The 117,133-nt window shown below is 44.6% G+C and overlaps 4 protein-coding genes, 2 long non-coding RNA genes, 1 other non-coding gene and 2 pseudogenes across 10 annotated transcripts; 5 read left to right on the top strand and 4 right to left on the bottom strand.

Annotated features, from left to right (window-relative positions):
• The first annotated feature begins 5,791 nt into the window (after positions 1 to 5,791).
• Positions 5,792 to 9,661, top strand: LOC132445453 (uncharacterized). 3 transcript variants are annotated; one of them, XR_009522588.1, is made up of 4 exons: positions 5,792 to 6,195; positions 7,318 to 7,625; positions 7,751 to 8,583; positions 8,913 to 9,661. It is a non-coding gene; the product is annotated as an uncharacterized LOC132445453 (long non-coding RNA). The 3 variants fall into 3 exon arrangements; XR_009522587.1 differs by lacking the exon at positions 5,792 to 6,195 and having other exon boundaries at positions 7,139 to 7,625; positions 8,913 to 9,109; positions 9,341 to 9,661; XR_009522586.1 differs by lacking the exon at positions 5,792 to 6,195 and having other exon boundaries at positions 7,139 to 7,625.
• LOC132445452 (uncharacterized) lies at positions 8,577 to 13,110 on the bottom strand. The gene is made up of 6 exons (XM_060035448.1): positions 12,519 to 13,110; positions 11,642 to 11,770; positions 11,332 to 11,525; positions 10,885 to 11,032; positions 10,578 to 10,782; positions 8,577 to 10,084 (listed from the first exon to the last, which is right to left on the bottom strand). The coding sequence occupies exons 1-6, from the start codon at positions 12,729 to 12,731 to the stop codon at positions 9,768 to 9,770; spliced, it is 1,206 nt and encodes a 401-aa protein (XP_059891431.1). The 5' UTR covers positions 12,732 to 13,110; the 3' UTR covers positions 8,577 to 9,767.
• Positions 13,111 to 15,380: 2,270 nt separating this feature from the next.
• On the top strand, positions 15,381 to 15,499 carry LOC132445812 (5S ribosomal RNA; annotated as a pseudogene).
• A 6,489-nt stretch (positions 15,500 to 21,988) lies between these two features.
• LOC132445606 (uncharacterized) lies at positions 21,989 to 22,749 on the top strand. The gene is made up of 2 exons (XR_009522658.1): positions 21,989 to 22,410; positions 22,551 to 22,749. It is a non-coding gene; the product is annotated as an uncharacterized LOC132445606 (long non-coding RNA).
• A 25,281-nt stretch (positions 22,750 to 48,030) lies between these two features.
• LOC132445808 (U1 spliceosomal RNA) lies at positions 48,031 to 48,195 on the bottom strand. The gene has a single exon (XR_009522700.1). It is a non-coding gene; the product is annotated as a U1 spliceosomal RNA (small nuclear RNA).
• Positions 48,196 to 48,873: 678 nt separating this feature from the next.
• LOC132445814 (U2 spliceosomal RNA) lies at positions 48,874 to 49,049 on the bottom strand (annotated as a pseudogene).
• Positions 49,050 to 104,796: 55,747 nt separating this feature from the next.
• On the bottom strand, positions 104,797 to 107,465 carry LOC132445493 (uncharacterized). Its single transcript, XM_060035490.1, has 2 exons — positions 106,932 to 107,465; positions 104,797 to 106,364 (listed from the first exon to the last, which is right to left on the bottom strand). Exons 1-2 carry the CDS (start codon positions 107,362 to 107,364, stop codon positions 105,019 to 105,021), a joined length of 1,779 nt encoding a protein of 592 aa, XP_059891473.1. The 5' UTR covers positions 107,365 to 107,465; the 3' UTR covers positions 104,797 to 105,018.
• Positions 107,466 to 110,085: 2,620 nt separating this feature from the next.
• Positions 110,086 to 112,882, top strand: LOC132445470 (uncharacterized). Of its 2 annotated transcripts, none has more exons than XM_060035466.1 (5): positions 110,086 to 110,347; positions 110,447 to 110,578; positions 110,706 to 111,246; positions 111,334 to 112,076; positions 112,647 to 112,882. In XM_060035466.1, the coding sequence occupies exons 1-5, from the start codon at positions 110,086 to 110,088 to the stop codon at positions 112,862 to 112,864; spliced, it is 1,896 nt and encodes a 631-aa protein (XP_059891449.1). In that variant the 3' UTR covers positions 112,865 to 112,882. The 2 variants fall into 2 exon arrangements, with proteins under 2 accessions (XP_059891449.1, XP_059891448.1); XM_060035465.1 differs by having other exon boundaries at positions 111,334 to 112,463; positions 112,647 to 112,879.
• A 416-nt stretch (positions 112,883 to 113,298) lies between these two features.
• On the top strand, positions 113,299 to 115,640 carry LOC132445469 (uncharacterized). The gene is made up of 3 exons (XM_060035464.1): positions 113,299 to 113,728; positions 113,816 to 114,321; positions 114,662 to 115,640. The coding sequence occupies exons 1-3, from the start codon at positions 113,411 to 113,413 to the stop codon at positions 114,741 to 114,743; spliced, it is 906 nt and encodes a 301-aa protein (XP_059891447.1). The 5' UTR covers positions 113,299 to 113,410; the 3' UTR covers positions 114,744 to 115,640.
• The last annotated feature ends 1,493 nt before the right edge of the window (positions 115,641 to 117,133 follow it).

The following is a 117,133-nucleotide window of genomic DNA, read 5'->3' as shown; positions in this document are numbered from 1 at the left end:
GGGGGTGGTATACCCCGTCCTTCACGGTCCCTCGGGCCCGTCCAGGCCGAGGTTTACGTGGCGGGATGCCACACTCCTCCACCCTTTGACCAAGCCTCAGGTAAACGAGGGATCCACCCAGGCAGGTATCTCGACGGGGCCGGGTGTCTCCGGCGGCGGCGGCTGCGTCCCTCGCGGCGGCGGCGGCTGCGTCCCTCGCGGCGGCGGCGGCCGCACCTCTCGCAGCGGCGCGGCCGCATCCCTTGCCGCGACGGCAGCCGCATCTCTCCTGCCCCGGGACTCTAGTGCCGGGTCCCAAAACCGGCGGAAAATCGGGCAGTCCCTCCCGATTACCAACGGGACCGGTAGGTGGGGAACAATCCCCGCCCGGATCGTGAACACTCCGTGTGGGGTGCGGACAACCACGTGGCACGTTGGGTACGTCCGGGTGTCCCCGTGGACGCAGGCCACCTCCATTGGTTCCCCTGCCTTCCCACCCGCCAGGTCGGGGCGAAGGAGGGTAACCACACTGCCGGTGTCCAGGAGGGCCTGCGTGTCCCGGTTCATCACCCGCGCCGGGATGGTCGGACTACCGGACGTTCCCTGCGCCCAGCAGGTCGCCAGCATACAGGGCCGACCCGTCCCCACGTCCGCGTCAGCCGGCTACGCCGTCCCGTCCCGGCCTCGCGCTGCGGCCTTCTCTCCCGCGGCGGCGGCGGCGTCGTCGTCTCTCGCGGCGGCGGCGTCGTCGTCTCTCGCGGCGGCGGCGTCATCGTCGTCGTCGTCTCTCGCGGCGGCGGCGGCGGCGTCGTCTCTCGCGGCGGCGGCGGCGTCTCTCGCGGCGGCGTCTGTCCCGTCCGGGTTCGGCATACCGTATGGGTGGGGTACTTCACCGGGGGGTCGTAGTGGGATCTTCAGCTTGCCTGCATTCTCCACCATATGTGGTAACCCGGTGCTCGGTTGGGCCAGGTTCCACGGATGAACGACACTTTTAGCGTGCGGATACGCCGTTAAAGGCATTTATTTACAATCAACTTAAATCAAACAAGGAGCTCGCAGTCTCTCGGGCCTCCGTGGGCCTCTAGCCTCTCCCGGACACGAGCACTTCCTCCCGTGCCGTGCTGTCTTCTTCTTCTTGGGGTTTTACGGCGGTTGGCATCCACAACTTGGTGCATTACCGCCCTCTTCTGATCCAGTTAATGAATCAAAACAAAAATATCCAAACACTCACTCATTCACACCTTCTTTCTACTCTATATCCTATCATATAACCCTGTTTCTCTCAAAAAGCCAAACAATACTTTTATACAATTCCTCTTCATTAATCTTAAAATATTTTCCAAAGTGTACTCCTGCATACCCAATTCCCTCAATTGATTTTTTCATACTATCCCTCTCCATCCCATAACCACTACAGTTCATTAAAACATGTTCCACTGTCTCCTCTACCTGGCACCCCTCACATAATCCAGTGGGGTGTTTTCCTATCAAATTCATTGTTTTATTTAGTGCACTGTGCCCCAACCTTAACCTTATCAAAATTTGTTCATCCTTCCTCTGACCACTATACCTTATTTTAACATTAACACTTTTTTGAATATTATATGAATATCTCCCTTTCACCTCACTGTCCCATTTGTCTTGCCACATTTTGTTAACTTTTCCCCATATCAGGCTTTTAACTTCTGCCTTACTTAAACTGATATTCATTTCTACTTTTTCCTTCTCCAATGCCTTCTTCGCCATCTTATCGGCTTTCTCATTTCCCTTCACCCCTACATGAGCTGGAACCCATGAAAAATGTATTTGCCTCCCCTGCTGAACGATTCTCGTAATTGACTGTAGAACTTCATACAACAAACCTTGGCGACTACTTGAATAAAAATACCTCATACTTGCCAAAACTGATGCTGAATCTGTACAGATCAATTTTCTCAACTGTACTTGATTCCACCCATTTTAATGCGACCAGCACCCCAACATCTCCACTGTATAAACGCTTATATTATCTGATGTTCTTCTATTAAACTCTATTCTTTTTGATGGAACAACTACTCCAAACCCTGTCACTCCTGTCTCAGGTTGTTTGGCACCATCTGTAAAAACATGAACATACTCACTGTACTCTATAAGAAGATGAATATTAAAAACACTAGCCAGGTCTATCTGTTCTCTCTCTCTCTTCTTTATATCCAACACAAACCAGTCCACCTCTGGCCACACCATCCTCCATGGCGGCATTAATGGATATACCACTGTTGGACTAAGCTTCAATTCACCCACACCAAACTCTTTCGCTATATCATTCCCCACCCGACCAAAATGATTCCTCTCACACTTCCCATAAACCCAGCACTCTTTCAACACTCCTTTTGTGGGGTGAGACTCACTGTGCCCTCGCAGATTAGCCCAATAGTTCCATCAATTATTTCCTTCTCAACTCCAGTGGCATTTCCCCCATTTCTACCTGCAGAGCAGGCACTGGTGATGATTTAAAAGCCCCACTGCATACCCTTAATGCCTTAGCCTGAATCACGTCCAGCTTTCTCAAGAGAGACACTGCGGCTGACCCATACACTATACACCCATAATCAAACACAGATCTAATCATAGCTACATATATAGTCTTTAAAGCTGAACAGCTCGCTCCCCAATCCCTACCAGTCAAACATCTCATCACATTTATTACCTTTTTGCATTTATCCTCAATCTTCCTAATATGGTCTGCCCATGTTACCCTAGAATCAAAAATAACTCCCAAATATTTAAATGAGCCAACTCTTTCCCATACATCCTCAATTTCATCCCATCCTCAATTATTTTCCTAGTGAAAAATACAGTTAGAGTTTTCTCTACCGAAAATCTGCACCCCCAGTCAAATCCCCACTCTGTCACCCCATCAATTGCAGACTGGACTTTATTAATAATATGCATCACATTTCTTCCCCTTTTCCAGTGCCGTGCTGTGCTGTCCTGGACCTCCTTTTAAGATGGCTCCTCTGCCACCGGCCAGGTGTCCACCAATCACCCTGATTGGGGAGGCGAAAGGGATGCTCTCCGTCGCCGGCTGGTGGGTGGGGGTGGTATACCCCGTCCTTCACGGTCCCTCGGGCGGGCCCGTCCAGGCCGAGGTTTACGTGGCGGGATGCCACAATATATAGGCTATATGCACTCGTTACCTCTGTCACAGGCATAATAATTCTCTTGCACTACGAGCTTGATGCCTTTTACATTGATCTCCAGGACAAGGCTTTATATTCTATAATGTATATTTAATCTTTATCTTGGTTGTCATTGCTGTTTTAGATTTATATTTTAAGCTAATATTACAATTATTCATGTTTTTTTACACCTGTGTTTATAAACCTGTGACAACCTATTTTATTATTGAAAATGTGAGTTATTAAAAAAACAAAAATTGCACTCCAATAAACCTCTCTGACCTTTATTTTCATGCAACAATTAACAGAATATAAAAAATCATAAACATGACAAGATAAGACAGTCAATTCCTCATCCAGAACATTCCCCTATTACAGTAGCAACAAACATAAAGGTGTAAGCGGCCGGCAAGTGTAGACAAGTGTAGACTCCGAGCCAATGGGCGGCCGCCGTTGTCTACACTTCCAACGGCTATGCACTCGCCTGGCTCTCACGTCTGGGCTCATTTAGTTGCTTGGTGTTAGAATTGTATTTTGTTTAAGTAAAAATGGTTATCATGGGCTTTTAGCCGAGCTTCTTCCATTTACGTGGGTATGCACCATGGACATGTTGGAGCATGGTGGTGCTGTTTACAGCTGTTTACAGCACACGTTGGCGCAGCTGCCCCCGCCCCCGGGGGCGCTCGGGTTTAAGAGGTTAATATCAAGAGGTCAGTGAGGCAGGGCTGCCCAATGTCAGCACTGCTCTTCAGCATGGTGGCGGAGCCGTTTGCGGCTTTAATTTCTAATGATAAGAGTGTGTGGAATAGGTAAGGGAAAAATTAGTTTAACGCAGTACGCGGATGATATTAATATAATGGTTAAAAATTAGAGTGATATAGACATAGTATTGAAACATATATAAACTTATGAGAGAGCTTCAGGAGCAAAAATTAATATGGAAAAGTCTGAAATAATGGATGGGTAGGAACAAAGGTCTAAATAACAAATGGGGATTCAAAGTAGTAGAGAATAAAATAAAAGTGCTCGGAGTGTATGTTGGAAGTGATGAGAATGAATGTGATGATTTGACGTGGAAAGATGTTATTGTGCGTATTAGGGATGGGCACGAGTAGTAAATTCCAAACTCGAGTGATCGAAGGAATTCAACGAGGATCAATCGAGTACTCGTTTAATTGAATCTATTTTTAGAATGCAACGCATCTGCATCAGGAATAGGCCTGATGATGAACGGCAATATTACCAACCAAACATGTAATGCTTATTCTCCATCAAAACAGTCAGAGTTATCAGAGCATTCGTTATTTATTTTTGCAAACGTTGAACACATTTTCCTTACAAAAATAAATATGCGTCTCACAATTTAAATCACGTCGAACCAAGGCCTGTAACAGTTTAAAAAAAACGAAACAAGTAGCCTAACCATTGCAAATAATTTAAAGCTGCAAATAAAACGGCAGCAAATGGACGATGAAAATACTCAACGTTGTGATCTTCTATACACGGCCGGTATTACAGCTGCATCTTGCGGCGGTGAAAATAGCCGACACACTTGGTTGCTGCGGGTCTGCTTTCCCTTACTCACCGTTGTGTTTCAGGAGCATATGTTGCCGCATACCAGAGTACTTGTAGTACTCTGGTAGCTCGATTTCGCTTGGCATATTTTACATTTCACCTTATGATCTGCTATTTCTGTAAAGTATTTCTATTCTTCACTGCGCTTTGCATTTACCGCCATCTCTTAACTTTTTGAATTCTGGCGTGCCTGCACACGGCACGGAACGCACCACACAGAAATTTGATGCATTTCATTGGCTTTGTGCCCACGGCATGCGTTAGTGGCGCCGCACAGAAAATGTAAACATTTGCTTCAGAAAACGTTGTTTGTGTGTGTATATGCAAACTCGAGTTTGCCTGTCCACCAACCGAGTGGACCTCGTTTGTTACGAGGAGTAGTCGAGTAATCGATTCCTCACGCCCATCCCTAGTGCGTATGCAAAAGACCCTGAGTATGTGGAGGGCTAGGGGTCTGCTATTGAGGGGAAGGGTGGCCGTCAACAATGCTCAAGTGTTGTCGCAGGTGAACCATGCCTTGAGCACTTGTGCGCTTCCGACTTGGGCTGAGCAGAAGATAGCAAAAGTCGTTAGAGACTTTATTTGGAGGAGCAAAGCAGCCAGTATTGCGCATAGAACGCTGATCAGGGTGGGCTAGGATTGATGGACGTACTCGCAAAAAGAACTGCGTTACAAACTAAATTGATAGGTACATTTAGGAATGCAAGTCGGGAGGCGGCCTGGAAAGGCCACTTCAGCCAGTGGCTGAGCACATTTGGTCTTCAAAGTAAAGACAATTTGTTGCAGATGCAGAACGCAGCGGCTTATGCACATCTGCCGCGGTTCTTCCAGGAGGTGCTCAACGCGTGGTTCCTGCTTTTTGATAAGACTACACTCGTATGCGAGTCAAGAGCGTCTGTGATGAGGCTGCCTTTCCTCTCCAGCCCATATTTTAAACAGGGGGGCGGAGGAGTCATCAAGAGCTTGGCTCTTGAGAGGGCGGGGCTGAAGTGGGTGGGAGATTTAGTCGACAGGGGAGGGAGATGGGATAAAGAAAGAGTGATTAGGATAGTGAGAGAGAAGGGGATAACGGTCCGTGTACTTTGCGGCCAATGGATTTTCGTTTTGAAATGAGAAAACCAAAATCGGGAAACGAGCTGTTTCCCGATTACCATATAGAGATAGGAAAACAAAAATCCGAAAATGACCCATTTTCCGAATTTTGTTTTGATAATAGAAAACGGAAAACGGTAAAACGACCAGTTATCTGATTTTCTTTGATGTGCTTAAACATTGACATCGGGAATTAAAATACTGCGTGGAAATCTTCTTTCTCAATTTTGCGAAGATTTTGTGTTGTGACCCGGAAGTTCCTCTCACAAGCTTAACCGTTACATTGCATGGAATGGAAATGGAGAGCTTCATATTGTTTCGCGGACCCAAACGGCTGACTATGAAGCAAGAGGACATGTCTGCAGACAAAATTTGCAGGATTTTTCAGGTGATGTTACTTTTCAACTTATAATTGACACTTTTATCCATTGCAAAAAAAATGCTCACACAGTTCACAGCGCCTTAGCTTGGTGGCATGTCATTCTACGACAGGTAGAATGAGTTAATGTTAGCATAGCCGCGGCTATTTTTTGAGCGCAAAATAGTTTTTTGACTTCCCACATGCAATTTTACAAACGGTAACATTAACATTTTGATTTTAACATTAACTCATTTGTTGGAGAGACTAGTGATGTACTAGTAGTGGTAATAATACTAGTTGACATGACATAACTGTTTAGGGATGTTCTCTCAACTAGATTGATTAGTTAGCATAGTTCGCTAAATATCTAACTGCCAGGGCTCGCAAATATCTAGCCACTCCTTCATCCACAATGCCGTGTGAAAGACGTTGTTGTCACTTGTCAGTCACAGGACACATGGTGCTAAAGAAGCCGTCAGCTTTACTATCAGGGAATGTGAACAAGGTAGTTTGCCACACCAGCTGGCGAAAGGAAGACTATATTGTGTCATGGTGTGGTCAATGGTTGTTTGACAATAAAGAGACATTTTCAACCATCCACTAAAACAATGGCTAAGAAGCCCAAATCATTTCTGTTTGATTTGAAAAGATAAGAAACATTTGTATTCAACCAAACAATAGCTAAAAAGCCCGAATTCTTTTTGGGATGATGATATATTAATGTTCCATATGGAAAAGCAAAGAGAACTGCTAAAGACTTGGCGCTCTGAGATTCTTCTGAACAAACTTCTGAAGAGTGCGATACAAATAAAATTAATTATTATTAAAGAACTGCTGAGTTGCAGCACCATTGTTTTAGTTTTTCATTAATGAAAAAAGAAAACATGTTAAATGTATATATCCGTCTTTTGTCATGATTAATATACAGAGAAAATCGGAAATATGTGATAAATCATGATTAATCCACAGATTAATCCACACTTTTTTTTTTTATCATTTCACAGCCCTAATATATATATGAATTGTTTTAAGTATGTTGACCTGTGATGTATATTTGTTATGGAAACACGGGATTAGTAGTATTTGTACTATTTAATTACAATGTTTTTTAATCCTTTATGGTATTTTTCATTTAATTCTATTAAACAGGTCAGTTGCAGCAGTCTTTATATCACGGACGACTCCAACACGGCAATATTTCCAGAGCCAGCAGGCCATTTTTCAATAATTAATCTAACTAATCGCAGTCATTATGAGGTCCACGGCGATGCAGAGCACCTTCCACCCGCTGCTGGTGCCCCTGCTTTTGGGTTCATGCGCCGACCCTCACCGGCTTCTGCTTCTGCCACATCTTTTTCTGCGTCTGGTTTTTCCACTGAAACACCACCACCACCACCACGAGCTGGAACTCCACGAGCTAGTGGAGCTAGCTTGTTCCAGGGAAGATCATTCCAAAGGTTACTTGTTAAATATGTAACTTGTTAAATATGTAACTGATCTCTGCTGCTAAAATCTCGTCCTATAATATATAAATATCATTTTAGGCCCATAGGTGTGATAAGACGGTCTGATTTATCCCCAGGTCAATCCATCTGGCAGAAATTGTTAATGAGAAACTCAGTCCTTCCAGGACAGTAGTTGTGCGCTTTTTGGAAGCTGAGGCCTGCGTTGAACGAATTTCGGCCAAAGTTCAAGATGCCGTGGGCTCTGATGAGCCTATTACCTTGACGGACACCCAAGGAAACGAAATAATGGACTCTGAGGGCACAAGAAGTAAGTTGTATGATCAGAAACTTGCTTCTAATTTGTGGTTTCTAATAAACCTTAATGTTGATTTTAAAGGAGTCATTGATTGCAAAAAACAAATTTACCTTGTCACAGTTGATTAACGACAGTTCAGTGGGTAAAATGTACATACAATGAACCCTTAAAGTCCATTGACACTTCTTTCATATGCAAATCTCACAATTAGAAACCGGTAGGTATGTAAAGCAGGATTTGCTAAGAAGATGTAGCTGAAAAGGTGCTGTTCTGACCCTTTGTTCATTACAACCGCAAGCTGTAGTATTATGTTGTTGCTAACGTATCCTCCCTGTTTCTATTATCGGTAGATGTGATGGTTTAGTTTATTGGCAATGTGGCTAACGTTATTTCATGTCCCTGACTGTGTTTCATTCAAATAAATAACACGTGTTTGTTTACAGCCCAACCAATGTTACATACCCTATTCGGAGACCGTAAGGAACCGTGTGAAATACCCCCAAAAAGTCAATGACCCCTTTTAAAAACAGAAGTGAAGTTAATGTTTTCTGACTTCTTAGGTTCCCAGTTCTGGAAACAGAACTCAAGAAAAATATATGCTGTGCCTGAAAGTGACTTTGTGGAGTTTCAGAATGGGAGAAGAGCTAAAACAAGGTAATACAACATTTGATCTGTAGGCAAATTCATATATGAACTAAAACTTCCTGAAGGAAATACCAGTGTAATGCAAAAGTTAAGAAAGGAAAAAGAAAGTAGAGTGGAAGAATAATTATTATTTGAACTTAATTTGGTCTGCTTTTTTGAGTGATGATCATGAATGAAGTCATTATGATTCAATTATATGACAACAATGTCTCATAGGTTGACGCTTTTACAGAGTAAATTAAGATTTATAAAATATTCAGAAAGATATTCAAACATTTGTTCATATGCACCATTTGAAAAAAATCTTTAATCCTTTCTTTTCTGTTCATACATTTAAGTCGAAGGGATGGAGATTCAAGCCTGCAGGAGGTCCTTGGACGTGTTGACCAGCTGAAGCAAGCCGCCGGGAGTCTCCAAGAGGTCACTAATTCAATCAACCAGCTGTCTCAGCTGGCCAAGTCTCAAAAGGAGGAGATAATGGCAAATGTCGGTTTGCAGCCCTTAAAGGAAGCCTTTGCATGTCTTGTGTGTAAAGGTACGTGTAAGATATGTAACAGTAGGTCATTCTACAGTACAAAACATAGCCGCCTGCCACCCTCAAGCACTGCGCTGACCAGCTGTCACGGGTGTTCATCGCCATCTTCAACATTCACTCTGCGATAAAACACACTTCTGATTGCTTAGTTAATTTCCTTCTATATTGCAACTAACAATTAAATGTTATTTTCTGCATCAATTTATAATATATATTTTTTTAACCTTGCAGCTGTAATGGCAGATCCCATGTTCGCCACATGCTGTGAATCGATAATTGGATGTCGTACCTGTGTGGAGCTGTGGTTAGTCACATCAGACCACTGCTTGAAATGCAGGGCAGGAGACTTTGAAAATAAAATACATGAAGTGAAGGGTCTCTCTGCTGCCTTGTCACTTTTCAAGGAGAGAGAAATTGATTTGATTTGATAGATAATTGTTTGTTATTGTTTGTTATGTTTACATTACTGGAACTACCTCAGTTTGTTTGTTGGATGTTATTATGGGTACATGACCAGAAAGATGTTGTTTGTTGTAATGTTTATATTGTGTGTGACCGTTTTAAAAAAACGAAAAGAAAAAAAAGACAACTTCCACTTTATCATTGTTGTAATAAAATGTTATTTTTGGTATACTGCTTCTTCATTGACCATTGCAGGTCACTGTGTAACAGGTCGCACATGTCTTGAGGTGATATCAATCAGAGACCTCACTGCATTTTTAAAAGGGCCATAGTTATGGTTAACCACATTTTGGAAGAGGGATAGCAAATCAAAGAGAGAACCAAACTCAGTTTCAGTCCATTGTTGGGCTTCTTCAGAGGGGAAAGGATCACTTCCAAAAATGGATTCTCTTTTCAAGGCTGATCCCATTTCCTGCTGATACAGGTCAGCTGCAACTGCACCGACTGGCAGAAGGTCCTCAGAAAGTTTTGCAGGACACCCTTCTTTAGCCAGTTCGTTTGGTATTCCCCTTCCTGCAAGACAGTAAAGTGAGTAGTGAGATTAAAGGGGTTACACTTGTGGGGAGGTAATCATTTTGCCAATGATGTTTTGACTTGTTATTTTAGTTGTCTTTCACAGCATATTGGAGTTGACAATAATGACAGCTTCATTCAGATGGGGGTCATTCCTACAAAATTCACCCAATGTAAATGCCCTCAAATTAAAGATGAATGTCTGTGCTTTGAGCATGTATTCATTTACATTCAACTCCAAAACTGTAGAAGTCATCTAAAAAAGCAAGAACATGGTCAACGTCCAAAAAACTTGATTCTAACTAATAACATGTTTTACTAATTGAATCTGCCCCTCTACAGAAAGTACTGGATTTGCAGTGTTGCAATTTGAGCTACACATTTGTGAATCCATTTCAGATTGAACTCTACAATAGAACATCAAAATTAATTTACACTGCTTTATTAGCAAGTTATGCCTGTAATACCGCCAGTAAAATGAAATTAATCATACCTGGGATCCTGTGTGCATTCCATGCCTGTACGACATTTGTGATGCCAATCCTAGCCAGCTGGCATGTCAGGTTTGACACACAATACCTGGATGTGTTGTCCTCCATGTCCAGTTCCTCCTGGTCCACCAGCTGTACCAGAGCTGTCTTCAAAGGGTAGTTGACTCGAGCATTCACCTCCGACCACATTCTCTCTATCACATGGTTCTGTGCAGGTTATAAGGATAGTGTCAGTCTGCCTGCCCTCATTAGAAATACGCCTCAATGGCAAGAAACCAGGATTAATTTTTAACAACACATTTATTTTACCCTTGTAGAAGGTGTCTGAAGGTAGGGCTGCCTTTGAGTATTGTGTCGATGTTCTGCCAGTTTTTCCTGGATGAATAAAGCCAGATAGAATTCTTTCCCACAGTCAACTCTGACCTGGTCCCATATTCCATAGGAAAGAACAGCAGGCCTGAAGATAAATCACTGACAAACGTAAAATATACATAAACAGCATCAGTCTCTTAGCCATGGCCAGCTAAAGTGACAATTACATTTTTTTGTCAAAATTGGAATGATATCAATAATAGTAAAACTGGAAAATTAACTAAGAAACTGGAAGAGGGAAAAAGTTTTTTGTTATTTCCAAATTAATTATTTCCATATTACAAATCTAGGTTTTAACCTTTTTTAATGTACTTGTTCAAGTCTGGGTCCTCCTAAGGAGACAACTTTGGGTTCCACCTTACAAAGTCTGTGAAGTTAATTTACCGGTACACTTCCTCATAAATCACGATGTTGTTCTTTATTGGCATGGTGGAGTGACCGACCACCTTCTTGCTGAAACCATCGATAGCCATAACATGAGTCACTCCAAACATAACAAGCTTCTCATTCTGATCTACATGCAGCTTGTGACCCATGTATTCTGCATTGTAGGGTATGGGGTTCAGATTCCGGGCACCCTAAAATATAAGAATTCCATTATAATAAAAACTCAATAATCTTTCATTCGTATGATTAGAATCTCAACACGTATGTTCTATTGAAATGTAGAAAACACAATGCTATTTGACCTTACCTGCTGTCTTGCAATGTGGTAGGGTTGATGAATACTTCTCAACACATTGCCCACTCTGCCTTCAGAAGCTTTAACCCCTTTTGCGGATAGATATCCAGTCATCATTTTTCGACCAAAAGACGATCCAGTCTGGGGGGGTGGGGTGGGGGGGGGGTGTAGGTATGATGTTTAGCATACATAATATATATACATATTATAAAACAATTGGGTTCTATCGAGTTATTAAGCCGTTTCTGATTGGACGAGAGACGTTCCATGAGTTGGAATACCCCAGGACATCCCAACTCGGACTTTCACAGCTAATAATAAATCACTCTGCGATGAAACATTCTAAAGCGCGCTGATGATAACTGTTAGTTCTTGTAATTCCAAACCAAGACGTTGACTGGAACTATTTTTTGTTGCGGAGAAACAATGGTGAAATTAACATTTTTTAAATCAATAACTTCGTGTTGAAATGTTAATTGGTTGAATATAAAATTGTTTTATAAAAGCAATATAGTACTCGTGCGAGTGGGGTAGGTAAGGGATATTGTTACCTGCTGTTACCTACGGCCGAACACCACCCGTGGGAATATCCCTTACCTACCCCACTCGCAGCCTACTATATTGCTTAAATATATATATTTAATTATAAATAGTAAATCATCTTAGTTTAAATTTAAGATTAAGACGTGCATTTTTTAAAAATACAGAAATATTTCCTGTTGATTAACAACCAACGTGTTTATGAATTAAATCCAAAAATTGCATTAGCACCAGTCAGATGCCCGACTTTGCATATAACTGTGGTCAGCTTTTTATGTAAGAGTAGCATTCCTTTGTATGCTTAACAAAAGCGGTAATCGTGAAAGGCGGATGATAAAAAAAAACCTACCTCGAGAATACCTTCAGCGACTTCAACTTCAAGTTGACTATCAGGGCAGAAGTCCCTGACAAGCCCCTGCTCAGCACACCACCTCCGCACATTCCTCTCGGAAAACCCCCGTGTAGTTCCAAACTGGGTGCATAACGCAGTGGCGATATCCCCACAGGACATTCCATTATTTCGGTGTTCTGAAATAAAACCTGCATATTCGTGCAATGCCATTTTGAGGTGCGTCTCAAGGATGTCTGGCTCCAAATTAAATACACCGCCAACTACTGATAGCTTGGCTCCAAATTAAATACACCGCGCGCCAACTACTGATAGCTTCCGGGTCACAACACAAAAATATTCGCAAAATTGAGAAAGAAGATTTCCACGCAGTATTTTAATTCCCGATGTCCATGTTTAAGCACATCAAAGAAAATCAGATAACTGGTCGTTTTACCGTTTTCCGTTTTCTATTATCAAAACAAAATTCGGAAAATGGGTCATTTTCGGATTTTTGTTTTCCTATCTCTATATGGTAATCGGGAAACAGCTCGTTTCCCGATTTTGGTTTTCTCATTTCAAAACGAAAATCCATTGGCCGCAAAGTACACGGACCGATAACATAGGAGGGGAGTGATTGTGAAAGTGTTGGAGAGAGTGGAAGAGTGTGTGATGAGCGAATGGGGGGATGGGTTTAGAAATAAGGGGAGGGTTGGGCAGGATGATGCGGTGGGAATCTCCCTGTGCCTGGGGGGGAAGACACACGCCATTGCTGATGTCACAACAAAGATTTGGCATAAGCATGCATTGACACAGAGTACAAAAACCCACATGCGAGAGTAAATGGACAGACACATATCCGGACATTACACCCATTTTGTGGAAGTATATTAACATACCGCACGCAATATTCGATCTTGATTTCAAGATAAGGCACAGGAGGATTTTCACCTGCATCATCCTGCACCAAATGCACAGGGGAGAGTATGGGAGGACGTGTATGGTGTGTGAAAGGGTGGATGAAGATGTTAATCATATTTTTGTGTATTGTTGCGAGCTAGCTAGATTCTGGGGAAAAATCAAGGGGCTGCTTGGAGGGTGCAGTGTGGCAGACTGCTGGGTGGATCGTGGGTGGGAATTATCTGTACTCTTGGGAGTAGATAGGAAATATAAAAACTGGAAAACGATCAACATGATCTTTGGGTTCGCAAGGAGGGCGATTTTTAACAGATGCAATTTTGCACTGTATGAAAGGAGAAAGTTGGATGTATGGAGGTTGTTTGTGAATGAATGGAAAAGACACTAACGAATGCTGTATGTTGTGGATGAGAGTTTGTTTGTGAGTATGTTTGTAGAGAGCACGGGAGTATGTGGTGTGAATGAGAATGGAATTGTATGGATGACTGAGCAGGGCACCGTTTGGGGTTGATTTGGGTGGTTTAAAGGGGAGGCTTAATTTTGGAGGTGGGAGAGTGAGGGAGTTTTGTGTGGGATTTGGGTTTTGTGTGTTTTTTTGAATGAGGGGTGGTTTAATTTTTAAAAGTGTTCGAGGTTAAAAGATTCTGTGTTTGTTGTCTGGTTTTGTGGGATTGACGGGTGGTTTAATTTTGTGGGTAGGTGTTCAAGGTTAAAAGATTCTGTTTTTGTTGTCTGGTTTGTGTTTTGGGACTGAGGGGCGGTTTAATTTCGAGGGTAAGTGTATTGGGGAAAAGATTCTGTTTTTGCTGTCTGGTTCATATTTTTAATTTAAAAGAGAAACTAAAGGGCTGTGCTATTGACAATACTGGATGCACTTTAGGGCTTTTTTGGAAGGGAGATTTAATTTGTGGGACAAATGTATATTGTAGTGGGGATTGTGTTTGGTTTTGGGTTGTGTATGTATACTTTTTTGGAGTGTAGGCCTTAAAGGTCAAAAGGTCGGGGGTTGATTTAGGAGGGCTAAACATTTTTTTTTGTTTAGTAAATTGTTTGTGCTGTTTCTGAGGGTGGTTTAATTTGTGAGACTGTTTTTATTTATTTTGATTGATAAAAAAAACATAAAGGGTATACTAGCATACTATGAAACAAAAGGAGGAGAATTGTATAAGCACGCGTGGAGATACACTTAGTAGGGCATTCAAAAGGATGCTTTACCTGGAGCGTTCTAACCCCCTGGGCTATGTGTTGGGACTTATCTACTGGGCAGGCGTGGACTCAGTTATGTGCTCTGATTGGCTAAGCATGGTGCTGAACTCCCGCGCCCCTGGATACCCGTATGTGTCTTTGTGCTGTCCCTTGCGGCTATGTGTTGGCATTGCAACTTTGTTTGTGGCTATGTGCGGGAATTACACTTGTTCTTGTGGCCTTGAGCGTCTGGGTCTCTCGAACATCTTGACCGCTCGTATCTCTAGAATTGACACATGATGAATGGCCTCCTTTATGAGCTGGACGCCTCTCTAGGCTCCGGATCCCTCCTTAGCGTGATAAAGAAGACTCTTTAATTGGTAAGGGCATATGTGGCCTGTTTTGGAGAATTTAAGCAACATACAGACACTGACAACGTCTCTCCAAACTCTATTTGTGAAACATGTGGACAGTGTACTGACGCTGCTAGCAGGGAGCAGCGGAGAGCTGCAATGACGGCGGTCCGCTGTAGTCCATCCCAGGTTTTGCAACGCTACGTTTCTTCAAAAGATCACGCAAACGTTGACGCCCAAGCAGTGTAATGCATTGCGTTCAAATATGGAACTCTGAGACTGGAATAACGTATTCATTCATTCATTTCTTTCATTCATTATAGATCTAATTATTGTTTCTGTACAAGTCCAGTCTCTGGCCACGGCAGCGCTCTCACTCCTTACGTGCTCCTCCTGTATAAAAGCTAATATGGTCCCGACAATAATTGCTTGCGGCCATACCACCCTGAGCATGCCCGATCTCGTCTGATCTCGGAAGCTAAGCAGGGTCCGACCTGGTTAGTACTTTAATGGGTGACCGCCTGGGAGTACCAGGTGCTGTAAACATTATTATTTTTCAACTCAAGCTCATTAGCTGCAATGGCCTGCCGTGCGCTGATCTTTAGCGCCCACTGTTTTGGAGAATTTAAGCAACATACAGACACTGACAACGTCTCTCCTGCTGAATAGTTCTTTAAGGAAAGGGTTCAAATCCGGGATTGCTTTAAACTCACTTTATTGTTAAAGTAGGCATGTTTCGGTATGGTAACTGACTATGGAACGAAAGTCTAGGAATCGTGTTGAACACGTGTGAGAGATAATAACTCTAGCTACTACGGGCCACGGGGAGGGGGCCGTGACCCTTCGCGGGTGTCGCTGAAAATCTCTGATGCTCTCCACCTCGAGTGCACAGGTAGAGACCGTCAAGTGGGCGTGGCCTAGTGGGCGTGGCCGGGGTGCCGTAATGGCTTCGGCTTCTTCATATATCTAAAGGTGCTGCTATCTGTGGCTGGAGCAGCCTCCAATAAGGTCTTGCTCCCCTTGTGGCTATGTATAGTATTTACGGCTTATATGTTTGGTCCTGCTTCATTGGGTCCATGTGTGGGTAGCTTAGATTCTTAAAATACGTAACACTCCAAACTCTATTTGTGAAACATGTGGACAGTGTAGTGACGCTGCTAGCAGGGAGCAGCAGAGAGCTGCAATGACGGCGGTCCACTGTAGTCCATCCCAGGTTTTGCAATGCTACGTTTCTTCAAAAGATCAGAGTAACCCCTGACTGCAGCTCGCAGATCGAGGAGGGGCTTAAATTTTCCCTAAATGTGGGCTGGCTTAAACGTTTAAGCAGAAAGCGGGAGAACGTATTTGCGTCTGAGTCCATAATACTGCGCGCTTTTCTGCCTAGTGGTAAGTTGCCGCTCTCTGTTCGTGTACATTATAAACTAATGTATGGATATACCAACAAGTTGATCATTAAAATATTCATGCAAGTAACATGCATAGGAATCATGTTTATGTCATGAGGTCGTTTGAATAAGAGCATTTAGGCAGTGTTTTTCAGCTTTTTTAACCCTTTCGTGCATGGCGTCAACATATGAAGACGATTAAATTAACTCCAATATTGTGGGCTTATCATGGTAATATTCTCTAAACCACATTGGTAAAATATGTTTCGTGATGTTTCAGATTTAAATTTTGCTTTTCCCCTCCAGATTTGCCTGTATATTTTATCTACATCCTATCACAGCTGGCACACGCACACTGCACCACGACATTGCACCACATTGCACCACATAACACACACATTACAAAACCAACAGTTCTTTTAAGAACTCCTCTCTGTCTGTCTTCCTGTCTGACTGACTGTCCATGTACTGATTTTCTCTGGTCAGGTAGGTTCACTGCAATGCTTAAAAAAAATCATATTTCATCCAGGTTTATAAAAACAGTAACTAATGCGCTGTATTTGAGTGTGTTTCTACCCTCGAGTATGTCTGAGAGAAATAAAGAAGGTAATCAATGAATATATCACTTGAATTAGAGTATGATAAGGCATAATAACAGGATTTGAATATCTAGGGTGACCATACGTCCGTATTTCCCGGGACATGTCCGTATTTCACGTCCTGTCCCGGGTGTCCCGGGTTATTTTTAGAAAGTGAGGAAATGTCCTGGTTTTTAAAATTACCTTCTTTGGACCATTACATTTACATGCACTAGGGCACTGCCCACGGCGCTGCGTGCGACGTAGCCTAATCCCCGCCCCTATGCTGTCAGCCCTATTAATCAGAACGTAGACAACGTGACTGTCAGTCATACGCAAGCAACATGCCGAAGCGCAAGTGTTCGTTTACCGACGAATTACTAAAGAGTTTCCCAGCTTTCAGACCGGGTCGAGACAAATGGGAAGCCTTGTGCACAGTGTGCAAAGCAGGCACATATGTCTCGGTGTCCAATGGAGGTGCAAGAGATCTGAAAATCCACCTGGACACCGAGAAGCACAAAACAGCTGTCCGAGGCGAGGGTAGTGCTAGCTCGATCACACAGTACTTTCTCAGACCAGGGAACGAGGATGCAGTGAATGCAGCGGAGGCTGCATGGTCATTTCACACAGTGAAACACCACAACAGTTACAGATCCATGGACTGCACTAGTGCATTGCTCAAAAAGACCCTCCCCGATTCAGACACTGCTAAAAAGTTTAGTTGTGCCCGAACTAAGACCGAGGCTATTGTTGATAGTGTACTGGCACCGCATTCTGTAGAAGTGGCGCACGAAGCACTAAAAGACATCCCTTATTGTGGTGTAAGTACTGATGGGAGCAATCATGGTGCGGTGAAAATCTTCCCCATCATTATTCAGTATTTTGATTGGAAGGCGGGTGGTGTTCAGAGTAAACTAATAGAAGTGCAAGATACACCCAACGAGACTGCAACAACCATCGCCAATTACTTAATGCAAACATTGACGAAAAACAATTTGGCCTCCAAATGCGTCGCATTTACCGGCGACAATTGCAACACCAATTTTGGTGGAACTCGGCGTGACGAAGGGGGAAATAATGTGTTTGCACATTTGAAGAGGCTGCTACAAAACAAAACATTGATTGGCGTGGGATGCCCAGCACATATCCTTAACAACTGTGTCCATCACGGGGCAGATAGGCTTAATGTGAACATTGAAAATATCATTTTCAAAATCTACCAGTACTTCCACATATACACTGTGCGCACAGAGTCCCTCAAAGAGTACTGCGATTTTGTGGATGTGGAATACAGGAGGATGCTGTCACACAGCAAGACCAGGTGGCTCTCTCTATTCCCAGGAATAGAGAGGATGCTGCAGATGTTCCCTGCTCTAAAAGCATTCTTTTTATCCCAAGAAAAGCCACCTGTGATGATCAAGGTTTTTTTTGAAAACCCTTTTAGTGAGGTGTATTTGTGGCACATGCACTCCCTCATGTCCATCTTCCACTGCCACATTCAGGAGATGGAAAGGGAGGACAACTCCATCATGGAAATCAAGAAAATATTGAGCAGCATCCACAACGTTGTTATTGAACGGAAGACCAATAATTTCATGTCCCTGAAAGTCAAGGGACTGCTTGCCGCACACCGCAGAGAAGGACTTGGAGAGGGATGTGACAAGTTCATGGCGGATGTGCTAGGCATGTATAGCTCATGCTTGGAGTACCTGGAGAAATGGATGGCGCCCATGGAAGAATTCACACCTTTCATGTGGATGGACATGAGCGAGGCACCTAAGTGGGATGATGTGGAGGCCTGCATCAAGTACCTTGAGGAGAAAGGGGTGGCAATTGACGATGTGAAATGCTTTGACCAAGTGTCCAATTTAAAGAAATTTGTGGAAAGCTGCAGTGAGGATGAAGCATTCATGGGCCTGCAGGTGCACCAGAGGTGGGTCAAGTACTTCGAGAAGGCCAAAAGCATCGGATGCTACTCGGAGCTGCTGAGGATGGCAGTTTGTCTTCGCACTTTCTCCACATAATGCAAATGTGGAGAGAGTGTTTTCACTGATGCAGAGCCAGTGGACAAAGGAGAGGAACCAGCTCTCAGTTCCATCTTTGAAAGGGATCCTATTTGTGCAATACAATCTCAAAGATATGTCATGCAAGGACTTTCACACGTACATGTTGGGCCACAAGACACTGCTGAAGAAGATCAGCTCTACAGCTAAATACAAATGGGCAAAGAAGGACGAGGAAGAAAAACCAGACGAAGAGGAGGACAAAACAGATGAAGAGGGAGACGAGGATTAAGCAGGGAAGTTAAGATGGTGTGTTGATATTTATTTATTTTTTTTGTATATTTTAAGTAATTTTTTCGAGTATACAAGAGGTTTTTTTTTGTATTATGCTCATTTGTTAATTTATTTTCTCCAATAGGCTACCTGATTGTAAATGAGCTCATTTGTTATTTATTTTAATTATTTTCAATGATTGTTAATCAGCTCATTGGTTAATTCCCCCCCCCCCCCAATAGCCCTACAAAACAGACTTTATTTTGTTCATTACTGAGGCTAAGTGTTATTTCGAGTTCAGAGTTATTGTTAACTTGTTAAGTGAAGCATGTTAAGATGCAACATTATTTCTTTCATTGTGCTGTTCATTCATTACAGGAATTGTTGACTCAAGCATTTTGAATAAAATTATCATTTGTTATTGGAGTTATTGTTGACTTTTACTGAAAAGCATTTTTAATAAACCAACTGTAAATATCTAGTTCTATCTATATAATATAATATAACGGTATAATTGAATAATAATAAAATACTATTAAAGCAGCAGCATCCTCCACATGACCGCCCACCCCCCAGCCACCCCGCCCCGCCCCACCTTCAACCCCCCCCCCCCCCCCCCCCCCCCCGACAAGGTGTCCTGGTTTTCCCAAATGAAAATATGGTCACCCTAGAATATCAACATTTAATGCATGGCCTTACTCTTTGCATAGTGCATTACATTTTGATATTGGAATTCTGCGTTGACAATGATCAAAATAAATGTAATGAAATACATTCATTTATTCATTCTTTGTGTCCGTTTGTTGGCCAATTTCCACCGGAACCGGCACGGAAGCGGCACGGCAGCGAACCGGTCGCCGAAAATAATAGAAACCATTAAAGTCAATGTAGGCTATTCCACTGGATACGGCACCGGCACGGCACGGAACCATCCCCAAACAGGCACTTCGTTTACGATACTTGCCTCTTCTATTTCTGAAAGTTGCCGGTTCGCTGCCGTGTCTCAGAACACGACTACAGCCAATCAGTTTGCCTTTGCTCATGAATATTCATGAGCTCACATCGATCCCTATGCAATTCACAGGGTATTGTAATATTATACAGCCTATCTATGGTATCAATAGCTTATCAGTGGCAAAGAAGAAATGAAAGTCTGCGTCGATGCCTCGCAAGTCCAGTGTCGCGAGTGGACGGTGCCATGACATCTAGAAATGTTAGGTCTACCTTATTTAATGGGTTATGTGTATGGTTGATTATAAGGTGTATATATATATATATGTATATATATATATATATATATATGTATATATATATATATATATATATTATAATGTATATTAGAATATATATGGTTTGAATATAACTCGTGAATAATATTGTATGAATAATTATTATAATTATGCACGTCTTGAGCCATCAGTCGGAACGTGTCCGTGCCGCTTCCAGTGGGGATTGCAGTACGGAACACAGCCGCTTCGCTGCCGTGGCGCTTCTGTGCCGGTTCTGGTGGAAATTGGCCTTTACCCACAGCTACTTTGATTGACCTTGTGTTTCCTTCGTACGTGTGTGTGTGTGTGTGTGTGTGTGTGTGTGTGTGTGTGTGTGTGTGTGTGTGTGTGTGTGTGTGTGTGTGTGTCAGGTGTCCCACTGCGGTACCCCCCGCTACATGGAGCCCCACATCCTGGGCTGGAGGCCTCTCATGCTCTCCATGGTCAAGCTCAGGCTGATTTACTTCCTCTTCCTGAGGCCATCCCTGATGACGTCAATGTGGTAAAAAATATCAAAATGTCAGTGTCAATTTCAGATGGTAAAAGTTATGTTTTAGCAGGGGTTTAAGTGATGCTGTGCCTTTTAATGTTTATTCTTTTCCCCTCTGATATTATTAGACACATTAGTATACTTTTTGATGGTGATACACAAAACATTAATAACATCACCAACAGTGAACTGTTCCACTGTCCCTTCTATAAATACGTGGGTGCAAAATATAAGGTTGACAACCATGTAAAAGGCCATTCGTCAGTGAAACACAAAGGTGCTTATCTAAAATATGACAGAAATAAATCAATTTGTATTATAAGTATATATATAAGTATGAATCTTACTTCCTTTATTCCTCCCTTACAGATTTCACAATAATCAAGTGTGGATTAAGTTGTCGGACGGCAACACATTTTCATTGTTGCTATTGTGCAGCAACACTTAGAAATCGATTGCAATTGGTAAGGCACCTACAAATACACCAGGAGGAGGTGCAAGCTGCAGCCCCTGCATAGCACTCTGTGGCCCCCGCTCAGCTCCCTGTGGCCCCCGCTCAGCTCCCTGTGGCCCCCGCTCAGCTCCCTGTGGCCCCCGCTCAGCTCCCTGTGGCCCCCACTCAGCTCCCTGTGGCCCCCGCTCAGCTCCCTCAGCTCCCCGTGGCCCCCTCTCAGCTCCCTCAGCTCCCTGTGGCCCCCACTCAGCTCCCATTGGCTCCTGCAGAATGTTCCACGGCCACTAGAGCATCAAGTGAGCAAAATAAATTCAGTTGTCCTCATTGCAAGTTGATTTTAAACAAAAGAAACTTCAAAACACACTGCAGGAGAAAACACACCAACCTCCTCTAGACGATAACGAAGGACAGATTTTTGGCCTGTCAGTGTATCGATGGTACACATGGTGTGTTTGCAGTTGAAAAATCTTTTAGTGGTCCTTCAACACCCATACATGTAATCAGGAATATGTGGGGGCCAGCACAGAAGATCATCTGTGAGGTCGACCAGTGTCGTTTGAATGCTGACTTTGCTCAAAGATGTTGCCTTTCGATTGCCAACACATCCAATCATTGGTGTCACGGTCAAACCGTGACACTCTGTACATTGTATCGGGGCCAATTGTGATTTCAGAGAGGTATGCGTAAATCGTGACACATTATGCTTAGTGTACAAGGTGTTATTTTTTTTACAACATATTAACATCTTCCTGCATTTCCTTCTTCAAAGGAAAACATTCTGCAAATTAGAGTTGGTTGTGTCTCGCTCTCCTGCAGAACTTCCCTTAGCTGTAAGTGCCCTGAATATCACACTTTTGAATCAAATCACAAAAAAACTGTTTTACTCACTGTCAACAGACCAACATGAATGTTTTCATAGTGAATTTATGTTGTCATTAAATCACTAAGGTCTGAAGAAGACCGATTGCAGGACAGAAAACGGTGACGAGTGCAAGGAGGGCTACGGGTGAGAGGTCATGTGATTAAATAGTCTGGTAGTCAACTATTGCTAGACTAAATCGTAATCCCTCCACTTATTTAAATGATCTCTTTTACATCTTGCATTGTTATTGTGCCTATAAGAACCGCAAACTGTTTCCTTTCTAGACGCTGGGAAATTGACAGAACTGGATACCGGGAACAGGGTTGCTTGTTATGGGCCAGAAAAATACCCTGATACTTGCCATTGTTAAACATTTATGGAAGCTTAAGGAATGTATTTGGCTAGGCTAAAACTTTTTTTTTTTTCTTTGCAGATCAAAATTTTTTTGCCTGGGGTGAAAATAAAAATCATTGATGCAAAGTCTTCTGTCTTTGGTTTATTTGACTTAGCTAATATAATTGAGTGTACAAAATAATATGTGTCTATACTCTTATGGAAATGCTATGGTATGCTATATATTTAATGCTATGGTTTATATATATATATATATTTATTTTCATGGTAAAAAAAAGTCATTTGACAAGTTAAAAGTATGAATGTCTAAGTCTATCAAATGCATGAACCTTTTTCCACATTAAGTCATTGTGCTGTGCTGCATTGACGTTTGAGAATGCCGGATCTCCGCCACCAGATGGCGCCTGCGGGGGTGAAACCACGGGTTAAACGTTTAGACCAGCCCACATTTAGGGAAAATTTAAGCTCCTCCTCGATCTGCGAGCTGCAGACAGGGGCACTTGAAAGATCCCGCAAACGATGACGCCCAAGCTGCATTGCGTTCAAATATGGAACTCTGAGTCTGGAATAACGTATTCATTAATTCATTCTGGATCGAATCATTGTTTCTGTACAAGTCCCGTCTCTGGCCACGATAGAACTCTCACTCCTTACGTGCTCCTCCTGTATAAATGCTAATATGGTCCCGACAATTATTGCTTACGGCCATACCACCCTGAGCACCCTGATCGTTTGTGCTTGAGAAGGTACTTTATTTTTTTGATTTTTGTCTATACATCACAATTCTCCCATTGTTTTGGCAAGGATTATCCCGTGGACGGACAAAATGGCAACGGAAAATGGAAATGGAAAAGGCTTGAATGGAGTAGATCACGGAAAGAAAGACCAGAGGGGCGAAGAGGCTGGAGATAAAGAAAATACATATGATTAAGAACTGACAGTGAGTGTGGAACTGATCGGTGAAGATGAAGTGACGGTGTGGAAGTGATGAAAGCCACGAAAGAGATGTGCGGGGAGCTGATGGCTTGCCGCAAAATTGGATTGAAAAAATATGAATTAACAATGTGGGAAAGAGAAATTGATGGACGGTTTCAAAATAAGAGGGATTAGTGTAATTGCGAAAAGAGCTCACTAATGACGAAACGTTGGTTTCGTTTTTGGAGCTGCCGGCATACACCTCGGACAGGGACATTATCGGTAAACTACAAGGGTGGGGGGTCTCAGCTGTTTCACCTATTAAAATGAGAATGTGGCCCGGTACCAAAATTGCAGACGGGACCAGGTTTCTTAAAGTTACATTTAATGATTTAGTGAGGTCACTGCCGTACTCAACGAAGTTCAACACTGCTACGGGCCCCCAATATTGATCCACGATAAACAGGAGAAGGTGTGCAAGATGTGTATCCAACCGGGGCATATTTTGAGGGATTGCCCAGATTTCAGATGCCACAGGGGGCCATAAACAGGGGCACTACGCAAGAGAGTGCGGAACAGAAGAGGAACAGAGGCAACAAGGAGGAGAAGGCTGGAGCCAGGAGATGGATGTCGGCGAGGAGGAGGAGCGGCCGAGAGGAGAGGGAGGAGAAGGAGGAAGCGGAGCTGAGGCGACTGGAGCGGAAAAGAGTGGCGTGGGAGTCGGCGGGGAAGGAGAGCAGATGGATGAGGACGAGGAGCAGAAAGGAATGGGAGAGGACGAGACGGCAGCGGAAGAGACACCGGAGACGGGAGGAGAGAAGGAAAGGGAGGAGATCGGCAGCAGCGTGGACAGTGCGGCGAGAGGGACGGACGAGCGAAAGGAGCGGAGCAGCGCGGCGGAGGGAGCTTTTGGGGGATTGGGAGGAATGTGTGGTGAGAACTGTTTGGTGGTGGGTGACTTTAACGTGTGGTGTGGGAGGTTGGATGCGTCTGCGAGTGTGTGTATCAAGAATGACTCGTCAAGAGGTGTGTTGAAAGAGGTTATGAGAGTGAAAGGTTTGATAGATGTGTGGAGAGAAAGGAATCCAGAGGGGAGGGTTTTTTCAAGGAGGCAAGCGGTGAGAGGGGTGTTTAAACAGAGTAGGATAGATTTAGTCTTGAGCACAAAGGGCATAGCTGGTAGGATAGGGAGAATTGATTATAAGGTTACCGCGCTCAGCGATCACATGGTGTTAGGGTTTAACTTAAGTCAGGGAGTTGAGAGGAGAGGAGGGGGGAGTGTGGTGTATGAATGGTGAGTTGCTGAGAGAAGAAAAGTACAAAAGGAAAGTGAGAGAATGTATATTGAGGAGGAAGAATGAGAGAATGTATGAGGACATTGGGAGGTGGTGGGAGAGTTTGAAAGAAGAGATAAAGGAATTGAGTATGGGTTATAGTAGAGGCAGGAATATGATACAGAGAGAGAGAGAGAGGAGGTTAAATGAAGATTTAGCTAGAGAGGCAAAGAGAGCGGATGAGGTGGTAGGTTATGATTTGGGGAAGTATATTAGAATTAAAGATGAACTAAAGAAGATAGAACAGAGGAGGTGTATGGGAGCAATAGTCAGAAGTAGGGCTAGATATGTGATTGAGGGAGAGAAATGTAGAGGGTTCTTTGTAGGGTTAGAAAAGATGAAGCAGAAGAAGAATTATTTTGAAAAGGTGGAAGGAAAGGAAGGAGAGATGATTACAGATTTTGTAGGGATAGCTGAAAGAGTAGAAGATTTTTATAAGGAATTATTTAGGAAAGAAGAAGTTGATGAGAGTATGAGTCAGGTGTTGGACGGTGTGAAAGCTAGGGTGAGCAATGATGATAGGGAGATGTGTGAGAGAGGAATAGGGACGGGAGAAATAAATGAAGCTATGGGAAGGTTAGGCAGAAATAAGAGTCCAGGGATAGATGGGTTAATTCGAGAATTTTACGTTGAGTTTAGAGAGGAATTAGTGCCAGTGCTAGATAGATTATTTAGATGGATAGAGGAGAAGGGCGAGATGCCGCTTAGCATGTCGACAGGGTTAGTTACTATGATATATAAGGGAGTAGGGATAGACTACAGAATTATAGGCCACTTAGTATGCCGAATGGTGATTATAAAGTTTTAGCAAGGGTGTTAGCCAATAGGGTCAAACAAGTAATAGGGAAGGTGGTGGGAAGCACACAGGCATATAGCATACCAGGTAGGGACATAGCAGACACAATAAGCAGTATCAGGGACATAATAAAATATATGAAGAGAGATAAAGGGGGGATAGTTGTAAGTTCAGATTTGAATAAAGCATTTGATAGGGTGGATCCTGATTATTTATACCGAGTGTTAGGAAAACTTGGTTTTGGGCACAGGTTGGTAGGATGGATAAAGAGAATGTATGACAGGGCAGTGAGTTGTGTTAAAATTAATGGGATAGTCACAGACGCATTTAGATTAGAAAGGTCGGTTAGGCAAAGCTGTCCGCTGTCGGCTCTGCTGTACTCCTTGTCGGCAGAGCCGCTAGCGGCACTACTATTGCAAAATGATAAGATTAGGGGTATAGAGTTACCAGAGGGGCAGGTAAGTTAATTATATCAGTATGCAGATGACACGACAGTTACAGTAAGGGACAGGGAAAGTGTAATTGAGGTTTTAAGTAGTGTAGAGTTGTATGGCAGGGCATCAGGGGCAAAAATAAACATAGAAATTTCAGAAATCATGTATGTAGGAGTGGAGAGAGCAGGTAGGAGGGAGATAGGATTGAAAGAGAAAAAGGATTATTTTAGGATGTTAGGTGTGAATATAGGGATAGAGGATAGAGAAGGGAGAGATATGCAGTTTGAAGGGATAGTGAATGGTATTAGGAAGACGTTAGGGTTTTGGAAACTTAGAGGGTTGAAGCTGAAGGGGAAGGTGACGGTTGTGAATGCGCTGGTAAAGAACAAGCTTGTGTATGCAATGAATGTGTTGGATGTGCCTGAGAGAGTTTTGAAGGAGGTGGAGAGAATGGTGAGTGAGTTTGTGTGGGATGGGAAGGGAGTTTGGATGGACAGGGAGGTGATGGAAAATGAGTATGAGGATGTGGGTTAAAATTGATTAATTTAGAAAGGAAAAAGAAAGCACTTGCACAAGAAAGCACACAGGGTGAAAATGGTGGTGAGATATTTAAAGGACAAGAGGGATCATATATGGAAGGTGTTTTTAAGGGAAGCAATTAATAAATGTGGTGGATGTGGAGAGAGTGGACTGTATATGGAACTAATGAAAGGTATGTTGAGTGGAGTTTCTGAGTTTTATAAGGAGGTGTTGGGAGCGTGGGGAGTTTGTGAAATGTGTGCAGTATGAGTGTAAGAATGTGAGGCAGGTATGGGAGCAACCAGTGTTTTTAAATCCAAAAATTACATTTGAAGGGGACACAATTTATAACAGGGTGATATGGAGAGCAGGGGTTAGAAAGGTGAAGGATTTAGTTTACGAGTGTGTACCTGGGTTTATGAGGGCACAGGTAATGGTAGACGAGTTGAGGGAAGGAGGTGATGAAATATGGTTGGGTACGGTGGAGGGGGTGTTGGAAAGGATCAAGGAGGGAATGCCGAGAGAATGGGTTGGAATGATTGAGAGAGAGGCTGTGGTGAATGGAGAAGGAGAGATAGAAATGTATGTGGGGGAAGGAGAAAGGAGGGCGAGTCTGACGAGTGTGAAAACGAGAGTAATGTATAGATGTTTAAGAGGGAAAGAAGTGAGGAGACAAGTATGGGTAAGAGTTATGAATGATATGGATGTAGGGGAAATATGGAGAAATTTAAGAGTGAAATGGAATTGTATTGAATGTGAACATTTTTACTTCCTTTTACGGCACAATAGGGTGTTTAACTATTTAATAATAAGTAGGTTTAATGTGAATGTGAAGAAGGAATGTGATGTGTGCGGGGTGGGGGGGTGTTGTGTATTCAGTCTTATTATGTGCTGTTCCTGTTACTCCACTACACCACCGGATGGCGCACTTACCTAGTGTTGTACTGAAACTGTGTAATGTGACGTTGCGTGAGAAGAGGAAGAATACAATGATACTCGTTGAATGAATCTACCGCGCCCGTCTCGTTCTTTATTATATTATATTAACAAGTACAAGTTAGTATAGAACAGGGTGGAAACGTGTATGCATGAGTTTGTTGAATGCTGTGAGTTGGAGGGATACTTTGTGAAAATTAAAGAATTAATAAACAGATGTTGGCGAGGAGGGTTTGTGGAGAGAATGGAATGGAGAGAGTTGTGGTTGTTTGGGGTGACAAGTAAGGTGAAAGGATGTAATGTTAATTTGTTAAATTATGTTTTAAGCCATGCAAGGTTTGCTTTCAAGCTCAGAAGAAATTTAGCCCATTATGAAAAGAAGAGAGTTGAGGTGTGGAGTGTTTTTAGGAGTATAATGAGAAGAGATGTAAATATGGTGTATAGTTATGTTAGGGAAGATGAGTTCCTTAGAGGGTTTGTGGAGGGGAGCACTTTTATTGTGATTGGAGATGATGGGGAAGTGAAGATAGATTTTGGATAAAGTGTATGGGAAGAGGGTTTATATATGTTGTGTGTGTAACTCTGTCTAGATTGGATAAGTCGTTGGGGGCACCTACGGGCTGGAGGTGCGGCTAAAAGGACAGCAGGGTGACTAACTAATTTCTGTCTTGTCAATTAGTGTTTTAAATATGATTTCCTTGATTTGGTGAGGGGCCAGTGTGTTGGCGGTTTTTCCAAAAGCATGCTGGCTACCTCAGTATTATTTGTAGTTAATTTGGTTTAAGATGTATGTGAAGTATCTTCTTTGTTTTCTCTATGTTTGATGTTGTATGTATATATTTGTGTTAATTATGTATACATGGGACGATGTGTAGTCTTTTAATAAATAGCACGCCCGATCTCGTCTGATCTCGGAAGCTAAGCAGGGTCCGGCCTGGTTAGTACTTGGATGGGTGACCGCCTGGGAATACCAGGTGCTGTAAGCCATTTTCTTTTTCAACTCGAGCTCATTGGCTGCAATGGCTTGCCATGCCCTGATCTTTAGCGCCCACTGTTTTGGAGAATTTAAGCAACATACAGACACTGAAAACGTCTCTCCAAACTCTATTTGTGAAACATGTGTACAGTGTAGTGACGCTGCTAGCAAGGAGCAGCAGAGAGCTGCAATGACGGCGGCCCACTGTAGTCCATCCCAGGTTTTGCAACGCTACGTTTCTTCAAAAGATCACGCAAACGGGGACGCCCAAGCAGTGTAATACATTGCGTTCAAATATGTAACTCTGAGTCTGGAATAACATATTCATTCATTCATTATGGATCTAATCATTGTTTCTGTACAAACAGAAACAATGATTTTTTTCACTCTATCCTTCCCAGCTTCCTAACCCTCCGGCTGTTGCTCCATCTGTAACTCTGTATATGTCTCTTGTTGTCATTGCCGTCTCTGTTCCTGTTGTCATTGTTTCTGTTGATCTGTCTGCCTACTGTTGCTCGTCTCATATTGTAATTATTTGTTTACTTATTTTTATTTTACTTTATTTTATTTTATTTTATTTATATCACTATTATGTACAGCACTTTGGTCAGTGAAAGCTGTGTGAAATGTGCTTTATAAATAAATTTTACTTACTAAGTCCCGTCTCTGGCCACGGCAGCGCTCTCACTCCTTACCTACTCCTCCTGTATAAAACCTAATATGGTCCAGACAATAATTGCTTACGGCCATGCCACCCTGACGCCCCCTACAGTGTCGGAGTACATAGTGTTGGCTGTATACAGACGCATGGTGAATTGTTTGCTCCTGTGTTTTCGAAGTTTGGAGTGCTGTTATCAGGTTCTACAACCCAGTTTTGTGTTTTTTTCGTCCCCCACAGTCGTAGACTGTTGGGGGAGTTACTTTTGATTTCCAGTTTTTTCGTGCTTATGGACCTGTGGAGGCAAGAATGATCCGGGGCCTAGCTTCGGCGAAGCCACCGGGAGAAATGAGTGCCGGCAGGCAGCGAGCTGGAGGGGCGGAGAATGGAGCAGTACGAGAGGTGGAGGAGGACGTTAAGAAAAAGGAAGAAGCTGGCGGGTTGAGAGGAGGAAGAAGTAGTGCGGAGGAGGCGGGAGGAGAGAGCAGTAGAGAAGGAAATGGCAAGGCGGCTGGAGGCGGGCGAGAGCAGGTGGTTGGAGGAGAAGCAGTGGACAGGACAAGTAAAATGGAGCGCAAGTACGAAAAGAAGCTCACGGTATGCGTGGAGCAGTGCGGGGACATGATACCAATTGGTGAACTAATGAAGGCCATGGCAGTTGTGTGTGGCGAAATAAGAGCATGTGGGGTGCTGACCCTCGGAAAGCTGGAGGTGAGGGTGTGCGGAGAGAGGGGGAAGGACCGTCTGCTTGACGGCTTTAAAGTCAATAACACCAGAATAATTCCTAAAGAACTGTGCAACAATGAGCTGGTGGTGTCATTTCTCAACCTGCCAGCGTACATAACTGACGAAGAGATAATTGACAAACTAAGTGGGTGGGGAGTCCGGGCGCTCTCGCCCATTAAGAGGAGGATGTGGCCAGGCACAAATATAGCAGATGGCACAAGGATCGTACGTGTTAAGTTTAATGAGATTGTGCAATCCTTGCCGTACTCCACAAAATTCAACACTGCAACTGGAATTGAATTTTTCAGAGTAATCCATGACCGCTAAATGAAGGTGTGTGGGAGTTGTATGCAGCCTGGCCACATCCTGCGTGAGTGCCCGGACTACACCTGCCACAACTGCGGATGCCAAGGCCACTACGCACGGGAGTGTGCCACAGGGGTGGCAAAATGTCCGACGTGCCGGAGGAGGGAGAGAGACTGCGTATGCCCGGTGGAAGAGGACAGCCGGACAGTGGCGAACCGGGGGCGCTGGACGACGGTGGTGGCGAGGACGAGGAGGGTGAGAATGAGGACATGGACACGAGCATGGACAAAGACAATGACTCTGGGGGGGAAGACCTCCCCTCGTTGCTGGAAGAGGAGCTCACCTCGGGCCAGCCTGCAGACCTGAGCCTGAAGGGAGAGCTGAGCGAGGGCCTGCCACAGCGGCAGGGAGACAAGAGCGGAAGAGGCAGAGGTGAAAAACGGGAAGGGGTAAACTGTACAAAAAATGACTTGGGGCAATGATGAGGTGGGGGAGAGTGGGGATTTTGTTGATGAAACTGTGAGGGAGGGGAGCTCGGGGAGTGATGTGGACATGGAGGAGCTAAGGAAGGCGAAAAAAAGGTTGTCTGCAAAGCAAAAAACGGAGGGGAGTGGGAAGAAGAACAAAAATAGTTAATTAACTAATGAAGGTTAATGGGCTTGCTGGCTCTTTTTCGTTGATTTTTTCCTTATTTTATTTTTTATTATTTATGGCCTTGGTTATAATTTCTCTAAATGTTAACGGTTTGAGAACCGAGTGTAAAAGAAAAGCCATACTAGATCTGAAAGCCGATATTCTGTGTTTGCAGGAGACTAGATGGGATAACTACTTAATACTTAATACAAGCAGAAAGCTGTGGAAAGGCCAGATTTATGTTTCAGAAGGGACTCCCAGGGCCAGGGGAGTGGCGATTTGTTTTAACAGTGATAAAATAACGGGGATTAATTTAGTTCATAGAGATTTAGAGGGGAGGTTGATAGTTGTTGATTGTGTTTATGAGGGGAGGGTACTTAGAATAGTTAATTTACATGCACCCAATGAGGAGAAGGAGAGGAGGGTTTTCTTGGCTGGTATGAATGTGTGGTGCAACTCTAATTGTATGATTGTGGGGGATTTTAATGTTATTTTGACAAACTGATGCATCAAGAAACAATACATTCAAAGGGGACAGCACTAGGCGAACCCTTAGGGATTTAATGGAGAACAACCAATTGGTTGATATATGGAGAGTCCTACACCCGTTGGAAAGGATTTTTCAAGAAGGCAACTTGTTGCGAATACTCTTAAACAGAGTAGAATTGACTTAGCGTTAATACAAAGTAGAAATGTAAATTTAATTAAGAGACTCTCATCATGTCTCTACATAATGGCTTTAATACTTAACAATATATAGTTTGATTCCGTCGTCCTCCATTGCTCGATTCAACAATACATTTTGGCTTTTTATGACTCCCGGAGTCATAAAAATCATCACTCGGATATCTCAGGCACGGAGACTGGGAAATGCACAGACTGCACCAAACTGCGACAGACAGTGGCTTTATTTGAAACGAGACTAGCAGCATTAGAAAAATGCAAAGGACTTCTCCAGGATACAGTGCCGATGGGTGAGTTTGCTGAGCTAACTCAGACAAATACACAACAAGATGATCAAAGCTACACTGTATCCTTCCCGAAGCTGGACAAGAGAGAGACAGTTCCAGCTCCATCTCACTGGCACAGAGTCGGCGCTAAGCCAAAACAACATACCAAAGTGAATCACCAAGTGAATCAACAAGTTCCCTCAACGCCAAATGCTAAGCTACCCAAAACTAAAGTTGCATGTATCAGCCGGATTAGCCCGTCACTGAAGTTAACCCTGCCTCTGAAGAACCGGTTCCTGCCACTTCAAAAGCCAACGAACGCGCCTGCCACCCATGCACCCTTGAGCCCCGAGATGCGTCCGGACAAACAGTGGGGACAGAGACCGACCATGAACCCGTCGCCAGAGAGGCGAGCTGTGCATGCGTCGGCCACCCGTGCAGCCCTGAAATGTGTCCGGACGGACGGTGCGGTCAGAGATGGAACAAGAACCAGTCGCCACGGAGGCGAGCTGCGCATGCGTCTACCACCGCCTCCTCAAGCCAACAAGGGCCCATCTCACAGAAAGCAGATGAACCAGACACTCTGATTATAGGAGACTCAACCATCAAGGATATAACCGGTAAGAAGATCAAAACATGCTACTTCCCAGATGTGATGGTTAGTGATATCAACCAGAAACTAGCCACAATCATATTGGAAAACCCCAAAATCTCACAGATTATTGTGAATGCAGGACTTAATGATATTCAAAGAGAACAGTCAGAACTTCTGAAGAGGGATTACGCTGATCTGTTGGATACACTGGACAAAATACACATTAAGTCATTCATCAGTGGACCCATACCAGCAGTTGACAGGGGAATAAACAGATTCAGTCGTCTACTTGCACTGAATACATGGCTTTCCAGAGTCTGCAATGAAAGAGGAAGGGGCTTTATTGACAATTTCAACTTGTTCTGGGGGCGCAAATATCTTTTCAGAGCAGATGGTCTACACCCAAACAGGTTAGGCTCAAAACTGTTAAGGGACAATCTTCTCTTCTCGCTTTCCCACAAATCTCCATGGTCTGACGCACAGGCCACAATCAGAGCACAGGTTGAGAAGAAGCGAGACTACAGCCTCCCCGACACATCTACTCTGCCACTATCTGCCACACAGATAGCAGACAGACCAAAGACCTTGAAGAGAGACAACAGCCTGCCCGACACCATGGACACCGTGCCTTCCCCGATCGCTGATGCTGGCTTGGCGAGGAACGGCAACTCCCCCATCGATGATGACCTCCAGCCTCATCTCTCCCATAGCCACAACAACAACTCCAGCTCCACTGTCTTCTCCCTTTTCGGTTTTCCAGCTGAATTTAAGAAACTGGAATATGTTGGCATCAAACTTGCATCTGTGTCAATGATAGCATCGCCACATCATGGCCACAGGCTGATAACACCCAAGCGGAGGGAGCCCCAGCCCCCCCCCCCTGTACTGATAGTAGTCCTGAGTATTACTGAGACAAAAAAGGGTTCAGCCGTAGAAAAAGTATAAAGGACGTTTCGCATAATCTGCTGAACCCAAGGTTGCCTATGTCAAAACATGGCAACTTTTGCATTCCTGCTTTAACCACTAAGAGAGTAAACAAAGGGAAACTTAGACACACTGCTAACCTCACAAATCTCATACATATTGCCTCCAAACCAAAAACAACCTTAAAGCCTATCAACAACACCATCAGGATGGGTCTACTTAATGTTAGGTCTCTTAATAACAAATCATTTTTAGTTAATGATTTTATTACCACCTCTTAACTGGATTTTATGTTTTTAACTGAAACATGGCTGGAACAAAATAACAGTGCAACCGTTCTGATAGAGACAGCTCCTCCCTAATATAACTTTTTTGATGCATGTAGATCTGGAAAAAGAGGTGGAGGGGTTGCTGTTATATTTAAAAATGTTTTTCAGGGGAAACAGATGTTATTTGGTGATTTTCCATCATTTGAATACCTTTGTGCTGTATTGAAATGCTCCCCCAGAGTTCTCCTATTAATTATTTACAGGCCACCCACATACTCTGCAAATTTTTTCGATGACTTCACAGAATTATTGTCTAGCATCTCCACAGACTTTGACTGTCTTATAACTGGTGACTTCAATTTTCATACTGATGATTTGAATGACAAAAAAAAAGTGTGCAAAAAAAACTTTTTACCATTTTGGACACATTTGAACTGTCTCAACATGTGAAAGAGACTACTCATTGTAAGGGGCACACTCTAGACCTGGTTATCACAAAGGGCCTCAATGTTTCTGATCTCTCTGTGACTGATCCTTCCTTGTCTGACCACTTTTTGAAAGTCATGGATGTCATTGCACCTTATAAGGTTAAAACGATTTCTTGAAAGCAAAAGGCACCCTGGAGAAAAGCTTATTCTGTAACAGCACAGAAAAAAGAATGCAGGAAGGTTGAACGCATCTGGCGTAAAACAAAACTTCATATTGACCATGATATCTACAAAGAGAGCCTCCGTGCCTACAATTTAGACTTAAAAAATGCTAGAGAAACATTTTTCTCCAATATCATTAAAACCAACACTAATAATGCAAAAACCCTATTTGCAACTGTTGACAGACTGACCAACCCCCCAACAGAAATTCCACCTGATCTCCATTCCACGCAGAAATGCAATGAGTTTGCAGCTTTTTATAGTGATAAAATTGAAGGTATCAGACATCAATATCTCCACTTCAAACAAAAATGTTGGACTACCACCCTGTTCAGGGAAAAATAACGTGGCAAGGATGGCATGCTTTAATGTTATAGACTCTCAAAATCTTGTGGAAACTGTGACAACTAAAGCCATCCACCAGTTGCCTTGATACTATACCTACCAACCTCTTTAAGAATGTTTTCGACTGCCTAGCAGTAGACATATTGCAGATAGTTAACAACTCTCTCCAGTCAGGCAATTTCCCAAAAGCTTTGAAAACTAGTTATTAAACCCCTTTTAATAAAGCGGAGCCTAGATGCCTCTATTATTAACAACTACAGACCAATATCAAATCTACCCTTCATAAGTAAAATCATTGAGAAAGTTGTCCTCCAGCAACTTAATCACTTCCTGGCATCAACTGGTTGCTATGACACCTTCCAATCAGGATTTCGACCCCTTCACAGCACTGAGACCGCCCTTATTAAAGTTGCATACGACATCCGTCTTAACACAGACTCTGGCGAAACCTCAATACTAATGCTACTTGACCTCAGTGCTGCATTCGACACTGTAGACCATACATTACTTCTGGACAGGTTAGAAAACTGGATGGGGCTTTCAGGCACAGTCTTAAATTGGTTCAGGTCCTACCTACAAAATAGGAACTACTTTGTTTCCATTGGCGACTTTGTATCAGAATCAACCAACCTGACATGTGGAGTCCCACAAGGTTCGATCTTAGGACCCTCTTTATTCAACATCTACATGCTCCCACTAGGGCAAATCATGCAAAATAACAATAGTGACCATCATTGCTATGCTGATGACACGCAAATCTATGTATCGCCATCACCAAATGACTATCGGCCCATAGATCTGCTGTGCCAGTGCATTGAGCAAGTGAAAGAATGGATGTGCCGAAATTTCCTTCAACTAAATGAGGACAAAACAGAGATAATTGTATTTGGTTCTAAAACGGAAAGGCTTAAAGTAACCCAACACCTTCACTCTCTGTCCCTGAAAACCTCAATCAAAGCCAGAAATCTAGGGGTTATCATGGATTCAGATTTACATTTCGACAGTCACATCAAATCATTTACAAAATCGGCATATTATCACCTTAAAAATGTAGCAAGACTTAGAGGGCTCATGTCCACCGAAGACTTACAAAATCTTGTACATGCCTTTATCACTAGTAGGGATGGGAATTGATAAGAATTTCACGATTCCGATTCCGATTCTGCTTATCGATCCGATTCCTTATCGATTCTCTTATCGATTCTCATTGGGTGAGAAAATAAGTATAAATGTGTTTGTTTGCATTACATCTCTTTAATATCTGATCAGAAGTGCTTCTAGTATTAGGAAATTGTACATTTTCAAATCAATTGGTCTAGACGAAAAAATATATCGCTTTTTAAGCCCAAATGCCATCATTATGTGCCATACAACTAAAAACACAGACTGAAAACAGCCAAGTAAGAGCTTGTGCCTTTTGGAATTCTAACAGTGCTCATTTGCATTCAACTTGTAACAAAATTAAACTGACATAAACAAAATGAAGCATTGATTAGACAGAGATTTATTAGATGGGCCTACCTAATAAACCGTTGGAACACACAAGACCGGAAACCATAGCAATGCCGGTAAACAAACCCCGAGAAGCCCAATCCCTATGAGAGCTCCCCACGCTACGGCCATCCGGAGGCGACAGAGCTGTTGGCCGTGATATTATATATACAATTATAATATAGTATATAATATATTATATACTATTATATATAGAGATCCGGGAGTCGCAAACTGCAACAATCACTTTCTCCTCCATTCCGCGGTTCACCCGGACTGCACTGCACTGAGTTTGACGGCTGAACGCTGATTGGCTGTTACGTTACACATGTCACTCAGTTATCACGCTGTTGAACGCTGATTGGCTGTCATCACGACAAAAACTTGTCGCCGGTTTTCTCCCGCGACAAACTCGCCCTTATACGCGTCTCTACGTTCACTTTGTATGGGATCGCCCCGTCGCGTTTGGTTTGAACGCACAATGCGATTCTTCCTCGGCGGCGACATGTTTGCTGCGTTCTGAACCAAATCAAAGCAGCGTGTGTGTGACGTCACGACGCATTTGCTGCGACCGGAACCGATAAGCGGAATCGTTAAGCAGGCTTGCTAACGATTCCAAGGAATCGGTTGACTCGGAACCGGTTCTGAACAAGAACCGGTTCTCGATTCCCATCCCTAATCACTAGTGTTACGTTCCCATATGGACAAATGTGAGATTTTGCGCAGCTGCGCTGTTCTGCATTCCTTTCCTCCTATAGGCTGGTTGTTCCCGCCGCGGCCTGACGTCGCCTATAAAGATCGCCCAGCCCAGACTGCAAGGGCGGTGGATTCGTTCCTGGTCCAGCACGCCACCGTTCGTTCATGCGTGAACTAGTTTCACCAGTGTTAGCAATTTGCGGTCCAGTGCCGTGCTTTTCCCATGTGGGAACATTATTGCTTTTCACTTCATTTTATACGTTGTTGGTTGGAGATGGTTGTTTTCACGTTTTAGGTTAGGTTGGAGCAGAGTAGATATAGGTCCCGACTAATTCACATTCCCTTTTACTTTGGGTCCCTGAGAGTTAGGGTTAGTTAGGGTTTTCTTTCTGTTTTATTATCTTTCCTTTCGTTGATTTAATAACCGTCCCGCCATGTACAAGGCAGCGTCTGCAAAATAAAACGTCTGCTTCAACGTAAGTCCTGTCTTTCAGTTTGTGTTACTCGGTCCGGGGTGTGAGCCCGACCGGCGGTTCGTAACAACTAGTAAGCTTGATTACTGCAATGGTCTCCTTACAGGTCTCCCAAAACAAACTCTGAGGAAGCTTCAGCTTGTTCAGAATGCTGCTGCTAGAGTTCTAACAAAGACCAAAAAATATGATCACATTACACCAATTCTGAAATCGTTACATTGGCTTCCTGTAGGTCAGAGAATTGATTTTAAAATCATGTTGCTAACCTATAAATCCTACATGGTTTAGGCCCAAAATATTTAACTGATATGCTTCCACTACATCAGCCTTCTAGACCACTAAGAAGCTCTGAGACCAATCTGTTAATTATCCCCAGAGTAAACACGAAACATGGGAAAGCAGGATTTAGTTACTATGCAACAAATCGCTGGAATAAACTCCTAGAGGATTTAAGACTTGCCCCAACTCTGAGCACCTTTAAAACAAGACTGAAGACTCTTATGTTTGCTATAGCTTTCTGTTAAATCTTAAATACATTGCACTTTATAAAAATAACTTTGCCTTTATTTTCTATTTTAATACTAAAATGCCTTTTTAACTTTCTATTTTACCCATTTCTTTGCATATGTTTTTCTTTTACTTATTTATTATTTAATTTAATTGTATGACTGTTTATATATGAAGCACTTTGAGTCTGCCTTGTGTATGAAAAGTGCTAGATAAATAAAGTTGCCTTGCCTTGCTTAAAGGTGAGATGAAAAAATCTCTGAGAAAAATCTCTGAGAAAGAACAGAAGGATCCGGCACTATATGGCCCATGGGAGGGACTTTCTGATCCAATAATGTATAGGGACACGGAGGTAGTGATAAGAAATTACAAAGCTAACAGAAGTGGAAAACAACTTCACCTTTTCCTTTGTTCTGAATTGGGTATGTGTGTGTATACTTGGTGTACGCGTATGTGTGTGCGTGGTTGGTAGTGTGTCCTAAAAGTGAATCCTGGTGGGCCAGGTCATTAGATTCGGATGAAGTTGTCATGTGTTACAGCTCCAAAGGTGACAATTGGAGAATACTTATTTTAAGTTGTATTTATAAAGAGAGTTAGAGAGAGGTAAAGAAAGGTAAAGAGAGTTAGAGAGAGAGAGAGAGAGAGAAGGAACGTAAGTAAGGAAAAACCGCCGGTGGGGGCTGGACAGAGAGACAACAGAGAGAAAGAGAATGAATTTGCATTGTAATGAATAGATTATTTGTGCGCTTGGGTGTGCTCTGTAATTGGTCCCTGAATGTAACCTATATCCACTGTTTTAGAAAAAACGTAGAACCAGCACTGGGATTGGTGATTCTGTGGTTCTTGGGGACTCTCCATCGCTTCGAAGCGCCATGTGGTATAGATCATTACATCTTGGTACACAGAGCACTGGTGAGACAACGGGTTGGATCAGAGGGAGAAGGTGTTTGGACAAGTGAGAGGAATGTAAAGAAAGCAAAAAGGGCGGATGCGGACCAACCCAGAGGTAATAAATCAGCGGAGAGGAGGCTGGGGGTCGGTTTAGCTCAGGCGGTAGAGAAGTTGTCTTGTAACCGAAAGGTTGCTAGTTCGATCTCCGTCTCCTCCTTGCCGAGTGTTGATGTGTCCCCGAGAAAGTTCCATGGTGATCACAGGACTTCAGATAAAACAATATGGTTAATTAGTAAATGGAAACAATGTATCAATTCAGTGTTGAATAAACTAGATAAGGACAACATAGAGGGTTAGGGTTGGGTATAGTAGTGAATCAAAATGAGGAATCCCTCCACTTTGCGATCTATACCACCATATGGGTGGGGATTGATTGTATCCCAGGTACGGCATCCTGCAATAAGCCAATATGGAAGGCTGGTTAGCCAACGACGGGTAAGATCCCACCTTGACACCCGGGACGACCTAAGGCAGGCACAGTCACGATTACTTGGCAGAGTCGCTGTGGGCACTGGCTCACTTGATCATGAAGTGACGAGCTGCAACAATCATAGGAAGTGCCGGGTGGGGTGTAGGGTGGAGGAGGAACAGGAGTCAGATATGTCAACTCTGGCAGCAGAGGTGGTCTTGGAACGGGGCATGTCGCGTTTTATTTTATTTGACCTTTGTGGTATAGAAGCCCACTAACGCATGTACGTTTTTCGGTTTAGTGCATGACTTTGGAACAGCGTGGTTTCAGGCGGCTGATGGTAAACCCACCCATATTGGGCTTTGGTTTTGGACATACTGGTTTCGATTTCCCTTCCCAAAAGATTGGTTTTAGTTTGCTGCTTGTTAAGGTTAGACGTTTCGACGTTGGTTGCACAAACGGCGTTCTTAGATTTGCTTATCATTTAATGCGCATGGTTTTCACCATTGTGAAAGGGGGGAGGTATTGAGGAGAATTAGAAAAAAAATTGAAAACAAGGTTTTTCTTCACCATACTTGCAAACAATGATTGACATCCAGCTAAATGAGTGTGAAATATTTGAAAAAAAACAGTGTTCAATAGATGGGTAGAAGCAGTTCCATCAAAAGACCAGTGCGGCTACAGTAATCAAGTTTCTGACTGGAGAAGTCATGCCAAGGTTTGGAATTCCGTCACAAATTAGCTCAGGCGATAGGGCAGCGTCTATTCAGAAAACACTCAAACAAGTGATTTAACATCTGCATGTCAAATAAAGACTAGTCCGTGTCTACAATCCTCAAACCACAAGGTATGGTGAAGAGAGGAATGGGACGCTTGGGACAAAGATTAACAAAATTAAATTAGAGTACTAAATTAAAGGACTAATGCACCAAGGCTGGCTGACACTAATGAGTTATCGCATGAAAACTAACAGAACGACTCATCTAACCCCGCATGAAATCCTTAAGGGTCGACCCATGCCTTCACTTAACATTCGAAGGTCCCAAAAGGGACTTCCATTAGAGCAAAGTTCCAGGGCCGGAGGAGGAGCCAGATGCAGACACGTCCGGAGCCGACCAACTACCCAAGGATGATGCAATCAAATTACGGCAGGGTTTTAATCAGTCCTGTTTTGGTGGTCCACTATTAACAAAAATGTTGATTGGATAAATAATATATACTATAATCAGCAACGGTTTGTCAATTTTTCCACGGATAAGGTCAAGGGACTATATAGATATAGATATGCTATTGGCAAAGCAAGGAGGGTTGTGTGGGATGGACGACATGTTGTACTTTTATCCCCAATAACACAGCACCGGATGGGTCGGTGGCCAGGGCGCTGGCAGGGTTACAGTCCCTCAGATTAGAGTTGGCAGAGTGCTCCGGCATTAATGACCCCTTCACAGGATGGATGGAGAGCCCAGGGAGCGATGGGCGCTACAGGTGCAGCAGGTGCCATCCAAGCTTACATGGGGATCGAGTATACACCAGAGTTTCGACGAGGGACCACCAGAGGAGCCCGACCTGATCTGGCTGGAGAACATAGAATAGACCCCCTACACCATTGTCCAAGAGCCCCCACGCAATGCAGCGCACCAATACATGATGATCACCTGACCCCTCCCCCCTTTCCCATCCCAGCCACTGCAAGCGGACCCCACCAACTACAGAGGTCATTTCCGACCCAAACCCCTTGGCCGTCACCCCGACACTGACATGCCCTTACACACACACAATCACGTCTGAACCAGGCCCAAAAGACTGTCTCTGGCCTGGGGAAAGATGTAGCCTGAATCGACATCATTCAGTATGGATACCAGCCCTGGACTGTGGTTTATGCTGGGATTGATAGTGTGATAGAACTTTTCATTTTTTCCAGGCGATGTTAAGTGATTTTGTGCTACCTTCCATAAAAGCGCACTGTGGTGTAGATATCTGTGCTGGGAGGCCATGGTTGGACAGGATGCACATTATTGTAATAAAAACACATATGACTTAAAATTATTTAGAAAGGATAAAATCGTCTGAGCTCTAACTCTTGATTTCACACTTCCACATTGAGTGTAGAAAAGGTGAGGATCATGAGTATGGTATTTAAAAGACAGCTATGCATTAAAAGACTAAAAACGGTCTGGGGTTATTCATTCTCCTCCCAGACTCGAGCTTGGTTTAAAACCAAGTCCTTTGGGGTTGACTGTAGTGCCATATGTAAAAAGGAGAGAGTGTTGGGGGGGTTGTTCGGGAAGACTCTGGACTCCTCCACAGATGAACTGTTTGAGGTGCCAGCTCTTCCCCTTTTCTGAGGCTCTGTTATTTTCAGAGGACAACTCCGACACTGCTCTCTTACCAGGCTGGGCTCCTAGGAGGGAGGCTTCACTGGACATACACTTCAGACTCCTCATCCAGGGTGACTGTTACGAGACTCCCGGTTTCATCAGAGTCCGAAGTGGAGTTTTGCCCAGCTCCCCCTGCTGCCCGGGCTGCACTACCCTCTTCCGCCTCACCATTTGGTGGGGCAGCCTCAGGCCCCTCCTCATCTCCTGCCTTGCCCCCAACCTCTCTCCCAATCACAGTGCTTGGCGGGAGATTTGAATTTTCCATCCTGTTTTTTTCAATTTGTACAATTGTTTGTCCACTCTCACCCGCCATTTTGTTTGCCACATGTTTTAGCTTGTTGGCAAAGGATTTCGGACAATCTCTGAAGAGGTGGTTTAAGTCTCCACAGAGGTTGCACTTTCTGCCATTGGTGCACTCTTCAAAAGAGTGAACAATTTCTCTACATTTGCCACAAACAACCTTTTCACATGTTTCTGCCAGGTGCCCTTGCTCACCACACTTGCGGCAGAGCTTGGGCTGCCACTGGTAGTGTATGTAGCCTCTGTTCTCTCCAAGAGCTATCATGGATGGGAGATGTTTCAGGCCCTGGAAGCCATGGGGATCCCGCCATTGTTGAATGGGGACCCTCCATGCCATCTTCATCTCTCACCTTGGTAGCCTGGGCCCTCACAGTGCAATATCTACCCAGCCATAAAGAAATATCATCAGCATTTACCGTTTCATTGAACATCCTGACAATTACAGTTTTAATAGCATTGTCATTAAGTCTCACCACTACAAATGCTGAAAACTGGTCTTTTACCGGTTCATATCGTGTCCAGAAATCATTCAAGGTTGTTGCGGCCTGGAAGTTTACATCAAATCCTTTGTTGAAGGGCAGAGTTAGAATGCTATTCAGGTCCTTCGGTGTAAATTTAAGGATTCCTTGAATTAGCTTTTGCGAAAAATCAAGCCGGGAGGTCTGTATCATGGTTCCATTTGATACTTTGAATTTAAAACGTACACTGTGGTGCCTCCTCATGCCGGTAGAGTTTACCGACATGGTGAAGACACCACGTGTTTAAAAACACAAAAAATCAGGTAAAAGCAATAAAATGCTAAAACCAAATAAATAAAAAATAAATAACAAGACGATAAAATACCACTTACCTTGTCGCAGTTCTATCAGCAGGCAATGAAATCCTTGATGAAGTTTTTAAGTAACAGGTACTTAAAGATGGTGCACCAAGGACGTGGTGCAATATCCTCAGAGGTTGCTATATAATTTCCACAAAACAGGCAATATATAGACGGACCAAAGGAGGTGATCACTGTCTTAGCCAAAGGCCGAGAAGCGATGCCCACACACGCTCAGACCAAGAGGCCAGGTTCCCAGACACGTCGCTCCACTTGGCGGTTAAATAGACAAACGACAAAACAAAAAAAAGACCAAGCACCCTGTGTGCGTGTTTGTGTGTATGTGAAAGCTGAAGAAATAAACCGAGGTCGCTACATCTCTCTGCTGCTGCCTGCTGGCAGTCTCACTAGACTGTCCGCATGTTTCATAAATAGAGTTTGGAGAGACGTTGTCAGTGTCTGTATGTTGCTTAAATTCTCCAAAACAGTGGGCGCTGAAGATCAGGGCACGGCAGGCCATTGCAGCCAATGAGCTCGAGTTGAAAAATAATACTGCTTACAGCACCTGGTATTCCCAGGCGGTCACCCATCCAAGTACTAACCAGGCCGGACCCTGATTAGCTTACGAGAACGGGCGTGCTTTTTTTTTTTTATCAAAAATATATTCCATTTTATGCAATTACGCATTCATTTATACGTATATCAATAAAAATAAATGAAAACAGTCCCACAAATTAAACCACCCTCAGAAACCGCACAAACAATTAACTAAACACACTTTCTCTTTTAAATTAAAAATAGGAACCAGACAGCAAAAACAGAATCTTTAACCTCGTACACTTACCCTCGAAATTAAACCGCCCCTCAGTCCCAAAGCACAAACCGAACAACCAAACACAGAATCTTTTAACCTCGAACATTTACCCACAAAATTAAACCACCCCTCATTCGAAAAAACCACACAAAAACCAAATCCCACCCAAAACTCCCTCACTCTCCCACCTCCAAAATTAAGCCACCCCCTTTAAACCACCCAAATCAACCCCAAACGGTGCCCTGCTCGGTCATCCATACAATTCCATTCTCATTCACACCACATACTCCCGCGCTCTCTACAAACATACTCACAAACAAAACCTCATCCACAACATACAGCATTCGTAAGTGTCTTTTCCATTCATTCACAAACAGCCTCCATACATCCAACTTTCTCCTTTCATACAATGCAAAATTGCGTCTGTTAAAAATCGCCCTCCTTGCGAACCCAAAGATCATGTTGATCGTTTTCCAGTTTTTATATTTCCTATTCACTCCCAAGAGTACAGACAATTCCCACCCCCGATCCACCCAGCAGTCTCCCACACTGCACCCTCCCAGCAGCCCCTTGATTTTTCCCCAGAATTCTGCTAGCTCGCAACAATGCACAAAAATATGATTAACATCTTCATCCCCACTTTCACACACCATACACGTCCTCCCATACACTCCCCTGTGCATTTGGTGCAGGATGATGCATGTGAAAATCCTCCTGTGCCTTATCTTGAAATCAAGATCAAATATTGTGTGCGGTATGTTAATATACTTCCACAAAATGTTGGGTGTAATGTCCGGATATGTGTCTGCCCATTTACTCTCACATGTGGGTTTTTGCACTCTATGTGTCAATGCATGCTTATACCAAATGGCGTGTGTCTCCCCCCCCAGGCACAGGGAGATTCCCACCGCATCATGCTGCCCAACCCTCCCCTTATTTCTAAACCCGTCCCCCCATTCACTCATCACACACTCTTCCACTCTCTCCAACACTTTCACAATCACTCCCCTCCTATATGTTATCCCCTTCTCTCTCACTAGCCTAATCACTCTCTTTATCCCATCTCCCTCCCCTGTCGACTAGATCTCCCACCCCCTTCAGCCCCGCCCTCTCAAGAGCCACGCTCTTGATGACCCCTCTGCCCCCCTGTTTAAAATATGGGCTGGAGAGGAACGGCAGCCTCGTCACAGACGCTCTTGACTCGCATACGAGTGTAGTCTTATCAAACAGCAGGAACCACGCATTGAGCACCTCCTGGAAGAACCGCGGCAGATGTGCATATGCCGCAGCGTTCTGCATCTGCAACAAATTGTCTTTACTAAGAGACCAAATGTGCTCAGCCACTGGCTGAAGTGGCCCTTCCAGGCCGCCTCCCGACTTGCATCCCTAAATGTACCTATCAATTTAGTTCGTAACGCAGTTCTTTTTGCGAGTACGTCCATCAATCCTAGCCCACCCTGATCTTTGACCCTTATCAGCGTTCTATGCGCAATACTGGCTGCTTTGCTCCTCCAAATAAAGTCTCTAACGACTTTTGCAATCTTCTGCTCAGCCCAAGTCGGAAGCGCACAAGTGCTCAAGGCATGGTTCACCTGCGACAACACTAGAGCATTGGTGACGGCCACCCTTCCCCTCAACAGCAGACCCCTAGCCCTCCACATACTCAGGGTCTTTTGCATACGCCCAATAACATCTTTCCACGTCAAATCATCGCATTCATTCTCATCACTTCCAACATACACTCCGAGCACTTTTCTTTTATTCTCTACTACTTTGAATCCCCATTTGTTATTTAGATCTTTGTTCCTACCCATCCCCATTATTTCAGACTTTTCCATATTAATTTTTGCTCCTGAAGCTCTCTCATAAGTTTCTATATGTTTCAACACTATATCTACATCACTCTCACTTTTAACCATTACATTAATATCATCTGCATACTGCATTAAACAAATTTTTCCCTTACCTATTCCACACTCTTTTATCATTCGAAATTAAAGCCGCCAACGGCTCCGCCACCATGCTGTAGAGCAGTGCTGACATTGGGCAGCCCTGCCTCACTGACCTCTTGACATCAAAAGAGTCAGTCAGAACACTGTTACACTTTATTTTACTCTTAGCCCCCCCCATAAAGCAATCCCACCCACCCCCTTAATTTAGTCCCAAATCCAAGTTTCTCCAGTACCCTCCCCAAAAAATCCTGATCCACTCTATCAAACGCTTTATTTAAATCAATCCCCAGCCACAATCCTCCCTCCCCTTCCATATCTCTTACTACCTGTTTTATTGTTATTATTGAATCCCCAATGTCCCTCCCCGGAATACTATACGCTTGAGTTTGACCTATTACTGAACCTATTACCTCCCTTATTCTATTCGCAAGTATTTTGGCAATTATTTTATAGTCAGTGTTGAGTAGACTGATTGGCCTATAGTTATCAAGATTTTTGTTATCTCCCTTATTTTTATAAAAAATCGTGATTATGCCTAATCCCATACTCTCAGGGAGCCAGCCTGTTTTCTCTACATATTTGCAGGGTTTTTCAACCACCGGAGCCAGAATTTCCTTAAAGCCGACGTAAAACTCGGCTGTCAGACCATCACTCCCCGGGCTCTTATTTTTGTTTAGTCCATCAATAGCACTATAAATCTCTTGTACAGTAAATTCACAATCGCACCAAACACTATCCTCCCTACTTAAAGTTTTCTTTAGTGCCTCTAAGGCCTCTCCTACACTATCTTTATCACATGCATCTTTTTTAAATAAACTCATAATAATCCCTAACTACTTTTAATATCTCTTCCTTATCAGTTATTATTTGACCATTATTATCTAATACTTCCTTTATCTGTTTTATTTTGTTTTTGTTTTTCCAAACCCAGGAAAAAGGCTGTGCTCCTTTCCCCTTCATACATATATTGAATCCTGCTTCTAATAGCAGCCCCTCTACACTTCGCTACCTCTAAGGCACTCAATTTTTCTTTTAAATCCACATATTTTTCCGTACATATATTACCCTCCTCATCTAACAGTTTAATTTCCTCCTTTAGTTGTTTTCTCAAATGATCCTCCTCTGCATTTTCCCTTTTCCTTTTTTCTATACCATACCTGACACATTTGTTTTTAATTCTTATTTTTACACTCTCCCACCACACACTCATATTCGCATCATCATTCCATTCATCCATCATTCTCTTCAAAAAAAAAAACATGCTCTTCACAAACACAACATCTCCCAAAAAGCTGGCATTAAAACACCAAGGCCTCTGGTTAACACTCCCTCCCTTCCCTCCCACCTCTAACCTAATCCCCGCGTGGTCACTCCAAGTATTATTAATGTATTCCACACTCTTAATTAATTTAACATTTCTACTTTGTACTAACACAAAGTCAATTCTACTCTGTTTAAGAGTATTGGCAACAAGTTGCCTTCTTGAAAAAATCCTTTTCCACGGGTAAAGGACTCTCCAAATGTCAACCAATTGATTGTTCTCCATTAAATCCCTAAGGGTTCGCCTAGTGCTGTCCCCTTTAAATGTATTGTTACTCGATAAATCAGATTTAGTCAAAATAACATTAAAATCCCCCACAATCATACAATTAGAGTTGCACCACACATTCAAACCAGCCAAAAAAACCCTCCTCTCCTTCTCCCCATTGGGTGCATGTAAATTAATTATTCTAAGTTCCCTCCCCTCATAAACACAATCAACAACTATCAACCTCCCCTCTAAATCTCTATGAACTAAATTAATCCCCGTTATTTTAGCACTGTTAAAGCAAATCGCCACTCCCCTGGCCCTGGGAGTCCCTTCTGAAAAATAAATCGGGCCTTTCCACTGCTTTCTACTTATATTAAGTAGGTTGTCATCCCATCTAGTCTCCTGCAAACACAGAATATCAGCTCTCATATCCAATATGGCATTTCTTTTACATTCTGTTCTCAAACCGTTAGCATTCAGAGAAAAAATAACCAAGGCCATAAATAATAAAAATAAAATAAGGAAAAAACCAACGAAAAAGAGCCAGCTAGCACATTAACCTTCATTAAATAATTAACAATTCTTGTTCTTCTTCCCACTCCCCTCCGTTTTTTGCTTTGCTGACAGCCTTTTTTTTCGCCTCCCTTAGCTCCTCCATGTCCATATCACTCCCCGAGCTCCCCTCCCTCACAGTTTTATCAACAAAATCCCCACTCTCCCAGGGACGCTGGAAGTGGGGGGGCTGCAGCCCCCCCTGGTGGCGAGAGGCTGAATGTGAAATGCAAAAACCCTCGTGGAAATAAATACATAAATATATCAGACTATTATTATACTATTGCCATTTTATTGACATAAGTCAAGCAATATATTTGACTATAAATGTCACAAGCAGTATAAAAGTAATGAAACTCTCACCGAAGTCAGTAGGTTCGCGATACAAATGAATGAATGAATACATTATTCCAGACTCAGAGTTCCATATTTGAACGCAATGCATTACACTGCTTGGGCATGATAGTTTGCGTGATCTTTTGAAGAAACGTAGCGTTGCAAAACCTGGGATGGACTGCAGTAGGCAGCGCGATGCAGCCATTCATAGCTATTATTTCTTTAGAACAACATGATCAGGGGAGAGCGCGAACGCAGACCCCCACTACCAGAAAATATGCAATCGAGATTCCCACATTTGGGGAATTCGCGCGGGACAGCAACAGCCTCAGTGCAATGGCTGAGCCTCGCTATGGGTGAACCACCTTCTTGATCATGGTATCTCCCTTGCCAGGTAAGTATGAGTCGTACACGTTCAGGTGGGCTGAACGAGATGTCTAGACTTTAATAAACACTGTAGATCACCGGTCACACGATGACAGGCAAATCTGAAATCAGCGTGATGGAAGCATAACGAAAGGAAACCTGGAGATCAGAGTTATCGAAACGCCACAGAAAGAATCCTTTTTTCTTTCTTAAACAACAGAATATCGTTGGAATAATTGTAAACAGTGCGTTTATGAATTGTAAATGACACTTTATTGTCGACACGCTGTGGCATCCCGCCACTTAAACCTCGGCCCGGACCAGCCCGAGGGTTGGTCCGGGATGGCCGATACCACCGTCACCCACCAGCCGGCGACGGAGAGCACCAACCGAACCCCAATCAGCGGGATGGGAGATACCTGGCTGGACAGCCAGGGAAAGACTTTAAAAGGCACTCGGGAGCAGACGGAAAGGGCCGACGAGAGACGAGACAGAAAGGGCCGAGCCAGCCCTACCCTAGAGGTCCACGGAGATCCTAGGGGTAGCCGACCTGTCTGATTGTTAACCCTGTTATGCAATAAATGCCGTGGATGGCTTAACCCTCATTAACAAGCGTCACTTGTACCTGGAACCCGGCTCATTCGAGGAGCGGGTTGCCACAACGCGGACGGGTGTACTCTCAGGAGGAGTTTAGTTTTGTTTTTCACAGTGAGAGAGGGGTGCACAGGTCCTGGAGGTACTGCAATACCAGGTCGATGCGTGGAGTGGAAGGAGCAAGCCCCTTTTCAATCTCTCTGTTCCAAAAATCAATTTGGTGCCCAAGAAAACAGGAGGGCTGAGACCGATTCTCGATCTAGCCCTATTCAACAAATGCATCGCGGAGAGGCTGTTTCACATGTTAACAATCAGACGGTAAAGCTGGGCGACTGGTTCACCTCAATAGATTTGAAGGACGCCTACTTCCACGTCAGTGATCCCCAAACACAGGAAATTCCTGCGTTTCTCGTTCCAAGTGTCACACTACCAGTACAACCATCTCCCGTTCGGCTATTCTCTAGCCCCACGAACGTTTTCCAAGTGCGTGGAGACGGCTCTCCGGCCGCATCACGCAACAGGAATGAGAGTACTGTTCTACTTGGACGATCTGCTTTTGATGGCTCGCTCCAAGGAGGAAGCAGCTATTCAAACAAAAAAGCTGGTGATTCACCTGTCGAATTTAGGCTTCGCCATAAATTGGAAAAACAGCTCCCCCCTCCCCTCACAGAGTGTGATGTATTTGGGGGTAGAGCTGGATTCAGCTGTAATGAGAGCACGGCTCTCACAGCAGAGGATGGAGGCGCTGTGGTCTCTCCTCCGCCGCTGTTCCCCGAGCAACGTCTTGACAGCCCTCTCTGTCATGAGGCTGCTGGGCATGATGTCAGCCACTCACACGGTGGTGCCGCTGGGGCTGCTTCACATGAGGCGGCTGCAGAGATGGTTTTCTCGCCTGTGCATCGACCCGGTGCGCCAACGGCGGCGCAAAGTGACCTATCAGTGGGCCCCGATTTGACCCACTGGGGCGATCCCTGAACTCTCGTGAGAGGGGTGCCGTTAGGCAGAGCAACGACACACATCTCGGTGTTCACGGATGCTTCTCTGTCGGGCTGGGGAGGAACATGCGAGTTTCACGTGGTGGGCGGCGTTTGGCCTCCCCGTGACCATGCATATAAACGCATTGGAGCTCCTCACGGTGTTGAAAGTGGTCCAACACTTTGCCCCATTGTTGACGAATCAACACGTAATGATTTGCACGGACAACAAGGCGACAGCAGCATACATAAATCGCCAAGGGGGCGTGCGCTCGGCACAGCTGCTGAGCATAGCGAGACATCTGTTATGCTGGGCGCACAAGCACTTGCTCTCCATCAGAGCAGCGTACATCCCCGGTGTCCTGAACAGAGGGGCCGACATGATGTCGAGGGGGGGTCCCCAACCAGGAGATTGGACACTGCACCACGATCTGATCAATCAGATATGGAGCGAGTTTGGGAAGACGGAGGTCGACCTATTCGCCACGCGGGAGAACACACAGTGCGAGCTCTGGTTCTCCCTCAGCGCGAAGGCCCGTGGTTTCCCTGCCTCCAGCGTCTGTTCTCGGGGCCGCCGAAGGAACTCCCTTGGCGAAGGGACGCTCTCTCACAGGCAGGGGGAGCAATCATAGATTACCCAGAGATCGGCCAGCGCTTGTGGGCCTGGCCGCAGAACGCGAGCGCTAGAGGGTCTCTGCTTCTCCCAGGAGGTCGTACGGACCATCCAGGGTGCCAGAGCTGACTCCACCAGAGTGTGTTACTCGGCTAAATGGGCGGCTTTTCAGAAATGGTGCACGGAGAGGGGTTGTGATCCCATCTCCTGCCCTTTGCCGCGTGTGCTCTCTTTCCTCCAGACGCTGATGGAAAGAGGGCTGGCCTTTAGCACGGTTAAGACGTACGCGGCTGCTGTTTCATCATGCCAGAAAGGGTTCAGGGATAAAACTGTTTTTAGTCACCCCTTAATGAAGCGCTTCCTAAAAGGTGTGAGGAGAGAGAGACCCGTGACGCGCTCTCTCACTCCACAATGGGATTTAACACTGGTGCTGTGCGCACTGGTTAAAGCCCCATTTGAGCCTCTTGACCGGGTGCCCCTCAAGTTTGTGTCAGCCAAGACAGCTTTGCTGCTGGCCCTGACGTCAGCTAAGAGAGTGAGCGAATGTCTGCACTCTCTGTAGCCCCTTCTTGTCTTAGAATACAAGGGGACGGCAGTTCGGCCATATTACTAGCTCTTTCAGATCGAGAGTAATAACACTCAATGGTTTCTCTCTCCCTCCTCATCAATCTGAGGAGGCAACAGCCCATCTCTTGTGCCCCGTACGCTCGCTTGCCTGTTATGTGAAGCGCAGTGGTGTCAAAAGTACACACATTCGTTACTTAAGTAAAAGTATGGATACTGGATTTTAAAAAGACTCAGGTAAAAGTAAAAGTATCAACTTAACCGCTTTACTTAAGTAAAAGTAGAAAAGTACAGGCTCTAAAATCTACTTAAAGTATAAAAGTAAAAAGTAACCGTAATATATATATATTTTTTAAACATTTAAAGCTAAACTAATGGACCTCATATAATTGACACGACTGTAAGAAATAGCTTAATTGAAAGCTGATTAGTGCTACATGGAGCCCAAGACATGGTAAAAAAATGACATACAAAAAATATAATAATGCTGTCAAGGACCACAAACTCGAAGAGCATGTTTTTCTCAAATTGTATTGGAATTCAAAAACCTCACAACTGAGGTAGTAATATTCATGACATACCCTGGCCTGCAAAACTACCAGGACATTATTTTAGGAGCAACAGACTGTAGAGAACTTGAGTGCCTGTGGAGGAGATAAATAGACTGCGAAGTGCGTATCAGTCTGTGTGGAGTAAGAAAGAGAGAGAGAGTGTGTGTGTGTGTGTGTGTGTGTGTGTGTGTGTGTGTGTGTGTGTGTGTGTGTGTGTGTGTGTGTGTGTGTGTGTGTGTGAGTGTGTGTGAGAGAAAGAAAGAAAGAGTGTGTGTGTGAGAGAAAGAAAGAGAGTGTGTGTGAGGGAGGGATGCTTGTCCATAATCCCTTTCAAAAACTGGGTAGTAAAACTGGAGATAAACTATTGAACTTCCAACACCATTGGTGTCACAGGAGCATTTCGGTCAGTGTGTGAGACAGTGTACGTCAGTAGTTTGTGTAGGACAGAAAGAGTACAATGGCATACCCTATACAATCACCAGAATCTTCTGTTTAGCCTCAAAAGAAGCTGATTTTCAAAGTTCTTGGAACCAATACGTGCCCTTTTTGGTCTGAAGATCAGTCCCGCTGCACTAAACAGTCTCTCGCAGGCTGCTGAGGCTGGGAGTGCGGTGTTAAGCCTCAATGAAAGGTTGCATACTGCCAGGAAAGACTTCAGTATCTCAACTGTATCACCTTGGCATCCAAGGTAAATCTCAAGCTGTTTGGCATTTTCTTGGGAACTGGTCTGTTTGATTGCAGAAAAGAAATCATCCTCCTCTGAAGAATGGGAGCTCTCTCCTTGATTCTCCACAACTTGGTCTTTCAAGTGACTTTTGATATAGTCAAGGCCTATGGAATAGAAAAACAAAAATAGGACCAAATTGGACCATGGACCTGGATTAAAACATTGAAATTACAACACTGAAAGATGGCATTATGATTTTTATCAACTTTATATGGCTTACAAATAAAGATTGCTTTTGATTTCCTACGTAATTTCTTATGGTGCATTACGCTTCCAACGCTTTGAGTAGGTGTGGTGTAGGGTGTGGAAATAGCATAAGAGACTTGACTAGTGAGCTAGTTAGCAGGATAGACAGTTAGTATGCTATCTAGTCACTTGTCTTTACATAACATAACAGGAAAACAACAAGCCCAAACACCACAGTCCTGCAATTTTTCAGGGATTAAACTTTTTCTGCTGGTTTCGCTTAAAACGGTGGTCTATGTCACAATGGATTGTCTCCTGTTGAAATGCATGGGAATTAGAATTACGCTTCGCTGCTACGCTGTCATTGGTTTGCACTGTTAGTATGTTAGAGATACTTCAAAGCAGGAATATCCTCTATTAGCTTCTATCAAAAAGCAAACAGTGCAACACTTACCAAGTTTTAGGATGCATTCATCACTGGTCCAGCTAGTCTTGAATTTTGGGACTAGGATTGCTGCAGCAATCAGCTCTGGATCGGTAAGGATCTGTCCGAACCGTTTTTCAATGCCTGCTAGGAGTGCATCAATCAAGGGCCCACAGAACTTTGAGGAAATGCAAAAGTGCTGGAGCTTAGCCTTGAGAAGCGTTATTGTAGGGACCAACCACCCCATATGCACATTGGTCTCTCCTTGAAGAACATCAAGGGCCTTTGCGACCGGTCTCATCGTCTTTGCATATTCTGTCAGAAATGCAATTTCGACAGGAGTGAACCTATTAAAACAACAAATAATAGACACAACATTTCATATTAATTTCATTGAACACCTTCAATTCAATAACAAACCAATTTTAAAATGCTAATCATCTGTGCAGAGGGGTAGTTAATAGATTGTATATAGTGTTTAATAGCTTTTCAATTCAAAGTGAAAAATATATAATTCAGCTTTAAAAATGTAAATGCAGGCAGGTACATACATGGGGATCTTAAGTGCACTGCAAACAGCTGTGATGGCTCCTTCTCCTTGTTCTCTTGCAATTCTCACAATCCTTTCCACTGCTAAGAAAAGTGAATTCCATCTTGTAGCGTTAAGCCTCAAAAGCTGGAGTTTGCAATTTTCTTCAATGATCTCAGCTGCTGTGGTGGATCTGGCGCTCTTATTCCAAAGGCTCCAGCACTTTGAAAACGTTGAACGTGAGACCCGCTTGTACACCGTGCTGACATTTGCCTCCTCAACATCAACAGTTGACACCAGGTTCAGAAGGTGGCAGGCGCAACGATGGTGTTTTGGAAGCTGATACTCCAGGCAGTCATCTTCATCTAATATGGCTCCAGCTTCAACAAACTCCACGCTATCCTGGTCTTCATTATTCTCATCTTCACCACCATCATCATCTTCTTCACCACTCGCTGCTGTAGGTGCTGGATTGTTGATGTTTTCGTTGGTTTGACCATACAATCTAAAAGCTTTTAAAAAATTCGAGCCGTTGTCAGTTGTGGTGCGGGTAATCTTGTCACGGATGTTAAACTCAGTGTGGATCTCATTCAGAGCACTGGCAAGGGCAGAAAAAGAATGTGACCCTTTCAGCTGTTTGCAGGCCAGGGCAGCGCAACATCTCTTCATAGTTTGGGGGTCTATCCAATGGGCTGTGACACCAAGGAATCCACGCCTGTATGCTGTCCAGCAGTCAGTGGTAGTTGCAATGAACTCAATTCCACTTAGAGAAGTTTTCAAATTGATTTTCATTTCAAGAGCAACTTTCTCTACTTTGTTGACAACAGTGTTGCGTGACATCACATTGATGTTGGGCTGAAGATAATGAACCAGATCTACGAAACCCTGTTGTTCAACCAGATTAGGTGGGTGCAGGCCTTGGATGATAAAATGAAGGACTTCTTTATCAACACTGGCCTGGGACACTCTTCTGGTCTCCCATAACTTTGCCTGTTTTGGTGGTGGGCCTTCATCTGCTGCTGCATCTGCTCCTGGCTTTCCTTTCTGGGCATTTGCAGTAAGGGTCTTGTATCTCCCGAGATGATTAGGGTGTTTTCTCTGTGAAAATAGGCATATTTAGGGTGAGGGTTATCCCTAACCCTGGTTTTACAATTCAGGATGTCTGCATTGCCTGGGGAGAGTTTAGAGTCTACACTCTCCCAAGGCAATGCAGACATCCTTATCTTTTTTTTAGTTTGGTAGCGAAATACAGTTTCTGTGGTGTTTTATTTGGCATTTTGTAAATCCATTGATTTCGGTTGGGAGACTCATTGCTCATTGCAAGGGAGGTTGGTTGTAGTCTTTTCGCTCGGTTCTAGCCCTACTGTCGATACGGCGAACCGAGCGAAAAGACTACAACCAAACATAAACACGTCCGGTTCCGGTTTACGTTTCAATAGGATTTACGGAACGCCAAATAAAACACAACATAAACTGTATTTCGCTACGATACTTGATGATATTGTTAATACCGGAATTGTCCTCTAAACACGCGCTGATCACGTCAACGCACAACTTTTTTTTTTATCAGCCGATCCGCGGATCACTTGCGTCCCGAACCGTGAGGGTTGATCCGTACGGATCACGGGAAACCCGTGAACCGTTGCACCACTACTAGTCAAGCTGTAGCAAGCATTTTAAATCGACCATTATTATAATATAATAATAATACAGAGCTTACCTCTATATGTTTTTTGAGATTAGACGGAGAGTTCTTGAAAGCTGAAAGTACATGGTTCTTTGGTTGGCAAAGTTTGCAGCGCATGCACCATGAGTCGTTTTTGCTTCCCACAATTTCAAACACCTCTTCAAGATAGGGCCAGGGATGTGGAAGCGTTTGATGTCCTCCTCTGTCTTCAGAGCCTTCAGCCATCTCGCAGTGACAGTTGCCAACAGTATATCTTTTTGACACTGACCGGCTTTGCATATTTAAGTTAGCCTCTTGCCTTCGCCGGCGCTTGTGGGGCGGGACATAGCCCCATGAGCCCGCTGCCCTGGGCCTTCGCTGGCCGCTCGCCTGCGATGGAGGCGGGCGGGGCTGGTAAGCCGGGGGGGCCAGGAGGAGGAGCTGCCTGCGGCGCCGCGACAGTGACTGCCGGGGGCCTATGGCGGCGACGGGGGCTTGGAGCGGAACGCTGCCGCCCCCGGGTGGAGGCGGAGGGCGGGAGACGTGTCTCCCTGGGACCAATGAGGCATAGACTATATCGTGCTTCGCCCTTTAACACAATAGCGATAGCCTTAAAAGGCTAAGCCTATACGACATAGAACGATAGTTACGTATTGTAACTCTAGATTCTACGAGTATAGGCGCAGCCTTTTAAGTGTCGGCCTCATTGTCCTTTAAATAGCTGAAGAAAAGCTGTTTATTGGGAGCAGAACGTCCGCCGGCGCCCGACTATATCTGCGAAATGCTGACGTCGTTGAGGCACGTGGACGTAATTGAGGCCCACGCTTTTGGTGGGCGGGGATTACAAATTTTTCAGTGCTACGCCTCACGCCTAGGGATAACCCAATAGCTATAGCCTTAAAAGGCTGCGCCTATACTCATAGAATCTAGAGTTACAATACGTAACTATCGATTCATGGCTTTGAACATCTGCAAAAACAACAAAAATCGATTTGAGATATTCTTATATGAAACTAACTCAATGCTGGTTTGTTCATGCTACAGTCTCTCCAATACCTTCTCCACTTGAATGAAGGATCCACCAGTAAAGTAAACGGCAGCAGACATTTGGAGGCTTCCCACAGGGGTGTTTCCCCTCAATGGCTGGCTCTGCCATTTTCTGTTGTACTTGCAGTTTGGGCAAAGCTGGGTTAAGGCCACGTATGTCCCCAGTCTCCGCTGCTACACCTCACAGCCCGGCTTGCACACCGGACAGGTTTGGAACAGTTCTGTCAGCTCTCAAACACGATGTACTTTGGCTCATCGTAGTCCGTGGTTGAATCCATCCCACTATCAGGAAACCACAAACATATAGCAATTCCTAGATAACTCATTTGAATAGACAGAACGAAGGTTGACAATTGTAAACCATAAGTGTAACTTACCTCATCTCAGATGGCTCTGTAAGAGAGTCACCAGGTACATATGTCGAGTCATGTGCCTCTGAAACGACGGTGCCTTCTCATTCCTCCTCCTCCTCGTCCGACTCCTCTAGCAACTCAAGGCGAGCTCTTTTAGCTGGTCTGATACCCAGTGAGGATGCCAACCCCTTCACTGGTATGGATGAAAATTCTAGCCCATTTTCTTGCACAATGGTCTCTGTGCCAGCATTCTGGCAGGATACAGTGGCCTGTGAACCTGATTATAAAGAAACAAAGAAAATGAGAAACAACTTTAGTAAAATCTTTAGTCAATAATGATACTGTAATGTTAGTGAATACATTTATGTTTCTAAGGTCTATGGGTTATTTCTGATTCCTGGATTAATTAATACCAGTTTGTTGACCATATCACATACACACCTTTGCTTCTCACGTGTGTAACATAATTCACACATTCATACCAACAGGCCACATATGTCCTTGGCGACTAGAGAGGTCTCGTTCCCATCCTAGGGAGGGATCCGGCTCCTAGGGAGGCGTCCGGCCCGTACAAGAAGCCATTTATTCATGTGTCAATTCTACAGATACGAGCGGCCCAGGTGTTCTCAGAAGTTCAGGGCCACGAAACAAGTTGCAATGCCAACACATAGCCACAAGGGGTCAGCACCATACCACAAAGTAAGTTGCAATGCCAACACATAGCCACAAGGGAGCAGCATAGGGACACATACAACATCCAGAGAGGCGGGAGTTCAGCACCATTAGCCAATCAGAGCACATAACTAAGTCCACGCCTGCCCAGTATTAAAGTTACAACCCATAGCTCAGAGGGCTAGAACGCTCCAGGTAAAGCATCCTTTGGAATGCCCTACTAACGCCCCGTGCCCACTACCTCCGTCAGTTGACCGTTGCCCATTGACTTTGAATGGGGACGGACGCGCAATGCATTGTGGATCCGTCCGTTCAGTTGGAGCGTTCGCCACCGTCAGAAAGTTGAAAAATGTTCAACTTTTTCGGCAGCGACGGTTCCGTCATCCAATCAGATCGCGTATGCTTGGGCTTGGCTGACGTATGCCTCTGCAAAGACTACTCCCCCATCCGTCAGCCACGCCTTCCCACGTCCGTTGACTGACGGTGCAGTGGGCACGAGGCGTAACATGTGCATGTACAATTCCCCTCCTTTTGCTTCTATTGCAGCATTCTTCGAAGAAAATAGTCCAATCCTGGGTTGCTTTTAACTGACTTTATTTGTTAAAGTAGGCATGTTTCGGTATGGTAACTATGAAGCTTAAGGGAGGGAATTGTATCTAACGCGTGGAGAGGAAAATACCGTGATCTACTTCAAGCCCCCGGGCTTAGGCCCGGTGGCTCTCCGCCGTCTACCTATTGATCTCTGTCCTCTTCACTTCGAATCACCCGCTAGAGACCGTCAAGTGGGCGTGGCCTATGTAGTGGGCGTGGCCGGGGTGACGTAATGGCTCCGCCCCTGTCTAAAGGTGCTGCCATCTGTGGCTAAAGTAGTTATTGCAGCTTAAGTGTTCGATCCTGCTTCCTAGTGGCTATGTGAGGGTAATGCAGCTTGTGTGTTCGATCCTGCTTCCTAATGGCTATGTGGGAGCAGCTTATGTACTTAAAATACGTAACACTTCATAGTATGCTAGTCCAAACCTTTGCTAAATAAAGTGAGTTAAAGCGATCCTGACTCTGCAGACTTTTTCCAAAAGAACACTGCACGTGTTGCTTCAGTGTAACAAGGGACAACTGTGGTCACAGATTTTGAGGACGGAAACAGCATTTCTGTGCCAACAGATCTCACATTGCACACTGTCTGTGTTGCACTGGACAGTGTATATGGAGGGTCTGTTTGACATCCCGTGTCCCTGCGTGTTACACCGGTTAGGCTCTGCTGTGATGCACTCTATTAAAAAGACAAATTGTACTTTAGTTCTCAAACATGGTGTGTTTGCTTTTAAAAACCCTTTGGTCCTTACACACTCTGCAACATTTTTTTTTTTATTTAGCCTTTATTTAACCAGGTTAGTCAATAATTATGCTCAATAAGCAAGTTTGATGACAATTAGTATTTTGCATGCACACATGCATGCAGGTTAAGTCTTTCAAGGCTGGAATTACTCTCCTCCATCAGCTCCATTGTGTTCAATTAGCATACTACATACACTGAATAGCTTGTAATTAGCATGCATCCATGCATGCTGGTGACACATTTGGGGGTAAGTCACATACTGAGACGGACCACAACACTCCTGTCTATTTTATTTATTTGGTAAAAACACAGTTAAAAAAATCACTGCATTGAGGAGTGCATAATCACGGTGCACAGCAGACAAATGTAGCTACTAGTAGTCTATATGTAGTCTATCCACGGACACTTTTATCCAAATAATGACACATAATAAACACAAGTCGGACAGTTGATAAAATGTTACTTACAACTTGAGCTTCTGACTCTTCAACACGGCCGAGGATTGTTGGAACAGAGCCATCAGTGAGCACCAGCTTGGTTGCTAATCCAACCATGCATTGGCCTAGGTTTGTGAAAGAGTCCGGTAGGAAGTGCTGTTGACAAACCCGCAGGTTATTCAGCTGTTGGCCGGGAATCAGCAGATCTACCCACTTTTGCCTGGTACTTGGGTCTTTCGGAAAACAAAATAAATTAAATAAGTTTCCCTCACAACCAAAAAAAACATTTTATGGGAGGAGAAGGCATTGTTCCACAAACGTGCAAAGCTACACTGTGAAGTGAAAAGTGCAGACTTGGAGCGCGCACGGGCACATTTGACCAGGCATATGGGGGCGCGGCAGGAGTACGTCTACGTAGATGTTTCCCGGAAATGTGAACAAGTGAATCGCAAAAGTTGATCCGAGTGTTTAGCGCTCTGCACAGCCGCCCCAGACTGTCAGCAGGGAATACGTCGAAATGCGTACGTCATTATTTGACACTTTAGTATGGTTAAACATGACTATCAATCATTATAACAACGTTTATAGGTCATAAAAGTCGAAAAAGCATAATAGGTCCCCTTTAACAATAGGTTCTCCGGGGCTGCAGCTGGATACTATTGACATAGCCATTAGGAAGGAGGATCGAATCGAACACACAAGCTGCAATGACTACTCCAGCCACAGATGGCAGCACCTTTAGACAAGTGAGGAGGGCGGAGCCAATACGCCCGCAGGCCACGCCCACTTCACATAGGCCACGCCTACTTGATACTAACCAGAGCGGGAGTCTGATTTGAGCTCAGAATCATAGTCAGACCCTTGAAGTAGCTCGATGGTATTTTTCTCCACGCGTGTTAGCTACGATTCCCTCCCTTTTGCTTCATAGTTTCATACCGAAATACATTGACGGAGTGAGTTAAAAGGATATACTAGCTATGGAACACATGTATCGTTTCAGGGTTACAATGCCTTTTCCACCAAGCACATAAGGGGCCCTATTTTAACGGTCTGAAACGCAAGTGGGAAGCGCAAAGCGCAAGTAGCTTTGTGGGCGGCCTAGTTACCCGTAGGTGTGGTTTGGGCGTAACGTCCAACAAACCAATGAGAGTGCCAGCTCCCATCCCCTTTAAGAGCCATGAGCGCATTTGAATCGGACGAGTTGATATTTTGACAGCGCGTCTGCAGTCTCCGATGAGACAGATGCACATGAATTTCAAACTGCAAATGGCTCAGTTTATTGCCAAATAATATGGCCTAATTCACACATGGAATAAGGGGTTTTCTTCCACAACTTCAGAAATACTGAGTCCTCAAATAAATTTCGGCAAAGAAAACGTAGGCCTATATGATATAACATATGATATGCGGTAACTGTGGTTCTATTTAATGATATACGCTATTGCATATTCTCGAAAGTTGTCCAATCCCGGGTTGCTTTAACTCACTTCATTTATTATAAAGTCGTCGGCATGTTTCGGCATGGTAAGTGAAGCTATACGGAGGGAATTGAATCTAACACGTGTGAGAGGAAAATACCGTGATCTACTTCAAGCCCCCCGGGCGGCTCTCTGTCGTCTACCTATTGAACTCTGGCCTTCTATGGGCCACGGGCAGAGGCCCGTGACCCTTCGCGGGTGTCGCTGAAAATCTCTGGCTACTATTCACCTCCGGTCCTCAGGTAGAGACCGTCAAGTGAGCGTGGCCCAGTGGGTGTGGCCTAGTGGGCGTGGCCGGGGTGCCGTAATGGCTTCGGCTTCTTCATATATATAAATGCGCTGCTATCTGTGGCTGGAGCAGCCGCCAATAAGGTCTTGCTCCCCTTGTGGCTATGTATAGTATTTACGGCTTATGTTTGGTCCTGCTTCATTGGGTCTATGTGTGGGTAGCTTAGATTCTTAAAATACGTAACAACGCAATACATTATAAACGGTTTCTTATCAGTATTGTATGCTATCCTAATATGCATGATGTGTCCCCGCGGTAATAGACATTGCCATTGATTGTATTATGCGTTACGTGTTTCGTTTGCGTGTGTTTAAACAGAGCACACACACGGGCCCGCATTCATTCATTCTTTTTAACACTCACTCGCGGTAAAACAATGTTTTTCACGATCAAATACTCATCAATCCTAAAAGTTATGGGCATGTAGGCCTACACGATGTCTCTGTCAAGAAAATATGTGTTTGCTGTACGGTGTTTGCAGATGCATTGATTTAAAAGTACAACTTATTACCGCTGCATCAGCTGTTCTTTCCCAAATAATTTACCAAGAATGTGCAGCTAGGTAGATGGGAGAGGCAAAGTGTATGCGCGAGGTGCACAAGCAATCCGTATGCATCGCATGCGCATGTATGCATGCGCCCTTAAAATAGCATCTGAACAACGCGCCACTGACTTTAAACCAGGTATTTCCTGGTCAGTAGCGCAATGGTATTCAGAAACGGCAAAATACCGTTTGCGCCAGAACACGCCTCCTCCTTCCGCCGAACCGCCCCTTGGGGCGCATGATCAATCCCTAATTTACCGGCGAGTGGCGGTGGTGGGAAAAGAACGCTCTGCGCCAGTTGTAAACTAGCAAAGACACATGCGCCAGTGACTAAAGGCTCGATTCCACCGGAGGCGTACGCGCCGCGGGACGGCTGCGCCGCGGTCACCGCTGCTGATCGCTTCCACTATAATCAATGAGACCATTTCCACCGGGCGCGCCGCGGAACGTTTCAGCAGCGTCCCAGGAGCGGCATGCCGCGCCGCGGCGCTATCTTTCCGTCCAATTCTATATTTGCCGCGAGCCGCTGCTAAACCGCGTCAATTTCGACAGAGCAGGTCGAGCCGGGCAGGAAGTGAAAAGTAAAAGCCATAGAGCATCCGGTCAATTTTCAAAATAAAACACAATACTCAGCTCATGTAACTTCACATCAACATTATTACGTCATGACCGGTGGGTCTCAGAGGGTCGGCAACATGGACGACGAGAGACTCATTGTCGAAGTTCAGCAACATGAAGTCATTTATGTACCAAATCATCCTTTTTATAAGGAAAATGTCAGAAAGGACAAAGCGTGGCATTTAATTGCAATAGTTTTGGGAGTGGAATGTGAGTACATTAGGTTTAGGATTATCGCGTGATCTCGTGATCTCGCGTGAATACGGCTGGCTCGCAAGGCAGCGCTACGCTGCCGTTACGCGCCCGGTAGGAATGGACGCAGGGCAGAGGACGCGGCCGTTCCGCGGCGCGTACGCGTCCGGTGGGATCCCGGTGTAAGTCACTTGCGCCAGATGCAAGATAGGGCCCAAGGTGTTAATGGGAACATGTCAGACAGCTCTGAAGGCTCTAGCACTTTCACAGTGCTTGTTTTCTCAAGGATATAGCTCCTGAGATGTTCAACCGACCAAACAATCAAGCTTTTCACAATGAATAGAAGTGTGCCCTTCACAACAACTATTTGGATTAACTCCAAAATCGGTGAGACCACCTGTTGATCCATTAGTCAGAACCATTCCAACTGCATACCGTATTTTCCGGACTATAAGTCGCGTTTTTTTTGTAGTTTGGCTTGCCCTGCGACTTATATTTCGAAGCGACTTATATGCCAAAATTGTGCGTACATAATCTTCGGCCGCAAGATGGCACCGTCATTCATTAGGCCTACAACTGAACGCTGCAAGCCTACTGCACCACCGAATAAATTATAAATAAACTAGACCGTAGACAAAACAAAAGAGAACACAAAATAAAATGCCGCCAAAAAGAAAAAGCTATACTGCACAATTTAAACTGCAGATTATAAAGTATGCAGCCGAAAACGGCAATCGAGCAACAGAAAGAAAGTTTGGGGTGAGTGAAAAACTTGTCCGGGACTGGCGAAAAGCCGAGGAAACTCTAATTGCGATGAAAAAAACAAAGAAAGCTAACCGGGGGCTGAAAGCCCGATGGCCAGAGCTGGAGGAACGAGTCCACAGATGGGTCATTGAACAGCATGCTGCTGGCCGGGGCTTATCAACGGTGCAGTTGCGTCTCCATGCCCAGGTAGTTGCCAAGGAGATGAATATCACTTGTTATGTTTATATATAGCCTATATTGCTATTGCAATTTTATTCAGTCTCTCCAGACTAAACGTTCTTGTTTAAATGTTTAAAAATAAATGCGACTTATACACCGATGCGACGTATATATGTTTTTTTCCTCGTCATGGAGCATTTTTTGACTGATGCGACTAATACTCGGGAGCGACGTATAGTCCGGAAAATACGGTACTTTAGCCAATGTACACCTCATTGTTGGCTATTTGGATATGCATATCAGTTGGGAATTTATCTTGTAGTGCTTTCTGGATCTCTTCTCTTAGCACAGCAACATCTACTGTAGATGTGTGGCCTGCAACACAGGTCTCACAACACTGGGATCATGTTGGTTGTATGCTATCAGCTGATGCTTCATAGCCATTGAGAGAAGAATGTTTAAAAAGCTATGATTGTGCCGGACAATACGCTTAAAAAGGCTATGTTTAGCCTGTTAGGTATTTTAAGCACAAAAGCTGCCCACACATAGCCACTAGGAAGCAGGATCAAACACACAAGCTGCATTACCCCCACATAGCCACTAGGAAGCAGGATCGAACACACAAGCTGCATGACCCCCACATAGCCACATGGGAGCAAGATCGAACACACGAGTTGCATTACCTCCACATAGCCACATGGGAACAGGATCGAACGATAGTTATGATATTATAACTCTAGTTCTATTTCATGTAGGCTACGCCGTCTAGGCTTCGCCTTATGGGCTTGTCCCACGCGTTTGCGCGCGCTGAAAATTCAAACTGCACCTATCGGCGTGGGCACCGCCCACATTTCCCACGGTATCGTGTCTATATAACGCGGTGTATACCGTCGCTCATCCTCCCTTTTCTTTCAGCACTTGTGCTTATCAGCGAGAAATTGAGAACTACTATTAAGAAAATGAGAACTTCAACACGGATCTCCCAAGCCGGTGGCAGCGGCTCGGGCGAGGCCGCGGACAAACGGCCCTTTTCAGGGCCACCTGAGAGCGCTCCTGGAGCTAGGTCCTTTTCAGGACTCCTATGCGCCTCCTGTCCCGCCTCCCTGGCACCGGGTGACGGGCACTTGGCGTGCTTTCGGTGCCTCGGCGCCGACAACGCCGCGGCTGCTATGGCGGCCCCCGTCTCCTGTGTCGCCTGCCGGGAGCTGCCTGAAGAGGGGATCCTCTCCAGGCATCTCTTCTTTTCCCCTGCGGTGGAACTGGCTGACGCCATCGACCTGTTCAGGGCCGGCCCTTTCGTCGACGATGGCATCATCGACGCCTCCCTGGACGGCGACTCGGCGTCCGGTTTTTCCCGCTCTCGGGTTACAACCGCCACCGTCATACAACACGAGGGTCCGCGCCGGATGACCGATCTCTTCCGGGAAATCATGGGTGAGGCGGCGGCCATCAAAGGGATTCCCATGCCGGCCCCGCCTCTTGCCCCCGTATCTGACGATATGCAGGGCGAGTGCTTTCGCACCCCATCTTTTTCCCGGCGGGTTACCCAGTGCCCCTTGTTCCCGCCTTTGCAGCACTTGTTTATTGCTGCAGGTGAGGACCCTTCGACCCTGAAGGCTCCGGTAAGATCCTACACGGATTTCACCAACGTGGAGGGGTGGGCCGATACTCAGGCGAGGGGGATCCCTCGCCTGGAGCCTCCCCTGGCAGCGCTTCTCTGTCCGGGCGCCGGATGGCTCCCTAACGAAAAGCCGCTGCCCCCTGTTGGGAAAAATAACCTGATGAGCACATCACATGGCAGGCACATTAATATATAGTCGACTCTTGCTCTAAACCCAACAAACACATAACACAAACATGATAATATAGTCAGGTCAAGGCCAGAGCCGAAGGCCCCATTTCCCAGGCAAATGGTTGACACTCAGACAATGCACCAGTCATCCTCAAGAACGGGAGAGCCACATTAATTTATCACACAGGAGACACCTCGAAGCTCTCCCCCACTAGAAGGAACACATGCAGATACTAGGGGCCTCAGAGCCACATTAAATTATCACACACGAGACACTTCGGGGGGCACTCCCCCGTTTTTATTTATCACACCGGAGACACGAGGAACTCTCCCCGTTAGGAGAAGACCCAGGGCCTGGGAGCCAAGGGGCAGCAAAAACACACAGAACCGCACACACCTCATCGAAAGGAGGATACAGCATAAGACTGCATCACACAGGGACTCTTCATCTTCTTCTGAAGCAGACCTTCCACGGAGGCGAAGCTCCGGACGAACCATCAGCGCTGATTAGGGACTTAGACATATTCGGTTTCTCACGCTTTACGACTCTGTATAACCGTTGCCACTTTACTTAATAAATCCAAGGTCCTCGTGCCGACAGACTTTATTACCTCTCCGTCTCATTTTATCTGGTCCAGTAACTAGACAGACCGTTTTTCCCCACAATTTGGTGACCCCGACGGTGGTATTTTTTCTGAAATTGAACCGCAACTGGAAAACGAGAGACGGAGAGCGGCACGACCTCGGGACCCCAGAGCACCGGACCGATTCCTGCAGTCTCACCTCGCGATCGCCCAACAAAAGGTAGGCAGAACCTGTTGATAAAATCCAAACTCTGCATAGTTATATAGGAACCACATTAGGAGGTGAGACTGTGAGAGCGGTTCGCTACGGGATATCTCGTGGGGACGAATAGGACTGCATCCCAGCATTTCCCCATAAACCCGATTGACCCTGAACGCGTGACACATCGAATATCGGCTTGTTGCATGGTGAAGGAATACCCTCGAGACCATAGGGCCTATAAGAATCGGGCATAGTGATACAAGACTACCGATGGCCAAGTAATGGATGTGTATGTGATCCCCACCGGCGTGTTAAAGAGGGTTTAGTATCCCCACCGGCTTGTGAAAGAGGGTTTAGGATCCCCACCGGCGTGTTAAAGAGGGTTTAGTATCCCCACCGGCGTTTTAAAGAAGTTAGTATCCCCACCGGCGTGTTAAAGAGGGTTTAGTATCCCCACCGGCTTGTGAAAGAGGGTTTAGGATCCCCACCGGCGTGTTAAAGAGGGTTTAGTATCCCCACCGGCGTTTTAAAGAAGTTAGTATCCCCACCGGCGTGTTAAAGAGGGTTTAGTATCCCCACCGGCTTGTGAAAGAGGGTTTAGGATCCCCACCGGCGTGTTAAAGAGGGTTTAGTATCCCCACCGGCGTTTTAAAGAAGTTAGTATCCCCACCGGCGTGTTAAAGAGGGTTTAGTATCCCCACCGGCTTGTGAAAGAGGGTTTAGGATCCCCACCGGCGTGTTAAAGAGGGTTTAGTATCCCCACCGGCGTTTTAAAGAAGTTAGTATCCCCACCGGCGTGTTAAAGAGGGTTTAGTATCCCCACCGGCGTTTTAAAGAAGTTAGTATCCCCACCGGCGTGTTAAAGAGGGTTTAGTATCCCCACCGGCTTGTGAAAGAGGGTTTAGGATCCCCACCGGCGTGTTAAAGAGGGTTTAGTATCCCCACCGGCGTTTTAAAGAAGTTAGTATCCCCACCGGCGTGTTAAAGAGGGTTTAGTATCCCCACCGGCTTGTGAAAGAGGGTTTAGGATCCCCACCGGCGTGTTAAAGAGGGTTTAGTATCCCCACCGGCGTTTTAAAGAAGTTAGTATCCCCACCGGCGTGTTAAAGAGGGTTTAGTATCCCCACCGGCTTGTGAAAGAGGGTTTAGGATCCCCACCGGCGTGTTAAAGAGGGTTTAGTATCCCCACCGGCGTTTTAAAGAAGTTAGTATCCCCACCGGCGTGTTAAAGAGGGTTTAGTATCCCCACCGGCTTGTGAAAGAGGGTTTAGGATCCCCACCGGCGTGTTAAAGAGGGTTTAGTATCCCCACCGGCGTTTTAAAGAAGTTAGTATCCCCACCGGCGTGTTAAAGAGGGTTTAGTATCCCCACCGGCGTTTTAAAGAGGGTTGTGATCCCCACCGGCGTTTGTGTATTAAATAATTCTATGTGGTAAGAAGGTTAGAGTCCTTTATCAGGGTTAGAGTCCCTTTGCAGAGGAAACGGTATGCCTCGGGCATGAGTGACACACAGAGAGAATAAGATAAACTAGGCTCGTTGCGTGGTGAAAGAACACCCTCGAGGCCTAAGGCTCGCCGCCCTTGATAAGTGAATCTGAGGCGCCCGAAGAAGCACAACGATTTCTTGGCCATATATTCATTGCATATGCGGGGACTGACGGACAAACACCTGAACTGACGCAGACTAGGGATAGCAGAGACCTCTCTCCCCCACCACCTTCACGACCAGAGAGATTGTGTGTATGCGCGTGAGAGAGAGAGAAAGACGTCTGTGTGCGTCTCTGTGCGCGTGTACGCCAGAGGCGATGTTTTTGTGTGAGCGTCTGCGGGAGACAGAATGAGAAGTCTGTTGATATGTTTCTGTGTGCGTCTGCGGGAGACAGAATGAGAAGTCTGTTGATATGTTTCTGTGTGCGTCTGCGGGAGACAGAATGAGAAGTCTGTTGATGTTTTTGTGTGTGCGTCTGCGGGAGACAGAATGAGAGAAGTCTGTTGATATGTCTCTGTGTGTGCGTTTAGAGGAGACAGAGTGAGAAAGGCTGTGTGCGTCTCTGTGCGCGTGTACGCAAGAGGTGATGTTTCTGTGTGTGCGTTCGGAGGAGACAGAATGAGAAAGGTCTGTTTAGGTGTGTGTGTGTGTGTTTGTGTGAGAGGGAGCGAGAGAGATAGCAAGGAGAGCTAAAGTCGGAGGACGATCGAGAGGGACCATTTTCCCTCTAGGCAGTTGGAGGTAGCGATAGAGTGCGTGTTTTTCTAACAATGAACGGCTGTTTCAGGACCACGAGAAGGGACTCTGTATGGTTTCCAGGCCCAGAGTGTAATCCCCTTTCCCATATGTGTAGTCCTCCCATTTGAGGTCCCCGTCCACCATATTTGAAGTCCTCTACTCCACCTCATGTTGTAGTTCCCCTCCCTAAAACCATATGGAAGTTAGAACCTGTGAGGGTGTTTTGGTTCGGCCTGACGAGGCCTGTACCAATTTCGGTGGTCAGCTTCTAGTTTTGTGTATATAGAAATTTGGAAAGGGGGAGCAGTATTAAGTTATATATAATAAAGTGAAAAGTTATTTGTGAATGAAGGGACAGAAGGATCTTTTTGTGTGTGAGAGATAGTTATTAGGCCTTGTTCCATGATGGAGAGTTGAGGATGTTGCATTCCAGGCTTATCTGTTAACGGTCCTAGCTGCTGCTTGACCCTAAGGGGAGTGAGGAAGGGTGAGAGAGAGAGAACACATTTCCCCCCCCCCCCATTTGTCGACCTACACCATTCAGGCAGTACAGAGAGACACACTAACACACAGTACAGAGAAAGGAAATAGAGTGCGTTCAACTGAAAGCGTGTGGTGGCCATACGCCATAAAATACCACATATCAAAGGAATGCAGGTAGAGCTCTGTTGAGTTTTCAGGCTTTGATAAATTTGTAGTTCCCTGTCTGCCATGTTTGAAGTTCTTTGTAGTCTCTGTCCATAGGTTTCACCTGAACAACCCCTCTGCTGGCCGAGAAAAGGAACTACCCATGGTTTCTCTCACACCCAGCCCCCAGAGCACGCTCGCTTTCAAGGCGTTATGGCCGCACCCAACGTGGGAGGGAGACACCCTTATCTGTTGTCTTGCACCAAACAGCACCCCGTACTGAGGAGGGAGAGAGAGCGTGTTCTCCTGAAGGAGGGAGAGAGTCACAGGGAGACACGCAGTGGATATTCACATTATGGCTAATTTGTTTTTCTTTAAGTTTAGTTTTAGTTTTGTTTTTTATTCAGGATGATGAACATCCTGACACAGTTATCATTCAGGATGATGAACATCAAAGTTCATAAGGAGGTTATAAGGACAATAACGTTGATACTTTAATAGGACAACAGTGATGATAATCTAATGCAATTGGACTAAAGAAGGTGTTGCTATTAACTAAGTGATTCATATTATTTTCACACAGGAACGAATAATTGAATAAATATGGATATGATAAAGATGAGGATAATAATTAAAAAATATACATAAAGTAAATATGTAATCTTGATAAACTGTACAATAGGACTACACCAATTAAAATATAGGGTAAATCTCTTCGGTCAAGGATGACGGGGATTAGCGCTACATCTGCTGGGAAGGGATCCTACATGCTATGTTGTCAATTTGGATTCGGAAGTAGTGGGTTTACCTTTCAAATGCCACTACTGCTGCTGCAACACTTTAATAATTTTAACTCTGATAAATTACCTTTTGTTTTATAGTTTCCCTGATGTGTATCCAATACGCACACACTTGGCTGCATAGGGCAGATGGGGCTGAAGACTCTGTCTCCATCCCTCCACTTTGCGATCTATACCACCATATAGGTGGGGATTGATTGTATCCCAAGTATGGCATCCTGCAGCGAGCCAGTATGGAAGGCTGGTTAGCCAACGACGGGTAAGATCCCACCTTGACACCCGGGACGACCTAAGGCAGGCACAGTCACGATTACTTGGCAGAGTCGCTGTGGGCACTGGCTCACTTGATCATGAAGTCACGAGCTGCAACAATCATAGGAAGTGCCGGGTGGGGTGTAAGGTGGAGGAGGAACAGGAGTCAGACATGTCAGCTCTGGCAGCAGAGGTGGTCTTGGAACGGGGCATGTCGCGTTTTATTTTGTTTTATTTTACCTTTGTGGTATAGAAGCCCACTAACGCATGTACGTTTTTCGGTTTAGTGCATGACTTTGGAACAGCGTGGTCTCAGGCGGCTTATGGTAAACCCATCCATATTGGGCTTTGGTTTTGGACATACTGGTTTCGATTTCCCTTCCCAAAAGATTGGTTTTAGTTTGCTGATGGTTAAGGTTAGACGGTTCGACGTTGGTTGCACCAACGGCGTTCTTAGATTGGCTTATCATTTAATGCGCATGGTTTTGACCATTGCGCAAGGGGGGAGGTATTGAGGAGAATTAAAATAAATAAATAATAATAATAATAATAATTAGAAAACAAGGTTTTTCTTCACCATACTTGCAAACAATGATTGACATCCAGCTACATGAGTGTTAAATACAGTGTTCAACAGATGGGTAGAAGCAGTCCCATCAAAAGACCAAAGTACGACTACAGTAATCAAGTTTCTGACTGGAGAAGTCAAGGCGAGGTTTGGACTTCCGTCAGAAATAAGCTCAGACAAAACGTTTATTCAGAGAACACTCAAACATGTGATTCAACATTTGCATGTCAAATAAAGACTAGATTACGCCCCAATCCTCAACCACAAGGTATGGTGGAAAGAGTGAATGGGACGCTCAAGACAAAAAATTAACAACATTTGTGCAAGCACTAAATTGAACTAATGCACTACGACTGACACTAATGAGTTATCGCATGAAAACTAACAGAACGACGCATCTAACCCCGCATGAAATGCTTAAGGGTCGACCCATGCATTCACCTAACATTCAAGGGTCCCAAAAGGGACTTCCATTAGAGTAATTAGAAATAGAATTAAGGAAAATATGTTTGAACATCTAACTGTTGTACATAAGTTTGTAATTCCAGCAAGAGAAACACAAAGTTCCAGGGCCAGAGGTGGAGCCAGATGCAGACACGCCCGGAGCCGACCAACTACCCAAGGATGATGCAATCAGATTTCGGCAGGGTTTAAATCAGTCCTGTTTTGGTGGTCCACTATTAACAAAAATGTTGATTGGATAAATAATATATACTATAATCAGCAACGTTTTCTCAATTTTTCCACGGATAAGGTCAAGGGACTATATAGATATAGATATTCTTTATTCTTTATTCTTTATTTCAAGGATAGCCCCTTGAGGTGTATCATCTCATTTTCGAGGGGGTCCTTACAATAATGACAAATAATACAATGAAAGTGAAAAGTAAGTTATAAACATAAATTCAAACACATAAGCACAAGGACAAACACACGCACACTCACACACCCACACACACTCCAACAATGCTCCCCATAGCTACCCCTCCCACCCCCTACCAGCCAGTATTACACAGAGTACAATCAAATATATTAATATACATTACATACAATAAATATAGTGGACAAAAGGAAAGCAGGTATGAGTAGAATGAGTCCTAGAGAGAAAAGGTAAGATAGATCAGAAACGAGAGCAGGATGTTTTATGATGCAAAACTAAAGATGATTTGAAGATATGGAAAGAAGTAATAGACCTAAGTGAGGAGGGAAGGTTGTTCCAATCTGATGGAGCTTTGAATTTGAATGCCCGACGACCAATTTCTTTCCTGATTCTAGGTTTAATTAGAAACAGGTGGTCCATGTGCCGTAGGCTGTATCGAGAAGTTAGAGGGATTAAGAGTTGTTTCAAATATGAAGGGAAATTGAGATGGATGCATTTGAATGTAAGTATTGACCAATGGAATTGCCTTCTGGAATTAGGGGCAAGCCAGTTCAGGGACTCATACATGAGGCAGTGATGGGTTATATAAGGACACCTGAGCACAAATCTACAAAGACTATTATATAACACATTAAGAGGACGGAGATTTGTTTCAAAAGTGTTACCATAGATAACATCAGCATAGTCCAATATTGGGAGTATTAATTGCATTATAAGTCTTTTCCGGACTTCTTGTGAGAAGCAGTCAACAGAACGATAAAGAGATTTCAGACAACCAAAGATTTTCTTGGGGATTGCATTAATATGGGGTTTAAAGGATAGCTGAGAATCAAGCCAGAGGCCTAGATATTTAAATTCTTCAATTTTTTCTATTGTTGTTCCATCAAGAAGACTAATAGACCAGTTACTTGACAACAAATGACCAGGTTGAGTACAAAACAACATACTATATGATTTTTTCTTATTCAACAGAAGCTTATTTGAAGAGAACCATATTTGAACCAAATTAAAATCAGATTGTAGAGAGTGTTGAATTTGTAAGATATCAGAGCTGGATGAGTATAATACAGTGTCATCTGCATATAAATGAATTTGAGAGTCCAAACAGATTTGAGGAAGATCATTGATAAAGATCGAGAACAAAAGAGGACCCAAGGATGAGCCTTGTGGAACACCTTTATCATTGATCTTAAATTCTGATAGACTTCCGTGAAAGGAGACACACTGACTTCTAAAATGAAAAAAATTGTTAAAAAATAATAGAGAGTTAGTAGAAAGACCAATAGCATACAATTTATCTAAGAGAAGATAATGATCGATCATATCAAATGCTTTTGAAAGGTCAATAAATATAGCACCTGTAGGCATCTTGCTGTCAGCTGCTGACAATATGTCATTTGTAAATTTTAGAAGAGCAGTGGTGGTAGAGTAATTAGGTCGAAAACCTGATTGGTGTGGAGATAATATGTTATTGTCTGCAAGGTATTTAGATAATTGATTAAATATTAGTTTTTCAAATATTTTTGCTATACTGTTGATAATTGAGATTGGTCTATAATTGTTGGTGTCTGAGGTGTCACCTCCTTTATGAAGAGGGGTTACTCTAGCGCTTTTCCATGATGACGGTGTTTCACAAGTTGCGAAAGATAAATTAAATAAATCAGCCAGTGGAAATGATAAAACTTGAGAGGCAAGTTTAGATATGCTATTGGCAGAGCAAGGAGGGGTGTGTGGGATGATAAAGACGACATGTTGTACTTTTATCCCCAATAACACAGCACCGGATGGCAGGGTTACTGTCCCTCAGATTAGATTTGGCAGAGAGCTCCGGCATTAATGACCCCTTCACAGGATGGATGGAGAGCCCAATGAGCGATGGGCGCTACAAGTGCAACAGGTGCCATCCAAGCTTACCTGGGGATTGAGTATACACCGGAGAGTTTGGACGCGGGACCACCAGAGGGGCCCGACCTGATCTGGCTGGAGAACATAGAATAGACCCCCTGCACCATTGTCCAAGAGCCCCCACGCAATGCAGCGCACCAATACATGAAGATCACCTGACCCCCCCCCCCCCTCCCTTCCCCATCCCAGCCACTACAAGCAGACCCCACCACCACACCCCCCTCCCCCCCCCGCCTGTGACGTGCTAGTAACCTCTCCAGGTGGGCTGCCCCATTCCCGTCCCCGCCAACGGCACCACCCCCCTCCCACCTGATGCACCCACGTCGCCCGGACCAGGGATCTGCGTTCCGGTACCAGGGGCTGCGGCCCGTTCCCTTAAGGCTTGAGGGCGCCCCTGGCTGTATTCGCTTCTGTACGCTTCACTGTTTCTAGCCCCTCCCATATCTATGCCCGCGTCTACGCAACCGACGCCGGGAACGTAAAGGTTGTTGTTTATATCGCTGTCCCACTAGATGGAGCTCGGGGATACACACAGGCGAGATTCCAGGGGCCTTGATTGCCCGTTTATCAGATGAGGTCCTGAGCGCAGTTGAATAAAAGGGTCTAATGCTCAGGTGGCACCTTGCGTCCACCTGCCCGTGATGACGCTCAGGACTATTCCGTGGTTTCTTAGTTGTTCCCGTGCCCCGGGCCTACCCTGAATACCCCATGCGTGTGATTGCTTATTGTTACACGACCAGTTAACTCCTCCTCACATCCTTAGTGTGCGGTCATCTAGGGATGGGTTGAGGGGGATTGCCATTCGTTGTGTACCTCATATCTTTCTGATATTATTATTATTATTTAGGGACACGTTTCATGGATGCATTTCTTTCCTGTGATTGTTATTGTGTAGTGTTTGTGTGATTGTTGCATTTTTGTTTATATCGTTATTGTTTACTGTTAGTTTTATTGTTGCATTTTGTTGTTGTTGTTATGGTTTGGTGTTGGTTTTGTTGTGTATCATCTGCTGCCAGTATTGTTGGTATTGTCTGCTCGCGATGTAAGGCCGGGGTGGATGCCACCCCCTAGGTGGGGTGTGTATGGCATACCCATGTCTGAAGCATGGGTAGCGTTTCTCCCACGTGGTTCCCCATACACCCGGTCCAGCGAGTTGTTTTAGTCCCATGCTCATGGTTGTTTGTTTTTATGATCATTTTGCCTTCTTTCTGTTATTTCTAATGGTGTTTTAATGGTAGTCCCGCGCTGGAGTCCTATCCCTCGTACCCCTAATGAGTAAAAGTCGTCTTGCGACGACTTGAGGGGGATATGTTGGGAAAAATAACCTGATGAGCACATCACATGGCAGGCACATTAATATATAGTCGACTCTTGCTCTAAACCCAACGAACACATAACACAAACATGATAATATAGTCAGGTCAAGGCCAGAGCTGAAGGCCCCATTTCCCAGGCAAATGGTTGACACTCAGACAATGCACCAGTCATCCTCAAGAACGGGAGAGCCACATTAATTTATCACACAGGAGACACCTCGAAGCTCTCCCCCACTAGAAGGAACACATGCAGATACTAGGGGCCTCAGAGCCACATTAAATTATCACACACGAGACACTTCGGGGGGCACTCCCCCGTTTTAATTTATCACATCGGAGACACGAGGAACTCTCCCCGTTAGGAGAAGACCCAGGGCCTGGGAGCCAAGGGGCAGCAAAAACACACAGAACCGCACACACCTCAAACGCACACACCTCATCGAGAGGAGGATACAGCATAAGACTGCATCACACAGGGACTCTTCATCTTCGTCTGAAGCAGACCTTCCACGGAGGCGAAGCTCCGGACGAACCATCAGCGCTGATTAGGGACTTAGACATATTCGATTTCTCACGCTTTATGACTCTGTATAACCGTTGCCACTTTACTTAATAAATCCAAGGTCCTCGTGCCGACAGACTTTATTACCTCTCCGTCTCATTTTATCTGGTCCAGTAACTAGACAGACCGTTTTTCCCCACACCCCCGACCGCCTCCAGAAGCAGATTGTCGGCCTAACGGACAGGGTGTTCGTTTGTGCCTCTCAATCCGCGGCGGCGGTCAACAACATCGCCCTGCTCTCCTCTGCCATGGTCTCCTTGTCGGCTGACAGGGAGGCCTACGCAATTTTCCGTCTCGTAAACGGTCGTTGCCATTTGAAACGGTCGATGCCATTTCCGACCATGTCCGATTGCGTCCGCTCTCCGATCTTGAATTCCGAATGCTTCGTGAACGGAATTAAAACATGGCGGACGTAGAGGAGCCAGGACCTGCAGCAGGTCACTTGGAGTCAGTTAAAAACAGCACAGGGTGGAATGTTTTTTTCTGCTCAGTTGCCGTGAGTAATTATGAAACTATCTATGCCAGTCATACATAATGATTGATTGAATAGAGGAGACCTGGGACAGTTGCAACACTTTTTGCTATAATGGCTCTTTTGCTTAGCAACCATTTGAATTTAAGGGATGATATTTGAATAAAATAAACTTACATCTGTCAGCTATTCATCAATAAAATTTAAGGATGATTACCTTAAGTACATTATTCACAGTTGGCCTTTGAATGTAAGATGCCAACGGCAACTGTCCCCGTAAAGACACCCATGATAAAAACTGATATGCTAGCTTATGATGTTCACCGTTATCAATGCTAATGGATAGGTATTCAAATGCCCTGTATGCCGAATAACACATTTAGAAAGGACAATATCACAAAAACAACATTGAGGGGAAAATTACCTATTCAAACTGCTAACCCAACTCACACACGTATGAAATTGTTAGTCAGGGAGCCAAGGTCTCAAAAATGGGTTGAACCTGACATGGTCTGCCATACTTTTTATTTGTGTTTTTTCTGTAAACTTTGACCCTAAGAACAAATAATTGGAGGGTCTGCTCTGCCGGAAATGTCTCGAAAAAAGAAAGTGGCCATTTTAGTGTATGCACCCTATATTTTTTAACAGAATAATGGGTAAAACGTTTTTTTCCCTCAACTCCTCAGTGGATTGGGTAGGCTGTCAATAAATACATTCCAGATACACAGAACACATGTGCTGACAACATCCACTGAAAAAAACCTTCTTAAAACACATTTCTACATGATTTTGCATCAATTTAATGCAAAATAAATAGGCGTTTTCTCACTTTCTGTTAAGGAAGCTGCGGGTGCAGGCAGGCAGGTAGGACCCAAACGCAGACGGTTTCAGGAAACGGCACTTTATTCAAGCCTAAAGGCTAAGGCACAGGAATCAGGGAACTCGGGAGACAACTCGGAACTCGGGAGACTACAGGGAACTCGGAAGACGACAGGGAACACGGAACACGCAGGACTAGCCACCACAAACAACCACAACAAACCACAACTAACAACCACAATGACAGCACAAGGAACAAAGGAAAGACGAGGGCTTAAATAACAAACACAACGAGGAACAGCTGAGACACATTAGGGGAGGGAACAGTAATCAACACAGGAGGGAAACACAGGGAGACACCCACACCCTGACAGTACCCCCCCGTTAAGGGTCGACTCCCAGGCGACCCACGACAAGCAAAAACAAAGAAAGTCAAACCCAAAACGGGTGGGTGGAGGGGCGCCAGGAGGGGGGAATCAAAAAAAATAAATAAATGGACTGGGGCAGAGCCAAGGGACGTCAGGCGGGCGGCCAGAAAACTGCCCCAGGGCATGGCAGGGAGCCTCAGGCGGACGGCCTGAGGGGCAAGCAGAGGCAGAGTGACGGCGGAACCCTTCAGGAGGCCGGCGGCAAGGACGATGAGGGCTCAGTCGCTCAGGAGACCTGCAGTGGCACAGAACCCCCTCAGAAGGCCGGCAGCGGTGAAGGCGGAACCCTTCAGGAGGCCGGCGAAGGCGAGGTAGAGGGCGGGTCCCCTCCAGAGGCAGGCCAGGTAGAGGGCGGGTCCCCTCAGGAGGCAGGCCAGGTAGAGGGCGGGTCCCCTCAGGAGGCAGGCCAGGTAGAGGGCGGGTCCCCTCAGGAGGCAGGCCAGGTAGAGGGCGGGTCCCCTCAGGAGGCAGGCCAGGTAGAGGGCGGGTCCCCTCAGGAGGAGGGCCAGGCAGAGGGCGGGTCCCCTCAGGAGGAGGGCCAGGCAGAGGGCGGGTCCCCTCTGGTGGCAGGCCAGGTAGGGGGCGGGTCCCCTCTGGTGGCAGGCCAGGTAGGGGGCGGGTCCCCTCTGGTGGACAGGGTAGAGGGCGGGTCCCCTCTGGTGGAAGGCCAGGCAGAGGGCGGGTCCCCTCTGGTGGAAGGCCAGGCAGAGGGCGGGTCCCCTCTGGTGGAAGGCCAGGTAGAGGGCGGGTCCCCTCCGGTGGAAGGCCTTGAAGGGGAACCCCCCTCGGGAAGGAGTGGAGGAGGGCCCCCACAGGCAGGAGCGGGGAGCGTGCCTCCCCTGGACGGTCTGGAGGGCGGACCCCCTCCGGCAGGAGCAGAGGCCGGTCCCCCTCTGGAAGGAGCAGGGGGCGGGCCCCCTCAGGCAGGAGCGGAGGGCGGACCACCTCAAGCAGGCGAAGAGGCCGGTCCCCCTCTGGAAGGCTAGGAGTGGGCTCAGGAACCGGACAGGGCTCGGGGACCGGAGTCAAAGCGGGAGCTGGAGTACCAGGAGGAACCGGGTGGTACCCCAAACTCTCCCAGCGAGCTATCGCCTTCATAAAAAATGAATCCTGCAGCTCACGGCTAACCGGGTGGCACCCCAAACTCTTCCAGCGATCTATTGCCTTCAAAATAAATAAATCCTGCCGCTCACGGCTAACCTGATCGTCCGCTGGGTCCATTCGTGGTGCTGTCATTCTGTTAAGGTAGGTGGTGGTGCGAGCAGGCAAGTAGGACCCAAACGCAGACGGTTTCAGGAAACGGCACTTTATTCAAGCCTAAAGGCTAAGGCACAGGAATCAAGGAACTCGGGAGACAACTCGGAACTCGGGAGACTACAGGGAACTCGGAAGACGACAGGGAACACGGAACACGCAGGACTAGCCACCACAAACAACCACAACAAACCACAACTAACAACCACAATGACAGCACAAGGAACAAAGGAAAGACGAGGGCTTAAATAACAAACACAACGAGGAACAGCTGAGACACATTAGGGGAGGGAACAGTAATCAACACAGGAGGGAAACACAGGGAGACACCCACACCCTGACACTTTCTTCCAATATTTTCATCTTTAATTCATTGGCAATCAATTATTCCCCCAAGTTATGACATCAGTCAATATGCCTTTCTCTTCACCAAACAGTATACTCATTCCACAGAAAAAAACTATAAAAATCCAACCAAAATTAATGGATCTGTGATGATTTCACTACTAGTTGGCGATCAACAGGCTTTGAACCTCAATAGAATTTTAGGCTACTCTCAAAATTCCGAAAGAAATATTGAATATTTACACTGGATATTTATCATGGTTGGTAATGTCCACATTATTAAACATCATCAACATGACCCTGAACCCAAAGGAAATGTGTCACACAAGAAATATAATGACTTTCATTACTTTATTGCCTCAGATGACAACTATTACAACTTTAACAGAACAAAATAATTTAGCATAACTTAATTAACTAGGTGCAGGTCCCTGTGAGGTGGGTTAATCAGGAGGGTGGCACACTGCAGATACTGCTCTGGGGACAGACCTTAACCCTCACCACCTGAGGAGACAGCAAACAAGACCGGCAGGCTGGGTTATACAGCAGCGCAGAAAAAACTGAACCCCCCCCCCCCCCCATCTATCTCTCTCTCACACACACACACACACACACGCACGCACGCGACCTTCTGACATGTCCCTGTCTTCAAGAGCAAGTTCAATCCTTGAACATCTGTTGTGGTCCCCGTGCAGACATGCAATGCCACACTTCACATTGGCTCTTGCATAGGTGCATCCTCGGGCACACATGCTTTTCTTGCTGCGGCAGTATTTGCTGTGTTTGAGTTCAGAAGGTTTTGCCTCTTTCAGCATCATGGTTGCCACCAATTTGCCATTGACAAGTTGTCTCCCAAAATCAGTGGCAGCTGGGTAGGTTGGCTGAACCATGTGTGCCCGCTTACACACAGCCAACTGATGCAGGGCTCGGCGAAGGTGTTATAGGAAGGCATCTTCAGTTGGTGGGTTAGGGTTAGGCAACGTGGTGGAAGGCAACGCATGTCTCCTTTGAGGCTCACAAAGAGATGGGCTCGCAGTGCATCTAGATTACCACCAACGTCACTCCTGTCATAGAGTGACACCATGTATCACCGTGCTGCTGTTATAACCTATTCCTGAACATCCAGGCTTTCCTCAGGGTCACCATACCTGCACAGCGGCAGAAGGTCTGTCAGGTTTTTAATAGCAGTTGTGTAGGCCTGTCTTTTTTCTCTTCTGTACAGATAGCTCACTGTGTCACATCCGGTAAGTATGTAGGTGCTGAGGAGAAGGGATGTAAGATCTGAAGCTGCAACATCATACTTCCCCACCAGAGCTTCTGTGATGGTATGAATAGGTAGGAAGATATCCATCGTCTTCACCCTCATTTCCTGCAGCCCATCCATTTGTGTGATGTAGTACATGCACATCATGATCACATCTGTCTGTCGCAACCACTACAGCCCGTTTGTGGTGCAAAAATTGTACTGAGTATGCAATGTGAGCAAACATCCTGGTATCTGCCTCCTCATTTTTCTCACAGGAAAGTTCTGGAAGCTCAACCTGACAATCCGCTGACAAGAGGACGGTGCGACCAGGATCACAAATGATTCCACCAAGAATTTGTGTGCATCCTGCAGGAAGTGAGTTGTTCTAAGTTGCCCATGCTTCCCCCATGTGGTTCAACAGATTAGCTTTATTCAGTGGATTGTGAATGAAGCCTTTCCATTCAGGTATAGGGAGAGTATCATGTTGCTTGTACTCCTTCATTTTGTTGGGGCAGGTCTTCATCCTCTTCTCTTGTTCCTCACCTTTCAGACTTTTAGCAGGGGAGACATATCGATCACCAACAAAGTGGATGCAGTCACACTTGTCTGGGAGGATTCCAAGGAGCTGCCTCAGGTACTTTCCTTGCATTTCATGGAAGGTGCTGCTCCCAAGATGTTGGTAACGTTGAATGAACACCTTGGCATCTACTACCATTAAAACAGGCTTGTCAGACGGCGGTAGTTTGTCCACTTCCCCCCATGAGCTGCCAAGGGATGTCTTTATTGCAGCCAGGTAGTCTGCCTTGTTTCCTTTACGCATTGCATAACTTTGGTCAAGGGACGGATCTGGCTCAAACAGGGAGGCTGGGCAACTTGTCCATTCGTGGCGGGCCCCCTCAGGCAGGAGCGGAGGGCGGACCACCTCAAGCAGGCGAAGAGGCCGGTCCCCCTCTGGAAGGCTAGGAGTGGGCTCAGGAACCGGACAGGGCTCGGGGACCGGAGTCAAAGCGGGAGCTGGAGTACCAGGAGGAACCGGGTGGTACCCCAAACTCTCCCAGCGAGCTATCGCCTTCATAAAAAATGAATCCTGCAGCTCACGGCTAACCGGGTGGCACCCCAAACTCTTCCAGCGATCTATTGCCTTCAAAATAAATAAATCCTGCCGCTCACGGCTAACCTGATCGTCCGCTGGGTCCATTCGTGGTGCTGTCATTCTGTTAAGGTAGGTGGTGGTGCGAGCAGGCAAGTAGGACCCAAACGCAGACGGTTTCAGGAAACGGCACTTTATTCAAGCCTAAAGGCTAAGGCACAGGAATCAAGGAACTCGGGAGACAACTCGGAACTCGGGAGACTACAGGGAACTCGGAAGACGACAGGGAACACGGAACACGCAGGACTAGCCACCACAAACAACCACAACAAACCACAACTAACAACCACAATGACAGCACAAGGAACAAAGGAAAGACGAGGGCTTAAATAACAAACACAACGAGGAACAGCTGAGACACATTAGGGGAGGGAACAGTAATCAACACAGGAGGGAAACACAGGGAGACACCCACACCCTGACACTTTCTTCCAATATTTTCATCTTTAATTCATTGGCAATCAATTATTCCCCCAAGTTATGACATCAGTCAATATGCCTTTCTCTTCACCAAACAGTATACTCATTCCACAGAAAAAAACTATAAAAATCCAACCAAAATTAATGGATCTGTGATGATTTCACTACTAGTTGGCGATCAACAGGCTTTGAACCTCAATAGAATTTTAGGCTACTCTCAAAATTCCGAAAGAAATATTGAATATTTACACTGGATATTTATCATGGTTGGTAATGTCCACATTATTAAACATCATCAACATGACCCTGAACCCAAAGGAAATGTGTCACACAAGAAATATAATGACTTTCATTACTTTATTGCCTCAGATGACAACTATTACAACTTTAACGGAACAAAATAATTTAGCATAACTTAATTAACTAGGTGCAGGTCCCTGTGAGGTGGGTTAATCAGGAGGGTGGCACACTGCAGATACTGCTCTGGGGACAGACCTTAACCCTCACCACCTGAGGAGACAGCAAACAAGACCGGCAGGCTGGGTTATACAGCAGCGCAGAAAAAACTGAACCCCCCCCCCCCCATCTATCTCTCTCTCACACACACACACACACACACACGCACGCACGCGACCTTCTGACATGTCCCTGTCTTCAAGAGCAAGTTCAATCCTTGAACATCTGTTGTGGTCCCCGTGCAGACATGCAATGCCACACTTCACATTGGCTCTTGCATAGGAGCATCCTCGGGCACACATGCTTTTCTTGCTGCGGCAGTATTTGCTGTGTTTGAGTTCAGAAGGTTTTGCCTCTTTCAGCATCATGGTTGCCACCAATTTGCCATTGACAAGTTGTCTCCCAAAATCAGTGGCAGCTGGGTAGGTTGGCTGAACCATGTGTGCCCGCTTACACACAGCCAACTGATGCAGGGCTCGGCGAAGGTGTTATAGGAAGGCATCTTCAGTTGGTGGGTTAGGGTTAGGCAACGTGGTGGAAGGCAACGCATGTCTCCTTTGAGGCTCACAAAGAGATGGGCTCGCAGTGCATCTAGATTACCACCAACGTCACTCCTGTCATAGAGTGACACCATGTATCACCGTGCTGCTGTTATAACCTATTCCTGAACATCCAGGCTTTCCTCAGGGTCACCATACCTGCACAGCGGCAGAAGGTCTGTCAGGTTTTTAATAGCAGTTGTGTAGGCCTGTCTTTTTTCTCTTCTGTACAGATAGCTCACTGTGTCACATCCGGTAAGTATGTAGGTGCTGAGGAGAAGGGATGTAAGATCTGAAGCTGCAACATCATACTTCCCCACCAGAGCTTCTGTGATGGTATGAATAGGTAGGAAGATATCCATCGTCTTCACCCTCATTTCCTGCAGCCCATCCATTTGTGTGATGTAGTACATGCACATCATGATCACATCTGTCTGTCGCAACCACTACAGCCCGTTTGTGGTGCAAAAATTGTACTGAGTATGCAATGTGAGCAAACATCCTGGTATCTGCCTCCTCATTTTTCTCACAGGAAAGTTCTGGAAGCTCAACCTGACAATCCGCTGACAAGAGGACGGTGCGACCAGGATCACAAATGATTCCACCAAGAATTTGTGTGCATCCTGCAGGAAGTGAGTTGTTCTAAGTTGCCCATGCTTCCCCCATGTGGTTCAACAGATTAGCTTTATTCAGTGGATTGTGAATGAAGCCTTTCCATTCAGGTATAGGGAGAGTATCATGTTGCTTGTACTCCTTCATTTTGTTGGGGCAGGTCTTCATCCTCTTCTCTTGTTCCTCACCTTTCAGACTTTTAGCAGGGGAGACATATCGATCACCAACAAAGTGGATGCAGTCACACTTGTCTGGGAGGATTCCAAGGAGCTGCCTCAGGTACTTTCCTTGCATTTCATGGAAGGTGCTGCTCCCAAGATGTTGGTAACGTTGAATGAACACCTTGGCATCTACTACCATTAAAACAGGCTTGTCAGACGGCGGTAGTTTGTCCACTTCCCCCCATGAGCTGCCAAGGGATGTCTTTATTGCAGCCAGGTAGTCTGCCTTGTTTCCTTTACGCATTGCATAACTTTGGTCAAGGGACGGATCTGGCTCAAACAGGGAGGCTGGGCAACTTGTCCATTCGTGGCTAAACACTTCCACCTTCCTGTCCTCCTCATAGACCTTTGTGGCTTTGAATGCCATGGACATTGACTTCTTTGGCTTTGCTGCGAAGGTTGAAAGTTTAATTTGGGCTACTTTCTCACTGTCTGTTCGTCTTGCTGCAGCCAGTGCCTCCAGTCCTTTTTCACGAGCGCAGATCAAGTCAGCAGATGGGGCTTTGTGGCCTGTTGAAATGTTGATCAGCTCCTGTTCTTCACATGTGAAAGGATTGATCATCTGGTTGCTGATGACATACATAGCCATAGCTTTGTGGTAGGTGAGGAACGTGCTTCATCAAACTCAGCCATCAAACATGACAGCTTTTTCAGCTGTTCAGTTGCATCAGCACACGCAGAAGTAGCCTTCTCTACATCCTCTTCTGACAGGGCATCTAGGAGTAGTTGGACATTGTTGCTTAGCACACACATGTACTCCAGGTCCTTCTCTTCATCGACCAACCATCTGGCAAATGCCTCCCAGTGTAGGGCAAACATGGCTGCATACACCATTATGTGCGCGTGCAGCATTGCATAGTAGTCTTTCCCGCTGATGATTTTGTTTGCTGTTCCACGGAGACAGACAGCAGCTTCGACCATGATGTCTTCGATTCCAGTGGACTGCATCAAATGCCCAATGGCTCCAAGGAAATTCTGAGCAATATGGAAGCCACCCATGTGCAAGATAAGTTTGGCATACTTCTCTTTGTTCTTCTTTTGCAGACCCAGAACCAGCTCAAAGATTGCTTGATCACATGTGATGATGGCATACTCTTGACCATGTTTTCTCAACACATCCATGCAGTACTGAACAGACTGTTCAACCACATATGGGTTTGTTGGTGACTTGGGGGAGAAAGGACCATAGCTGATCACAGTTGCAGAAGTGGTATCTAGGATGAGAAATGCTTGGAATGAACTCCATGTTGGAGCATCGCAACTTGGTTTCAGGTCCTCCAATAGTACAGTAGGGCAGCTATGCACCAGGTGCCAGAGGATGCTCAGGTGGTCAAGAGGTTCAGCTAGACACACAGGAAGCTTAGGCTCTGTTTCAACACCAACCAGGGAGCGACTCTTTTGACAATCTTTTAGACTTAGGTGGCTTTCCTTGGTGTGAAAAGGCTGAGAAGATTCCAGGGCTGTTTGGCGGGTTTTCAGTAGAGGTAAACTAACCGTTGGTGTGGGGTCTTCATCTGGATTCTTGTACTGGAATATGTTGTGTGTTGTGCCATGCAGTGTTTGTCCATCCTTTGTGTACTCTTGGAAGTCAAGGTTATCAAATGCAAACTGTGTATCGTCCAACCTTCAGCTTTGTTGGTATGAAGGCACCATCTCTAGTTGTCTGCTCTTCAAATGCCTTTGCTGTAATATATCTCTGTGCTTCTTTGTAGCTAATGCTGTTCCCAAATCTATTTAGGAGTGACACAGTTGACTTGCTTCTGGTTTCCTTAAGGATGTACAAAGCTGTTCCAATGTGTATCGGTGTTGGGATCTTGGCAACTGCTTGGCAGACATCCTGGGCAAGGTTGAGAACTTATTCTTGCTGCTTAGGAGTGACTTTCACCTGGCCGTCCTCACCTAACTCTGGAGATGCATCTGTTATCATGATAAACACTTCAAGGACCACACCAGCCTTCATACAAGTTTATTTCTCATGATTCCTCGCTTCAAACGTATCCCTGTAGCAGCATTTATTCTCATATATATTTCTTTGCCTAGCAAGTCCAGTTGATATTTTCTCAATTTCTCAACTTCCGGTCGAAGCAAAATGGACACATACCATACCTACGATTCTGAGCATTTAAAAAAAATAGCAAGTCTCTACCCCATTCCTGTGAGTTATGGCTGTTTACAGAAACCACCAAAATGGGCTAAAACGGCTAAAGCTAGCTAATTAAAGTAGTAATGCTGCTGCTACAGGGATATGTTTGGGATGAGGACTTGTTTGAAGACTGGTGTGGTCCTTTCAGTTAATTACCATTACAATATCCATGTAACCATTCTTTTCCCAAAATGCTGAGGCAGATCATGTGTGTGTGTCTGTAAATGTGCCATGATTCTAAATATCCTTGCTAAATGTCTCCATGCTAAATATCCATGCTAAATGTCTTTCGGAATTTTGAAAGCAGCCTACAATTCTATTGAGGTTCTGAGCCTGTTGATCACCAACTAGGAGTGAAATCATCACAGATCCATTGATTTTGGTTGGATTTTTTTTTTCTTTGGAATGAGTTTACAGTTTGGTGAAGAGAATGGCATATTGACTGATGTCATAACTTGGGGGAATAATTGATTGCCAATGAAGTAAAGATGAAAATATTGGAAAAAAGTGAGAAAACGCCTATCTTTTTTGCATTAAATTGATGCAAAATCATGAAGAAATGTGTTTTAAGAGTTATTTTTTCAGTGGATGTTGTCAGCACATGTGTTCTGTGTATCTGGAATGCATTTATTGACAGCCTACCCAACCCACTGAGGAGTTGAGGGAAAAAACATTTTTCTAATTTTTCTGATAAAAAATATAGGGTGCATACACTAAAATGGCCACTTTTTTTTTTCGCGATATTTCCGCCAGAGCAGACCCTCCAATTATTGGTTATTAGGGTCAAAGTTTACAGAAAAAACACAAATAAAAAGTATGGCAGACCATGTCAGGTTCAACCCATTTTATTGAGCTTTTGAGACTTTGGCTCCCCGATTATAGGGTGTTTGTGACAGACGTTTGTTTACATCTACAGCCAGCTGTCATGGCAGAGCTTGGAAAGACCTGGGCCCCGTTTCCCGAAAGCATCTTTAGCCTAAGGGGATCGCAGAGTGGGTCGTACGAGCATCGTACAGTTTTCACACCGTTTCCCGAAAGCATCTTTGGTAACGAACCTCTTAAAAACGCTCACGAGTCACGAGTAGCTAACGAGTGCTCCAGGGTACTCGTAGGACGCTAAGAGCCTCGTTAGCCTACTATAGCCTCAGTGGCGTAGCCAGCGGACATTCCTAGTATTGAATGTGTTTTATTATAACACATTGGTAATGGTGTATCACGTGCGTCTGAGCCTAATGTGGGCCATTATGTTCTTAGTTTGAGAGAGACAGTCCAGGAAATGTTTGAGCAGGCAGGGCACTTAAAATGTGAGAAAGTGGGGGGGATTTGTGCAGACTGACATAGGCTACTCATAAAACGTAGCATAAAATAATGTAAAAAAAAAATATATATATATATATTAATTATAAAAATATTAAAAAAAAAAAAAAATGCAAAGGAGCAGGGTGGAGGGGGTTAAAAAAAAGTCTCAATCACTCTTCGACGTGCATGAAAACCAGCCGCGTAGTTATGAGGGAGGCCGTCCTCACACCGATCTTCCTCGTCGTCATCGTCCTCAATGTCCTCCGGTTCAACCCAAGCTACCCCAGCCTTAGCTGCAATTTTGTGCAACATAGCTGTCACACATATCACAGCGCATGACTTGGCCGGCGAAAACTGGAGCCCTCCGCTGGACTTGTGAAGGCATCTAAAGCGCAACTTCCACCTCCCGATCGTGCGCTCAGGATTAGGACTGATATATGTCGGCCTAGGCTTAATCAATTGTGTTTTAATATCTTTAGCATTCATATTATTGCAATCTATTCTTTTCGTAGGCTACTCTGCGGTTGGCCTTGATGGGGAGATATTTTAACCCTTTTTAACCCCATTTTCAGCACCATGTCAGTGGACAGGTACAATCCTACGTTCCTCTTGAGTGCAGCGAATGCGCGTTCACGTTAAGAGGAGTTTCGGGAAACGCTCCAAAGAAATTATCGATGGTTCGAAAGGTCCACCTTTCGCACCATCTTACGAGCGAAGATCCATCGATATTGGGAAACGGGGCCCAGACCAGTTGGACAGGTGTCCACTGTAGTGAGCAAAATGTGGAGAAATCTACCAGCTGACAGGCGAAAGGTTTGTGTATAAACTATTAAATTTACCTATCGAATATATATCCACCTTTTTCAAACCTTAATCACATTTGGTAATTCATTGGTTACATATGTCTGCTTACATGGGCATTTTTCATTGGTTACATATGTCTGCTTACATGGGCATTTTAGCTTCACAGTAAGATCAAGGTTTTCAACCTCCTTGGTAATATTAATATAAACAACAACCTTCTCCCCAAAACTTTCTGAGCTAGTATTAAAGTTACCATCCAGTTACCAACATAAAATTCTGTCCATGTCACAGTTATAAATTGCTCTTTGCTATGTTTGGCTGATTAACAACAAGTAGCATCATAACTTTCAAATTGCACCCGCAGCCATCTGGCATATTTATATAGAATGTGCTTATGCAAAATATATTTCTATACTGTACCTTCCTAGGACTGGGAAGCAAAGGCCCAGCGCCAAAGAGAGGACATGGACACAGGACTGGCCGAGCAAAAAAGGTGTCCCACCTGCAACGTACAGTACTCCAGGGAGAAGGTACCACCAAAAAAGTTGCCACCCGTGTGTATGTGATGAATGTAAAGAGACTTTTAGTCATGAGCAAAAACTAAAAAGGCATATTGCCAAAACTCACGGAGAGGGATTCAAATGCCCTGTATGCAAGAAAACCTTTGCGGAGAAGAGGAACCTCAAGAGACACCAAAAACTACACATAAAAAAAGTAAAATAGCAAATAAAAAATAGTGCATTCCACTTTGCTATTGTCTTCTTTATAATTGTACACTATGTTATGTGATTTTCATGGCTATGTACCAGTGTTTAGACCCCAAGGATAACAGGAGGGTTAAACACTTTCTCAAACAGGCATAAAAGTTTACCCCTGGCAGTAATAATCAATGTATATAGTATCAACACTCAAAATAGTAACATTCAATGTCTGATAATGATACCTCACAACACCTGACAGATTTAAACCACAGCGGTAAGCACACTTCACAGTGGGTTAAACGAGAACATGAAGTTACATGAGAGCGGGACACATTATAATCAACAGGACCTTTACGGTAGGGAGTGGGCTGTGCAGCGCACAGTAACGTGTGTGTGTGTGTGTGTGTGTGTGTGTGTGTGTGTGTGTGTGTGTGTGGCGGAGGCTTGCTCACGGCTCGACAGTCTCTCCTTATACCAGTGTGTGTGTGTGTGTGTGTGTGTGTGGCGGAGGCTTGCTCACGGCTCGACAGTCTCTCCTTATATCAGTGTGTGTGTGTGTGTGCGAGTGTGTATGTCTGTGTGTGTACGTGGCGGAGGCTTGCTCACGGCTCGACAGTCTCTCCTTATACCAGTGTGTGTCTCTCATTTCTTTGCACATGTCTTGTGTTTGATTTCATCACATGAGACCCTGACTTTTTGCTTGTATTCGTGTTGGCCTGTACAGCATTAGCCAGATTGTGGGTACGCTTTCGCCTTTTGTGAGGCACCTCCAAACTTGGTTTTGTTTCCTGCAGCTTTGTAGGCCTACCCTTTGACACAGCTTGGCGGCTGCCATTTCCACATGCCCTTTTCCTATTGGGCTGAACCCTGATTTTTTTTCCTGAGCCTGTTTTCTGTAGCTCATTTGTGCAAGTTATGAAGTGCTGCTATGAGATTTGATTGCATTGTTGTGGGTCCAGTTAAACTTGTGACTCGTTTTGAGAATTTGATGATAGCTCTTGCCAGATTTGTGTAGTTGGTTGAATGGAGTTTCTGTGTGATCTGCTCAAAAGACTTGTGTAGTAGATTTGATGCTGATTCAACAGCTGGGTCAGTTTCTATGTGTGCTTCCTGTCCTTCGCAGGCCTGCCCCTCAATATCTCTGGTTTCTGTGCACAGCTCAAAATCATCATCTGCATGTGCAACAGCTGGTGCCTCTGTAGTAGTTTGAGTACCCATGCATGAGGCAGTTCGCAAATTGCTGTAGAATGACAGTGGCAGTGTTTCCCCAATGGCAATCTTAGCTAGTTTCTGTCTTTCTACCGAATCTGTGACAGAAACAAAATTGGGGCAATGAGCTTTCTTTGCTGCCCATAACACATACTGGTGCTTGCAGGGACTGCCATCCTTTCCAACTGCACAGCTGCACACTCCAACGGTCATGTCCACGGTGTAGCTGTACAAACAACAAGAGTAAAAGGAGTTGTAAACAAATGCGTAAATTGTATGAAAAAAGGGAGATTCCAAGGCACTCTCATACAAAATTAAAAGGCCTTAATTCTATTGTCTTGGTTACAATAACCTATTACAGTGTTTCCCATACATAGACCATTGTGTGGCGCGGCGCCACAGAATCAACATCGAGCGCCACGAATTGATTTTATTTTTTTTTATTTATTTTTTTTTATTAAAAAAAAATAATAATCTAAAAATCATTCCATCCATTCATCTCTGCATAGCACTCGTTCTCCCCGTCATTCACACACACACACACACACACACACACACACACACACACACACACACACACACGGAGCGAGAGCGACGATGCTAACACATGAACCCACCGATGTCACCCGTCGCTTAGCAACCGGACACGCTGGGGTTGATAAGTTACCGGACTACTGTAACTACTACGGAGTGATAATATCAAAGACGTGAATCAGGCAATAAATCCAATTTCCTTGACAGCGGTAATGTTCGGTGTGCATTAAAGTACAGACGGAGTGGACCAATTGCGAACTACTGCAGCTGCTCCAAGTTAAACCCCAAACTAATCGGAAGTATTTATAGCGGACTACACCACCTATTCTATTCCGCATAGAATTGTATTCCGAACCGATTGAGGCGTATATATATGATACTTTTCTATTCCGTTTGAGCTGTTCTTCCACATCTATGCGAATCAGATGTGTCCTTATGTAAACGCGGAGTTACATGCACACTCACTGACGGCCGCGTCGCCGTGCTGCGCCTCTGCTGCGCCTGCGCTGCCACCCCCCCCCCCCGCGCACCACACATTGGTCCTTGGTCTGTGGGAAACACTGTATTAAAAGACCCCAACGCGTTTCATCAGGGAGTCAAACAGTTCACACAAGAAGGAAGAGGGTTTTTAAAAAATGTCCACCAATCAGAAACTTCCACATTACAGATGAGGTGTGCTTCTCAGGTAACAAGTGTCATACAAAAAAACTCCACCATGTGTCATCCTTACTAAAAAAGAAGAAGAAGAGACCTTCTTTTCGTTTTGTTTGTCAATATGAGATCCTGAATTAAGCAATGTTTGAGTTTATATCTCATTGTTTTTGCTAAGGATGACACATGGTGGAGGTTTTTTTGTATGACACCTCTTACCTGAGAAGCACACGCGTTGGGATCTTTAAATAGGTTAAAAATAATAGTACCTTTGCTCTGGGCTGGATCCACTTGCAATTATGAAGACGTTGTCAAACTGTTGTACAGATGAGAGGTAGGTGCTCTGTTGTTCAGGTGTCGGGGTTGGGAATCCTGTTGCACCATCTTTGCCCTTTCCCATGAAGCGATGTCGATAATGGCCATCAAAGCTTCCATCTGCTAGGGATAGCAACTTGGTTTTGTAGTGGTCTTCTAGGTCTGTTGTTATCCTGTCTAAAAGGCCCACTACATTGTATTCCTTCACTCTCCTTAAAATGGTGTCTTTCAGGACAAGAAACTGGGCCTCCACGAAATTGTTCGTGTGGTTTCCTCTTACTGGCAGGTGAGTACGGAAGCAAAGTGCAAATGCCTCCTTCTTCTCGCAGAGGTTGGACACATAACTTGTCAAATTTGCATACTGTTTACACTTGTCATCTTCAAACATCTCGGCACAGCAGTTCAGAAAAGTGTCTTCGGTCTCTGCATAAAGACACCTCTTAAAGAGGCTCAGTAGGAAGGGTCGATCATCCTGTTTTATGTTTTGGTTTTTGTCATGAAGCCACCTCCATACTTGTTGTAGTACATGAAATGCACAGAGCAGAAGGGTGGCGCCTGGCCATGTTTGGGTCACTTGTTATCAGGATGCCCAATGGTAATGCACCGGCCACATGGTGTGTGCATAACATGAAGACTTTTAAGTTGTGTTCTTCTGTATTGGAAGTGGCATCTATGAAAACAAGTTGATTGCTGATTGTTGTACTTCTTTATGCATCCTCTTCATCAACGGTGTCACAAGTGCAATTATGAGTGGTTGACTGTCCCCCTCATAAAGCTGGTAGCTGGTGCTGGCCTCGGGATTCTCTTCTTCATATGACTTAAGTCTTTCCACGAGTTTGGCAAACATCTGTTTGTCTTTCCCCCCATACTTGTCCTTTGTGAACTGACTGTACAGATGACTGAAATCCCTTCTCCTGGGTGTTATGGAGCGATCTGCTTTTCTTTGGTGGTAGGTGATGTCATCCAACCCAGTCGCCAAGAAAAAACGTTGACGGTGTACGTTTCCATGAACACTGGATACGTAGCATTTCAACGTAAAAAATAGCGTGTTATACCTACAGTATCCACGCGTGCCGCTGTGGAGGCGGGTTTCGGGGTTTGGACACGATTGTTTAGGGGGGGGGGGGGAGGTAGACTGTTGTTGACCGGGGAGGGGGGGGGGGGGAGACACGTTTGTTGAGGGGGGAGACAACGACACGATTGTAGGGGGGGGGGGGAACACGTTAGTTGAAGGGGGGGGGACGGGGGACGACACGTTTGTTGAGGGGGGGGGGGGGGAGACACGTTTGTAGGGGGGGGGGGCACGCTCGACAACGAGAGTTGGTTTTTATTGAACGCTCGACAACGAGAGTTGGTTTTTATTGAACGAGACTTCAACACGGAACAGCTGCACGAAACGATGGTCACGTCACTCTCGGTGACGGTGTCGACAACAATGAACACACGAACAATGTTAATAAAACAACACACAACCACATAACATCCCGAACCCATCAACCCCACTTAATCCTAACAACAAAACAAGTTAACAAAAGCCCCATTTGTCAACTGACAACCCCAATTCCCAGAATCCCCCGCGGCTCCGGAACACGGCGAAGCTTATATTAATCTTTATTATCTGAATGGGAAATGCAATATTTTAGGACAGATACACCATTAAACGCGTTTCTAATGACATTTCTAGCGAGAAATGTACATTTTCCTTACATAATCTTCAGTCAGTGAATGTGTATGATCTTTATTAATCTTTATTATCTGAATGCGAAATGCAATATTTTAGGACCGATTCACCGTTAAACGTGTTTCTAATAACATTTCTAGCGAGAAATATACTTTTTACTTGCATAATCTTCAGTCAGTGATTGTGTCTGATCTTTAGTTTTATAGTTATTAGGATTTGATCGGCTCGCTCGCATGTTTCAACGACGTCAGGTTGTTAGGCTGCTTTCGCTAAACTAGCAGCTCACGTGCTTCCTGCGTTTGTGTTATTAAACTGTTACTTTATGTAACTTTTAATGATATCATCTTGTTAGAAACACGTATATCTGAGAGCCAACCCAGTCGCCAGAAGCATACGTTGACAGTGTACGTTTCGTGAACACTGGATTACGTCGCATTTCAACATAAAATAGCGTGTTATACACACACACGCACACACGCACGCACACACACGCACAGACACACACAGACACACAGACACAGACACACACACACACGCACACGGTGCATTTCGCTGCTAAAACAACAACAAAAAAATATTCCCTCAAATATTATTACTAAAGAACCGTTTTCCAAAGAACGAAATGTAAACCAATGCATTCTGAATGGGAGTGTTTCTCTGATTTTTCCATGCTACACAGAACGAAATGTAAACCCATGCAAATAAAGACTTCATGGTCATAATAATTTAAATATCATTAATCTCCTGAGTGTGTTGGGTGGTATTCTATTTTTTTCAACGGGGCTGCATCCAGTCACTTGACCGTCATGGTTGCTATGGTGGTTGCTATCGACCGCCCCCTCTCATCCTTACATGGCTCTAAAAACCACGCGGCAAAGGAGCTGCCGTAAATTGTGTTGTTTTTGTCGTAAACTGGGGTCCGACGGTTAAAAAATAGACAGATATTCCGAGGTATCCTTAAAAGGCAGCTTGGATGTTTTTATTTTCTGCAGTTTAGACTTCTTCTATAACCTATTTTTGAAAGCATAACACCAAGTTCATTGATTTAACAAGGCAGGGTTATTTGAAACAATTTATTCAATAAATATTTGTGAGAGGTCATTCCTTCTCCTGAGTTTGCTTCCTATTTATGTCTAGTGTACACCCCTACTGTCCAAAAGCATCCCCCCCCCTCCCCATATGGATTTGGAGAGTTGTTGCCACGTCCCAGTGGTGGAAGTATCATATAATATGAAAGAGGGCATTCAATTATACTACAATGATCAATTAGGAGGCCGAAGCCCTAAAGGAAGTGATGCAATAGGTGACTGAGGCGAGAACATTTAAGTAAACTGTACCTTGGGGTCTCTTATATATCAAAGGGGGTTTCAAAGGACGCATACGCTTCAACCTGTGGCTCCAGCCCTACAGGAAATGACTCAGCAAGTGCTCCATCTCGTTGCACCTGCACCCAGCGGCTCGCTTGCAAGATTTTGGCCTGAAGTTCTTCCCAGACCTATACCCTAACAGTCCAACATGCATATCTGAGAATCAGGCCTCTCTTCAATAATGACAAAATGTTATGAGAGAAATACAGATTCACTTTTTGTTATCTCATACGCGGTGTGGTGCCGGCTCCTTTTGACCTTTTGACCCCAGACTTCAAAGACGTGGCCACAGGCCAGCTGTGTCTACACACATTAAGCCACAAATGTACACCTCCATCCCGCAAAAAATGGGGCCTAGAAACTAACCTCTGTCTTATGTACATTGACTGTACTGTTGGAGGTCACCCCCCTTTTCCGGCCTTTTCGAGATAGCTAGGGATGCTAAAATGTTTACACACATTTCCCGGGGCCCCGAGAACGACATATCCAAGATTTGTAGTTCTAGCCCATAGAGAAAAAAAGTTTTCCCAAATGGACTGTCATTTGGACAAAGCCCCTTCAGAAGTGTTGCCTGCGAGACCTAATGGTTCAGAATGTGGTGGAAAAACAGTTTTTCAGATAGGAAGGTCCTACCGCCCTGAAATTTGAATACCATATTCTAGGGCCTAACTGGGACCCCCGCACCGAAACTTGGCCCGGTCGGACCCCGAGTGCAGGAAGGGGGGGCCTGGACTTTCATAATCTTCGCTTGGTGAACGTAAAGGATGTTTGGTCGGATGTTATGACGAAGAATCATAATGTGAATGGGAATATTCTATTAATGTCTTGATATCATCTTTCGTCTCAACACTTCTGCTGCAGCCGCTTAAAGTCTCACTCCGAGAACCTTAAAATATGAATCAATCCATTAGAAGTATGAAAATATCTTCCCGGTCGTGCAACAGGGCAAACAAGGTGTCCTTTGACATCTACGTTTCGAGACGATTGCAACAGTGCCACACATGATCATATTTGAATATGTTTCGGGGTAGAAATTAGCTGTCGATTTTGGAGGCCTTTATCAATAATGACCAGCTATAGATTTGCTTCCCGATGGAGATTTTTGACAAATTACATGTTAATTAGCATCTACACGTTAAGCTGAGTCCAATGAGATCAAGCTCGCCCTCTTGCTACACCGAGATCATGTCCTAGACCTAGGTGTACCATGTAAAATACATGTTACCATTAGCTAGAGTGTCATGCTTGGTGTCATTGGACTCAGCTCAACGTGTAGATGCTAAATAACATGTCATTTGTCAAAAAAAATTGTGACAAATGCGCACGGGACAAGCCCATAAGGCGAAGCCTAGACGGCTACGCCTACAATCATAGGACTAGAGTTATAATAACATAACTATCGTTCTACGATTGTAGGCGTAGCCATCTAGGCTTCGCCCTATGGGCTTGTCCTGTGCGCGTGCTTGCGCGCACTGAACATTTCAACTGCACCAATCAACGTCACATTTCCCACGGCACTGTGTATAAAAGGCGGCGCATATCGCAGCCCATCCTCCACGCTATTCTTTCAGCATTTGGACGGTACAGCAGGTGGGAAACTAGACAGCTACGCCTACAATCGTTCTATTTCATGCATTGTAGGTTATGACGTCTAGGTTTCGCCTTATGGGCTAAGGCAGGGGTGTCCAAACAGGGATGGCCACCACTACATTCCCCTCATCTAGATGTTTTTTTTTATAAGTAATCAACAAGTTGTTTAGCAACAGTTTTCTCAACAACTTTTGAGAGTGCAGGTAACATAGAAATTGGCAAAAAATTAGAGACCTGGGGGGTATACCCCGAACCTCGCTGAACATACCCAGGCTTCCTTGGGAAAGCCTGGCTTGACAGAGACGCAACTCGCAATCAGAGTTAAATGGTACCACGACGCTAACTTTAGATTCAATTAGTTGAACCAGGTTTTCCACTTTAGGTTCAATGTGCGTTCACACAAAAGGGGCGTTTATCGCGTCATTTGACTCACCCTTATGAAAAATGTATCGAGCGAGAGCGGTGTATTTCACCCAAGGCGAGCAGTGTATTATTATGAACTCCTATGAGGAATTCAAAGTTCAAATCACAGCCAAGGGGAACACCGTTGCCCATAATATGGCTAGGGTGCTGGCAAAAAATAGCCGACCATGTTATTTCGTAAGTGAAAAGATTCTGCATATTGTCTAAAGAATATCATGTAGCTATTATCATGCCATTTACCCCCATAGATGTGGTGCCAGCACGCTCCTACGAACATGGGGCCAAGTCAAAAATAAATATAAAAATATTATTTAATGTGGTAAGTTGTAAGCATCCATTTGAATAATTTCAGGTGAATCTAGCCTATGATTTGCAATGGCCTAGGCTCCAACCTTTAATCTCATGTTTATTACCTGTAGCAAATAAAAAGAAAACCCAAATTAATACGACTGGGAGGGGGACTTCTCCACCGCCCTTCACCACTTCGGAGGAGCTGGCTCTCGCCAATTAATAACGAAGGTCGGCCGATGATGGTAGGAGTGGAAGGGGGGATGTCCTCTGACCCCACTGCCTCGACATCCAAGGCATTTGAAATGAGCATGTATTCATGTATTGGCAATGGACATAAATAATTGTCTTGCTAATCAAATGTGAAATGATTAAGTGTAAATTAATTGTGTCATTTTTAGTTGATGGTACAAACATTATTTTGGAGGAGCAGCCGACAATCAATCTCCAATCAGAGGTATATAAGTATCAAAGCAAAGTGTCACGTATCTTCTAAATGTTTAATCTTTGGAAAGAATGTCTAGGTTTCCCTAGATTCTTGCAGGAGACTCTGTCGGCCTGTGACTCCAGGGCAACTATGGAGGAGATTTTTCTTAACAATTCTCACAGCTATAATATGAATTTGGAGAATGAAAAATGCCTAGGCCTAATTGTGTCACTGACATAGCGGTTATGTAAGGGATAATGGACAACACGGCAATTGACTATCCAAGGTTAATGTACGTTGAACGTGGGGCCACCTTTGAACTTGAAACACAGACACACTGCGCAACAGTAAGTGCACGGCTTCTTTGTGTAGCATTACCTACATACGGTCCAACAAGGACGATCAAATAACGAATACCCTCTGATGAGAATCTGTATCTCTAAAGAATATCGTCAGACAATGCCAGGGGATCGGTTCTGTCTCTCCAGAGAGACGCCTGTACGAATAGTGCGCAGAGGTCCACGGGAACAACCAAAAATGGTGACACCATTGTCGGAGGAGGGGCTAGGAAGCTGCGCACACCGATTTAAGTAGCCGATCTCCAGGTAGACTAAGCTGAAAAGCTGCTCCCGACCAGGTTTGGTTGCGAGCATAAGTCACCATGGTGATACAGCGACGCTTAAAGAGATCGACTTTCGTGGTACAGCTAACCCAGGCTTTCAGCTCAACATACCTCGCTAACAGGTTTTGTAAAAGGCAGGCTATCTTCAAATAACACACGCAGACTATTTAATATCATGCACCACTCTAATAACTCGAAAATCAACACAGTCATTGTTACATTAGATGCAGAAAAGGCATTTGACAGAGTCAACTGGAAATTCCTGTTTTCCACACTAGAGCGGTTTGGCTTTGGGGACTCATTCATCAACTGGGTCAAACTATTATACAGCTCACCATCAGCTACCATCACCACTAATGGACTAACCTCACAAAGCTTCACTCTACACAGGGGAACTAGACAGGGTTGCCCACTCTCTCCTCTATTGTTCACTATCTTCATCGAACCTCTAGCCGCAGCCATACGCCAAAACTCGCTCATCACAGGTATCCGGACCAAAAATATGCACCATAAAATCAGCCTCTATGCAGACGACATATTACTGTTCTTACAAAACCCCCTTATTTCATTACAAGAGACAATCCAAGTCATAAACTCATTTGCCAGCATCTCAGAATACTCAATCAACTGGAATAAATCATCTGTTCTCCAGTTACAACCGCAAAGTTGGAATGCAGTAGCAAACACTCTACCTATCTCACTATGTACTGATCACATCCACTACTTGGGCATAAGAATTTCCCCTAGGCTGACAGACTTATTCACATTGAACTTCACCCCCCTTCTAAAATCAATTCAAGAAGACTTGCAACACTGGACAAATCACCCACTATCCATCATGGGCAGAATATCCACAATCAAAATGACAATTCTACCCAAAGTAAATTACCTCCTCTCTATGACTCCAGTACAACCAACCACTTCCTGGTTTAAATCCCTAGACTCAGCGATTACAAAATTTTACTGGAAAAACAAGACACCCAGAATCAAACTATCCACTCTGCAAAAACCCTAGGAGGATTAGAAGCACCAAATTTCACCTTGTACTGCCTGGCCAATCATCTTCAATATGCGCACAAATGGATCCACCACAACCAATCAGACATCACCTGGTTAGACTTAGAACAGACAATTTGCAAAGACATCCAGATTTCTGACATGCCCTTTCTCACTCCAACAATCAAAAAACATCCCAGTTTCAAAGCCCCCACAATCAGCTCGGGTCTGTCAGCCTGGTGGAAATTCCACAACATTACTAACTCAAAACACTCACCCTCAAAACTCTCCCCAATTTGGAATAACCCTGATTTCACTTGTAATAAAATAACCCTAAACCTCCACTCCTGGAAAGATAAAGGCATTACACATATACAACACTTGCTCACCGACGGAAAATTCTCCACATTTGCGGACTTTGTAAGTTGGAGAAGAAGTTGCGGAGAAATTTGGCATCACCCAAAAACACATTTTACAATATCTACAGATTAAATCCGCAATTAAAGCAACCGTGAATACCGCAAAAGCCAATTTAGATTTACCTACACCTGTCTCACAGCTTATTAATATACCATCGCCCAAAAAATTACTATCCAAAATCTACAAAATAATGATACAGACAGACACCACGACAAGTCTACCATCTGCCAAATGGGAATCAGATCTCTCTAATAATAATAATAATAATAAATTGTATTTATACCGATGCCAATTTCTGGACTCAAATCTGCAAAAATACCTTTCTCATGACCAAAAATACAAACCTACAGTTAATACAATATAAAATTATCCACAGGACTCACCTCACAGGACATAAACTATTCCGCATGGGTTTCACTTCAGACATCTGCCCCCATTGCACCCAAAATTGCCCGGACACCTATATTCATGCACTTTGGCACTGCTCCCCTATTACACATTTCTGGGAGAAGATCACAGGGCTACTCACCACGTTCTTTGGCTGCTGCATCCCAACCTCCCCGTCACTCTGTCTGCTTGGAGATACCACTACAATCAACCTAAATCACTTTAGCAATACAACCTTGTTGGTTGCGCTAGCTGTCGCCAAGAAGACTATCCTCATAAACTGGAAATCAAAAAATAATATTCATATTTCCATCTGGAAAAACCTACTATTAGATCACATCTCACTAGAATTCTCAAACAACTCAACTGGTAATAACCCAACCTGGCCCTCACTTTCCAACTTCCTACAGTCATAGCTCCGCTGGCCCCCTCGGCCTGAGACACGGCCCTCGCATCCCACTTACCAGTACTCCCACCAAATAGGCCTCACCTCCATTACCACTGTTAATCAATCAATAGGGTTGTGATGAGGCCCATCCACCCCCCTCTTTCATTTTTGCATATTTGTTTATTCAGTTCATTTAATTACTCTCTCTCCCTTTCTCTGTAACTATAACCTACACATATTAACTAATTTCACCAGACTGAAACTCTCCTCTGTGCTGCTCTGGCCTCCCGCGGCCGGGGGCCGGCTGCCCTGGGGAGGGGGGGTTCATCAGGGGGGATGGGGTGCTTCGGGTGTGACCTCTATCGCGTTGGGGGTCGGAGATGCCGGAGGAAAGCATCTGGCCACACACGCGCACGCACACACTCACTCACTCACTCACTCACTCACTCACTCACTCACTCACTCACTCACTCACTCACTCACTCACTCACTCACTCACTCACTCACTCTCACAAACACCTCCCCAAACCCTCTCGTAATCTGTCCTTGTCCCCGTATAATTCTTTATGTTTTGGTATATGTTACATGTCTGTCGCACGTATCTGGGTTTTGTCGTGTTATGTGGTGTCTGTAAATGTATGTTTGCACTTTGGAAAAAAAAATAAATAATAATAATAAATAAAAAAAAACATACCTCGCTAACCCTCTAATCGAGGTTCGTAGTACAGGCCTGTTGGGAAAAATAACCTGATGAGCACATCATATGGCAGGCACATTAATATATAGTCGACTCTTGCTCTAAACCCAACAAACACATAACACAAACATGATAATATATAGTCAGGTCAAGGCCGGAGCTGAAGGCCCCATCTCCCAGGCAGGCAGATGGTGGACACTCAGACAATGCACCAGTATCATCTCCAGAACGGGAGAGCCACATTAATTTATCCCACAGGAGACACCTCGAAGCTCTCCCTCACTAGAAGGAACACATGCAGATACTAGGGGCCTGAGAGCCACATTTAATTTATCACACAGGAGACACCTCGAAGCTCTCCCTCACTAGAAGGAACACATGCAGATACTAGGGGCCTGAGAGCCACATTTAATTTATCACACAGGAGACATTTTGAGAGCTCTGCCCCGTTAGGAGGAACCAAGAGATACACCTGCCCATACCAGGGCCTCAGAGCCACATTAAATTATCACACACAAGACATTTCAGGGGGGCACTCCCCCGTTTTAATTTATCACACCAGAGACACGAGGAACTCTCCCCGTTACGAAGCTCTCTCAGGGCCTGGGAGCCAAAACACACCGAACCGCACACACCTCAAACGCACACACCTCATCGAGAGGAGGATACAGCATAAGACTGTATCACACAGGGACTCTTCACCTTCTTCTGAAGCAGACCTTCCACGGAGGCGAAGCTCCAGACGAACCATCAGCGCTGATTAGGGACTTAGACATATTCGATTTCTCACGCTTTATGACTCTGTATAACCGTTGCCACTTTACTTAATAAATCCAAGGTCCTCGTGCCGATAGACTTTATTACCTCTCCGTCTCATTTTATCTGGTCCAGTAGCTAGACAGACCGTTTTTCCCAACAGGCCCCAGGTCCGCTGAACCAGACTTGTGAATGGAAGTTATAATTGCCTTTTTCCAGGGCTCAGGAAATTCATTACTTCTGATGGAGCAGTTGACAACATGAGTCACTGGCATTTGAACAACAGAACTGTGTTTAATAATTTAAGAATCCTATCCAAAATAATCCTTGGCTTTAGATTGCCGTAACTCCATTCTAACTTTACCAATCTCGCTTTGATATAAATCTTTAATATGTTTGTATTTTATGCACATAAACTGCCCCCACATAGCCATTAGGAAGCAGGACCGAACATATAAGCCGTAAATACTGTACATAGCCACAAGGGGAGCAGGACCTTACTGAAGGCTGCAATAGCTACTCCATCCACAGAAGGCAGCACCTCAGACAGGTGAGGAAGCCGAGGCTAATACGTCACATAGGCCACGCCCACTTCACATAGGCCACGCCCGCTTGACGGGCAATAGCGCGTGATTCAGTTGGAGAGGCCAGAGATCAATAGGTAACCGCGGAGAGAACCGGGCTTAAGCCCGGGGCTCATTGCTTTCCCCTTTTGAGTCAGCAATTAGTTGCATAAAGTAACAGGTTTTTGCCATACGCAACTTGGGGGGGACGATTCATGGCAGAGGCAGACACTTATTTCACATAGCCATATTATGGGCAACCGTGTTCCCCTTGGCTGTGATTTGAACTTTGAATTCCTTGTAGGAGTTCATAATAATACACTGCTCGCCTTGGATGAAATACACCACTCTCGCACGATTTATTTTGCATAAGGGTGAGTCAAATGATGCGAGAAACGCCCCTTTTATGTGAACACGCATTGAACCTAAAGCGGAAAACCTGGTTCAACTAATTGAATCTAAAGTGAGCGTCGTGGTACCATTTAACTCTGATTGCGAGTTGCGGCTCTGTCGAGCCAGGTTTTCCCAAGAAAGCCTGGGTATGTTCAGCGAGGTTCGTGGTATATGTTGGGAAAAATAACCTGATGAGCACATCACATGGCAGGCACATTAATATATAGTCGACTCTTGCTCTAAACCCAACGAACACATAACACAAACATGATAATATAGTCAGGTCAAGGCCAGAGCCGAAGGCCCCATTTCCCAGGCAAATGGTAGACACTCAGACAATGCACCAGTCATCCTCAAGAACGGGAGAGCCACATTAATTTATCACACAGGAGACACTTTGAAGCTCTCCCCCGTTAGAAGGAACCAAGAGAAACACCTGCCCATACCAGGGGCCTGAGAGCCACATTAAATTATCACACACGAGACACTTCGGGGGGGCACTCCCCCGTTTTAATTTATCACACCGGAGACACGAGGAGCTCTCCCCCGTTACGAAGCTGTCCCAGGGCCTGGGAGCCAAGGCCAAGCAAAAACACACAGAACCACACACATCTCAAACGCACACACCTCATCAAGAGGAGGATACAGCATAAAACTGTATCACACAGGGACTCTTGATCTTCTTCTGAAGCAGACCTTCCACGGAGGCGAAGCTCCGGACAAACCATCAGCGCTGATTAGGGACTTAGACATATTCGATCTCTCACGCTTTATGACTCTGTATAACCGTTGCCACTTTACTTAATAAATCCAAGGTCCTCGTGCCGACAGACTTTATTACCTCTCCGTCTCATTTCATCTGGTCCAGTAACTAGACAGACCGTTTTTCCCCTCATATACCCCCCTGATTCATTCATTCACACATACTGTGGCAACCCGGCTCGGGGACTGGACCGCCTCCTCAAACAGCACACGATTCTCTTTAGTTCTTAAGCCACAAAGACCCTTTTAATAATACAAAACAAGGATCTTTTACTTAAAATAACAAAAAGATAATTGGCGGGATCCACTGCCTGGTTCCGCTGGGTGGAACCACCACAGCCACAACGGCTGGTCTCTCCTCACACCCAAGCCAAGAGCGCCCTGAATGCGCCTTCGAGCATGCTGTTTCAGGCCACGTTTATACGTAGCAGGGTATTTATAGAAACTAATATTTCCCCCCCTTCGTTTTCCAAAATAACACATCGTTTTCAAAAAAGTTGTCGTTTACATCAAAACGCATAAATACGCCGTCGAGCGCCATTATAACTATGCCAAACCTATGGGCGGTGTCAAGTAAAAATTGTACCGGGGGCGAAAATTGTACCGGCCTACGTCATCCATACTAATCCATTCCAAACCTGCCTGGCAACAGACGATCGCGTCGAATGACGTGGAAGGTTCTTGAACATTCGCGAACTCGTTCATTGAGCGCGACAAGACAGATAACACTTATTTTACAAATTACATTTATTAGCGTTCCTAACTTTATATTTCTATTGTATTGCATTGTATTTATCTATTTCCCTACACAGTAATAGCTAAATGTTATGGGGATAACGTGAATAATAATAATAAAAAACATTTACCAGTTAGTAAATGCCTGCTCACCTATCTATCTATCTATCTATCTATCTATCTATCTATCTATCTATCTATCTATCTATCTATCTATCTATCTATCTATCTATCTATCTATCTATCTATCTATCTATCTATCTATCTATTCTCTAAATTTAATTAAGGAAATTAAATTAACACAAGCTAGCTAGACTATGATACACATTAAACACTCAGTTTACTAGCTAAATTCGATTAAACAATTAAATGCAATACAAATATAAAGTAAAAACAAGTGTTATCTAGCAATCCGTTATCTGTCTTATATTATTTCATCTTCGGCAACATGAGCGCGATTGAAACCTGCCTGGCAACGGACAACCCCTTACGTAATCTGACGTAGGCCGGTACAATTTTCGCCCCCGGTACAATTTTAACGTGACAGCGGCAGTGTAGGGAGAAGGATAAAGCCAATCAGAATCCTCAGAATCAACAACAACGAATAATGCGAGCGTCTTCCTGTAACAAACAAACTGTAAACATAGGGTGCTCATATGACGTTAAGCATTTCCTGGCGCATAATGTGACGCTTCAGAACCTAAAACCCTGTTTCTCCCCGTTGACACGACAACACATAACCGGCGTTTTCAGAAATCCCCACTTTGGCTGGAGTTTTTAGAAATGATCGTCTTCTGTGATAAAAATGGCGTTTTCGTGTAAATGAGGCCAAACCACGTGGAAATGTCTGCGTTTTCCCTTTGTGTAAACGGGGCCTAAGGTCTGCTCTCTCACTGGCCCTCAGGTGCTCTGCATCAAGTTGATCGGCAAGGGCTGGGTTGCCACAATACCTACTATCTACCAGTGCTAAGAACACATAAGTAAATTATATAAATTACAATTATATACGTTCACAAATTCCCTTCCTTGGTCTGTTATAATTCTGTCAACAAGACCGAAGTCGAGGAGAATGTTTCCAATATTTCTGGACACCTCAACGGCTGTTTTGGTGCACAGGGGTTTTGCCATAACCCACTTAGTAAAAAGGTCTGTTGCTGTCAGAATAAATCTGCAACATAAAATGCATGCTATAAATGTAGTAATAATCGTTAATAGACATTCCATCCCTGTCAGACATTCCATCCCTAGTTTTCCTTTAGACCTTTAAAGCAGTCAAGTAAAGTTCCATCAAGATCTACTCATGAGCAGTGTTGGGAGTAACGCCTTACAAAAGTAACGTGATTACTGTAATGTATTACTTTTTGCAGCAATGTAAGGCATTACAAAAAAAGGTAATATTTTACTCTGTACAAATCTCAGTAACAATGCATTTGTAATCCAAAATTAACTGGTGTTAATGTTCAATGGTGACACTGACAAAAAATCCAACTTACAAATCAACACATGTTCAATGCTGAGACTAATTCTTTAGTAAACAAATAAACTAAACTATAAACGAATTATAAATAAACTGAAGTATTTGAGGAGCTCTTTTCCAAAACGCTATAAATCCATTTGTATAGTTTTTAGGATAATTACATTTTTTACCTAGACCCACATATTTTGTTAATATTCAATTTAACCTGTTAAAATGGTTTGTTGACTCAGTCTGAACATGTTGTACAATGATTTTTAAATCAAACCACAACATTGTTGATTATAAATTCAAATATATATATTTTTTTTCAAAACGCTATAAATCCATCAATTTGAAAAAAGAAGCTGTAAATCAATTGATGGTTAATGTATTTTTATTTTAAAAACAAGAGAAAATACAACATAAGATATCATCATCTCACACTATAAATTAATATAAATTAATAAATAACCGCCAAATAAAATAAATAGTAACAAACTCATCCTCATCGTCATCCGCTTATCCGGAGTCGGGTCGCGGGGGGAGCAGCTCAAGCAGGGGGCCCCAGACTTCCCTTTCCCGGGCCAAATAGTAAAATAAATGCAATTTCACGTTTAGTGTCCACCACATGTAATAAAAAAATAACACACATACAAATACCACTAATTAATAAAAATACAACAATGTAAAAGATAAATTAATATCATTTAGTAACGCATTTAGGCTAATAGTCATTCAGTGCCGAACCTGTAAAAAGTAATGATAGTATTGATAATAAATTGATTAAATTAATTTGAGTCTGTGAGAGGACACAGAGAGAGAGAGAGTGAGAGACGGAGAGATTCATCACTTGCGCATGAATCACTCTGCATCTTCATCACTCTGGCCTGCATTGTCAGTCACCTGATACAGTGCATCGTCATAAAAAGCCCTCACCACATCAGACACACCCATTGCTCCTAATAGTGCCAGCACATCGCACTTCTTTGCGCCTTTCACAGAGGTCTGCTTTGGAAGTAACGCAGGTTTCAGGTCAGCCCATCGCTTGCCCCGCTTTAATACGCTATGGAAACAAGGCTCCCCATTGTAAGCCATCTTTAAACCAACCTTGTTGGTACTCAAATCAAGTATGCGTGCTTCGCTGATTTTAAAGCTCCTATTTGACTTAACACACACTTTTGTGGCTGACCTGTAATCAAACGCCTTCCAGTCTGTGCCATAAACGTGAACGTTGCCGAATTGCTGCAGGATGGCATGGTATTCCTGTGGTAGCAGAATTGTATCAATTTTCCTGATCTTCTGCTCAATTCTGCCAAAGACTCGGTCTGCTGGGAGATAGCTGTGACCCCTTACTGGAAAAGTGTACTCTATGCCAAGGTTGGGAAAAGACTGGCGAAGTTCCATGAGCATGGACACCATGTTCATGTTTTTGTTTTGGCCGTAACATGAGTCACTGAACAGCCGAAGTCCCCTTGACCTGCTGACTTTGTGCCGAAGTCGAACCTTGAGGCAGTCACTCAGCGCGGATGCAATCATGTTACTGTCCTTTCTACCCTCATTTTCCTGCCACACGTAGAGATGGACATCATCTTTTGTCTGGTGACTCTTCTCTCCGTGGTGCACAACCACACCAAACAGATACAGGTACATCTGCCGTGAGTAATAGGCCTGTCCTATTGAGGTTTTTGGAAGGACCATGTTTTGCATCATATCGAAACAGAGGGTCACATGATCTTCAGCAACCCTGCCTAACAGGTCATAAAACACACAAGCTCTGCGACGATGCAAGATGAATGATGCAGATTCCATCTTCTTCTCTGTCTCGGTTAGGTTTGGATCTTTCATCCTGATCTTAAACTTGGAACAATCAGAGCATGCATCTGTAGCTGGGTGACCGAAGCCAAGATTGAAATCCTTTGAGAACACTGAATAATAGAGGGAGTAGCTGGTCTGAGCATGGTTCTGAGCCTCAAAGAGCTTATGCATCTTGTGCACATTCTGGTCACTGGGGAGATACTTGCGGCCTGGTGCTCCTCTCCGCCCATAATGGCTGGCCCTGCAGGTGAAAGACTGGATGTGCTCAACAATGAGTTGCCTTCTCCTGCTGTGCTCCTCACTGTGCCGTGCACCACCTCTTCTCTCTGGGCGAGCCTCAGCAGTCTCGGCATAATATTGAGCCACCCGGGACACACGGTCTTTGCTGATGCCTGTGAAAGTAATTATTTAGATTGTTAATACAATGATTGGAGCCAGTGGCGGTTTTAGGTACGGGCGAACCAGGCAGCCGCACAGGGCGGCATATTTGTGGGGGGCGCCAAGTCACATGGGGGGCGCCACGAGCAGTAAAAAATACATTGCGCTGCGTAGCGGTTATCAATGAAGTACTACATAACATTGTGTTGGGAATAGGTATTTTGGCGCCCCCTCTGGCTGCAGGCGCACACCTGCTCGTTGAGAAGGTGCCGTGCGCAGACGGAATGACCCCCCCCCCCCCACACGCGCACCAAACTCTAGCCCGGGAGAGGAGCGACATGCGCACACACACACACACACACACACACACACACACACACACACACACACACACACACACACACACACACACACACACACAGCATACCCTGCTCTATAGCAATGACATCAGTAGGGTGGTATTATTATCAGTAGGCCTACTTTCCATGTCACGTATTTACAGCAAAATATAATTTTGTCTAAGGGAGAAACCTACAAAACGGTATTAAACTAGACATTTCTAAAAACGAAATTGTACTCACCAAGCACTTTAATGAAGCTTGCCTTGCAAACGGGCACCTTCTCCGGGTGACTGCCGCACAAGAGACTGTATTTAACCGATATTTTCCGGTCTATTCGCTTGTTTACGTCCTTGATTTTCGTACGCCGCCTGTTCACTTTCATTATGTCCAGGAGATCAAGTATGGCCCGGTCCTGGTCAACCTTGTTTGGTTTATTATAAAACTTGTTAAAGTTCATCATCAGGTCGTCCGGTGACAGCTTCTCGGCCTGACAGGTCGCAGTAGCCGTGTGTTGACATCCAACAGTAGGTGTTAACCCGCAACCTGAGTGACGAACCTTCTTTTCTAGTTGTTTTTTGTGGTTTTCTTTGTCCAGTCTGCGTTTTCTACCCCCGGGTGTAGGTCTCACTGGCTCATCCTGGCCATCAAACGTGTTATTATAGTTTGAACTCATTTTGAAGACTGAGACGGAATGAAACCCCCACTGAAGTCCGTTCACGATACACACACACACACACACTAACTCTACCCCGGGAAAGGAGCAACACGCGCATCTAACTCTAGCCCGGGAAAGGAGCGACATGCGCGCACACACACACACACACACACACACACACACACACACACACACACACACACACACACGCACACAAACGTGTTATTATAGTTTGAACTCATCTTGAAGACTGATCCACAAACCTCTCTGGCTTCAGAGCGCAGCCGTGTTCGATTGCCTAGAACGCTAACCGAATTCAGATTGGTCGAGAGGATATATCGCATTTAGGCAAAAAATAGGTTTGGCGCTTGTCGTGGTTTGGAAAAAAACGGCATCTTGTGATACATTTTAAACAAGTAAATATAGCGATTTTGCATTCAACGTTGATGGAGCAGTGAATAGGTTCAGTACACAACAAAATGGCATGACAAACTCATTTTTTTTTAAATTTGGCGTTTATTGCGTTTTGGAAAAGAGCTCCTCATTTATAATTCGTCAAAATCAAAAAACATTGTCACAAACACACCAACATGTACAGGGTTTTATGTATATTCTATATATAATGTGTTGAGATTGATTTGGCCATAATTATTCCTAATTAAAAATGTCACTTCATCACTAAACAAGACGATAAGACGGTCAACAATAAAGCATTTATTTATTAATGCTGTAACATTGGAACATTTAAACATATCAACAACAGAATATATTAACATAACAACAATGGAAAAAATCAACAATGGAACACAAGTTAGCCAATTGGATCAGTTAAGTATGCATTAAATGCATCTATGGATGTGGGTTAGGGTCTGTGGATGTGGGTGACATGACATTTTTGATGTGCAAATATTTGAATATTGGGTACATTATTTACATTAACTTAATTGACACTGATTCCTCAGCGCAGGTTGATGAATCCTGTCATACACACGTGAATAATTGTCTCTTACAGAGAGCATTAAAAACAGAATTCTTGCAAACTGCACATTGAACAATTTACAAAAATCTATTCCAATAAAGGAATTCACACTATCTAATATAGTGAATAATGTGTTCCATTGGGCTTAACCTCCCAGCTGCAGAGTTTATTTGCAAAGAACCAAATGTTCTCCAACACACTGTAGGCCATTTCTTATTCACTGTCCATTACTAGGAAAATCTGTGAAGAATGCAAGAAAACGAAGAATGCAGGCATCGATCCCACTACCTCTCACTTGCGCTTGCTATGTTCTGCCTGTTCCGCCAAAGTCAGCCCAAAGTAAGCCCAAAGTAAGCCCAAAATGAGCCAATCACGTTCTTCCTTTTGGAAAGTAAGCCCAAAATGAGCCAATCACGTTCTTCCTTTTGGAAAGTAAGCCCAAAGTAAGCCCAAAATGAGCCAATCACGTTCTTCCTTTTGGAAAGTAAGCCCAAAATGAGCCAATCACGTTCTTCCTTTTGGAAAGTAAGCCCAAAGTAAGCCCAAAATGAGCCAATCACGTTTCTTACTTTGGGCTTACTTTTAACCAATCACGTCGTTTCGGAGATTTCAACGGCCACAAAGTCGCGTGCTGTCAACGTTGAGGGGATTTAAATTTCATCGGACAACATTTCTGCTGCATCAGTTGCTGTCTACATTGCGGATTGCGGTAATTTGTTGTTCATTACCGTTCCTTATAGGACTATAAATAATCTATCTAGGTGTTGTTCGGTTGTTGTGAATCAAACATATTATTATATTCGGTTGTTGTTTAATAATGCTACATTGCGGATTGCGGTAAATTGTTGTTCATTACCTTATAGGACAATAAATAATCTATCTAGGTGTTGTTCGGTAGCAGGTGCTATTGAAAAATAGCACCTGCTACATTGCGGATTGCGGTAAATTGTTGTTCATTACCGTTCCTTATAGTAGTAGTGAACCGTTGGAGTATCTGGGACATGTTGTAACATGCAGTTGACAGTGCAAACGAGACGCACATTAAAGAGGTCGGTTTAGGAACGGTTAACACGGTTAACACGGCCTGGAACATACGGCCCCATTCTTATAAATTTTTAAGTATCTTTTGCTTTAATTTTTAAAGTAAAAGGGCTTTAATTTTTTAATTCTTATTTCTTATTTTCTTTCAGAAAATGTATGCTTACCCAGACTTTCGGCGCCAATCGGCACAGTCGACCAGGCTTTTCATGGCGGCTTCGGAGCAGGCAAAGGGCGTGGGGAAAGGGCCTGGACTCGCTAAACCCAAAGAGGAGGTTATGACAGAGGCCCGCAATTTCATCGCCAACAATGGAGGGGACTCCAACGATTTCTTTCTGACACTGGCGCACTGTCAGCTTCAGTTTGGCATGTACCAGGGCCAGAGATTCAGGTGGTTGATGGAGAACAACCTTGGCTATGCTCTGTATTTATTGCAGAGCATTTCCAAAGAAAGTGCACAGGCAAACGCTATGTCTGAGAATAAACAGCTGCTCCTGCAGTATGCCTCTCAGATCAGAGAGGTGAAAGAGGAATTGAAAAAGTTCCAGAGGAAGATGGAGATGCAGGCTAAAGCCCGTGACACTGGAGACGAGGGCTGGTTGATGGTGGAGTTTGGTGATTTTCAGGGCCAATCCATGAAGGAGGTTTATGAGGACAAAACATCGTAGGCCCAGAAACTCATCAACTACCTGGTTCAAGCAGATGCCCGACCCAACACCAACATGGCCCTTTTCAGAGCGTATGTCTTGAAAAGACGTGCGTCTGCCTCCAGCACCTCTGCACCTCCACCTGCAGCCTCCACATCATCTGCACCTCCACCTGCAGCCTCCACTTCCTCTGAAGCCTCCACATCGCCTGCTCCACCACCTGCAGCTTCTGGAACTGGTGCATGGAAAAAATCAAATGTGAAAGCGCTGCTGGCGAGTGGCAAACATTTATCTCCCTCCACGCTGGCAAGAAAGCTGATGGCACCAGTTAAGTCCTGTGAGTAGGAGTGTGAATTTTGAATTTTCCCTACAGCAGTTCTACATGTATAGCTTTACCATTTTACCTGACTACACAGACTTGTTCACTTTTAACCAGCTCCAGCTCCGAATACGCCTGCAAACCCCAGGACCAAACTGCAGCTTTTTGATGCTTTTGAGGATGAGGATGATGATGATGATCAGGAGCTGATATCTGCTGTATCCCAATTCGAAGCACAGCTAAATACAGGTGTGGCATGTGACGCAAATGCAAATATTGTGAGAATGTTTTGTGTTATTTAATCGAAAATGTCTACATTTAAGATGTATACCTAATATTGTTTTGCTGCCTGTTTGCTTAATTTCCCCTTTATTAGCTCTTCCAACGACTGTGCGTGTAGAGTCCTGTGCTGATCCCCTTCCAGCAGCCATACCAGATCTTGATGATCATCAGCCACCAGCTGATCTTCCCGGTCCCTGGAAGGATCAGCTTCCACGTTTCCAGCAGGAATGGATTCGGCGGGCTTTATTCCAAGCAAACCCACAAACCGGCAAGCGAGAGCTGGTGCCCAATGTGAAACTTTGGTGGTATCCTCCTCAGCCCCTACTCATTCACACCCAGCCTCCCGCCTCACCTGACCACTTCTTCGGCCGGCCGCTGTTCTTGTGGATGCCACGCAAGATGTTTAAGTTTCCCCTCGTCTGCGTTCGTCCAGCCTGTGGCAAGCACAAGCTCACAGCAGCAGGACTCTACCAGACAGTTCGCCAGGTGTTGGACATCGACGGGTGGCATGACCTTGCCACTGAGTACCTGGAATGCAAAGGCTGCTCAAAGAAGTATCCTGCTTGGTCCGAGGACATCTTAGGACAGCTGGACATGGGCCATCGCAGCCAGTTTCCAGCTTTGCTGACCTACAGGTAATTCATAATAATGAATGTCAACTATTAGGTGCTTCTATTTGTGTTGTTTGTGTTGCTGTCTACATTACACTCTTCTTTCCTTAGATACTCGTGTGACATCCGGGTGCTGCGGATGATGAGGGAGAGGACCATGGGCAACAGCTCGACCCAGCTGTACAAGAAGCTGCAGGAGCAACACAGCGAGAAATGGCTGCAACGTGTCCTGCAGTACTTGACGGCTTGTGAGCCTTTCACAAGCCTTTCTCTCGTGCACCCCCCTGCCTTCGCTAAGCCTCCTGAGCTCCCTGACCTTCCCAAGCCTAAGTGGCTGTTGGCCGTCTATGCCAGGGATGTTCTTGCCAGACTTCATTTGGTGAAGGCCAAAATCACTTCCATCTTTGGCTCTGTGCTCAAGATGGACTCCACCAAAAAAGTCACCAAGAAGCTGTCTGGTGCTGCTGCAGGTACAGCTGCTTGGTGCACAAATGTGGGGAACGAGCACGGTCAGGTTCTTGTCTCCGTTATGACAGCCGGCGAGGGACAAGCACTTGACGCCATGGCAGATGGCCTAATGAAGCGGTACAGGGAGGCAGGCGAGCCACAACCAAAAATTCTGTACGTGGACAGAGACTGCTGCAGTCAGCATGGCCCTTTCCGGACGAAGACCATGTTTGCTGAGTGGGACGGGCTTCAAGTGCGCCTTGACATTTGGCATTTCATGCACCGGTTTGCCGCAGGTGTCACGACAGAAGCACACCCCCTCTATGGCATTTTCATGGCACGCCTGTCCACATGCCTTTTTGAGTGGGATCCGGAGGACGTTGCTGCTCTTCGCCGTGCCAAGGAGGGTGAGCTGACGGCACGTAGGATTGGCCACATCTCGGAGGAGGCGGTGACCACTCGCATTAGGCGGAGGGAGTTGGCACGGCACTGCAGGAGGAGGACCAGAGGGGTGGAGGAGACCACCAGACTGATTGGGTCATTGATCAGTCTGTTCGACAGCGACAGTGGGAAGGACACTCTAGGCGTTCCTCTGCTGGACCACCAACGTATCCAGCACATATGGCAGGAGCAGGAGAAACACGTGGCCTGCATCCAGGACCCAGAGGACTTCCAGCTCTACACAAAGACGGGCACCCTGAACAAAGGCGGTGTGGAGCTGTGCTGCTACAGATGTGCCCGTGGCTCTACCTCGCTTGAGTCCTTCCACCTCCACTTGAACAGGTTTATTCCAGGTATGGCATACATATGGGTTACTAGTTTCTGTTTTATAGTAGTATTACAGTCCTTTTCTACCCTAGTTTAAGAACCCTTTTTCTCAGTATGTCTGATTGTATTGACAATTCTTTTTTAACATAATTCTCTGTTACAGATTATTCATAGCATTTAAAATGCTTCTTTGTTTATATATCCTTCAGGAACCAGTGCCAGTGATGCGCATTTCCAGGCGTATCTTCTTGAAGGGCTGATGCGCTGGAATGATGACCGGTTGGAGGACGCCGTGAAAGGTTCACCTTCCGTCCGCTCTTACGGCAGCACCCTGAGAGAGGCAGTGGACCAGCTCAGCCGACAGGTGCTAGGGACATGCTGGGATGAGCGCTATCGCACTCCTGGAGCGTACACAGGCAAGAAATGATTCCTCATTCAACAGGGGAGAGAGAAACTTAATTAATTTGTTCTTAAATAAGACTATTCATTAATCAAATTAACCTTTAAATGTAATCGTTTTTTTTTTGTTTTTTTTTACTTGTTCTAACTCACCTGTTTTTAATATTTGTTAAATATTGTTCATCTACTTGTTCTTACTTTTTCTACCTCACCTGTTTTTACTATTTGTTAAATATTGTTTTTTATATTGAAGTTCAATAAATGTTCTTTTTTTTAAATTGAGACTTGTAACATTTGTTATCAGTGTAATTTTTATGATTGAGGGAGCAAAAGCAGTATCGGCTCTAAATATCGGCTCAAGAAAATCGGTATTGGCGTATCAGTGTATCGGCTAAGGCTGATGAAAAAATATCGGTATCGTATCGGCCCTAAAAAATCTGTATCGGTCGATCCCTAGTATCAACATCGGTGGATTATCCATCACCAACCCCACGATCATGAGTGCTCTATCTCTTAAAAATATTAAGAATCCTCTATTTTTTTCTGTTTTGTTTTTGCATGTGAATTGCTCGGAATGGAGTACTTGTACAGCCAGACCGGCAAAGCACTGACGCCAGTGCTCCAGAACCCAGTGGAGGAGGCCAGACTGGTGGAGGAGATCAACGATGATGACCTTCAAGATGAGGGATTTGAAGAAGAGACAACAGAGGACATCACCGTTCCTGTGCTCCACGAGGATGACCCCTCCCGTCAACTGCCCTCATCGCTGATGGAGATTCCTCAGGCCTCTCCACCTCAGGCCCCTGCATCACCTGATGACCTGCCGTCCAGGTCATGTGATGGAGGACAACATCCTGCCGCTGACCCTTCAGTACTGTCCGATGAGGCTCAGGTAAGACACTTTAATGGCTATTTAAAATTAAACTCAATTACATTTTATTTCCCATTTACTATTACTACTAATCAATCCATTTATTAGGGAGCAGTCATTGGACCGAATGGGGTCGCTGGATGGGACAAAGTCCAGGACCTCGCCGCTTATCTGGTGGGTCTCCGTGAGGCCTCTTACCTCACTCCACTGCAGGTGACCCAGGTCATCCAGCTGTGGACAGCTCTCCCTGACTGCGACAAGAAGCGGGTCAACTACCAGCCTCGTCATCAGGAGCGACTGACACATGGCCGTTTTAAGGCTCCCAAGCGGTCTGGAGTCACGCCGGGTGTGGAGAGCGTTAAGCGCTGCTTAATAGGACATCCTGGGGGGCCAGCTCAGTGGCCTGCCACCAGCCGCTTGGTTGAGGCCATGTGTAAAACACTGTGCACTTTGCACAAGACGACCACCAAGAAGGCAGGAGTTACCACCCCCAGATGGTCAAAGATTCTCCGCGACTACCACCACATCCGGGATCTAGTGCTCAACAGTCCTACGGTTATGCAGGGCACAAAGATCCAGCTCTTTGAGATTAATCAGCGGACACTCATTCAATGGTACGTCAGGCACATTATTTAATTCAATTACATTTTATTTATAAGTGCAATTCATTCACAAGGCGGACTCAATGTGCTTCACAAGAGGTATACAGTTACAGTAAATACAGTTATATAAAAATCAATTGGGAATAAATTGAAGAGTGCAAGTAAACCATTATATGTATGACATCTTCACCACATACACACTTAAACTCATACATGCGCACCCACTCACACAACCACACATGGACACATGCACACACACAGTTCAACAGAATGCTGTTTAATAAATTATTTACCTTAAAGGGACTGAATAGTTCTCTAATGCATACATATCTAACGCATGATCTTCTCTCAGGTTTCAACTGCATCAGAAGAACCAGGAGATGAGTCCTTTCTCAGGGAGTGGCTTCCACCAACCTGATTCCTGTGGCACCTGACCAGCTTCCACCACCGAAGGAACAACTGCAGCTCCTTCCTCCGACATCAGGCCCACAGCATGAATTTGTCCTCCCTCCAAATCTGGTGGTGCAAGCTCCTGATCTGCGGCCAGGCCGACGCCCGGCTGCTGCCACCAGAGAGCGCCCCATCGCACCTGCCCCCACTGCACCAGACTTCGCAAGGCTCATGTCAGCTCCTAGGATGTTGCCTGCTTGTGCCTCAACACCCAGTGCAGGCCCAGCTCCACTTGTTCCTGCTCCAGCTGCTCCTGTGTCCCGGTTCACAAAGAGGAACAGGCAACGTCGGGCCCTTGAGGAGGAGAGTGGAGTGGGGAAAAGGAAATACATGAGAGGGGTCACCTACAACACCTGTAGACAATGTGGGCAGCCCAAAACCAAGGACTTTGGGCACAGTCGTCATGGCAGTGCCGCCTTCTGCTCACGTGCCTGAAATGGCAAATCCCTGAACGATTGGTTGGCAGAACAAAGAGCAGCAACATAAACTTAACTTTGAATCTGTGGGCCCTGGGCAGGGAGTTGTTTATATTGTGTATAGTGTAAAGTTTCCTGTATGCATACAGTTTTTTCTTAAGTATGTGTTCATTTTTAATACTTGTTTATTTTACATCATGTTACACGCACATAGGTTACACATATATGTGTGTTCATGTGTGGGTTGGTGTGTTCTCAATACTTGTTCATTGTACATCTTGTGTTCCTTTAGAATACTTGTTCATTTTACATCTTGTGTTCCAATATAATACTGGTTCATTTACATCTTGTGTTCCAATACAATGCTTGTTCATTTTACATCTTGTGTTGTTCCTATACAATACTGGTTCATTTACATCTTGTGTTCCAATACAATACTTGTTCATTTTACATCTTGTGTTGTTCCAATACAATACTTGTTCATTTTACATCTTGTGTTGTTCCAATATAATACTTGTTCATTTTACATCTTGTGTTGTTCCAATACAATACTTGTTCATTTTACATCTTGTGTTGTTCATATACAATACTTGTTCATTTTACATATTGTGTTGTTCATATACAATACTTGTTCATTTTACATCTTGTGTTGTTCCAATACAATACTTGTTCATTTTACATCTTGTGTTGTTCATATACAATACTTGTTCATTTTACATCTTGTGTTGTTCCAATACAATACTTGTTCATTTTACATCTTGTGTTGTTCCAATACAATACTTGTTCATTTTACATCTTGTGTTGTTCCTATACAATACTGGTTCATTTACATCTTGTGTTCCAATACAATACTTGTTCATTTTACATCTTGTGTTGTTCCAATACAATACTTGTTCATTTTACATCTTGTGTTGTTCCAATATAATACTTGTTCATTTTACATCTTGTGTTGTTCCAATACAATACTTGTTCATTTTACATCTTGTGTTGTTCATATACAATACTTGTTCATTTTACATATTGTGTTGTTCATATACAATACTTGTTCATTTTACATCTTGTGTTGTTCCAATACAATACTTGTTCATTTTACATCTTGTGTTGTTCATATACAATACTTGTTCATTTTACATCTTGTGTTGTTCCAATACAATACTTGTTCATTTTACATCTTGTGTTGTTCCAATACAATACTTGTTCATTTTACATCTTGTGTTGTTCCTATACAATACTGGTTCATTTACATCTTGTGTTCCAATACAATACTTGTTCATTTTACATCTTGTGTTGTTCCTATACAATACTTGTTCATTTTACATCTTGTGTTGTTCCAATACAATACTTGTTCATTTTACATCTTGTGTTGTTCCAATACAATACTTGTTCATTTTACATCTTGTGTTGTTCCAATACAATACTTGTTCATTTTACATCTTGTGTTGTTCCTATAAAATACTTGTTCATTTTACATCTTGTGTTCCTATACATTAAATCTGATCATACCAACATTCAAGACTCTGGGCATCATTAAAAAAAGACTCTAATACTGTCTCAAAGTCTTTGAAGTCACATTTTATTGTTAACAGAAGCAGAAATAAACATAAGTCATTGGGGGTATTGATTAATTGTATTACCATTGTATTGATGCACAGATCGCTGGTTGCGCAGATCGCTGGATCGAATCCCACTCACGACAGGTGATATTGTAGAACATAATTGGAAACGTCAAATAACGCGCAGGGGATATCACCTGAATATTTCCTGCACGGTAAAATGTTGTATTGATGTACAGATCGCTGGTTGCGCAGATCGCTGGATCGAATCCCACTCACGACAGGTGATATTGTAGAACATAATTGGAAACGTCAAATAACGCGCAGGGGATATCACCTGAATATTTCCTGCACGGTAAAATGTTGTATTGATGTACAGATCGCTGGTTGCGCAGATCGCTGGAT

Source organism: Gadus macrocephalus, chromosome 17 (assembly GCF_031168955.1).
Source record: "Gadus macrocephalus chromosome 17, ASM3116895v1".
In the NCBI taxonomy this organism is placed as follows: Eukaryota; Metazoa; Chordata; class Actinopteri; order Gadiformes; family Gadidae; genus Gadus; species Gadus macrocephalus.
Note: the sequence above shows the minus strand (reverse complement) of the source record. Positions and strands in the feature narration are given on the sequence as shown.

What these genes read in the sequence shown, in the direction of transcription:
- LOC132445452 (XM_060035448.1), bottom strand. Translation starts at nt 12,731, where the DNA reads ATGGCATTGCACGAATATGCAGGTTTTATTTCAGAACACCGAAATAAT. An exon ending in TCGCTGAAGGTATTCTCGAG is followed by an intron (nt 11,771 to 12,518) that starts GTAGGTTTTTTT and finishes CCACCCCCCCAG; the next exon opens with ACTGGATCGTCTTTTGGTCG. An exon ending in ACCACATTGCAAGACAGCAG is followed by an intron (nt 11,526 to 11,641) that starts GTAAGGTCAAAT and finishes CTTATATTTTAG; the next exon opens with GGTGCCCGGAATCTGAACCC.
- LOC132445469 (XM_060035464.1), top strand. Translation starts at nt 113,411, where the DNA reads ATGGAGTACTTGTACAGCCAGACCGGCAAAGCACTGACGCCAGTGCTC. An exon ending in TACTGTCCGATGAGGCTCAG is followed by an intron (nt 113,729 to 113,815) that starts GTAAGACACTTT and finishes TCCATTTATTAG; the next exon opens with GGAGCAGTCATTGGACCGAA. An exon ending in CAGCGGACACTCATTCAATG is followed by an intron (nt 114,322 to 114,661) that starts GTACGTCAGGCA and finishes ATCTTCTCTCAG; the next exon opens with GTTTCAACTGCATCAGAAGA.
- LOC132445470 (XM_060035465.1), top strand. Translation starts at nt 110,086, where the DNA reads ATGGCCCTTTTCAGAGCGTATGTCTTGAAAAGACGTGCGTCTGCCTCC. An exon ending in CGAAGCACAGCTAAATACAG is followed by an intron (nt 110,579 to 110,705) that starts GTGTGGCATGTG and finishes CCCCTTTATTAG; the next exon opens with CTCTTCCAACGACTGTGCGT. An exon ending in CTTGAACAGGTTTATTCCAG is followed by an intron (nt 112,464 to 112,646) that starts GTATGGCATACA and finishes TATATCCTTCAG; the next exon opens with GAACCAGTGCCAGTGATGCG.
- LOC132445493 (XM_060035490.1), bottom strand. Translation starts at nt 107,364, where the DNA reads ATGAGTTCAAACTATAATAACACGTTTGATGGCCAGGATGAGCCAGTG. An exon ending in AAGCTTCATTAAAGTGCTTG is followed by an intron (nt 106,365 to 106,931) that starts GTGAGTACAATT and finishes TTACTTTCACAG; the next exon opens with GCATCAGCAAAGACCGTGTG.